At 45.8% G+C, this 111,383-nt stretch overlaps 2 protein-coding genes across 2 annotated transcripts; one reads left to right on the top strand and one right to left on the bottom strand.

Annotated features, from left to right (window-relative positions):
* Positions 1-19,382: 19,382 nt before the first annotated feature.
* On the bottom strand, positions 19,383-71,336 carry sde2 (SDE2 telomere maintenance homolog (S. pombe)). The gene is made up of 7 exons (XM_060855768.1): positions 71,211-71,336; positions 64,215-64,332; positions 63,094-63,205; positions 60,460-60,629; positions 56,727-56,838; positions 53,929-54,304; positions 19,383-20,018 (listed from the first exon to the last, which is right to left on the bottom strand). The coding sequence occupies exons 1-7, from the start codon at positions 71,316-71,318 to the stop codon at positions 19,803-19,805; spliced, it is 1,212 nt and encodes a 403-aa protein (XP_060711751.1). The 5' UTR covers positions 71,319-71,336; the 3' UTR covers positions 19,383-19,802.
* An 11,296-nt stretch (positions 71,337-82,632) lies between these two features.
* Positions 82,633-94,596, top strand: LOC132830742 (histone H3.3A). Its single transcript, XM_060848582.1, has 4 exons — positions 82,633-82,853; positions 85,722-85,877; positions 86,837-86,990; positions 93,533-94,596. The coding sequence occupies exons 2-4, from the start codon at positions 85,750-85,752 to the stop codon at positions 93,659-93,661; spliced, it is 411 nt and encodes a 136-aa protein (XP_060704565.1). The 5' UTR covers positions 82,633-82,853; positions 85,722-85,749; the 3' UTR covers positions 93,662-94,596.
* The last annotated feature ends 16,787 nt before the right edge of the window (positions 94,597-111,383 follow it).

The following is a 111,383-nucleotide window of genomic DNA, read 5'->3' as shown; positions in this document are numbered from 1 at the left end:
GAATTGGGGACAGTCAAGAAAGTGGAGCTAAGGGAGCGATCAGATCAGCCAACGATGAGGGAACGGCTGAGGAGGTTCAAAGAGCCAAAAAGTGTACTCCAGCTCCTAATTCTTAAGGTTGTCAGGGAATCTAAATTCACTTCACTGTTTAAACGTTCCCAAATCCTGGTTCATTGTCAGAGATCCAGTTCCAAAAGTGCACTCTGTGTGTTTGCAGCACAAACCTCACTCTGTGTTTACACTCCCAAATCCCACTCCCTGTGTTGATAATCCAAAATCCAGCTCCATCTTCGCCCTCTAAAATCCTTGGCCTGTGGCCAGCTAATGTCTGCCAGAAGGCCATTCTCGTCCAATTATTCCAAAGCCGACCATTTCTTCAGCTTCTCTGAGACAGTGAAGCTGCCTTTTATACTGAAGAAGGGCTCATGCCCGAAACGTCGACTCTCCTGTTCCTTTGATGCTGCCTGACCTGCTGCGCTTTTCCAGCAACACATTTTTCAGCTCTGATCTCCAGCATCTGCAGTCCTCACTTTCACCTTTTATACTGATGTAATATGTGACATTGAATCAAATTCTTGTGTCTCACTCAGCGCTAAGTAAATTAATCTCTCTCCCCACCCCCACCTTCCTCTAGCTTATCTCTCCATGCTTCCAGCTCACTGCCTTTATTCCTGTTGAAGGACTTTTGCCTGAAACGTCGATTTCGCTGCTCGTTGGATGCTGCCTGAACTGCTGTGCTCTTCCAGCACCACTAATCCAGAAGCTAAGTAAATTCATGCTCAGTATATTTGCTTCCAGACTGAACTTAGGTCACAGGTTCATTTTTTTATTATTAAAAAACTCCAGAGGTGTGTTTTAAAACCCAGAGTCAGTCGAATTTCACTGTGCTGTTATCTCACTTTCACAATTGGCAGTTCAGCTGTTTACCAGAAAAACTGAGCAGGAGGAATACAGGATTCAACCTGACCTTCAGAGTGCTGTGCGTTTTCCCCAGCCTCTCTATGTACATAGAAGTGTGCTGTGAGCAGATGTCAAGGAAGGACATTAGATAACAATCAAAAAGGAAACATTTGCAGAGCCACTGGGAAAGAGGAAAGTGGGACTAATTCGATCCCTCAAAGAATCAGTGCAGACACAAAGCAACAATTAAGTCTTGTAACCTTCCACAGTTCATCAGGAGGTTTGAGTTATAAGGAGAGGCTGGATAGGGGTGGGATTTTATTCTTGGAGTGTAGGAGTGACCTCATAGAGGTTTAGAAAATCATGGGAAGCATAGCTAAGGTGAATGGCAGGTATCTTTTCCCTGGGGGGTCAGGGATTTTGAAACTAAGGGGTGTATTTTTAAGGGGAGAGGGGAACGATTAAAAAAAATACAAGGGGCAATTTCTTTTACATGGAGAATGGTTTGTGTGTGGAACGAACTTTCAGAGGAAGTGGTGTATGTAGGTACAGTTACTACATTTAAAAGACATTTGCATAAGTCCATGAATAAGAAGTGTTGGGAGGGATATGACCAGGAGCAAATCTTCTAGGAGAAAGTGAGGACTGCAGATGCTGGAGATTCCTGAAGAAGTGCTCATGCCCGAAACGTCGATTCTCCTGCTCTTTGGATGCTGCCTGACCTGCTGCGCTTTTCCAGCAACACATTTTTCAGCTATGACCAGGAGCAGGCAGGTGGGACTAGTTTATCTTGGGATTATGGTCAGCATGGACTGGTTGGACCGAAGGGTCTGTTTCCGTGCTGTATGCCTCTATGATGGGCCAGGCAGAGGGCAGATTTGCTGCTGGCTTCATCATTGCTCTGTTGTTCCTCTGCAGGTCACTCTCTATTATGTAATTAAAAAAAAATATTAGTGTAGTGGTAATGTCACTGCATTAAGAATCCAGAGAATATAAGGTTAAATTTCTGCCATGTGCTGTTTTGGGAATCTAATTCCAGTTTAATAAAACACTGGTCAGGTGAGTGACCTTTGTTGTGGACTGGTGAAACATTAACTTCAATTGCTTTCTCGCTCACCCTCAGTCACCACTGACACTGCCAGACCTGCTAGCGTTTGTGAATTTCCCTTTACATTTCAATAAACTGAGTCTTGCTTGCCTGAAAGTGTATAACCAGGGATGCTGCCAAACTACACTTGCACCAGTCTCATGGGCTTCCTATTCCTTGGATGCTGCCTAACCTGCTGTGCTTTAACCAGCAACACATTTTCAACTGTGATCTCCAGCATCTGCAGACCTCATTTTTTACCCTCATGGGCTTCAAGACCCGCGTCATTGCCAGTCGCTGAGTAGAACATTTCTTCTTTGCCTTTCCTTTATACCTCACACCCAAAACCTGAAATCTATTTCCCCTAAATTTTTCTATCTGCCTGTGTTGTCTCAACCTGTCATAATTTGGTACACCTCTGTCAACCCTCCCATAAATCACCTGTGTTCCAAGCAGAACGACCCTGCCCACCCCAACCTAAACTTGTTGCTAAAACTGCACCTCCCTGGAACTATTCTGGTAAATCTCTTCTGCAGCATGCCTCAGGAACCCCATTATCTCAGGCTCAAAGACAAAGATGATCATTCACTATACAGCTGGCTGTTTCCTGTCCTGAAGCCAGTTATTATCCCAGCTGTCACGGACCCTTCTATTGAGTAAGTCTCGATTTGGTTAACTGGCCATTAATGTGGCAATTTGTCAAATGCTTTCTCATAATCCATGCAGACAACTACCTTATCTGCTACTTCAACAGAAATTAGTCCAGGCTTGTACAGATCTGTGCCAGTTCTCCCTAATTAACACAGACCTCTCCATTGGTCCGTTTAGTTTTCCCGACTTGCTGTTTCGAAAATGTCAACGAATGTTGAGGCTAGACAGTCTGAGCTGTAGAATTTAGGAACACTCGTTTACCTTTTCTTGAAGAAGAGTATTTCATTTGCGGTTTGTTAATTCCCTGGTAGCCTGGGAAACTAGTCAGCTGCTAACCTGGAGGGCAGGCAAAGGGCTGAATGGCTTTCGTTTACAGCGCAACAATTCTATGAATCTCCACTATCTTTTTAAACATATTTCTTCACGGCACTTAGGCATCATGGGCTGTACCAGCAGTTATTGTCCGTCCCTAACTGCCCCCGAGGTGGTGATGATCCGCTGCAGTCCATTTGATGCAGGCAGACCCTATTCCCATTAGGGAGGGAATTCCAGGATCTTGACACTGAAGGAACAGCCATATATTTCCAAGTCTGGATAGTGAGAGGCTTGAAGGAGAATTTGCAGCTGGTGGTTCTCCCATGCCTGCCTTTGTGCTTCTAGATGGATGTGGTCGGGGATTTGGAAGGTGCTGTCTAAGGAGCCTTGGGTGAATTTCTGCAGTGCATCTTGTTGAAGGTACAGATTGCTGCTACTGAGCGTCAGTGGTGGAGGGAGTGGATGCTTGTGGATGTAGTGCCAATCAAGCGGGTTGCTTTGTCCTAAATGGTGTCAAGGTTCTTGAGTGATGTTGGAGCAGCACCTATTACACTCCTAACTTGTGTCGTGTAAATGGTTGACAGGCTTTGGGGGGTCAGGAGGTGAGTTACACACTGCAGGATTTCTAACCTATGACCTGCCCTTGTAACTGCTGAAATTTTATGGCTAGCCCAGTTCAGTTTCTGGATTGGAGTGGTGCTGGAAAAGCACAGCAGGTCAGGCAGCATCTGAGGAGCAGGAAAATCGACGTTTCGGGTAAAAGCCCTTCATCAGGAATACAGCCCGAAACGTCGATTCCAGCACCACTCTAATCTAGACTCTGGTTTCCAGCATCTGCAGTCCTTGTTTTTACCCAGTTCAGTTTCTTACTTAGATTAGATTACTTACAGTGTGGAAACAGGCCCTTCGGCCCAACAAGTCCACACCGACCCGCCGAAGCGTAACCCACCCATACCCCTACATTTACCCCCTACCTAACACTACGGACAATTTAGCATTGCCAATTCACCTGACCCGCACATCTTTGGAATGTGGGAGGAAACCGGAGCACCCGGAGGAAACCCACGCAGACATGGGGAGAATGTGCAAACTCCACACAGTCAGTCGCCTGAGACGGGAATTGAACCCGGATCTCTGGCGCTGTGAGGCAGCAGTGCTAAGCACTGTGCCACCGTGCCGCCCACTATTTCTGCTCAATGGTTACCCTCAGAATGTTGATACTGGGAGATTCAGGGATAGTTACCCCATTGAATATTAAGAGATGATGGCTTGATTCTCTTTAGTTGTCAATGGTCATTGCAGATTCAGCTACTACATCAGGCCCACACTGCCTTAAGGATGTCCAGTCTTGAGTTGCCAAATCTATTCAAAGCCTATCTAATTCAACACGGTGATAGTCATATAACATGATGGATTCTCGATGTGAGGAGCATTTACTTTCATGTATAGCTTAATGCTATGATGATTTTTGTCTATGCAAGCTTGCTATGAGCAAACTGACCAAGTCTCCTACATGATTACTAACACGTCAGAGATGTAAAATATCTTGGGATGGCTGGATGACATGACAAAAATGATTAGAAAAGCAGTTCTTCTCTCTTGGTTTGGTTAATTTTGTGGAATTTGAATTCTCTTCCCCTCAGTACTCAAATATTGGCGGCCATGCTTTATTAGATTATATGATGTAGGACAGGAGTTGGCTATTCAGGCCATCAACCATGCTTGAAGATCATGGCTGATCCAATTGTGGAGCCTAACTTATCTTCTCTGACTATTTTCCATAAAGCTCAATTCACTTGTCGATCAAAAATCTTTAAAATCTTCAACGGACTCATAATCTCTGAAATTCCATCCTCAAACCTTTCTCTGCACTTGAGATCCATTTTGAAACCCACCTGTACAAGCGTGATCGTTCCCTCCAAAAACTACCTTGGAAGATTTCACCTCCATTAAAAAGGGAAGGCAATGGCCTAGTGGTATTATTATTCTATTATTAATCCAAAACTTCAGCTAACTCCTGGGTTCAAATCCCATCACAGTTGAATTTGAATTCAATGAAAAGTACCTGGAATTAAGAATCTACTGATGAAAACAAAGACTGTTGGTCTTCAAAGTTGTGAGGGAGTTGTCTTCAGAGTTTGGACCCCATTCTGTCTCATGGCTTCAGGTTAAACATGGGGAAGGAAACCTCCTGCTGATAACCACATACAGCTGTCTCTTCACTGATGTATCAATACTCCTCCATGTTGAACAACACTTGGAGGAAGCACTAAGGGTGGCAAGAGTGCAAAATGTACTCTGGTGGGGACTTCAATGTCTACTACCAAGAGTGGCTTGGCAGCAATGCCGAGCTGGTCAGGTCCTAAAGGTCATAGTCATTAAGGTCATGGTAAGGATGAAGACAATTATGTTTTTCCCTTATGTCGATTCCCTCACCACCTGCGGACTTAAGGAAAAAACATAAGTGTCTTTATCATTACCACTCTGTCAGCTGCAGACGCATCTGTCCATGACAGTATCAGAAGGAGTGACCACCACACAGTCCTTGTGGACACAAAGTCCCACCTTCATATCAAAAATATTCTCCATTGCATTGTGTGGCACTAACATTGTGCTAAATAGGACAGACTTCAAATGGATCTAGCAAACCAAGGCTGGGCATCCATGAGGCGCTGTGGGCCATTGACAGCAGCAGAACTGTACTCCAGCACAATCTATAACCTCATGGCCTGGCATATCCCCCACTCAACCATTACCATCACACCAGGGGATCAACCCTGGTTCAGTGGAGAGTGCGGGAGAGCATGCCAGGAGCAGCACCAAACATACCTGAAGGTGAGCTGTCAACCTGGTGAAGCCACCAAACAGGACTACTCACATGCCAGGAGAAAGTGAGGACTGCAGATGCTGGAGATCAGAGCTGAAAATGTGTTGCTGGAAAAGCGCAGCAGGTCAGGCAGCATTAAAGGAACAGGAGAATCGGCGTTTCGGGCATGAGCCCTTCTTCAGGAACTTGCGAGCCAAAAAAGCACAAGCAGCTAGTGATAGACAGAGCTTAGGGACCCTACTACCAGTGGATCAGATCTAAGATCTGCAGTCTTGCCACATCCAGTTGTGAATGGTGGTGGACAATTAAACAACTCACTGGGGGACGCGGCTTCAAAAATATCCCCATCCTCACTGATGGGAGAGCCCAGCACATCAGTGCAAACGATAAGGCTAGATCATTCACAGCAATCTTAAGTCAGATGTGCTGAGTGGATGATCTATCTCAGCCTCCTCCAGTGGTCCCCAGCATCACAGAAACCAATTCACTCCACGTGATATCAAGGAATGGTTGGAGGCGCTGGATGTCTTAAAATGCATAACGGTAGATAAATTCCCGGGACCTAATCAGGTGTTTCCTGGAACTTTGTAGGAAGCTAGGGAAGAGATTGCTGGGCACCTTGCTGAGATATTTGTGTCATCGATATCCCCAGGTGATGTGCCAAAAGACTGGAAGGTGGCTGATGTGGTGCCATGACTTAAGAAAGGTGGTAAGGAAAAGACAGGGAACTATAGACCGGTGAGTCTTACGTCAGTGGTGGTGAGGTTGTTGGACAGGATTCTGAGGGACAGGATTTACATGCATTTGGAAAGGCAAGGATTGGTTACTGGGTGCAGGTGCATTGTTCCTTTAATGTGGAGTTACAGGCAGACAGGGTGGTGAAGGCGGCATTCGGCAGGCTTGCCTTCATTGGTTATAACATTGAGTATTGGAGTTAGGAGGTCAAGTTCAAGCTGTACAGTACATTGTTGAGGCTACTTTTGGAATTCTACGTACAGTTCTGGTCGCCCTTCTACAGGAAGGGTATTGTGGAACTTGAGAGAGTGCAGAAAAGATTTACAAGAATGTTGCTGGAGGGTTTGAGCTACAGGGAGAGGCTGAATAGGCTGGGGCTGTTTCCCCTGGAGCATTGGAGGCTGAGGGGTAACCTTATAGACGTTTACAAAATTATGAGGAGCACGGATAGAGTAAATAGACAAGGTCTTTTTCCTCAGGTGGGGGAGTCCAAAATTAGAAAACATAGGTTTAAGGTGAGAGGGGAAAGACTTAAAAGGGACTTAATGGGTAACTTTTTCATGCAGAAGGTGATGCATGTACAGAATGAACTGCCAGAGGAAGTGGTGGAGACTGGTACCCCACCCCACTGAAAGCTGTGATCCTCTGAAAGTCCCATTGTCAGACACAGAACTGGACGGTGCGGACCCTTGCCTTGGCTCAATGACACCAGAGTGGGTAAATGACCCCAGTGAGGAGCTGGATAGCTACCTCAGCCCAGCGAAGGTCCAGCAGTTTGTGCTCACCATGGGGATGCAGACAGCTACCCCAGAGACAGGACAGTCAAATGGACAATGGTAACCCCATAAACTGGGAGTTAAAGAAGGTTCCTTTACTATCGTATAACAGGGCACCCACTCACTAGGTGGGTTCCGCTGAAGCCACAGCTAAATAATAAGAGAATGGTGGTTAATAAAGGAAATTGTAAATAGGAAAACTGTAAATTCGATTAATTCAATCTGTTCTTTGTAATGTTAAGACATGCAATGTATATATCTATGAACGACATGACAAATTGTACAGGTACCAACGATTTACTTCTATGAATAAAGTATATTTTGAAATAAAAAACAGAAGTGGTGGAGACTGGTACAATTACAACATTTAAAAGGGCTCTACCATTAACTGTATAAGTCTGGCCCTGGTTTGCGTTATCAAAATGCAACACTTTGCATTAATCTAATTAAAAGGCATCTGGATGGGTACATGAACTGGAAGGGTTTAGAGGGATATGGGCCAAATGCTGGCAAATGGGACTCCAGTAGAACCTCGATTATCCTAACGAGACAGGCGGGGAGTATTTTGTCCGGATAATTGATCGTTTGGATAATCAGAAACAAGCAGTAATTTATGAGTGTCGGCTATCAAACATTCCTCAGTTATCCAGCAATGCACACCATAATGCCACTTAACTGATAACTGAGTTGCCTAATGCCGTTTTTACGGGACCTTGAGATCTTGTTCGGATAATCCGAAATTCAGATAATTGATGTTCGCATAATCGAGGTTCTACTGTATATTAATTTAGGATATCTGGTCGGCGTGGATGAGTTGAACTGAAGGGTCTGTTTCCGTGCTGTACATCTCTGTGACTCATGACCAGGAAAATCGATAATTGAATGCACTCACATACTGACTTTCTCCCCATTTTACTTACAAATATGTTAAAAAAAAGGTTAAAGTTCATATATTCCATGTGAGTATGGAGAACAAACACTCAATGACTGCCTGTCATTTCCTATTTAGCGATAAAAATACATTGAGTTGCACTAGGCTGGGATGTTAGCCATTGCTGTACTGGAGTTAAGTGCATCACAAACCTTGGTGTTGCTTGTATTGAATTTGCTTAGAATCCTGTTGCAAACTGTGAAACTTACAGTTTAACTTGCATAAGCAGTCCTTTTATCTCCCACTGCCCTCCACATGTATAATTTTATTTTTGCACCTTTCTCTTTTAGCACCTGACGCTGGTATACTTCAAACAAACATGAGAGGCTGATGCGGGTTGAGTGGGAGTGCTAACCTGTTGCACCAGCCTGTCTCCTCGCATGTGTTAATCCTGAAGCAGCATGGTTCAGTAAATACTCTGCAAACACCGCACATCTATCAGGCAGAAGGATATCACCAACCAGTTCCACATTACCCACTGTTTGGAGTGATTTTGTCAGCTTTAAGGACAAGCCCCCTCCCCATCAAGGGTAAACACTGAAAGGGGACGCAATTCTTCTGAACTGCCCCGTAATCTCATACACTAACCAAAATTGCTTGCAATTTTTAAAAATTCGCTCGTGGGATGTGCAAAGTTAAAAATCACACAACGCCAGGTTATAGTCCAACAGGTTTATTTGGAAGCACTAGCTCTCGGAGCGCTGCTCCTCCACAATCACCTGATGAAGGAGCGTCGCTCCGAAAGCTGGTGCTTCCAATTAAACCTGTTGGACTATAACCTGGTGTTGTGGGATTTTTAACTTTGGACACCCCAGTGCAACACCGGCACCTCCAAATCATGGGATGTGGGCAGCTCTGGCTGCGCAGCCTTTATCGCCCGTCTCCAGTTGCCCCTTGAGAGGTTGGTGGTGTGCTGCCTTCTTGAACCACTGCAGTCTATGTGCTGTAGTTGGCCCTTGGGAAGAAAATTCCAGGATTTTTATCCAGCAAAACTGAAGGAATGGAGATATATTGCTAAGTCAGGATGGTGAATGGCTAGGAGGGGAACTTGCTCCCATGTATATGATGCCCTTGTCCTTCTAGGTGGAAGTGGTTGTGGGTTTGGAAGGTGCTGTCTGAGGATCTTTGGTGAATTTCTACAGAGTCTCTTATCAATAGCACACACTGCTGCTACTGAGCATTGGTGGTGGAGGGTGTGAGTGTTTGTGGATGCTGTGCCAATCAATTTGAGGTCTTAAAAAACATAAAGGTGAATAAATCTCCAGCACCTGATTAAGTGTATCCCAGGATGTTGTGGGAAGTGAGTGAAAATTTCAGGGCCTCTAGCACAGATATTTGTATCAGCTATAACCATGGGTGAGGTACCAAAGGACTGGAGGGTGGCTAATGTTGTGCCTTTATTTAAGAAAGACTATAAGGTGAAGCCTGGGAACTGCAGACCAGTGAGTCTGACATCAGTGGTTGTGGAGTAAGTTGTTGAGGGAATTCTGAGAGATATGATTAATAAGCATTTGGAGAAGCAAGGACTGATTAGGGATAGTCAACATGGCCTTGTGTGTGGGAAATTGTGTCTCACAAACTTGTATGAGTTTTTTGAGGATATGACCAAAAACATTGATGAGGGCAGAGCAGTAGGTATTATCTACATGCACTTTGATAAAGTCCCACATTGTACAGTAATTAGTAAAGTTCGATCACATGGGTTTCAGGGAGAACTTGCCAATTAGATACAAAATTGGCTTGACAGTGAGAGACAGAAGGTGGTGGTCCAGATATCCCCCACTTTTCGCAAGTTCACTTTACACTAACTTGCTTTGACGAAAGACCTACATTAATGCCTGTTTTTGCGAATCTGAACAGGATTTTCACATTTATGAGAAAAAGCGAAATGTTTCCCATATAAATGAATGCTTCTTTGCTTTACGCCATTTCGGCTTATGAACGGTTTCACAGGAACGCTCTACTGTCGGATAGTGGGGAATGCCTGTAGAGGTTTTTTTTCAGACTGGAGGTCTGTGACCAGTGGTTTTCTGCAGGGATCAGTTTTTTTTAGATTAGATTACTTACAGTGTGGAAACAGGCCCTTCGGCCCAACAAGTCCACACCGACCCGCCGAAGCGCAACCCACTCATACCCCTACATTTACCCCATTACCTAACACTACAGGCAATTTAGCCTGGCCAATTCACCTGACCCGCACATCTTTGGACTGTGGGAGGAAACCGGAGCACCCGGAGGAAACCCACGCAGACACGGGGAGAATGTGCAAACTCCACACAGTCAGTCGCCTGAGTCGGGAATTGAACCCGGGTCTCTGGCGCTGTGAGGCAGCAGTGCTAACCACTGTTTTGGGTCCACTGTTGTTTGTAATTTATATAAATGATTTGGATGAGAGTTTAGGAGGTAATAAGTTTGCAGATGGCACCAAAATTGGTGACATAGTGGATAGTGAAAAAGGTTATCCAAGATTACAAAGGGACCTTGATCAATTGGACCAAAGAGTTGAGGAGTGACAGATCAAGTTTAATTTGGATAAATGTGAGATATTACATTTTGGTAAATATAAACAAAGTCAGGACTCATACAGTTAATGGTAGGGCCCTGGGTAGTGATGTAGAACTAGGGGTTCGGGTAGGTAGCTCTATGAAAGTTGCATCACAAGTAGGCAGCATGGTCACTCTTGTCTTCATTGCTCAGCTCATTGAGTATAGAGATTGGGATATCATGTTGAGGTTGTATAGGACATTGGTGAGGCCAATTCTAGAGAACTGCATCAAGCTCTGGTTGCCCTGCTGTAAGAAGGATATTATTCAAGTGGAAAGGGTTCAGAAAGATACATGAATAGGAAAGGTTCAGAGGGATATGGACCAAATGCTGGCAAATGGAATTAGGTCAGACTGGAGTGTCTGGTTGACATGGATGAGTTGGACTGAAGGGTCTGTTTCCGTGCTGTCTGACTCTATGACAAAGCAGCTGGCTAATAGATGGTCCGAGTTTTAGGTCATAGAGATGTACAGCATGGAAACAGACCCTTCAGTCCAACCCGTCCATGCTGACCAGATCTAGTCCCACCTGCCAGCACCTGGCCCATACCCCTCCAAACCCTTCCTATTCATATACCCATCCAAATGCTGCTTAAATGTTGTAATTGTACCAGCCTCCACCACTTTCTCTGGCAGCTCATTCCATACACATACCACCCTCTGTGTGAAAATGTTGCCCCTTAGGTCTTTTTTATATCTTTCCCCTCTCACCCTAAACCTATGCCCTCTAGTTCTGGACTCCCTGACCCCAGGGAAAAGACTTTTGTCTATTTACCCTATCCATGCCCCTCATAAATTTGTAATCCTCTATAAGGTCACCCCTCAGCCTCCGACGCTCCAGGGAAAACAGCCCCAGCCTGTTCAGCCTCTCCCTGTAGCTCAAACCCTCCAACCCTGGCAATATCCTTGTAAATCTTTGTTTCTGATGAAGAGCTTAAGTTCGAAACATTGACTCTCCTGCTCCTCGGATGCTGCCTGACCAGCTGTGCTTTTCCACTGTCATACTTTTTGACAGCTGGCTTTTGGAAATGTACAGCATGGAAACAGACCCTTCAGTGCATGTTAACCAAGTTTCCCAAAGCTAAACTAGCTACTCTCAATGACAGAATATAAAAGCACAGCGTTCGTTTATGTGTGACCCAGTCTAGTGTCTCCCAGCTCTACCTCACTCACCCCCCTCTTGACTCCTCCGTTGTTTCTAAACCATCAGATTGGTGGCAGAATATCTGATACTTAATAAGCAGCAAGTTCTCCATATCAAATTTTGGGAAGACCAAAGTAATTGCTTTTAGTCCCTGTTCCAAATGTCATTCCCAAGCCTCTCTCCGTGATTATAGTGAGACCAAACCAGACCGATCCTAGTGTTGGTGTCACATTTGTTTTGTCCTTGAGGTGGGCTGTGTTATCAATATTCATTCTTGGGTGGGACTAGATTAGGTTGGGATATCTGGTCGGCATGGACGGGTTGGACCGAAGGGTCTGTTTCTATGCTGTACATCTCTATGACTCTATGATAATCAACCCCCCTCTGGCTTTAAGGTGTTCAATATCCCCACCAACCTCCCAGGCAAAGAGTTACAATGGGACGGCACAGTGGCTCAGTAGTTAGCACTGCTGCCCTACAGCACCAATGAGCTGAGCAATGAAGACAAGAGTGCTAACCGTGCTGCCTACTTGTGATGCAACTTTCATACAGCTACCCACCCGAACCCCTAGTTCGACATCACTACCCAGGGCCCTACCTTGCTGCTGGCAAGGTCAAACTTTATCCATCTCAACCGCATCAGCTGCTGTAACCTCATGCTTTGTTGGAGTTAGACACATCTATTCTTGTGCACTGCTGACTCATCTCGCTGTTTCTGCCCTGCATCAAGTGAGGTTGGCCAAAGCTCTTCTGCCCATCTCTAGACCCCCACCAAGTTCTACTGGGGTCCAAACCTGTGCAGGGTGTTACAGCTATGGTCTGGCTATTGCCCTGTATAGTTTCTGCAAGATCTCCTCTGTTTTTGTATTCCACTTCCTTTGGGATAAAAGCCAGTATTCCGTTTTCCTTTGTTGCTACCCGCTGAACTTGTATGCTAGCTTTTCGTGATTTATATAGCAGCAGTCCGAAGTCCCCGTCCATTTTCTACAATCCGCAGCTTGACTTGCTCATTCAATAAATCATAGAATCATACAGGAAACCATTCAGCCCATTTATACTGCCAAAACCACACTATTACCAACACTCCTACTATTCTGCACTAAGCCTTGAATATTACAGCACTTCAACTACTTTGGTATATCTACCCTTTTTGACAGAAACATAGAAAATAACAGGAGTTGGCTATTTGGCCCTTTGAGGTTGCTCTATCATTCAATATGATCATATGTGATCATTCAACTCTGTTCCTGCTTTTTTTCCCCCATACTCTTCCATTCCTTTAGCCCAGAAAACAATATTTTCTTCCTTTAAGTCTTAAAAGCTACCACCTTGACATGGTTTTTGACCATTAATCATAGAGTCATAGAGATGGAAAGCATGGAAACAGACCCTTCAGTCCAACCCGTCCATGCTGACCAGATATCCTTATGTGAAGAGTCAAATTGTGCTTTATGTTGAATGTTTTATTCTGCTCAAGATGAATTAGAGATATAAATTGTTTAACCACCTCATTTAGACCGCCCTTTAATTCCTTCACACAAGGAAATACAAGTTCAGTCTCTGCAGTGAATGCATTTCTTTGAGCACTCAGTGACCCACTGACTTGCTAAAATTCAGTGGCATATTTGGATTGTTTTTGTAATGCTCCTTCATTGTGTGCACTGCAGGATCCCATTATTGGCTTGTTTGCATTGCAGTCAGTCACTGTTTCAGACACCAGCATGTGGGGCTCACGGGGTACTGAAAAGTCAGCTTTGAACAGTGGGAGGCTCCTGAGATTAAAGCAAGCTCCTGTGCTTTCTGGATTCGCCTGTCTGCTTAGAAAACGGATTAAGAATCCAACTTTGTCACAGCAGCTTATCCTGCATTAGACCGCAGTGTTCTGGTCATGGGGACCTGGCACAGCCAGACTCTGAAAGCTGGGCAATATGCAACTGAAAGCGACCAACTTAGTTGTGTAGATCTGCGACTTTGCCACACAGGGAGCTGCTCCAGCTCTTTGAGATGTGCACATGGGTGTTTCGGTACTCTTTAATAACTTGCAGCATTTCTTACTGAAACAGTATGGCAAAGTGCAGATTGTCTGTGGGTTTTTTGGTTGTTGGGTGCCATAAACAGAGGCTTTCAGTTGTATCATTCCTGACCTCAGGGTGTCACAACATTACAGTCAGTTGGGTACCTGTGAAGTATTGTCAGTGTTACAAAGTGAGAAACAGCATAAACAATTTCCTCACAATTTTCCAGTGCAATACTTGTAGTTTGATTTAACGAACATATAAAACAGAGAGGAGTGTCCCAAGAGTAATGCCTTTTTATAACTTACGTTTTCTCAGGAATGCAGAGGCTGCTGGCTGGTCCAGCATTTATTCCCCATCCCTAATTGCCATCGAGAAGGCATTGGTGAACAGTCACCTTGAACTGCTGCAGTCCGTTTGATGTAGGGGTGCACACAATGCTGCGAGAGAGGGTGTTCCAGAATTTTGACCCAGCGACGTGGAAGGAGTGTCAACATATTTCCAAGTCAGAATGGTGAATGGCTTGGAAGGGGAACTTGCAGATGCTGGTGTTCCCACATAGCTGCTGCCTTTGTCCTTTGACATGGAAGGGGTTATGTGTTTGGAAGGTTTTCGGTGAATTTCTGCAGTGCATCTTGTAGATAGCACACACTGCTGCTACCAAATGTTGGTGGTGGAGGGAGTGGATGCTTGTTGTGATGCCAGTTAAGTGGGCCACTTTGTCTACAGGTAGATTGGGCAGTGAAGGAGGCTTTTGACACACCGGCCTTCATCAGGAAGGTAAGCATACAAAACGCCACCTTCACCACCCTGTCTGCCTATGATTCCACTTTCAAGGAACAATGAACCCTCACCCCAAGGTCTCTTAGTTCAGCAACACTCCCCAGGGATGTAACATTGTATAGAAGTCCTTCTCTGATTGGCTGGATCAAAACGCAGCACCTCACATTTATCTAAATTAAACTCCATCTGCCACTCCATTGGCCCATCTGATCAAGATCCCATTGTAATCGGAGGTACCTTCCTTGCTGTCCACTACACCTCCAATTTTGGTGTCGTCTGAAAACTTAATAACTATATTTATATAAATGATTTGGAGGTAATGTAAAGTAGTGGACCCAGCACTGTTATAGAGTCCTACAGCACAGAGATTTGCCCTTTGGCCCAAACTGGTCCATGCTGACCAAAATGTCTGTCCACACTAACCCCATTTCCCCACACTTGCCCTTCTAAACCTTTCCTATCCATGTAGTTGTTAATGTATTTGCCTCAACTCCTTCTGCTGGCAACTCATTCCATATGCGTAACACCTTCTGTGTAAAAATGTTGCACCTGAGGTTCCCTTTTATTCTTTCCCCTCTAACATTAACCTGATGCCCTCTAGTCCTCGATTCCCCAACCTTGGGAAAAAGACAGAATGCATTCACCCTATCCATGCATCACATGATCTTACACATCTCTATAAAGACCCCCTCAACCTCTTATGTTCTAAAGATAAAAAGCCCTAGCTTGTGCAACCTCTCCCTATAACTCAAACAATGGAGTCTTGGCAACATGCTTGTAAATTTCTTCTGCACTCTTTCCAGTTTAATAACATTGTTCCTGTAGCAAGGTGACCAAAACTGAACACAATGCTGCAAGTGCGGCCTCACCAACATCCTGTATAACTGCAACATAACACCCCAACTTCTATATTCAATGCCCTGACTGATGAAGGCCAGTGTGCCAAAAGCCTTCTTCACTGCCCAGTCTCCCTGTGACTCCACTTTCAGAGAACTGTGAACCTGAACTCTAAGAATCCTATGTTCCACTGCACTCCCTAAGACCCTACCATTCACTATGAAACTCCTATCTTGACTTGAATGTCCAAAATGCAAAACCTCACACTTACCTACATTAAACCCCATGTACCATTTCTCAGCCCACTTCCCCAGCTGACCAAGGTCTTGCTGCAATTTCTGATAACCCATCCTCACTGACCATGATACCGTCTATTTTAGTGTCAGCAGCAAACCTACTAATCATGCCTTGTACATGCTCATCCAAATCAGACAATGAAGGTGATTGTCACTGCTGTTAATGCAGGCAGACTTTGCAGTTAGTTTCCACAGAGCAAGGATTCACACATCCAAACTCGACCTTTGAAATGTTGATCGAGGAATAAGTGCTTTTTAGCAGGACACTGGGGATGATTTCATTGCTGTTCTTCGACATTGCACGAGAGGTCATCTTATTGAAACACAGATTCTTAACGGGCTTGACAGGTAAATGCAAAGAGGATACTCTTCCCCCCCCACCCCCCACCAATGGAGAATCAAGAATCAGAGGGTACAGTCTCTAAATATAGGCGATCAATTTAAGATTGAGATGAGAAAAATTTCCTCTTAAGGTTGGGTGTTTTTGGAACTCGTGGTTATGGAGTTGGCGGTCGGGGGGTGTGGCGAAGAGGTAGACACATTCTTGATCAGTAGTGGAATCAAGGGCATTGGGGAAACTATAGGAAAGTGGTCACCAGGAATATTGGATTCCATGATCCTATTGAATGGTGGAGCAGGCTCAAGACCTACTGCTGTAGTGACAAGAGCAGTCAAGGTTGCAGAATTCTGCAGGGAGGTAACTCACCTCCCAACTCTCCAAAACCTGTCAACCATCTACATGGTACAAGTCAGGAGTGTGATAGAATATTCCCCATTTGCCTGGATGGCTGCAGCTCCAACACAAGCACCTTCAGACCATCCAGGACAAAGCAGCCCTTCCCATAGCAAGGTGACCAAAACTGAACACAATGCTGCAAGTGCGGCCTCACCAGCATGCTGCATAACTGCAACGTAACACCCCAACTTCTATACTCACTGCCCTGACTGATGAAGGCCAGAGTGCCAAAAGCCTTGTTCACTGCCCATGATTGGCAACATGTCTATACGCATTCCTGCCCTCCACCACTGACGCTCAGTTGCAGCAGTACATACCATCTACAAGATGCACTGCAGAAATTTCGCAAGAATCCTTAGATGATTGAATTCTCAAACTTCATTTCACAGTAAAGTAGTTTTGGCATTATTATTACCTCACCAACCAGCTTCCTTCACTGGAGTGTGGGAAATGCAGCAACCAATTTAGAGATCAAGAATGCAAGTTAGCTTAGAGGAGCTCATCCTGTATTCCTACAATTGGGTATGCCTTGTCTCTCACACAACTCAAGCAGCTGCACAGGGATTCCTTGTCCTGAATTAAAAAAAAGAGCGAAGGTTTAAATTTAAATGCATTTCAGCTTTGAAGATTATTTTAGAGATGGGTTTGGGGAGAACAGTGCAAGGCAACTGGCTTTCAGCTGCTACTGCCCATTAAGTAAAACAAAAATCACAGCAATACCAGGTTTATTTGTAAGTACTAGCTTTCAGAGCACCGCTTCATCAGGTAACTAAGGAGTAGCACTCTGAAAGCTAGTACTTACAAATAAACCTGTTGGACTATAACCTGATGTTCAGACTTTTTAAACTTTGCCCACTCCAGGCCTACACTGGCACCTCCACATCATGACTGCCCATTAATGCAGCTTTATGGCAGATGCAGTTTTGAGAGACAAGGATGATATCACTTAGCAAAATGGGTTCGCAGCCAGCAGTGTTTCAGGAACAAAAACAAATTGAGAGAAAAGCTCAAACAGGTCTGACAGCATCTGTGGAGAGAAAGTCAGAGTTAAGTTTCAGGTCAAGTGAACGCACGGTGACTCAGTGGTTAGCACTGCTGCCTCACATTTGATTCCAGCGTCAGGCAACTAACTGTGTGGAGTTGGCACGTTCTCCCAGTATCTGTTTGGGTTTCCTCTGGGAGCTCCTGTTTCCTCCCACAATCCAAAAGATGATTTGGAGATGCCGGTGTTGGACTGTGGTGTACAAAGTCACCTGATGAAGGAGCGTCGCTCCGAAAGTTAGTATGCTTCCAATTAAACCTGTTGGACTATAACCTGGTGTTGTGTGATTTTTAACTTAATCCAAAAGATGTGCAAGTTAGGTAAACTGGCTGTGCTAAATTGCCCATAGTGTTATATGCATTAGTCAGGGGTAAATGTAGGGTAAGGGAATGGGTCTGGGTGGGTACACTTTGGAGGGTCAGTGTGGACTTATTCCCATAGTGTAAGGAACCTAATCTAAATTTCCTCAGAACTGGAGAACTCTCTCCACAAATGCTGCCAGACCTGCCGAGCTCTTCCAGCAATTTGTCTTTGTTTCTGATTTACAGCATCTAGAGTTCTTTTGGTTTTTAACCAGTATTTCAGGAACTGACACCAGCTTCCAGGGATATACTCCTGCGCTCAGGAGCCTGGAGAGTAAACAGTTTACTATAGCTCAGTATCTGCAAGCACAGAGACTGGTCTCTTGAAGCACTGATGGCTTAAGCATCAAAGTGTTTCTTAAGGAGGTGCAAAATGCCAATCAACACTATTCTTAATCACATCTCAGGCTCCACGACCAGCCCCCAAACACCCCAGAATCGAATACAAACTATCTGCAGTCATTTTAAATAGAGTTTAACCAACTTCATGATTCTATGATTCATTTAGCTTTGTTAACTTTGTTTTAGATTCACTGCTATGAATGTTAATCTTCCAATTTATGCAAATATCCTTTTCAATGTTAAATATCTTCCCAAATTACAATACCATTTGCTCTATTATTTTTTTGGATGAGTGGGATAGCAGAGTGAGAAAGGGTGAGCAGCCAGATTTATGACCTACTTGCACACCCGAACCAAGCCACGGGCCCAGGTCCTGCAGGCTTTAGTTTGTTTGAAATGAGCTGAGGACAGTCCTCCCGCACAGGGAGAGATTGGCTCAGATGTATGTATGAACAACATTCCACTCCCTAACTGCCACCCCCAACTCCTGCACTCTTCTGATGAGGCAGATCCAGAGCACAGAGGAATTAAGTAGCTGGGTTCCTAGGGCCCACGAGATTAGATTACTTACTTACAGATTACTTACAGTGGAAACAGGCCATTCGGCCCAACAAATCCACACCGACCCACCGAAGCGCAACCCTCCCAGACCCATTGCCCTACATTTACCCCTTCACCTAACACTACGAGCAATTTAGCGTGGTCAATTCACCTGAGCTGCACTTGTTAGGACTGTGGGAGGAAACCCAAGCAAACACGGGGAGAATGTGCAAACTCCACACAGTCGATCAACTGAGGCGGGAATTGAGCCCGGATCTCTAGCGTTGTGAGGCAGCAGTGCTAACTGCTGTGCCACCGTGCCGCCCTAAGCAATACAATGACTGGAGAACCAATGTTTGTGGAATTGTAACTCACTGACACCCATGGGACCACATTCCACTAGGAATCAATAACGGCTGGTACCAGGAGACTACACCTCACTCTCCATAGTGCAATCCTCACTAGGAAACAACAGAGCAGTAGTGAGGAGTAAGAAAGAAAATAAAGAACAACGAAAAAGTTTATTTTCGCATTTTTTTATAATAGAAATTTAAGAAACATGACATACAAGTCTTAACCCACAGCTTTCACTTGAGTTGAGCCCAACGCGCCATGGTCAGTGGGCTGAGAGCATTAAGTTACAGGATTCAGAGACACTAATGATGTGCGTGGCCTGTCTACAACATAGGGTGATGCATAGGTTAGGGGTTTTAGAAACCGTGCACTAACTGTCCAGTGCACTGAGCTTGCAAAACCACTCGCTACATTGGCAGCAACCCAATTCTCAACAAGAGCTTTATTCAGAAGTCCAGAATACTCCAAATTCCCAATGATGTCAAGACATGAAGTTCAATTTTTCTTCCTTTCTTTAATGGTCGTTTATTCAGAACAGCTATGAAAATATGAAAACAGTTTTATAAAATAGAACAACTTGTCTCGCTCATTTCTTTTTCCCTTTAGCTGGCTTGGCAAACAGCGTTGGGTCAATCTGTTCCTTAGACAATCCCTTCACGGAGTAAAGTCTCGCTGCACGCTCCTGCAAGGTGCCCCCACATTTTAATCCAAGTGCCATCAATTCACTCTTGAGTCTGTCCAGTCCCAAACCCTGGAGTTCTTCTGCAGAGTTAAAAGCTGCCCAATCCTTCAACGCAGGCTCCTGGGGTGGAGAAGAGAAAAACAAAGTGTTATTCAGTTACTAAAACATACCAGCGCACTGATGGTGCAATAAATATTCCTGGACATAGGGGATTCTTTTTTGAATCCCCCTGACAGATAAAAGCCAGTCATTTTGTTTTAAAATTTCACCGGAAAGACAGCACCTTTGGCAACATAGTGCACCCTTGTAACTGCACAAGCTTCTCAGTGTTGTTTTTTAAGCTTGGAATTTGACAGAGGATGGTGGTGGAGGGTTGTTTTTCAGACTGGAGGCCTGTGACCAGTGGAGTGCCACAAGGATTGGTGCTGGGTCCTCTACTTTTCATCATTTATATAATGATCGGGATGTGAACACAAGAGGCATAGTTGGTAAGTTGCAAATGACACCAAAATTGGAGGTGTAGTGGACAGCGAAGAGAGTTACCTCAGATTACATCAGGATCTTGACCAGATGGGCTGAGAAGTGGCAGATGGAGTTTAATTTAGATCATTGAGAGGTGCTGCATTTTGGGAAAGCAAATCTTAGCAGGACTTATACACTTAATGGTAAGGTCCGAGGGAGTGTTGCTGAACAAAGAGACCTTGGAGTGCAGGTTCATAGCTCCTTGAAAGTGGAGTCGCAGGTAGATAGGATAGTGAAGGTGGTGTTTGGTATGCTTTCCTTTATTGGTCAGAGTACTGAGTATAGGAGTTGGGAGGTCATGTTGTGGCTGTACAGGACATTGGTTAGGCCACTGTTGGAATATTGCACGCAATTCTGGTCTCCTTCCTATCGGAAAGATTTGTGAAACTTGAAAGGGTTCAGAAAGGATATACAAGGATGTTGCCAGGGTTGGAGGATTTAAACTATGTGGACAGGCTGAACAGGCTGGGGCTGTTTTCTCTGGAACGTCGGAGGCTGAGGGGTGACCTTATAGAGATTTACAAAATTATGAGGGGCACGGATAGGATAAATAGCCAAAGTCTTTTGCCTGGGATCGGGGAGTCCAGAACTAGAGGGCATAGGTTTAGGGTGAGAGGGGAAAGATATAAAAGAGACCTAAGGGGCAACTTTTTCACGCAGAGGGAGGTACGTGTATGGAATGAGCTGCCAGAGGATGTGGTGGAGGCTTTGGTTGCAACATTTAAGAGGCATTTGGATGGGTATATGAATAGGAAGGGTTTGGAGGGATATGGGCCGGGTGCTGGCAGGTGGGACTAGATTTGGTTGGGATATCTGGTCGGCATGGACGGGTTGGACTGAAGGGTCTGTTTCCATGCTGTACATCTCTATGACTCAAACCCCTATAAGTCTAAAGGTGTGAGAGCTACCCATCCACTGAACCTCAGTTGACACTTTGGCAGTGAACTGTATCAGACATCAGACCAGCTGAAAAACAGAAAGATCAACCCAATGGTCAGGAAGCTTTTTAAAAGGAAGATTCCTGCTCCCAATCTTACCTGAAAGCTCATACAATTAATGCAAAAGTTGACACATTAGAATTCCTACAGTGTGGAAACAGACCCTTTGACCCAACAGGTCCACACCAATCCCCTGAAGAGTATTCCACCCAAACCCATTACCGTACGTTTCCCCCGACTACTACACCTAACCTGCACATCCTTGGACTGTGGGAGGAAACTGGAGCACCCGGAGGAAACCCACGCAGACACGGGGAGAACGTGCAAACTCCACACAGACAGTCGCCAGAGGTTGGAACTGAACCCGGGTCCCTGGCACTGTGAGGAGCAGTGCTAACCACTGAGCCAACACAATTGTTGTGTACTCAGTCACATAGCAGTAGTGAGCCAACAGGAAGCAACACATAGGGAGGGTGTACCTGACTCCTGACTGGCTGGCTTGCAAGGTCAAAATTACAGAACGGTTGCTTTTGGACCTCAGAGTCAAAGCATAAGCCCTTATGCCTGATTCTCCAGCTTCTAGATGCTGCCTGACCAGCTGTGCTTTTCCAGCACCATACACTTTGACTCCAATCTCCAGCCCTCACTTTTTTCTTGCAAACATCAGAAGCCAGGCCACTCTCCACTGGCCTCCTGCAGCGTGCACCACCATCTAGTGGGGAAGTCGAGAATAAACTTCCCTTCAGCTCTGAAGAAGAGTTACCTCCACTCGAAATGTTGGCTTGTGTGCACTCTCTCTCTTTCCATGGATGCTCTATGAACCTCTGATCTTCAGCATTGGTTTTCAGTCGAGAATAAACCTGCCAAACTTCCCCCAACACTAAAGCTCTCTCCTTTCAAATCCTATCCTGATGACATCCTCTGTTGCTTTTCCAATTGCAAAGAGCTCTACTTGTGTGCGGCCTATCAGAGATGTTCAGAGAAAAGTTAGCATTTGTGTTTCAACCTAAAATAAGCTCTTCCAGTCACTTATTTTCCTAAATAATGACCTACTTAAAAAGAAACTTGTATAAAGCTGATAACAAGAAAGCACTAGAAAATCTTGTGGTTGACGTTACAAGCCCAACTAGCAGTGCGATAGATGTGATTGTGTGATGCCTTCCACAGGGGAATAATCTAGCAACCACTGTCTGGAATCATATATGAAGAATGACCACTTTAGGAGGGCTATAAGGAGGGCCTGCAGTCCAAGAAAAGACAAGTTCAGAACAGCAAATGGATTACAAAATATACACTGGAAAATCAACATTTCAGGCAAAAGCCCTTCATCAGGGAACATTCCTGATGAAGGGCTTTTGTCTAAAACATCTATTTTCTTGCTCCTCAGATGCTGCCTGACCTCCTGTGCTTTTCCTCAACACAACCATGTGTGAAAGAGTTGTCCCTTAGGTCTCTTTTATATCTTTCCTCTCTCACCCTAAATCTATGCCCTCTAGTTCTGGACTCCCCCACCCCAAGGAAGAGACTTTGTCTATTTATCCTATCCATGTCTTCATGATTTTATAAATCTTTAAGATCACCCCTCAGCCTCTGATGCTCCAGGGAAAACAGCCCCAGCCTATTCAACCTCTCCCTACAGCTCAAATACTCCAACCCTGGCACATCTTGTGGACGGCACGGTGGCACAGTGGTTAACACTGTTGCCTCTCAGCGCCTGAGACCCGGGTTCAATTCCCGATTCAGGCGACTGACTGTGTGGAGTTTGCACGTTCTCCGTGTCTGTGTGGGTTTCCTCCGGGTGCTCCGGTTTCCTCCCACAGTCCAAAGATGTGCGGGTCAGGGTGAATTGGCCATGCTAAATTGCCCGTAGTGTTAGGTAAGGGGTAATTGTAGGGATATGGGTGGGTTGCGCTTCGGCGGGTCGGTGTGGACTTGTTGGGCCGAAGTGCCTGTTTCCACACTGTAAGTAATCTAATCTAATCTTTGTAAACCTTTTCTGAACCCTTTCAAGTTTCACAACATCTTTCTAATAGGAGACTGTTGCAATATTCCAACAGTGGCCTAACCAATATCCTGTATAGCCACAACATGACCTCCCAACTCCTGTACTCAATACTCTGACCAATAAAGGAAAGCATTCCAAAACGCCTTCTTCACTATCCTATCTACCTGTGACTCCACTTTCAAGGAGCTATGAACCTGCGCTCCAAGGTCTCTTTGTTCAGCAACACTCCCTGGGACCTTACCATTAAGTGTATAAGTCCTGCTAAGATGTGCTTTCCCAAAATGCAGGTCCTCGCATTTATCTATTGCTTAATTCTGTTTCTCACTAGCTGCTTATGCTGTTTGGTATGCAGACTGTCTTGTTTGATAGCTTCACCAGATTGACTCCTGATTCTTTAGGTATGCTTGGTGTTTCTCTTGGCATAATCTCCAGCACTCTTCATTTAATCAGACTGATCCCATGATTTGATGGTAACAGCAGAGTAGGGGATGTGCCAGGCCATGAGGGTGCAGATTGAGAGCACAATTGGATTGCTGATGGCCCACAGCACCTTATGGGGGCCAATCTTTGGTTGTTAGATCCCTACAAAGTCAGTCCCATTTCACACAATGATAGTGCCAAGCAATGCAATAGAGGGGATTCTCAATTTCAAGGTTTGACGCTGACATTTAGGGTGGCACGGTGGCTCAGTGGTTAGCACTGCTGCCTCATAGTGCCAGGGACCTAGGTTCAATTCCAGCCTCAGGCGACAGTCTGTGGAGTTTGCACATTCTCCCTGTGTCTGTGTGGGTTTCCTCCCACAATTCAAAAGGTGTGCAGGGCAGGTGAATTGGCCATTCGATATTGCCAAGTCAGGGGTAAATATAGGGTAGGGCAAGGTGTCTGGGTGGGTTGCTCTTCAGAGGGTCGGTGTGGATTTGCTGGGCCGAAAGGCCTGTTTCCACACTATAGGGAATCTAATCTAATCTAAAAGAAAACAAAGACTGCACGATGGTCATTCTTACCAATACTATCATAGAATCAGGCCATTCAGCCCACACTAACCCTCTGAACAGCATCCCAGCCAGACCCACCTCCACTACCCTATCTCTGCATTTCCCATGGTTAATCCACTTAGCCTGCACATCCCTGGACACTATGGGCACTTTAGCATGGCCAACCCAGCTAGCCTAATAGTTGACAGATGCACCTGCAGCTGGCAAACTGCTGAGGATAAGGTCAAGTATGTTCTTCCTTCATCATCTGGCATAGATCCAGTCTAGCAGCAGCATCCTTTCGGACTTGGCCCATTTGCTCAGTACTGGTGCTATCATGCTCCCTCAGTGCTGTTCAACATGGAGGTTTCCTTGCCCATGTTTGACCATGTCCAGGACTCCCAGGGAACTCCCTCCATAGTGTATATTACTGTGCCACCGTTTCTACTGGCTCTGTCCTGATGATAGCAGTTGATACAACTGAATGGTTTGCCAGGTCATTTCAGAGGGCAGCTATGAGTCAGTTACATTGCTGTGGGTCCTGAATCGCACATAGCCCAAACAAGACCGTTTCCTTCCCTAAAAGGACATTAATGAACAATTAACAATGGCTCCATGTCATAATTAGACTTTTACTTTCAGATTTACACTGAATTTGAACTCAAATTTCACCATCTGTCTGTCTGTCTCTGGATTACTCTTCCAATAATAATACTGCGAGACCATAGACACAGAGTCATAGAGACGTATAGCACAGAGACAGACCCTTCGGTCCAACTCATCCACGCCGACCAGATATCCCAACCCAATCTAGTCCCACCTGCCAGCACCCGGCCCATCTCCCTCTAAGCCCTTCCTATTCATATACCCATCCAGATGCCCCTTAAATGTTGCAACTGTACCAGCCTCCACCACTTCCTCTGGCAGCTCTTCCAAGAAAGTTTATAAATATTCGCATTTTTTTTTAAACAACATCTTCCTCCTATGAAGTATAAATCAACACCATTTTCAGACAGCTGACTGATGGATACACTGGTTGACATTGGGCATTAAGGTACAATCTGAGACTGGGGCTTTGGACTGTCAGGGTGGGACCTTAAATGGCTGTCTGCAATGTTCATTGTGAATGTTACCACTGGGTGGTGCAGTGACAGCACGTGCTCCAACAGAGCTTAGCAAGGGAACAGCAGCAGTCTGGAACAAACACGGTGCTGCCCATATAACCATAACAAATATTAACAGATATAGGCCATATATATCCCACAAACCTGTTCCAACATTCAACAGAATCACGGCTGATTTGGCATTCCTCATGTTCACTTTTCTCTTCTTTTCCCTATAACACACTCCTCTCCAACTCATCACGAATCTGTCTCAGTCTTAAATATACACAAGGACTCTGTCCCCCACAGCCCTCCGTGGCAAGGAATTGGAAAGACAATCAATTCAAGAATTTTAAGCCCTTACGACATAAGAACAGAATTAGGCCATTCAGCCCATCAGGTCTGCTCTACCATTCGATCATGGCCGTTATGTTTCTTGAGCTGAAAATGTGTTGCTGGAAAAGCGCAGCAGGTCAGGCAGCATCCAAGGAGCAGGAGAATCGACGTTTCGGGCATGAGCCCTTCTTCAGGAATCATGCCAGAAACGTCGATTCTCCTGTCCCTTGGATGCTGCCTGACCTGCTGTGCTTTTCCAGCAACACATTTTCAGCTCTGATCTCCAGCATCTGCAGTCCTCACTTTCTCCTGTTATGTTTCGTGACCCTATTCTCCTGCCTCTTCCCTGTAACCCTTGATCACCTTATCAATCAAGAGTCTATCTTGATCTTAATGATTTGGCCTCTACAGCCCTCTGCGACAATGAAGATCACCGCCCTCTGGCTGAAGAAATTCCAAGGCTGTGCCCTCAGATCCTAGTCTCTACTAACAAAGACATCATCTCCGTGTTCACTCTACCCAGGCCTCTCAGTATCCTGCAAGTTTCAATTACCCCCACTCCATTCCTTCTAAAACCGACAAATACAGACTCAGTTCTCAATCGCACCTCATATGACAAGCCCCTCATCCCCAGGATCATGCTTGTAAATCTTTTCTGAACCCTTTCAAGTTTCACAACATCCTTCCGATAGGAAAGAGACCAGAATTGCACGCACTATTCCAACAGTGGCTTAACCAATGTCATGTACAATTGCAACATGACCTCCCAACTCCTGTACTCAATACTCTGACCAATAAAGGAAAGCATACCAAACGCCTCCTTCACTATCCTATCTACCTGCGACTCTACTTTCAAGGAGCGATGAACCTGCACTCCAATGTTCTATGTCTCTATGTTCAGCAACACTCCCTGGGACCTTACCATTAAGTGTATAAGTTCTACTAAGGTTTGCTTTCCCAAAATGCAGCACCTCGCATTTATCTAAATTAAACTCCATCTGCTACTTCTCAGCCCATTGGCCCATCTGATCAAGATCCTGTTGTACTCTGAGGTAAGCCTCTTCACTGTCCACTACACCTCCAATTTTGGTGTCATCTGCAAACTTACTAACTATACCTCTTGTGCTCACATCCAAATCATTTATATAAATGACAAAATTTAGTGGACCCAACACTGATCCCTTGTGGCACTCCACTGGTCACAGGCCTCCAGTCTGAAAAGCAACCTTCCACCACTACCACCCTCTGTCTTCTACCTTTGAGCCAGTTCTGTATCCAAATGGCTAGTTCTCCCTGTATTCCGTGAGATCTAACCTTGCTAATCAGTCTCCCATGGGGGACCTTGTCGAACGCCTTACTGAAATCCATATAGGTCACATCTACCACTCTGCCCTCATCAATCCTCTTTGTTACTTTCTCAAAAAACTCAATCAAGTTTGTGAAACAGGATTTCCCAAGAACAAAGCCATGTTGACTATCCCTATTCAGTCCTTGTCTTTCCAAATACATGTACATCCTGTCCCTCAAGATTCCCTCCAACAACTTGCCCATCACTGACATCAGGCTCACTGGTCTATGGTTCCCTGGCTTGTCCTGACCACTTTTCTTAAACAGTGGCACCACATTTGCCAACCTCTAGTCTTCTCGCACCTCACCTGTGACTATCAATGATACAAATATCTCAGCAAGAGGCCCAGCAATCAGTTCCCTAGCTTCCCACAGAGTTCTCGGGACCACTTGATCAGGTCGTGGGGATTTATCCATGTTTATGCATTTCAAGACATCCAGCACTTTCTCTTCTGTAATAAAGACTTTTTCAAGATGTCACTATCTACTTCCCTACAGTCTACATCTTCCATATCCTTTTCCACAGTAAATACTGATGCAAAATACTCATTTAGTATCTCCCCCATTTTCTGCGGCTCCACACAAAGGCCGCCTTGCTGATCTTTGAGGGGCCCTATTCTCTCCCCAGTCACCCTTTGGTCCTTAAATGTATTTGTAAAAACCCTTTGGATTCTCCTTAATTCTATTTGCCAAAGCTACTCCATGTCCCCTTTTTGCACTCATGATTCTCCTCTTAAGTATACTCCTACTTCCTTTATATTCTTCGAAGGATTCACTCGATCTATCCTGTCTATACCTGACATAGGCTTCCTTCTTTTTCTTAACCAAACCCTCAATTTCTTTAGTCATCCAGCATTCCCTATACCTACCGGCCTTCCCTTTCACCCTGACAGGAATATACTTTCTCTGGATTGTCATTATCTCATTTCTGAAGGCTTCCCATTTTCCAGCCGTCCCTTTACCTGCGAACATCTGCCCCAATCAGCTTTTGAAAGTTCTTGCCTCATACCATCAAAATTGGCCTTTCTCCAACTTAGAACTTCAACTTTTAGATCGGTTCTATCCTTTTCCATCATCATTATTTTAAATCTAATAGAATTATGGTCGCTGGCCCCAAAGTGCTCCCCCACTGACACCTCAGTCACCTGCCCTGCCTTATTTCTCAAGAGTAGATCACATTTTTACCTTCTCTTGTAGGTACATCCACATACTGAAATCAGAAAATTTTCTTGTATATACTTAAATTCCTCTCCATCTGAACCTTTAACACAATGGCAGTCCCAGTCTATGTTTGGAAAGTTAAAATCCCCTACCATAACCACCCTATTATTCTTACAGATAGCTGAGATCTCCTTACAAATGTGTTTCTCAATTTCCCTCTGACTATTAGGGGGTCTGTAATACAATCCCAATAAGGTGATCATCCCTTTCTTATTTCTCAGTTCCACCCAAATAACCTCCCTGGATGCATTTCCGGAAAAATTCTCCTTCAGCACAGCAGTAACGTTATCCTTATCAAAAACGCCACACCCCCTCCTCTCTTGCCTCTCTTTCTATCCTTCCTGTAGCATTTGTATCCTGGAACATTAAGCTGCTAGTCCGGCCCATCCCTGAGCCATGTTTCTGTAATTGCTATGATATCCCAGTCCCATGTTCCTAACCATGCCCTGAGTTCATCTGCCTTCCCTGTTAGGCCCCTTGCATTGAAATAAATAGTTTAATTTATTAGTCCTACCTTGTCCCTGCCTGCCCTGACTGTTTGATTCACTTCTGTTCTCAGCTGTACCCGTCTCAGATCGATCTCTTTCCTCACTATATCCCTGGGTCCTGCGTGTTTCTTCAATACAAATTGTGATTGAAGAATTTAAATCACTTGTAGAATGCAGACTTTCATTCCCTGTATTGGCTGTAAAGAGATTCTGGTCCCATTGGTTTAAATGGTGCTGCTATTACGTGATTTTCTTATAACACGGGATCATACAGGAACAAAACTATCACATTATATCAGAACAGATTATACATTTCTATGTGTCTATGCTTTTTCCCGTCTCCTGATTTATTTTCTTCCTCACATCCTGATTACTACTCGGAGGCCTGTACGCAACTTCCATCAGGGTCCTTTTCCTTTGTGGGTCTTCAACTTCATCCGCACAGATTCTCATCTCAGTCTTAAATCAGCCCTCTGGCCTTAGATGCTTCCATGAGGCGAGACATCCTCTCAGGATTTAAAATCAACTAGGAGAAAGTGAGGACTGCAGATGCTGGAGATCCGAGCTGAAAAATGTCTTGCTGGAAAAGCACAGCAGGTCAGGCAGCATCCAAGGAGCAGGAGAATCGACGTTTCGGGCATGAGCCCTTCTTCAGGATTCCTGAAGAAGGGCTCATGCCCGAAACGTCGATTCTCCTGCTCCTTGGATGCTGCCTGACCTGCTGCGCTTTTCCAGCAACACATTTTTCAGCATCCTCTCAGGATTTACCCTATCCAGCTCCTCATGTGTTTTAATGAGACCACCTCTTACTCTTCTAAATGTGCAGAATCCCTATCCTATTTAAACTGTGCACTAGACTGCATCCAATTCCTAAGCAATAGCTCACTGATATGAACAGGCTTTTCACATTTTGCTGCTATTATTATTTAAAATATTCCAATACAAAATACAGTGTAACTTTGGAAGGATTAAAGTTCAGAAATCATAGGATGGACCTCTGAAAAACCTTGAGGAAACTTAACAGGGTTATCTGTATCACTGGGTGCAGGAGGCTCTTTTTTGAGGAGGAGAGCTGGTCCCAGCCAGGTAGACAACTTAAGGCTGCACATGGTGTCCGCACGCGTACACAAACTCATCCTGGCAAAGAAAGTTGTGTTGTGACAAAGTCAAGTTATCGGCCCAATTGTTTCCTCTCACAGTCCAAAGATGTGCAGGTCAGGTGAACTGGCCATGCTAAATTGCCCATAAGTGTGTTAGTTAGAGGGAAATGGGTCTGGGTGGGTTACTCTTCGGTGTGGACTTGTTGGGGGTGGCACAGTGGCTCAGTGGTTAGCACTGCTGCCTCACAGCACCAGGGTCCCAGGTTCAATTCCAGCCACGGGTGACTGTGTGTGGAGTTTGCACATTCTCCCCATGTCTGCGTGGGTTTCCTCCGGGTATCCGGTTTCCTCCCACAGTCCAAAGATGTGGTCAGGTGAATTGGCCATGCTAAATTGTCCATAGTGTTGGTTGCATTAATCAGAGGGAAATGGGCCTGGGTGGGTTACTCTTCGGAGGGTTAGTGTGGACTGGTTGAGCCGAAGGGCCTGTTTCCACACTGTAGGGAATCTAGTCTAATCTAATCTAATCTAATTGTACATGTGGCTTTTCGGCATTTGGAATAATTAGAGTTCCGAGGGGCAGCAGACAGAAAAACACAAGCGTGCATGAAACCAGTGGTCATTACCCAGAAATTTAAAAAACTAAACATATGCATCAATGCCAAGAATGAATACACATTCATTCATAACACATGACACCTCACTAACCAACACAACTGTGGAAAGATAACCACTGAACAGTTATCACAAACAGCTCCATGGTGAAACATCTGATAAGCAGGGTTATCAGTAACTTCCTGTCATATTAACTTGGCCCTGGGACATTTCCTACAAACATGACAGTTACACAAATGCAATTATCAACATGGTTCAGCATTGTCATGTATTGTAGTGTTACATTTATATGTCACAGGCAGAATGTAACTTAAAGAAGCATTGTCAAACTAACAGTTGCTGCTATTCTGAATTCAATACCTTTTTTAAAATTACAAAGTTAAGGCCAAAAATGAAGTTACCCATCCCCTTTATTTGTTCAACTGTGGCAAAAATAAGGGGACACAGCTGAGCTCAAAGCTGCTGTGACCAAAGTAGTTGAAATGCCTCCAAAAGCCTCACAAAGAATTGATTAGATTCTCTACACTACGGAAACAGGCCATTTGGCCCAACAAGTCCACATCGACCCTCCAAAGAGTAACCCACCCAGACCCATTCCCCTACCCTGTTTACACCCCTGACTAATGCACCTAACACTATGAGCAACTTAGCATGGCCAATTCACCTAACTTTGGACTGTGGAAGGAAACCAGAGCACCCGGAGGAAACCAACGCAAACAAGGGAAGAATGTGCAATGTCCCCATAGACAGTCATCAGAGGCTGGAATCGAACCGGTGTCCCTGGTGCTGTGAGGCAGCGTTGCTAACCACTGAGCCACCGTGCCGCCTGATGCCCAGGAACGTGGGACATTTCACAACACCATAATTTCCCAACAAGATGCCAGTTATTTTTATAAGAGTTATGAAATCACAGAATGGTTACAGTACAACAAGTTCACACCAGCTTCCTGCAAGAGTAATTCACCTAATCCAAGCCAGCCACCTTGTTCCCAGAGCTATGCAAATTTCTTGCTTCAGATAGCTGTCCAATTGTTATTGAACAAATCCTCCTTGATCTTCAATGACATTACCATCCCACTACCAAAATGACTTTGGCCAACCATATGAATAAAACAAGCAAAAAACAGCAGGTCAGAGGCTAGCAACTCTGTGACGAGTCACTCACATTCTGGCTCCTTAATGCCCATCCACCATCTACAAACATGAATGAGGATTTACACATACTCTTCACTGCCTGGAGGGATACAGCTTAAATAACATTCTCATAGCTCAATAATATTCAGGATGAAGAGGCTTGCTTTGATTAACAACCCATCCATCACCTTCAACATTTACTACCTTCTTCACAGATGCCATCAGCTGCAATGTGTACCATCTATAACAACTCACTAAAGCTCCTCTAACCACCTCCTTAACCAGCGACCTCCACCACCCACAGGAACAGCAGCAGATACATGGAAACTCCACAATCTACAGGCTCCTCTCCAAGCCACTTACTATCCTGATGAATCCGATAGATTCCCGATGAAGGGCTTATTCTCCATCCCTCGGATGCTGCCTGACCAGCTGTGATTTTCTAGCACCACACTCTTCAGCATGGAATCGATCACTACCCCTTCACTGCCACTGGGTCAAAATGCTGGAACTTCCTCATAGCACAGTGTCTCTAAGAATAGCAGCAGTTCAAAAGGACAGCCCATCTCAAGAGCAATGAGGAATGAATGATGAATGCTGATGGGCCAGCAACATCCACATCCCATGAAGAAATAAAATTCTCTCTTCAGAAGGGCAATTGAATCTTCCGTCACCATATTCCCATGGAGCGCGTGCCAGATCCTCAGTCAGACACAGTGTAAAGGATTCTCCACATCATGTTATTGGCCCTTTAGCCAATCACCTTAAATTTGTGCTCCAAAAGTCTTGATCCTCCTTCATTGGGACCAATTTCTCTTCTACTTAGCTGAGATCACTGAAAGTGGCAGGACAGGTTGAGAAAGTTGTTGGAAAGGCGTTTGGAAATTTACAAAGTTTTTTGCCTATTTACTTCCATAATATTTTGACCCTTGTGATTGCTTATGTTCTACATTATACTGTGCTCACATGAAGGGCTAATGCCTGAAATGTCGACTCTCCTGCTCCTCGGATGCTGCCTGACCTGCTGTCCTTTTCCAGCACCGCTCTCTGGTTTCCGGTATCTGCAGTCCTCACTTTCTCCTCGTACAGTTAACTCCATGATTTTGAAAATTTCTGCCCAAAACTCCTTTTAATCTTCTCTGCGCGGAGAACAAATACTACTTTGTGAAGAAGGGTCACTGGGGTCAAAACGTTAACTGGTGTCCCTCCACAGAGGACATCAGACTGATCAGCAGTGTTCATTTTTGTTTGAAATCTCCAGCATCCACAGTTCTATGATTTGGAGATGCCGGTGTTGGACTGGGGTGTACAAAGTTAAAAATCATAACACCAGGTTATAGTCCAACAGGTTTAATTGGAAGCACACTAGCTTTCGGAGCGACGCTCCTTCACAGTTCTATGGTTTGTTTTAACCTAGGGAAAGTGCATTGCCATCCCTTTATCACTACTGAATTAAAATCCAGCAACGTCCTCTCCACCAGCACTCTGGGACGATGCCTACCATATAAAGCAGGTCAAGGCAGCATCACCTTCTCTCTACCCGAGGACAGCCAATAAGTGCCAGTCTTGCCAGGATACCCTGAATGTGTTTTTGAAATTCAGGGTATGATTAAGTCCCGATCACAATTTTTGGAACTTTGACACAGACAAAAATGGCATGCTGAATTCTACCACTGAGTGTGGAAGAATCTAAACACCAGAGGCTATGACCACCCCACCCTTCGCTCCAATAACTGGCATCATCGAAACAGAACCTTATGCCATTCAGTCTCCTGATGTTCTTCTATCAATTTATTACACTGTGGCTCATCTGTACTTTAACCTGATTCCAAATCGCTCAACATCTTTGTTGAATAAAAAAAATTAACCTGAGTTTAGAAATTTTCAAATGCATCAAGATTTTTTGGCTCTTTTTGCAGAGTTCAAGATTATGCCCCTAATGGAGAAAGTCAGTTCTCTATTGATCCTTTCTAAATTATTTATTGCAACGGGTTTCTGTTGAAACTGCCCTTCAATGGTGAGTGTGCTGCTTCGTTCCTCAGGCACTTGTTTGTACACAATGTTAGTTTTCACCCTGCAGCCCAAAGTCAAGTCAGAGTGGTTAAAGTCAGAATGTCAGACCGATTGATAATGTCTCAGGCTCTCATCAAACACAAGTGCACCCTGCAGATGTGTATTCCAGAAGCTTCCAAGATAGACGGGGATAATTCCCAGCAGCAGGAATGTGGATTGCAGGATTTCACAGGCTAGTGATTATCCTTTTTGATTGCAGGATTTGCGAGAGGCCGTTTGTAATGCAAACGAAAATGTCAAGAATGTATAATCATGTAGCTCCTACTTATTGTGAGAGTCAGGCCAACTAGTGTTTTTTGTGTTCTGATTCCATTTGTTAGACAAGTTAGGAAAACACTTGTCTTTGGCAAAAACCTTGTTTGTACAGATGTTCTATATATTTTAAGCAAGCAAACTGTGGTATGGAATTGCCATCTTGTCAAAAGGTAAAAGTAATCAGACTATGACAAGAATTGATGAATATAGTTAAAAATTAATTTTCCAAAATTTTAAATAGAGGAAGAAAATGTAATTTGCTCCAAGTCAGTTAGTTTCAGAGTCACACAGAACAACACCATGTTAGAAAGATCTACGCTTTCATCAAGTCTTCACAACTTCAGGATATCCCAAAGTGCTTTTTCATCACAAACATCTTCTGAAGCCTTGCTGTAAATGTAGAAAAAATGACAGCTAATCTGTACACAGCAATCTCTCACAAGGAGTTAGCTAACTGACTAACTCAGGAGTCAACTGGCAGAATAACACCAACTCACTCGTTTCCTTCACTGAGTTTGAAGCAATGTGGTTGACGACCAACTGTCCTCGGCAACAGCCGAACGAGCCATTCCATTGCATCAATTGCTACCAAATCTAAACAAAGAAACAAAACCAGATAGACCATCTGGCTTCGACCTAGCCACTGAAAAGACAATGGCAGAAACTGGCCTGCTGACCCTGAAAAGTCCTCCTAACTAACATTTGGGGGCTAGCGCCAAAATGGTAAGAGCTGTCTCTCACACTAGTCAAGCAACAAACTGACATAGTCATACTCTCAGAACCGCACCTTACAGACAATGTCCCAAACACCATTTCTGGGTATGTCCTGTCCAACCAGCAGGTCAGACCCAGCAGAGCTGGCAGCACAGTGGTATACAGTCGGGAGAGAGTTGCCTTGGGAATCCTCAACATTAACTCCGGACCTCACGGTGCCAAGTTAAACATAGGCAAGGAAGCCGCAGTTGAATATCACATACTGCCCTCCCTCGGTTGGTGAATCAGTGCTCTGCCATGTTGAGCGCTTGGAGGAAGCACTTAGGGATGATAAGGGTGCAAGGGACAATGTGGAAAATTGCACAGGTATGTCCTGTACACAAAAGGCAGTACAAATCCAACTCGGCCAATTATCACCCCCATTAGTCTATTCTAAATATAAGTGATGGAAAGTGTCATCAACAGTGCTGTCATACAGCACGTGCTCAGCAATAACCCACTCAGTAACGTCCAGTTTGGGTTGCGCCAGAGCCTGCTAGCTCCTGACCTCATTCTAGCCTTATTCAAACACGGACAAAAGACCTCAATTCCAGAGGTGTAGAGAGAGAGACAGTGTGACAGCCCTTGACTTCAAGGCCACATTCAACCACATGTGGTATCAAGGAGCCCGAACAAGACTGGAATCAGTAGCAATGAGGGAGCAAACTCTCTGCTGGTTGGAGTCATACCTGGCAAATTGGAATTTGGTTGTGATCCTTGGAAGATTAATCATCTCAATTCTAGGACGTCTCTGAAGCAGTTCCTCAGGTTCGTGGCCCAGGACCAACCATCTTTGGCTGCTTCAATTACCTTCTGTCCATCATAGAGTCAGAAGTGAGACCGTTCTCCAATGATTGCACAATGTTCAGCGCCATTTGTCACTTCCCAGATACTGAAGCAGACAAGATCTGGACAATATCTAGCCTTGAGCTGACAAGTGGTCAGTAATATTCACATGACACAAATGTCAGGCAATGACCATCTCCAATAAGACTCAATCTAATATACATGCCTTGACATTCAATGGTGTTACCATCACTGAATCCCCCCATAAACAACCACCTTGGGGCTTTTACTGACCTGAAACTGAACTGGACTCACTACATAAATATGGTGGCTAGAAGGGCAGGTCAGAGGCTAGGAATACTGTGGCAAATAACTCATCTCCTTACTCCCCAAAGCTGCCCACCATCTACAAGGCATAATCAGGGATGTGATGGAATACACCCCACTTTCCTGGCTGGGTCCAGCTCCAATAACACTCAAGAAGCGGGACATCATTCAGGACAAGCAACCCACTTGATTGGCACCACATTCACAGGCATCCACCCCCTCCACAACTGACATTCAGTAACAGCAGTGTGTACAAGATGCGATGTAGAAATTCACCAAACATTGTTCGACAGCATCTTCTAAACCCACAACCACTTCCATTTCAAAAGACATGGGCAGCAGATACTTGGGATTACCATTGGCAAGCTCTCCTCCAAACCACTCACCATTCTGACTTCATAGAATCACAATCGCTATTGGGGGGGGGGGGGGAAGAGAACAGCCATTCAGCCCAACAAATTCATACTGACCCACTGAAAACCTTCCCACCCAGACTCACCCCTCTCTCTATCCTTGCATTTCCCATGGCAAATGCACCTAACCTAACACATTCCTGAACTCTATGGGTAATTTAGCATGGCCAATCCACCTAACTTGCGCATTTTTGGACTATGGGAGGAAACCAGAATAGTTGGAGGAAACCCACGCAGACAAAGGGAGAATATCAGTGAGGAGTTTTCACAGTCACCCAAGACTGAAACCGAACCAGAGTGCACAGTGCTGTGAAGAAACAGTGCTAATCACTGAACCACTGTGCCACTCCATATATCACTGCTCCTTCACTGTCAGTGCGTTAAAATCCTGAAATTCCCTCCCTTTACAGGACTCTGGGCCTACGTATAGGACATGGACGGCAGCAGTTCAAGAAGGCAGCTCCATCAACTTACAATCAGCGTTGTACAGCATGGAAACGGACTCTTCAACCCAAGTTGTCCACGCTGACCAAATATCCTAAATTAATCTAATCCCATTTGCCAGTACTTGGCCTATATCCCTGCAAACCCTTCCTATTCATACAGCCATCCAGATGCCTTTTATAATGCACCGTACTCCACCACTTCCTCTGACATCTCTTTCCATACACGCACCAACCTGTGAGAGAAAACGTTGCCCCTTAGGTCCCTTTTAAATCTTTCACCTCTCACCCAAAATCTATTGCCCAACCCACGCAACCCCAGGGAAAAGACCTTTTCCATTGATCCTATCCATGTCCTTCATCATTTTGTAAACCTCTATCAAGGTCACCCCTCAGCCTCCGATGCTCCAGGAAAAACAGCCCCAGCCTATTCAGCCTCTCCCTATATCTCAAATCTTTTCTGATCCCTTTCAAGTTTCACAATATCTTTCCGATAGGAAGGAGACCAGAATTGCATGCAATATTCCAACAGTGGCCTAACCAATGTCCTGTACAGCCGCAACATGACCTCCCAGCTCCTGTACTCAATACTCTGACCAATAAAGGAAAGCATACCAAACGCCTTCTTCACTATCCTATCTACCTGTGACTCCACTTTCAAGGAGCTATACAAGAGAAACTAGGGTAATAAATGGTCAGCTTGCAATGGCCACATCTCACGAACAAATTAAGAAAAGCAGCATGGGTTAATTGCTTTGCTCAGGTAGCTCTTGTATCTTGGTCCCTTACCTTGCCCAATAGTGATATCAAGCCTAACTGATCCAGTCTCTCTTCACACAGCAGTCCTGGCCTGCCTCCCCACAAATCGGTCTGATAAATCTTGGTTACATTCTTCCATAGCCAGAACATGGTTTATCCTCAGCTAAAAATGTGTTGCTGGTTAAAGCACAGCAGGTTAGGCAGCATCCAAGGAACAGGAAATTCGACGTTTCGGGCCAGAGCCCTTCATCAGCTAAGACAACCAAATCTGCACATGAAACTCCAGGCTAGAATTTATCAAGGCCTTGTAGAAGAGCAGAAAGAAATCCCTGCTCCTGTACACGAACCCTCTCGTTATGAAGGCCAATATATCACTTGTTTCCTTCACTGTCTGTTGAATCCACCTGCTTACTTTCCGCGACTGGTGTACAGAGACTTCCAGCTTGTATTACATCTCCCCCTTTCCCAATCTGTCACCATTCAAATAAGTTGCCTCCCTGCTTTTGCTATGAAAATGAATAATCTGATCTGATTCATTTATTGTCATGTATACCGAAGTACAGTGAGAAGCTTTGTTTACAAGTAGTACATGCAGTAAGCAAGGATGCAGAGATCAAAAAGACTTAGAGGCATAATTTAAGTTTAAAAGTGTAGAACGGCTATAAGAAATGTTAGAGTTCAATCTGCTGTAGGGAGCTCGCTGGGAGTTGTACGGTATCAGCTTCAACTCGAATCCAATCTCTCAGTTATCTGCATTATATTTCATCTGTGATAAACTTGTTCACTCACTTGTCCAGACCAAACTGAAGCATCTTTGTATCCTCTTCACAGCTCTCCCTTCCAGCCAGCTGTGTGTTGGCTGCAGACTTATGTTTATTCGTCTCATCAAAATCATTAATATATATCTTAAACAGTTGAGGTCCAAGCACTGAACCCTACATCTCTGCTTGCCAGTACTATTTGCTGCCTGTCTACCAACCAGATAACCATGTCAGTATGATACTTCAGGTCTCATTTCTTTTAAAATTCTAATGTAAATGATGGTTGACAGATAAGTATTGGCCAGGAAATACGGACACGTTCTAGATTTACCGTTGTCCGAAAGGCAGTACCTCCAATATTGCAGAATGCCCTCAATACTACCCTTGAATCATCTCCACTAAACCTAATCCACATAATGCCAATGTAAGACTGAGCAGTATGAGCCAGTGTTTGAAAGACACTATTCTCATCTTTACTTCACTCCCCTTCACTCCTCTCACTGAAAGTTGGGTAAATTCAAATCGATATCAAAGTTGAGAAAACAAGTTGTTGAGTCAAAATTTCTTTTTACATCCTCCGAGAGGAGATATAATAGATTTTTTTTTTCAAAGTCATGAGCAGACTAGATGGAGTAGTTAGGGAGGAGCTGTTCCTATTTGTAAAAGGAACACGAGGACATAGATTTAAAGTGATCCACAAAAGTAGTAAGTGTGAAGTGAGGAAAAGTTGCTATTTAGCACACAGCTTGGATACTGAATGCACTGCGTGGAAGTGTGACATAGGTAGGTTTAATTGTGTCATTCAAGAGGGCAATGGCTGATTATTGGGCAAAAATAACATACAAGGGTATGGGGGAGAAAGGAGATTGGCATTAGGCAATGATGCTTATTGTATAAGCCAGTGCAGGCACAATAGCTGAATGGCCTGCTTCGACACCGTAACACTACCGTGATTGAGATAACTTTCCTTCTCATGCTTTTGACCTTGAGTGCGACATAATTGCATAAGTACCTCCAGAAACCATCACTGCAACAGTGTGTTGAGATTAGATTCCCTACAGTGTGGAAACAGGTCCTTTGGCCCAACCAGTCCACACCGACCCTCTGTAGAGTAACCCACCCAGACCCATTACCCTCTGACGAATGCACCTAACACTACGGGCAATTTAGCGTGGCCAATTCACCTGACCTGCACATCGTTGGACTGTGGGAGGAAACCGGAGTACCCGGAGGAAACCCACGCAGACACAGGGAGAATGTGCAAACTCCACACAGACCGTCTCCCGAGGAAGGAATCGAACCTGGGACCCTGGTGCTGTGAGGCAGCAGTGCTGACCACTGAGCCACCGTGCCACCACGTTACCAACAATACGCACTTATATAAAATTTTAAACATGATAAAATGCCTTAATGTGCTATCAAATGAAATTTAACACAGACACAAGTAGTAACAAATGCAGATTTTGAAAGGGCTGTAAAAGAAGTAGGGGTTCAGATAGATTATAAATGAGGAGAGGTAGAGCTGGAGAGGTTTAGAGGGGGACTTCTGAGGGCACAGTCCACACAACTGAACCAAGGTGGTGGACTGAACAAAGTTAGGGATGTATAAGGGATAAAATTACAGGGATGCAGAGAAGGCTATGGGGCTGGAGGAAATTATATATACACACTACAGCGAGGGTGTAGGAGGATGTGAAAATAAAGATGAGCATTTTAAAAATCAGACTCGAAGATCATTAACCACAGAGGTACGCAGAGTACACAAGCCGGTTTTCACACATCCTCACTCCGAGCATCCAAGTGGTTCACTGATCACCCACTTTGGCTAGTTCAATAGTAGAGTCAATGTAGGAACAAATTACTGCAAATACTGGATTCTGAACTGAAAACAAAAAAATGCTGGAGATTACAATGGGTCAGGCACCATGCACAAGGGAGAAAGGAAGCTAATGTTGAGTCTAGATGACTCTTCACTTCAGCTCCTAGACTCAAAACACTAGCTTGCTTCCTTTCCATGGATGCTGCCTGACCCTTTGTGATCCCCAGCATTTTTTTTGTTTTCAGTATCAAGTCAATCATTGCACTCTGAATACATCACAAGCAGAGATCATGTATTATGGAAAACAGACTTGGATATCAATCTACTGGGCCTTATGCTCTTTGGTATCTTGTTGGGTAAACCCAGAGCCACTGGCAGTGTTAAACATGTCTTTATTACCCTTTCATTAACTGTAGTGTTGATCACTTGTGCCTGACTGACAAAAGATGACAGTTCCTTTACAACAATGTATATTTGAACAGTTGGTAGCCAGTCTAAAGCAGTAGTTTTAATTGTGGTGCACTGATTTGCTACTTCCTAATTCATTGCCCTATATTTAATTATTTTAATGAAGCATTACGAGTCTGACAACATTAACACCACATTCAGCTGAGAAATAAAGTGAATACATGGCTGTATATTCCACTTCAGGTTCAGACAAGATGGAATCTGTAACTGACTCCCCCACAGTCGAATTCCCTATCATAAGTAGTAGTTAAGGTGACTAGCATTTAAGAGGAAGTTAGATAAGCATATGAGAAAGAAAGGAATTGAGAGTTATGTTGATGGGATTACATGTCATCGAGGCTCATTTGGAGTAGAAACTTCAGGAACATTAGCATTGTGGATCCAATATCATTCCATGCAAGTCTGAACACCCTCAGAAGTGAATTCACATAATTGGTCGGAAGATTAGATTAGATTAGATTCCCTACAGTGTGGAAACAAGCCCTTTGGCCCAACAAGTCCACACCGCCCCTCTGAAGAGAAGCCCACCCAAACCCATTCCCATACCCTATATTTACCCCTGACTAACGCACCTAACACTGTGGGCAATTTAGCATGGCCAATTCACCTGAACTGCAGGTCATCTTTGGATTGTGGGAGGAAACCGGAGCACCCGGAGGGTGCCCACGCAGACACAGGGAGAACGTGCAAACTCCACACGGACAGGCGGGAATCGAAACCAGGACCCTGGTGCTGTGAGGCAGCAGCGCTAACCACTGAGCCACCGTGCCGCCCATTGTTGACATCTCCACAGCAGTGATAAAACTACTGAGCTCTCATTTTCAACGACCTTTTAGGAGTCCCCATCAGGTCACAGCTACTTGAGTAGAATGTGCAAATCTGAACACTATGCAATTCACCTTTGATATGAAAACATTTAATTTAAATTTGTGCAGCAATACGGCATGTTACATTAATTACAGTTAGGGACAGGCTACTGGCCAAGGTTTTTTCCAATGCCACTAAAGAACAAATTAATCTCCCTCTACAGTGCTGCCCACTTATGATGCAATATCACAATCAGTGCCACAGAATCCCTACAGTGCAGAGCTGGCCACTCGGCCCATCGAGTCCTCATCCTCTGAAGAGCATCTGACCCAGACCCACCCACCTCCCTATCCCTGTAACCCTGCATTTCCCATGGCTAATGCATCTAGCCTACCCATCCCTGGACACTATGGGCAACTTAGCATGGCCAATCCACCTGACCTGCACTTCTTTGGACTGTGGGAGGAAACCGGAAGACCCGGAGGAAACCCACGCAGACACGGGGAGAATGTGCAAACTCCATACAGTAACCAGAGGCTGGAATCGATCCCAGGTCCCTGGCGACTGAGAGGCAGCAATGCTAACCATTGAGCCATCACTGTGCAGAGAAGATATAAAGACTTGAGAATTTCAGAACTCCACACCATCAAAACTTTAACGTTGTGTACTTATGGTTGTCTGCGCTTTGTGCCTGTTTATTTTGAAATTGTCTCAAATTCCCATGTTTACCTCCCATGTCTATCACGATACAATTGGCTCAGTCAGTAAGGGGACAAGAGAGGAATAGCTCAAGTTCCTGCTTCTGATCACAGGTTTCAGCGAAGCTTCTCGACTATATGTGAGATCACATCAAATACAGATGGGACAAATTTGATTCCAATGTCCCCCTCATCGCAGCTGTTGCACACTCAGTAGCTAGGTCACACATGGATCGTGGCTACTTAAGAGAGAGATGTAGGGCTGATAGACCCTACATCATTGTACTTCAGCACTACTCATCATCCTTAGGGAGAAACAGATGGAATCAAGGGAGAAGGAATACACACACAGACTTGAGTGCTGGTTATAAATTTCACACAAGCTACCTCAGTCCTTTGTAAACACCTAATGAGTTTTTTTTAAGTTAGCCCATTCCCCTAGATAGTTTGCGATTTCCAGAGGTTAGAAGGTGTCATTCAAACTTAACAGGTGTGACTGACTTCACAGGCGTTTGTGTCTGGTCTCGTAATCCATTTTGTCTGGAATAAAGCAGCTCCTTTAAAACCTCAAAGGCAACCTTCAGTCTCACAGAGAAGGCAACAAGCACTTTTAGTTGGCAGCTATACGAGGGGGGCAGCCCTGAGGATCATCCAAGCAGATGGCCCAAACCAACAAGAGCCCGACCCTCACACTGCTTAGCTTTGTCCTGCTTGCGCTTTGGGCAAAGCAAGTGAATGGAATCTCCCACGACAACATTAAGTACACCATGCTTCACAAACTGGGGTTAAGTGAAGTGCCACAGATTGAGAAGACAGATGTGGATAACATGGTAGTCCCTGCTCACATGAGGAACAAGTACATTGCCATGTTAAAGATCCACAAGGAGAAGGAGAGGAAGCGAAGAGCCCTACCCACCCTGGCTGGTATCTTACGAGGAATCACAGGCACTGCAGGTAAAGTCTTTTAATTCCTTGGTTTATTTCAGAAGGAAGAAATAATTATATCTCCCCATAACATTTCCACATGCCTTTCCAGGGCACTGCCTAGCATTGGGAAATCATTTGTATTATAGCAGTGCAGCCAGAGGAGATGCATATAGAAGACACGGTGCCACAGTGGTTAGCACTATTGCCTCACAGCGCTAGAGACCCGGGTTCAATTCCCACCTCAGGCAATTTACTGTGTGGAGTTTGCACATTCTCCTGTGTCTGCGTGGGTTTCCTCCGGGTGCTCCGGTTTCCTCCCACAGTCCAAAAATGTGCGGGTTAGGTGAATTGGCCGTGCTAAATTGCCCGTAGTGTTAGATGAAGGGGTAAATGTAGAGGAATGGGTCTGGGTGGATTGTGCTTCAGCGGGTCAGTGTGGACTTGTTGGCCCGAAGGGCCTGTTTCCACATGGTAAGTAATCTAATCTAATATATACATTAAAGAGTTTATGCTGTGGAGCCTGACCCATAGTCACCTGCACTCCACAGCATAAAATTTTGGGAACCCACATACACCCACGCTTTACATTACCAGGTGAAGAAAACCAGTTTCAGCAGATGCACAAAGTTATCACCCTAACTCTCACGTGATGTGGAGGTGCCGGTGTTGGACTGGGGTGGACAAAGTTAAAAATCACACAACACCAGGTTATAGTCCAACAGGTTTATTTGAAAACTTGCACTTTCAAATAAACTTGAACCATAAACTGGTGTTGTGTGATTTTTTTTTCCCTGAGAACTGTCAAGTGTAGGGAAGGGACCTGTTGGTAAAAGTGATGCAAACTAGAAAATGCAATAAGAAGTTTCCAAGTTACATTGTCCATATGGCCATTCACTTTAGCTACTGTGGAAGGGACCTGAACAACCCCTGTTCTTATCCAATATCTACAGACAAAATGGCAACAATAGCCCCTGAACATTGGAATAACTTAAATAGCAAATTCAAAAGTACTTGTTACTTATTTTCTCAAAATAAAACTATTAGGACAACAATTTGCTAATAACAAATAAGCTATTCAGGAGCTCCTCAGTATTCTGAGGGTGCAGGCATGAGAGTTGGAGGTGTGGAAGAGTTTTACAATTACAGCTGCAAATTAATGAATGAGTCACAGCTTTGTGAATTATAAAGACTGCATCAATTTCACACTGACATTTTCTGAGGACCAGTATTCTCACGCAAACAAATGGAAATGAGATTGTAAATTTCCTTGTCTGTGCTCTGCTTCACTTCTCCAGATACAAGAGGAGACATACTCTACTCAGACCCTGCCAGGCAGACACTGGTCTTTGATATGAAGGGGCTGATCCCTGCAAACAGCGAGGTGACCATGGCAGAGCTCAAGCTCTTCAAGAAAGGCGTTCACAAGGAAGATCTGCCCCCCAGGAGACACAGTCGGCCGGTCAACAACGCCAGGGTCAGCGTGCACTGGGTCAGGATTCTGTCGGATGGCAGCAATAGGACCTCACTCATAGACTCCAGGTAAAAAAAACAAGATTAATCTGGGCACATACTGCGGTTTTACATCGAACTTTTAATCAAAGGCCACTTTTTTTAAAAAAGTGACTGTCTGATATTAAAGATGATCTGTGCTTTAGCTTCTAGAGGATATTCTGATCAACCATCGGTCCCTCATTATGTACTGGACAGTGTTGGAAAGTTCATTTTTAAATATATTCATCCTCAAGATGTAGCATTTATTGTCCATGTCTAAAAATCAAAGTGATGGCCACCTACCTTCCCTGCTGCAGTGCTGGCAGGTGGCTTCAGCAGGGAAGCAGGGAATTGAGGCAAAATAAGGGAGGTGCTTGGCGACTGGCAGGTACAGTGCAATACAGGAATAAAGCTCAAGCCTGCTGCTTGGTCCGAGGGGGATGGGCATCTACCCCAACTCTACCTTTCTGCATTATCACCATATCCCTTGGTGCTGTTAATCCCCATATATTTACTGCTCTCTTTGACAATATTTCAACCTTCCAAACAACATACAGCTATGGATAATAAACTAAACAAAACACAGGTTGGCACAGTGGCTCAGTGGTTAGCACTGCTGCCTCACAGCGTCAGGGACCTGGGTTCGATTCCAGCCTCGTGCAAACTCCACACAGACAGTTGCCTATGCTCCCGGTGTCTGTGTGGGTTTCCTCTGGGTGATCTGGTTTTCTCCCACAGTCCAAAGATGTGCAGGTTAGGTGGATTGGCCATGCTAAATTGCCCATTGTGCGAGGTGCATTAGTCAGGGGCAAATGTAGGGAAATGAGTCTGGGTGGGTTACTCTTTGGAGGGTCGGTGTGGACTTGTTGGGCCCAAATACGTGTTTCCACACTGTAGGGAATCTAATCTAACCTAAAACCAAACCCATACAAAAAGGTAACAAATGGTACAATTCTACCAACTAGGAATATACAAGATGCAGGAAAAGGATGGCAATAGATAGTGAAAGCTACAAAAAAGGTATGAACTAAAGCTTCCAGCGATATCAAAGATAAATTTTCCAATTGTATCAGCACCTGGGAGATGCAAAAGTAATGTCAGCCCTTGACAGATAATAAAGATGATATTGCCAATGAAAGTAGCAGACATGTTCTGCACCAGTATTTACAGTATAGCAGACATGTTAGATATTGTTCTGCACCAGTATTTACAGTATAGCAGACATGTTAGATATTGTTCTGCACCAGTATTTACAGTATAGCAGACATGTTAGATATTGTTCTGCACCAGTATTTACAGTATAACAGACATGTTAGATATTGTTCTGCACCAGTATTTACAGTATAGCAGACATGTTAGATATTGTTCTGCACCAGTATTTACAGTATAACAGACATGTTAGATATTGTTCTGCACCAGTATTTACAGTATAACAGACATGTTAGATATTGTTCTGCACCAGTATTTACAGTATAACAGACATGTTAGATATTGTTCTGCACCAGTATTTACAGTATAACAGACATGTTAGATATTGTTCTGCACCAGTATTTACAGTATAACAGACATGTTAGATATTGTTCTGCACCAGTATTTACAGTATAACAGGGGAGTATCTGGACAAGGAAACTAATATTGAAATTGGGACAGGTGACTCAAAGCAAAACAGTAAGGGAGAAACTAATAGCATTAGCGAGTGCCCAATCCCGGTGAGATCAACACAGGAATGCCGTCAATCTGCTTTCCTCCTACTTGCATACAATTTACATATTAAGCTTTATGTTTTTTTTCTCTCAATACAAACATTTTTCTATTTTAAAAAAAAAGCACATGCAATGTTCACCCCTTGGAACTTTGAAAGCAACAACTCATCATGCAACTGAACACTTGAGGTACCTTGCCCAAGTGATTACGATTCATAGCAGCCTTTTTGCTTATAGCCAAGCCCATCCTACCAAGGAGAGTCAATGAAAAAACAATTAGGAACTGCAATTCTGGGCAAGTAAACTTGCCTCCTTAGCCCGAACTAGGCCAGTAACTGTAGCCCTACAGATAACCTGGCCAAACTGAAACAAATGCTTTGTTGATGGTAAAAGGCTTGAAGACACAGCTTTTCGACTTAAAATCAAATTCAAAAAGGTGAATATGATATACTGGGCCTCAAGTATTTTAAAAGTGCAGTGTACGATTCTCATTGACCCAGATGTTTATGATATTGCAGGCCATTCAGCCCACTGTTAACTAGTACGGACTACACTAACCCCATTTTTCAGTTTACAGCCTATACCTCGAAAGGCTATGGCAACAAGTGAATATCTAAATACTTCTTAAAAGTTGTAAGGGTTTCAGATTCAACCACTCTTTCAGATAGAGTTCCAGACTCCACAACCCTCAGCAGAAAATTGCTTTTCCTCAAAGCTATCCTTAACCTTCTACCTCTTAGCTTAAACCTTTGTTTCCTTGTTATTGACCTCTCTACCAAAGAGAATGTGTATCTTATCAATGTCCCTCAATCTTACAGACTATCAGGTCCCCTCTAAAACTTACTTGTTCCAAGGTGAACAACCCAACCTCTCCATTGTTTCCTCATAGCTCAGACCCTCCAGCCCAGGCAGCATCCTGACAAACCTCTCCAAGTGCAATCACATCCTTCCTTTAGCGTAGTGACCAGAACTGCAAGCAATACACAGTTGTAACTTAATCAGTGTTTCACACAGTTCCAGCATAGTTTCCATGCACTTGTACTCTATGTCGTAGCTAATAAAAGGCAGTTACCCCACATGCCTTCTTAACCACCTTGCTTACCTGCCATATTGCCTTCAGGTAGTATGAATACTTATACAAAAGGTCCCTCTGATCTCTAATACTTCCAAGGTCCTACCATTCATTGTGTCATTGTGTAACCTCCACCTTGTTAGCCCTCGACAAGTGCATTACCCCTCACTCTTCTGAGTGGAGTTCCATTTGCCACTACTCAGCAGAGCTGGCCAATTAGTTGCTATCTTCCTGCAGTTTACTACAATCCTTACTATTTAACACCTAATCAATTTTCATCTCATCCACAACCTTCTTGATCACAGCACCTACATTTTAATCCAAATCATTATATCACACCACAGACAGCAAGGGCCCCAGCACCAAACCTTACAGAACCCCAGGAGAAAGACTTCCAGACAAGTTGATTCATACAAGGCAAATTATGATATTACTTTGAAATGAGGACTGCGAGCATAAATCTATGAAGAATAAACTGAGAATAGATGGTTAATGTTCTCATCACACTACCTGTTCTTTTATACAAGGAATTTTCACATTCTCAATATTAGTGCTTTTTTAAAATACAAGATCTTGAATTCTCTGCCTGAAAAGGTTTCGAGAAGCATTTTAAAATCACAAGTTTAAAAATGAGAACAAATAACATTAAAAATGCTGCAAGCTTTCAACTCAGGCAGGGCAGTGAGACTTACTGAATAGGGTCTTCAAAGCGGGCTGCCACACAGTACCATAAGATTAGAACCATAGAAATGATACAGCACAGAAGGGGGCCATTTGGCCTATCTTGTTCATACAACCCAAAGACACACATGTCGTTTCTAATCCCATTTTCCTGCACAAAGCCCACAACCCTACAACACTTAAGGTGCAGATCCAGCTGTTTTGTGAAAGAGTTGAGTCTCTTCCTCCACCACCAACTCAGGCAGCGAATTCCAGACACCCATCACCATCTACTTTTTAAAAAAAGGCTTTTCATGTCCCCTCTAATCCTTCAGCCACTTAGCTTGAATCTATAACCCTTGGTTTTTGAATTCTTTGCCAAGGGAAACAGGTTCCCGCTGTCCACACTCACTAGTCCTCACAATTTTGTATACCCTTCAGCCAAGGAAAACAATCCCAACGCTCCAATCTCTCCTTGTAGCTGCAATTTCCCAGCCCTGGCAATGTTCCAGTGAAACTTCTCTGCACTCGCCTCCACAGCCTTCCTGTAATGTGGTGACCAGAACAGCACAAAATTCTCTAGTTCTGGCCCTAATGTCTTACTGTTTCAACATTATATCCCTACTTTTGTATTCCATACCTCTGCCAATGGAGGAGGACATGCCATATATCTTCTTTACAACCTTATCTAACCCTGCACTGCCACCTTTAGGGAACTTGTGCACTTGAACTCCAAGATCTCTCACACCATCTACCCTTCTCAGTATTTTCCTGTTCACTACCTATCCTATTTTCCTGTTTGACCTCCCTAAATGCATTCTATGAAAAGTTGTAACAGAAATTAGAATGAACAGACCAGAAGTTTAACTATTGTGTCTTGCCCTCATTTGCTTCCCCAAATAGTATGGCTGCTCAACTTTAGATAAAACACAACTGCAAACTCTGTTTTGATTAATACAACCGTCTCAATGCTTCATCAGTACAGTATATGGTTGCTGTCAGACTGACTTATGTTTAAAATATGGAAAGGTGAGAAATGAGGATTAATTTACTAAACAGCTTTTACTTTTGCTGTGATTTGCAGGCTGGTTCCAATCCTCGACTCTGGGTGGAAAAGTCTGGATGTCACTCAGGCCGTCCATTACTGGATGAAGACTGCAGAAATGCCCATGTACCTGGAGATCTGGATTGAGGCGGAGCGCATGGGCAGCTACGCGGCTGAAATGGCCAAACTGGTGCATTTTACAACACAGGGCCCGGATGATCAAGTCCTGGGCAAACCAGAATTGGTCCTCTACAGCCTCAACCTGGATGAATATGGGTATGTATTCATTTAAATTCATCCAGCTCTCCAATCTATTCCAAAGAATTACAATTATTACACCTGATATGAGGTGCTGGGGTGTACAAAGTTAAAAATCTCACAACACCAGGTTATACTCCAAAGGGTTTATTGGAAGTACTAACTTTCACAGCACTGCTCTATCTGATGAAGAAACAATGCTCCGATAGCTAGTGCTTCTAAATAACCCTGTTGGACTATAACCTGGTGTTGTACAATGATTACACCTGCATGTTTGTCACTAATTTTGCTGAATTTACACTGAACGTGCACTTTTATAGCCCCCGGTTTTATTCATTTTGTTGGTATAGCAAGCGATTTTCAGTCATAAATTTGCCACCCCAAAAATAAACAAACCCTGGAATAAATGCAGCAAGTCACACATTTGTAACTCACTGCAATAGCCAGGGCCCATTTGAGATATGAATGATACATGTTCTCATACGGATTTGTCTTTCATGTTCTGCCAGCCTTACAGGTTTGTTTTAATAATTTACCTTTGGAAATGTTTAGGTTACTCTTCAACTCCCTTCATTTCAATCTATTTGCACATAGTGGAAGTCAACAAAAGCAGAGGCATGGTAGTAATCCTGAACATCAGACTCATGTTCTGGGACCTGGGTTCAAATCCTACTGTGACAGATGCTGTAGACTGAATTCAATTATATAAAAAAAGCGGCAACCACATATTGACTGTTGATTGTTGTAAAAATCCATCTGGCTCACTAATATCCGTAAGTAAATCTGGCATCCTTACTTGGTTTGGTCTACAGGTGACCTCAGACCAACAAAACTCTCGACTGTGGCCTGGGATATTAAGGATGTGAAATGAATGCTGGCTTTAAAACTTTTTTGTGTGTGATGTGGGTGTTGCTAGCTGACCAGCTGTTATTGGCCATCCCAAGGTTCCCTTGAACTAACTTATTCTCTGCGCAATTCCAGAGAGCAATTGAGAGTCAACCGTTTGATATAGACCTGGGGACACGGAGGGCAGACTGCGGCTCCATACAATAAGACATTAGTGAACCAGATGAGTTGTTACAATGGTCACTATTAATTCTAGATTTTTTTTTACCATATTCAAATTTTGAATTTCTGTAGGATTTGAAATGGCCCCCAGAACATTTGCCTGGATGTCTGGATTGATAGTCCACTGACATTACTACTAGAAAAACACCTCTCCACATGAATGACACTCATCTGAAACAAATGCATTTAAAATGTTAAAAAAACCATGAAGTCAACAAGTATGGTATCAGATATTAGCAGTTTGAAACTATTTGTTCCCTTCTCACCCTCAGCATTTGAGACTACAATACAAAAACCTCAACTTTTCCTGCAAAAATATACAAAATTCCAAATACAAAATATACAAAATATACAATATTATTCCACAAAATAATATTGGTAAGAGGTTTTGGTCAATCCCAAATTGACAGACACCAGTGTTAAAATGTTATATACAAAGTTTAAAGTGACTCTTCCAGTCACTTAAGTGTGTCCATTGTGTCGAGAAATAATCTCTCACACAATTAGCCTGGGACAACAACTAATCTCTGTGGTGCAGCATGGGCACAATGAGATGCAAGGAAGCTACGAAGGAACACATATAAACCTTTGGTGACCAACTCTTATCAGCAGCTACTGACTAAAGAATAGAACCTCGACCTTCCTTCAACATTAAATTAAATCTGGACGCAAAAAAACAGCAGGCAACTAATTCAGTTATTTCAAGATTTCAATCCAATTAAGGAGTCTGAGTCACTAAATCTTCCCTCCTGTACACCACGTACAATTTCCTCAACTATAGCCTCTTTGAACATTTAAAGCAACCATTATCCAATATTTAATTTGTGTATTGGGAACTTCTGGGTATTAAAAGACCACTTCAAATTAAACAACTGCAAATTAGTTTCTCAAAGGGTGGCCACTAACAATTGTACTTTTCATTTAACACCAAGCTATCAAATCAATTCACCATAGTCAATTCTGTACAATTTACTTCTGCCTCCTCTTACAGCCAATGCGACAGCTGACCAATATATTTTTGCTGTTTTAATGTATAGGAGTATCGGAGATTGTGGTGCAAAGGAAAGTGGATCCTGCTGCAGGCAGGAATACTTCATCAACTTCAGGGAGCTGACCTGGACCCAGTACTGGATCCTCGAGCCCCCTGGTTACCAGGCCTTCCACTGTGTGGGGGGCTGCAAACAGCCACAGTGGCCCTTCGACTACGGAGAGAGGAGCTGCGCAGTGGAGGAGAGTGCGTCCCTGCCTGTGATGTACCTGGTGAAGAAAGGAGACTACACAGAGATCGAAGTGGCTGAGTTCCCCAACATGATCGTTGAGAAATGCAGCTGCTCTATGGACAAAGTCACATTAATATAGCAGCGACGCCTACTGCTAGATATTTCTTTGGAGAATGCCATCCTCTTAAAACGCTTAATGCAGAGATGCACAATACAGAAGCACTTTATGTAAATATTGTAATTTGAAAATGTATATTTTTACTATTCGATTCCTCCTTTGCTTTGGTGAAAGAATTTAATGTCAATAACATTAAACTCAGTTATTAGTCTGTGTCATAGTTCCCTAAGGTGAAGGGGAATGAAGAAGCAGGTAGAACATGTGAAAATTTGTATGAATACCAGTAAAACATCATGGCCTGAGCTCATTCTTGTTTTCTTACATAGAGTGCAGTGATGAGAGCTTTATCAGGTTCAAGATTGGTCACAGGCATGACAGTTGACAAGAAATAGGAAATGCTGGATAACAATTTGCAATCCATCTTAACAAACATTCTTGACAATAGGACGTATGTACTAATGCAAGATTTTATTATTAAAGGGGTGATGAAAGGCGTTAAAACCTTGCCCTTAGAGGTCAAGCTTATCACTCCTCGATTTAGGTGGACCTGCTCCAGTCCAGTTTCTTGCCACAACGGAGCAAATTCACAGCAACAGCAGCTTAATGCAGAATAGAATGGCACAGCTGGTAGGCCTTTATCACACCAACCCAGAAGACAGAATGATGCACTAAAACACAACTAACTGTAACGTGGGGTTGATGGAATGTCTAAGTAAAGTCACAGAGAGATGGTAGATTATCAACTACCGAATTGGTTATGATTTTACCATTCCTGATGAAGGGTTTATGCCCGAAACATCGAATTTTCTGTTCCTTGGATGCTGCCTGACCTGCTGCACTTTTCCAGCAACACATTTTCAGCTCTGATCTCCAGCATCTGCAGACCTCACTTTCTCCTCTATGATTTTACAATGGCCAACCAATTTTCTTTTCTCATTTCCTTTAATGGAGCTAGGCTACGCCACCAGATTCACTGAATTCAATTTAGCAACTTGCCACAGTGAGACATGAATTTTAAGCTTTAACGATACCATCACAATATTGTTACACTCTCACTTCTTACATGCAAAACCTCCATTTTTACTAAGAGATAGAATAAAACGATTCAGAAATATTCATTTATGACTGAAAATCCTGCCTGCCATCTAGTCATGTCTACCGGTGCTGGATAAGTTTTCCAAATCTGTCAAATGCAGATAACTGGAGCTCTCAGACAAAAGCCAGTAGATTAGTACAAGCTGAACCTTGAGCTCATCCTAGTAAAGTAATTCAGTTGTCAATCCATTCACCTCCATTTCTGTTTACCAGAGAACTGCTCGTATATTCAGCTAATCTCCAGCACCCAACCCATGAACCTCTCACAGACTATGTCAACTTCATGCTGAATTTGCTAAGACCAGCAGACCATCAGCAGTATATTAGCAGAACAGGGTCGTCCTGTCAGATAAGGTCAGCAACTCCGAAACATGGAACTTTTCCTAAATACACAGTTATTTCCTGTGGAGTGGACCATTTCAAGTATTTACTGACGTTTTATATATAAATACACCATTTAAGTCATCAATATTCACTCAGTCACCCAAAATTCAAACTCTTGTGAGAGAAATGAATTGAGGCAAACATTGCTGCACAGTGATAAGGGTTTGCTGCATCTATGCTAGTGTCTGGCTTCGACTGGGGGGAGAATGCTCAGACCCCTATGGTTGGGCACTCAATTGGACATCAAAGTTTAGATGGCACTGTTCAAAAAGGAGAAAAATTCATTTCTTTTAAGGATTGAATGAACTCTTATCAGTGTGAAAATTGGCTGATCAATGTCCTGTTGTGCCATCTCTAAACAATAGTGAAGTATTGCAGATAAGATTAGATTCCATACAGTGCAGAAACAGGCCGTTTAGCCCAACCCTCCGAAGAGTAACCCACCCAGACCCATTTCCCTCTGACTAACGCACCTAGCACTATGGACAAGTTAGCATGGCCAATTCACCTAACCTGCACATCTTTGTGACTGTGGGAGGAAACCGGAGCAAACCCACGCAGACACGGGGAGAATGTACAAACTCCACACAGACAATCACCTGAGGTTGGAATTGAACCTGGGTCCCAGGCACCGAGAGGCAGCAGTGCTAACCACTGAGCCACCAGACAGCTGTCAAGACAGGTCCATACTAAATAGAATTGTCAAGTTATGCAAATCCTGTTGTGCAGGAGTGATTTACAGAAATTTTCAAAAGCATGAAAACATCTTCATTAATCCATTACATTACCATAACACTTATTTTGAAATAAATTCCATTGCAAAAGTTAAGAAACTAGGACTTACAACAGCTGTTGGCGCATTATCTTCATCCTGTGTATCTGTTGTGACCTTCTCCATCTCTTCAGAACTCTCTCTGACACCCTCTTCTGGTACAAGCCTGTTGCTGTCCTGTGAATTCAAAGTTGTCGCTTCCATTTTGCTGCTGACTCCCGGGTCGGTTTGATTTGAAGTTTCCTCTTGGACCAAGGTCGGCTCAGACACAGATGAGTCAGCACAAGGGCCAGGATACAAGTCCTTCTCATCGTCAGCATTACCATTTTCTACACTCTGTTGCTCCACAGGACTCTTGGGGTGAGAGGGAACCTCGTCAGAGGAGTCACTGTCTGCTGTGCTTTCCTCATCAGAGCTCCCAGACACTTCTAAATCCACTCCTCCCATCCTGTAAGAAACAAAATCCATAAACCTCCCCTGTCCGCAAAAGGCGAATTTCTAAATGATGCTTTAAGTTGTGGGAGATATCAAACCAATAAGACTAGCTTGATAAATTCTGTAAGTATTTAAGAAACTTCTTTATCCCAAAGAATGGTTAGAATGTGGCTCGCTTACACGTGGAACTCTTGTGGCAAATAGCAAAGCTGCATTTAAAAGGTAAGCTAGGTGGGTCAATTATAGGAAAAAAGGAACAGAATATGCTATTAGATTCAAAGAACTTACTTAGAGATACCCAGCATGAACCAGTTGGGCTAAGTGACCTCTTTCTGTGTATTTCATCAAAATCTGTTAAATATGGTTTACTTGCTGATGCAAAGTAACATTGGAGGAAAAAAATACCAATTCACTGTTGATAATTTTCCTCCATTAGTTGCTGGCAACTTGTCAAATGGAACAGTGTCAAAACATTTAATAAGGAAATGGAATAAGCAACACTAATGAATAGTAGTAATCTTGCAAAGTAGAAGAAAGATAAATGGATGAATCATAGATTAGATTAGATTCCCAATAGTGTGGAAACAGGCCCTTTGGCCTAACAAGTCCACACCAACCCTCCGAAGAGCAACCCAGCCCTGTCTCCCTAATGCACTTAACACAAAAATTTAGAACAGCCAATTCACCTGACCTGCACATCTTTGCACTGTGGGAGGAAACCAGAGCACCCAGAGGAAACCCACACAGATATGGGGAGAATGTGCAAACTGCACACAGTCACCCAAGGCTGGAATTGAACCTGTGACCCTGGTGCTGTGAGGCAACAGTGCAAACCACTGAGCCACCGTGCCAGCCCTATGAATATAGTAGCAAAACAGTACTTAATTTAGGGCAACCCTCATCCTATAACAAAGCCAGGGTAAAGAGGGGCAGGGGAAGTAAACCCTTGCTGAAAGAGAGAGAATGGAACAGGAAAGTTGCTGAGCAAGGATCCCATTCAGCCTTCGCCCTCAGCTGCTGTTATTTTGAATCTAGGACATGAGCTCTGACTTGACAAATTACTACATCTCATTTTATGCACAAAGACATTTGTATAAATCGATCCACTTCGGCATTCACATTTCTCACACATAAATAACTCAATCCAGCAGTAAATGCCTTGAGATCATTTCACCGTGGGCCGGTGGAGGCATCCCACAGAGAACAGCGACCCCACACTGATGGCTTTCACTTCCACCAGTGATATAGCACGAGGAATCCTCACTTTAAACTAGCAATGTTACCAACTTAGAACGAGAGCTTTTGGGAGAAATTACAAGTGTCGGGCAGGTGAAGTGGAGCACATCCTGCATGGGCACACATCATTCCTATTCACTGTCAAACAGTACGTATACTTTCCATATCGATTTGGTTCATTTTGAAACCATCAGTCATTGCCTCCTGTATCAAACTCTCGCTGGGAGCCAGCATGCTTATCTTGTTTTTTTTTTAATATGTGAGCCTAATGCAACAAATGATTACAACACAAGGATCTTAATTCAATTTGCTTCTGATGCCCAAATTTAAAGGTCATGCCCATGTAAAGGTAGAACTAAAGGAGCAAGAATTGGATCAATGGGGCTTCTGCAAATTACAGCATTTCTGCTCCCATCTAGGGACAACTGAATGTAACTTCCAGGAAAAAAAAATCTCTCTTAAATACACTCTCCCTCTCTGCAATCTGGTCCAATGGACTGCTTAACTGTGTACAATTCCTGGTACCACAATGAGGAAGGATACCAAAACTCTGAAGACAATATGAAAGTGTTACTTTACCAGATTGATGGGAGTTCATTTAAGGTGAAGATGGGATGTTCTTAGAGCAGAGGAAGACATCAGGTCAGCGTATTTAAAATCAATACTTAGAGATCCCCTGGCAAAGGGTGTGGTCAACAAAGGTCATGAATTTAAAATAGTTGAGGTGAAATGAAGAGAAATTTCTTCACAAAAGTATTAAAATCTAAAATGTGCAAATACGGAGGATCAGATTGCTTTAGTAACTTTCCAAAAGCAGGAGGAATAATTTTCAGGATAATAGCCAAAAAACTGAGCTGGTGGCTTAACTGGCCGTTGAGGAATTTAACACAGACATGATGGACACATTACCTGCCCTCTGCACAAGCATGTTTCTAAAGTAATGTAACAGCAGTGCTGTGTTGCCTCACGAAGACCCCTGCTTCAATTCTGGCTGTGTGCTTCTTTAGCTTTTGCATGGGTCAACACAAAACAAGGGCAGGGTCCAGGCTCAGCTATACAACTCATTCACCCCTTAAACAGAAAAGGCTGAGAAGACACGGAGAACAATGTGAGGATGTGGGCAGCGGGAAAAAAAAATGCAGAGTATAAGCAGCAGTAGAAGCAGAGACAAAAGGCAAGACAAAAGTTTACTCATTTACCAGAGACATTTCTTCTTTCCACCCTTAGCCTGTGTGGGGGGGACAGGGTGCACACGTTTCCGAACTGCTCCGCCTTCTGCTGACACCACATCACTCGATGACGCTTGTAAACCTGGAGAAACAGGAGTACACCAGTAACCATATAAAGAAGCCTTTTAAAAAAGAAACTACTTTGTAAAATTTGAAGTACAATTGTCCAGTAAATAGCAGATTTGCACTTGCTTTCCTGTCAATGAGTTTTCTTTAAAAATTCACCTGGGGCATCGCTGGCCAGCCAGCACGTACTGCCTGTCCCGAGCTGCCCCTGAACCGAGTGGCTTGCTGGGCCATTTCAGAGGGCAGTTGAGAATCAACCACATTGCTTTGGGTCCAGACAAAATCAGAAATCACAACACCGGGTTATCATCCAATAGGTTTATTTAAGATCACAAGCTTTCAGAGCGCTGCTCCTTCATCAGTTGAGTTCCTGGATTAATCGTCAAGTGATAATACTACTAGGCCATTGCCACCTCATACACATTTTATTACTGAATTAAAAATCAATAAATGCTTATCAGTGGATCACTTCACACCTCATAACGCACTAAAATAAACTGAAGGCCTCCTTCATTTTGCAGGTATGTTAAACTCTTATTAAAATTCTTATTAAAACTATAGAAAGCAAATGTTTTTCTACCTGACAGCTTAGTTTCTTTCTCCATTTAAGCGCAACTATCCTCATTGCACAATATTCAGCACCAGTCATTCATAACTCTTCAGATACCACAACAGATCACACCCAAACACAGCAAGACCTGGACAATATCCAGGCTTGGGCTGGAAACTGGCAAGTAACATTCACACCATACAAATAGCTGAAAATGTGTTGCTGGTTAAAGCACAGCAGGTCAGGCAGCATCCAAGGAACAGGAAATTCGACGTTTCGGGCCAGAGCCCTTCATCAGGAATGAGGAGAGGTTACCAGGCAGGCTAAGATAAAAGGTAGGGAGGAGGGACTTGGGGGAGGGGCATTGGAAATGTGATAGGTGGAAGCAGGTTAAGGTGAGGGTGATAGGCCGGGGTGGGGGCGGAGAGGTCAGGAAGAAGATTGCAGGTTAGGAGGGCGGTGCTGAGTTCAAGGGAATCGACTGAGACAAGGTGGGGGGAGGGGAAATGAGGAAACTGGAGAAATCTGAGTTCATCCCTTGTGGTTGGAGGGTTCCCAGGCGGAAGATGAGGCGCTCTTCCTCCAACCGTCGTGTTATGATGTTCTGGCGATGGAGGAGTCCAAGGACCTGCATGTCTTCGGTGGAGTGGGAGGGAGAGTTAAAGTGTTGAGCCACGGGGTGGTTGGGTTGGTTGGTCCGTGCGTCCCAGAGGTGTTCCCTGAAGCGTTCCGCAAGTAGGCGGCCCGTCTCCCCAATATAAAGGAGGCCATATCGGGTGCAGCGGATGCAATAGATGATGTGTGTGGAGGTGCAGGTGAATTTGTGGCGGATATGGAAGGATCCCTTGGGGCCTTGGAGAGAAGTAAGGGAGGAGGTGTGGGCGCAAGTTTTGCATTTCCTGCGGTTGCAGGGGAAGGTGCCAGGAGTGGAGGTTGGGTTGGTGGGGGGTGTGGACCTGACGAGGGAGTCACGGAGGGAGTGGTCTTTGCGGAACGCTGATAGGGGAGGGGAGGGAAATATATCCCTGGTGGTGGGGTCCGTTTGGAGTTGGCGGAAATGACGGCGGATGATACGCTGTATATGGAGGTTGGTGGGGTGGTAGGTGAGAACCAGTGGGGTTCTGTCTTGGTGGCGGTTGGAGGGGCGGGGCTCAAGGGCGGAGGAGCGGGAAGTGGAGGAGATGCGGTGTAGGGCATCGTCGATCACGTCTGGGGGGAATCTGCGGTTCTTGAAGGAGGCCATCTGGGCTGTGCGGTGTTGGAACTGATCCTCCTGGGAGCAGATGCGGTGGAGACGAAGGAATTGGGAATATGGGATGGCGTTTTTACAGGGGGCAGGGTGGGAGGAGGTGTAGTCCAGGTAGCTGCGGGAGTCAGTCGGTTTATAGTAGATGTCTGTGTTGATTCGGTCGCCCGAGATAGAAATGGAAAGGTCTAAGAAGGGGAGGGAGGAGTCTGAGACAGTCCAGGTGAATTTGAGGTCGGGATGGAAGGTGTTAGTAAAGTTGATGAACTGTTCAACCTCCTCGTGGGAGCACGAGGCAGCGCCGATACAGTCATCGATGTAGCGGAGGAAAAGGTGGGGGGTGGTGCCAGTGTAGCTGCGGAAGATGGACTGTTCCAAATATCCTACGAAGAGACAGGCATAGCTGGGGCCCATGCGGGTGCCCATGGCAACTCCTTTAGTTTGGAGGAAGTGGGAGGATTGGAAAGAGAAGTTATTCAGGATGAGGACCAGTTCAGTCAGTCGAAGGAGGGTGTCAGCATACAAATACCAAACTAAGACCATCTCCACCCTTTTGACTCAACGGCATTACCATTACCGAATCCTGGAGAAAGTCAGGACACAGATGCTCGAGATCAGAGTCAAAAAGTGTGGTGCTGGAAAAGCTCAGCAGGTCAGGCAGTACCGGAGAAGCAGGGGAGTCGACGTTTCGGGCATAAGCCCTTTATCAGAGATGTGATTTCGGTTGAAGGGCTTATGCCAGAAACATCAATTTTCCTACTCCTCGGATACTACCTGGCCTGTTGTGCTTTTCCAGCACCATACTTTTCATCACTGAATCCCCCACTATGAACATCGCAGGGACTACCACTGACCAGAAACTGAACTTTACTAACCATGAAAATACAGCGGCTACACAAACAGGTCAGAGGAATTCTACAGACAGTAATTCACCTCCTGAAGCCCTGAAGTTTGTCCATCATGTACAAGGCACAAGTCAGGAGTACACCACTTCCTGCCTGGACAAATGTAGGGCCAGAAACAACCAAGGAGCTTGACACCATCCAGGACAAAACAGCACATTTGATTAGCATCACTAACTCCACTCCCTCAACCACCAATGCTCAGTAGCAGCAGGGTGTACCACCTATATGATAACTGCAGAAATTCACCAAAGCTCCTTAAACAGCACCTTCCAAACCCAAGACCACTAACATCTAGAAGGATAAAGGCAGAAGATACATGGGAATGTCAACATCTGCAAGTACCCTCCAAGTCATTTACCTTTCTGACTTGGAAAGATATTGCCATTCCTTCAGTGTCACTGGGTCAAATCCTAAAGTTCGCTTCCGAGCGGCATTAGGGATCTATCTACAGCACGTTTACTGCAGCAGTTCACAAGGCAGCTCACCGTCAGCTTCTCAAAGGCAACAGGGACAGGCAAGAAATGCTGGCCCAGCCAGTGATGCCACACCCAGAGAGTGAATTAACAAAATACCAGCGCTCAGTCAGGAGGAAGGCTGGACCTTCCTTTCCACAGATCTCTCACATTCTGTCCAGGTCCTCAGATGGCCCCAAGGGTGGCTGAAGCCAATTCTGATCACTTCTGAGGAAATGCCTTCCCTCCTCTGTAAAGCAACGGACACATTCTCCTACTTTCTCAAAGATCCAGAAAGAGACATGGGAGAGTGAATGACCAATCACTCCATATAGTAGTTCTTAAGATGCAAGGGATCTTGTGTTGTCTGTGTTCAAAGCCCAACTGCCCCAGACACGTGTCATAATATTTCCAAACAGGATGATTATATTACCTGCAACTGTGACCGTTTCTGTTGGGTATGGTTTCTCAAACAGAGCTCTACCTTTAAGCACAGAATCCTCCAGGCGCTCAGACATTTCATCCAATTGCTGCTCATACTGCGGATCAGAGAAATAGTGCTTTGGCTCAGCAAGCTTGCGCTGTAATCGTTCCAATCGCCTCTGTTCTTTCTCGGCTTCCCGATCGGCCTGCTTCTTTATCCATTCAGCCATCCTGTACAAAAACAGAAATGACTGTAGGTTTCAACTTCTCAAACATCACAGGCACAGTAGCAAGTGAGGCTGGCCCCTCTCCTCTCGATTTTTGCACAAACAGCCTGCTCCATGACTGAACTACTTCAGAAAATGCTTTCCAACGAATTCGAAGTATTTTTCAGACTGGAGTCATTATAACAATGTAGAAAACACAGCAACCAATTGGCATTCAGTAAATTCCCACAAATAGCAATGTGATGATAACCGTTTAGTGAGATTGGTGAAGTTGAGGCACTCAGGAGGATCCCCCTGCTAACTGCCGCTCCAATATCTTTCTTTTACGAAGGAGTAGACATGGCCTTCATTTAGGTCTCACCTAAAAGATGCCGCATTCCCTCAGCACTGAGGTGGACTGGGCTTTGCGCTAAAGTCTTTGTAGTGACCGCTTTCTGACTCAGGTGATTACAGACTGGCACGTTTTAAAGTCCAGGACTACATCCCTTCTGAGGGTCACACTAAAGATTGGGCAAGCTGCCAGTGCAGTGGGGAAAGACCACTGTGTGAGGTCTTCCTGCTGAAGGCAAATGGGGGTCGTTCAGTTATCAGACCCTCTTAGTGCCTTAAGTATATGTAAATATAGTATTGTATGTGTAAGAGGAGGTCTTTGCTTTGGATGGAGTCCAACTCCAAAGTTTGTTTCCTTGATATGTTACAGTACAGAACTGCATTTGTGACCATGTATGTACAAAGATGTTTTATGAGGAAGGTCAACTTTTGAAATTTAAAACAAAAGGTGAAAATGCTACCAGCCGAGACACAGCTGACACTAACGGTCTGGTAGCAAACTTGTGAACCTAGTCTACCCTCAGCTGAAAGCCACAGGTTGGTGTGTGTAGGAGCAACAATTCTGCTTGATTTCCCAATTAGCTGAGTGTAGTCAAAAGTAACACCAACATTCCCTCCATCCTGCATGGCCATGCAGCAAGCTATAGAGTCATAGAGATGTACAGCATGGAAACAGACCCTTCGATCCAATCTGTCCATGCCGACCAGATATCCCAACCCAATCTATTCCAACTTGCTAGCACCCGGCCCATATCCTTCCAAACCGTTCCTATTCATATACCCATCCAAATGCCTCTTAAATGTTGCAGTTGTACCAGCCTCCACCGTTTCCTCTGGCAACTCATTCCATACACGTACCACCCTCTGTGTGAAAAAGTTGCTCCTTAGGTCTCTTTTATATCTTTTCCCCTCTCACCCTAAACCTATGCCCTCTAGTCTGTACGCCCCAACCTCAAGGAAAAGACTTTGTCTATTTACTCTATCCTTGCCCCTCATGATTTTATCAACCTCTATAAGGTCACCCCCCCAGTCTCCGACACCCCAGGGAAAACAGCCTCAGCCTGTTCAGCCTCTCCCTATAGCTCAAATCCTCCAACCCCGGCAATATCCGCTGACCTCACTCTGCAGAATACAAACAGACCACACAAAAGAAGCACCCCTTTTTAAGATATTTGCATACACAACAGCATATTATTATTAACTGGGCAATGTAGTGCAATCAACAGTTAAGACTCCACCCAGACTCCCTGATCTCCATGGCCTGGTTTCACAGCAAGCAGCTATGCCTGTCCTCCTGGTGCACTGGGGGAGCGGGTGGGGAGGTCAGGAGGTAAGCTTCTTGAATTGCTCTTCACAAATCTTCCAGCCAATACAGCAAAGGATTGTACTTTCCACCTCAATGATCAACAGCAAGATGCCAGCTCAAAGTCAGGCCCCTCAACACAAGGGGAGAGAAGTCAAAATTGACAAGGAAGCCCAAACAAACCAAGTTTGTGCATTATTTCTGAAGGCTTTCATAACCAGATACTGTGATTTCGTAACTGAAATGTCCCCAAAACTAGACGAGGCAGTGTGTTAGGACTGAAGATGGTTCCTCTGCTGAGCACAGTCATTAGAGCTGGAGATCATTCTCAGCACACTGTTTAGTTACTAATGGTCAATTGCTTAGCACTCGTCATAAGGGAAATTAAATGAATTACCGAATAGCTCAAAGTCTTTTGTGAAATTATACAGATGACCATTTGGCCTGTCCGTCCTATGTCAGCACTCTGCAAAAGCAACCCTACAGATCCATAATATACTTTCTGCTAGTTCTTACTCAATTCTCTTTTAAAGCCACAATTGAGTCTGCCTCCACTTCCTTTTCAGATCATACCCATTAGTTGCGTCAAATTATTTTTACTCATTTCGCTTCAATTCTTTCACCAAAGACCTGTTGCCTGTTCTGAACCATTCCACCGACAAGAATAGTTTCTCTCCAGATCCCCATCACTATCACTGGACTAATAATTCACATTCATGTATGGTTTAAACACTTATAGGAAAACAGAATCATGTAATACGAGTCTATAACAGAATCACAGCCAGTAAGAGTCTCCTTAAAAATAATTCTTCTAGCAGTGGACTGAATGCCTTACGCCTTTTCATGGTTTACATCCCGCAGTCTCCTTCCACTCAAATCCCGACAGGCCTCTCGGTTTGTAGTTTTCTCAATTTGAGCTCCAAGGGCACGGAGCATCGATCCAAACCCTAAGGAATGACATAAACTTGAGAAGTTTACAAACCACTCCACTGTCTGCATCATCTAAAGTCTCAATAAACCTGCATTTCTATTTCTTTGTAACCTGGAAGACTGCATAGTGACATTCTTATTAGTGAGAAAACAAAAGCAAAGAGATTCAGAGAATTTTTTTTAAACAATATCTTGAAGTTAACTGAATAGACATAGGCTATCACGACAATGTGTTTTGCAATGTCATCCAAAATAATTTGTAATTAAATTGAGTGATTCCAGCATAAACATTTTATTGTTTGAGTAGGCATCATCCACCAGATACTCAGTTAGTAAATAGATTTGTGGGCGGCACGGCGGCTCAGTGGTTAGCACTGCTGCCTCACAGCACCAGAGTCCAAGGTTCAATTCCAGCCTCGGGCAATTCGGCCCATCGAGTCCACTCCGCCATTCAATCATGGCTGATGGGCATTTCAACTCCACTTACCCACATTCCCCCTGTAGCCCTTAATTCCTCAAGACATCAAGAATCTATCAATCTTTGCCTTGAAGACATTTAGTGTCCCGGCCTCCACTGCACTCTGCGGCAATGAATTCCACAGGCCCACCACTCTCTGGCTGTGGAGTTTGCATATTCTCCCCGTGCTCTGTTCCCTCCCACAGTCCAAAGGTGAACAGGTCAGGTGAACTGACCATGCTAAATTGCCTATAGGTTAGGTGCGTTAGTCAGAGGGAAATGTGTCCAGGTGGGTTACTCTTCGGCGGGTCGGTGTGGACTTGTTGGGCCGAAGGGCCTGCTTCCACACTGTAGGGAATCTAATAAATTAGAAACGGGTGCATGCAAACATGTGTACATCCAGATCAGATCACTATAGGGTACTACTGCAGCACCTATCAGAATGTTAACATGCAGACAGGTGCAGTTGTGTGGGAGTCAGTCTCAAACTGTTCACGGGAACAATAACAAAGTATGCAGAAAGGTATGCAGATAAAATAAATGAAGGCACGGTCGTGCTGAAACCTTACCTCCTTTCCCTCCAACAAGTCTTTGCTCCAGACTGTAAATTCCTCCATGTTGTAGCTCAGTTTCTTCATCAACCAGTTTTCCATTATATTTCAGGTAAACATCTGTAATGGGCAGGCCCTACATTACAAAATTTAAGTTGAAATAGATAAAGAAAACCCAGATACTGCATGCTGATTTCATGTATCTATTTCTTTCATTATTTGTATATTGAATTGAATTGAATTTATTGCCACATGTAGCGAGACACAGTGAAAAGCAATACAGGCAGATCACAGAGTTAAGCAGCATGGATAGTAACTAATAGGTAAACAGCAGCAAAAACAAAAACACAGGTACAGAGACTGTGAAGAGCTTCAGTGTCCATTCAGTATTCTAACAACAGTCGGGTAGAAAACTGTTTCAAATCTGGCTGGTGCATGCTCAGGCTTCTGTACCTTCTCCCCGATGGTAGAGGTTGTAGAAAAACATTGCCAGGGTGGGATGGATCTTTAAGAATGCTGGCGGCCTTTCCTTGACAGCGGGCCTGGGAGATGGATTCTATAGATGGGAGCTTGGCCTTTGTGATTGTCCGGGCCAAGTTCACCACTCTCAGTTACCATCTCCAATCTTGAATGCTCTTGATTGCACACCTATAAAAGTTGGCACGGGTATTCGCCGTCATGCCAAATTTCCTCAACTGCCTGAGGAAGAGGAGACGTTGTTGGGCCTTTGTAACCAGTGCGTCCACATGAAGAACCCAAGTCATCTACAGGTTTTGTAGAAGAGCTTGACACTCTCCACTCGTTCCACCTCTGCACTGTTAATGTGTAGGGGGGCACGAATAATATCCCGCTGAAAGTCAATAATAATTTCCTTGGTTTTGCTGACATTGAGAGCTAGGTTGTTCTCAGTGCACCATTTTTCCAGGTCTTCCACCTCCCATCTGTAGTCTGTTTTGTCACCATCTGAGATTTGACCAACTATAGTGGTGTCATCAGCGAACTTGTAAATGGCATTAGTCTGGTATTTGGCGACGCAGTCATGGTATACAGTGAGTACAGTAGGGGGCTGAGTACACACCCCTGGGGGGCTCCAGTGTTGAGTGTTAGTGAGGATGAAATATTGTCCCCAATCTTCACTGATTGTGGCCTGTGGGTCAGGAAACTGAGGATCCAGTTGCAGAGAATGGGGTTTAGTCCGAGATCACCAAGTTTAGTAATCAGTCTCAAGGGGATAATAGTGTTGAAGGCTGAATTGTCATCAATGAGTAGGATTCTTACGTAGCTGTTTTTGGTGTCAAGACATTCTAGGGAGGAGTGAAGGGCTAGTGATATGGCATCTGACGTGGATCTGTTGGTCTGATAGGCAAATTGGAGTGGGTCAAGAGTAGTGGGGAGGCTGGAGGTGATTAATGCCATGACCAGCCTTTCAAAGCACTTCATTCCCACTGAAGTTAGGGCCACTGGGCAGTAGTCATTGAGACATGCTGCATGAGCCTCCTTAGGCACAGGGATGATGTTGGACCTTTTGAAACAGGCAGGGACAGCGGCCTGCTGCAGGGAGGGGTTGAAAATGTCTTAGAAGACCTCTGCCAGTTGATCTGTGCATGCTCTGAGTGCACGGCCTGGTATATTTCTCTCTCATACAGTCAGTTCAAGCAGTGAAAAGGGAAAGCATTTCCCAAGTTCTGGATTACTCTATTTATACTTCATTATAATATGGACATAATAAATAGAACCTGAAGTGGGCTACTGAAGCCTGCTCTACAATTCAACTCCATTGCTCCACATTATCTCATGTCATGTTGCAATCATTCTCCTAAACTATGGGCCCAATCTTCTCAATCTCACCTCACTGAATGATATTGTCATCTCAGGAACCAGTCTAGTCTAGTCTACCTTCATTGCACTCTCTCTAGGGCAAGTATGATTTTCCATATACAAGGTGACCAAAAGTGCACACACCAAGAGTAGCCTCACCAATGCTATATATAACTGGGGTAAGATTCTTTACTTTTATATTCTAACCACTTTGTAACAAATACTAGCAAATCACCTGCCTTCCTAATCACTTGCTATATCTGCACGTTAACTTCCTACAAGTGGAATGAACTTCCAAAGGAAGTGGTGGATGCAGGTACAGTTATGACGTTTAAAAGGACATTTCGGTAAGTATATGAATAAGAAATGTTTGGAGATGTATGGCCAAGTGCAGGCAGGTGGGACTAGTTTAGCTTGGCATTATGGTTGGTGTGGACTGCTTGGAGCAAAGGGTCTGTTTCCGTTCTGTATGACGATCAATACACTTGTACTCATGACCCATAAACACTTCCCCATCTCCTTGTCATTTGGTATGACAGTATTTCAGTGTTACTGAAAAATGATCCATTCTGTTGAAGCTTTTTACCTTGCACACATTAGGACAATTCACAAGAACACCAGTTTGAGAGGAAAACAAACTCACTGAGTGAGGGCGCAGTGTCAATTGGTTGGCATGCAACCTCCGATTAGCAGAGGCGTTGCCATGGAGAATGCAAACGTTAGTGCTGATCGAAAGTTAACTGCCAGGCTTTGTTTAAAAATCCAGGAATGAGCTCTTGGGGTGCAGTTGTAGCGGTTTTACCTCTGAACTGGAGACCCAGGTTCAAGTCCCAGCTGTTCCAGAGCGTCTAATAACATATCTGAACAGAAAATATCAAAACTCCACTTATCTACCTTCCTTTTCTCAGTTAAACTGTCCCTTTGATCAAGATGTTGTCATCTGCAATACCTCATATTTGACACCTTGATATTAAATCTGCCTCCTTATATTAAAGCCATTAAACAGAAACAAATTGTTGTTGAGAGATACAAGAGAGGAGCAAAAGAGGTGTGTTCAAGAGAAGAGATAGATAGGTGATAAAGGATGTGTGGGAGAGACCGCAGGTTAATGGAGGAAGAGAGACTGGACATAAGTGGAATACAAGGAGACAGAAGTCAAGCTTCACCTATACAAGGGTCTTGTCAAAACCCATCCAGAATATTGTGAACAGTTCCAGACACAACATCTTAGGTGGGGTTATATTTGGAGGAGCTGCAGTATTAGTTTACCAGAATTTAACCTGGACTCAAAGGGTTAAATCACAAGCAGCAAACAGTGAAGGAAGGGTTACAGCAGGATTCCCTGGTGTATCAATGATACCCTTATTCCATGATAAAAGAAAAAAAATACATCTCCAACAAGTTAAAAAAAAGGCAGTGTTGTGTGATCTTAAATTGCTGAACCTCATGTTGAGTCTGGAGCACTGTGAAGCATGTCATTAACACATGAGGGTACGTGCGGTTCAGTGGAGTCAGTGTCTCCCCCTCCCCCAGGGGTCAGACAGTCAGTGTCTCCCCCTCCCCCTCGGGTCAGACAGTCAGTGTCTCCCCCTCCCCCTCCCCATCCCCATCCCCCCGGGCTCAGACAGACAGTCAGTGTCTCCCCCTCCCCGGGGTCAGACAGTCAGTGTCTCCCCTCCCCCTCGGGTCAGACAGACAGTGTCTCCCCCTCCCCATCCCCCCGGGGTCAGACAGACAGTGTCTCCCCCTCCCCATCCCCCCGGGGTCAGACAGACAGTGTCTCCCCCTCCCCATCCCCCCGGGGTCAGACAGACAGTGTCTCCCCCTCCCCATCCTCATGGGGTCAGACAGTCAGTGTCTCCCCCTCCCCCAGGGTCAGACAGTCAGTGTCTCCCCCTCCCCATCCCCCCGGGGTCAGACAGTCAGTGTCTCCCCCTCCCCATCCCCCCGGGGCCAGACAGTCAGTGTCTCCCCCTCCCCATCCTCATGGGGTCAGACAGTCAGTGTCTCCCCCTCCCCCCGGGGTCAGACAGTCAGTGTCTCCCCCTCCCCCTCCCCCCGGGGCCAGACAGTCAGTGTCTCCCCCTCCCCCTCCCCCCGGGGCCAGACAGTCAGTGTCTCCCCCTCCCCCCGGGGTCAGACAGTCAGTGTCTCCCCCTCCCCCTCCCCCGGGGTCAGACAGTCAGTGTCTCCCCCTCCCCCCGGGGTCAGACAGTCAGTGTCTCCCCCTCCCCCCGGGGTCAGACAGTCAGTGTCTCCCCCTCCCCCTCCCCCCGGGGCCAGACAGTCAGTGTCTCCCCCTCCCCCCGGGGTCAGACAGTCAGTGTCTCCCCCTCCCCCTCCCCCGGGGTCAGACAGTCAGTGTCTCCCCCTCCCCCCGGGGTCAGACAGTCAGTGTCTCCCCCTCCCCCTCCCCCCGGGGCCAGACAGTCAGTGTCTCCCCCTCCCCCCGGGGTCAGACAGTCAGTGTCTCCCCCTCCCCCCGGGGTCAGACAGTCAGTGTCTCCCCCTCCCCCCGGGGTCAGACAGTCAGTGTCTCCCCCTCCCCCCGGGGTCAGACAGTCAGTGTCTCCCCCTCCCCCCGGGGTCAGACAGTCAGTGTCTCCCCCTCCCCCTCCCCCGGGGTCAGACAGTCAGTGTCTCCCCCTCCCCCTCCCCCGGGGTCAGACAGTCAGTGTCTCCCCCTCCCCCTCCCCCGGGGTCAGACAGTCAGTGTCTCCCCCTCCCCCTCCCCCGGGGTCAGACAGTCAGTGTCTCCCCCTCCCCCTCCCCCGGGGTCAGACAGTCAGTGTCTCCCCCTCCCCCTCCCCCGGGGTCAGACAGTCAGTGTCTCCCCCTCCCCCTCCCCCGGGGTCAGACAGTCAGTGTCTCCCCCTCCCCCTCCCCCGGGGTCAGACAGTCAGTGTCTCCCCCTCCCCCTCCCCCGGGGTCAGACAGTCAGTGTCTCCCCCTCCCCCTCCCCCGGGGTCAGACAGTCAGTGTCTCCCCCTCCCCCGGGGTCAGACAGTCAGTGTCTCCCCCTCCCCCTCCCCCGGGGTCAGACAGTCAGTGTCTCCCCCTCCCCCTCCCCCGGGGTCAGACAGTCAGTGTCTCCCCCTCCCCCTCCCCCGGGGTCAGACAGTCAGTGTCTCCCCCTCCCCCCGGGGTCAGACAGTCAGTGTCTCCCCCTCCCCCCGGGGTCAGACAGTCAGTGTCTCCCCCTCCCCCCGGGGTCAGACAGTCAGTGTCTCCCCCTCCCCCCGGGGTCAGACAGTCAGTGTCTCCCCCTCCCCCTCCCCCGGAGTCAGACAGTCAGTGTCTCCCCCTCCCCCCGGGGTCAGACAGTCAGTGTCTCCCCCTCCCCCTCCCCCCGGGGCCAGACAGTCAGTGTCTCCCCCTCCCCCCGGGGTCAGACAGTCAGTGTCTCCCCCTCCCCCCGGGGTCAGACAGTCAGTGTCTCCCCCTCCCCCCGGGGTCAGACAGTCAGTGTCTCCCCCTCCCCCTCCCCCCGGGGCCAGACAGTCAGTGTCTCCCCCTCCCCCGGGGTCAGACAGTCAGTGTCTCCCCCTCCCCCGGGGTCAGACAGTCAGTGTCTCCCCCTCCCCCGGGGTCAGACAGTCAGTGTCTCCCCCTCCCCCTCCCCCCGGGGCCAGACAGTCAGTGTCTCCCCCTCCCCCCGGGGTCAGACAGTCAGTGTCTCCCCCTCCCCCTCCCCCCGGGGCCAGACAGTCAGTGTCTCCCCCTCCCCCCGGGGTCAGACAGTCAGTGTCTCCCCCTCCCCCCGGGGTCAGACAGTCAGTGTCTCCCCCTCCCCCTCCCCCCGGGGCCAGACAGTCAGTGTCTCCCCCTCCCCCTCCCCCGGGGTCAGACAGTCAGTGTCTCCCCCTCCCCCCGGGGTCAGACAGTCAGTGTCTCCCCCTCCCCCCGGGGTCAGACAGTCAGTGTCTCCCCCTCCCCCCGGGGTCAGACAGTCAGTGTCTCCCCCTCCCCCCGGGGCCAGACAGTCAGTGTCTCCCCCTCCCCCCGGGGTCAGACAGTCAGTGTCTCCCCCTCCCCCTCCCCCCGGGGCCAGACAGTCAGTGTCTCCCCCTCCCCCCGGGGTCAGACAGTCAGTGTCTCCCCCTCCCCCCGGGGTCAGACAGTCAGTGTCTCCCCCTCCCCCTCCCCCCGGGGCCAGACAGTCAGTGTCTCCCCCTCCCCCTCCCCCGGGGTCAGACAGTCAGTGTCTCCCCCTCCCCCGGGGTCAGACAGTCAGTGTCTCCCCCTCCCCCCGGGGTCAGACAGTCAGTGTCTCCCCCTCCCCCCGGGGTCAGACAGTCAGTGTCTCCCCCTCCCCCCGGGGTCAGACAGTCAGTGTCTCCCCCTCCCCCCGGGGTCAGACAGTCAGTGTCTCCCCCTCCCCCCGGGGTCAGACAGTCAGTGTCTCCCCCTCCCCCCGGGGCCAGACAGTCAGTGTCTCCCCCTCCCCCCGGGGCCAGACAGTCAGTGTCTCCCCCTCCCCCCGGGGTCAGACAGTCAGTGTCTCCCCCTCCCCCCGGGGTCAGACAGTCAGTGTCTCCCCCTCCCCCCGGGGTCAGACAGTCAGTGTCTCCCCCTCCCCCCGGGGTCAGACAGTCAGTGTCTCCCCCTCCCCCCGGGGTCAGACAGTCAGTGTCTCCCCCTCCCCCCGGGGTCAGACAGTCAGTGTCTCCCCCTCCCCCCGGGGTCAGACAGTCAGTGTCTCCCCCTCCCCCCGGGGCCAGACAGTCAGTGTCTCCCCCTCCCCCCGGGGTCAGACAGTCAGTGTCTCCCCCTCCCCCCGGGGTCAGACAGTCAGTGTCTCCCCCTCCCCCGGGGTCAGACAGTCAGTGTCTCCCCCTCCCCCCGGGGTCAGACAGTCAGTGTCTCCCCCTCCCCCCGGGGCCAGACAGTCAGTGTCTCCCCCTCCCCCGGGGTCAGACAGTCAGTGTCTCCCCCTCCCCCGGGGTCAGACAGTCAGTGTCTCCCCCTCCCCCTCCCCCGGGGTCAGACAGTCAGTGTCTCCCCCTCCCCCTCCCCCGGGGTCAGACAGTCAGTGTCTCCCCCTCCCCCTCCCCCGGGGTCAGACAGTCAGTGTCTCCCCCTCCCCCCGGGGTCAGACAGTCAGTGTCTCCCCCTCCCCCCGGGGTCAGACAGTGTCTCCCCCTCCCCCCCCCCGGTGAGGGTGAGTGGGCGGGGGGGGGTGACCGGGCGGTGTACCTGCGGCCGGCGGGCCCGCTGTTTGAGCTCCCTCCCGGTGGACCCGGGCGGCAGGGCCACGAGCGAGAGCCGGGCCTCGCGGGGAGGACGGAGCCAGACCTCCATCATGGCGGCACGGCCACTGCGCCTGCGCGACCTCCGCGGGGGGGGGGGCGGGGCACGGTAACGCGGTGACGCCACGGAAAGTCGCTCGGACGTACGTTCGCGTGGCCACGTGACTCTGGGTCCACGTGATCCGCTGTGGGTGGAAGCCTGACCTGTCATACCTGCAGTTGATTGGACAAGCTGAGGTGGCTGTGAATATGTCTCAGTTCCTTCACACTGTGATCTTTTGCTGTAAATTATGGTCCCTCTGCACAACCACCTGACGAAGGAGCAATGCTCTGAAAGCTAGTGCTTCCAAATAAACCTGTTGGATTATAACCTGGTGTTGTGTGATTTTCTTTTACCTTGTCCTTCTCTATAGAAGTGTTTGCATCTTTGGTCAATTTGTGCAATGCATCTTCTCCAAAGCAGCAGCGGTGGAGGGAGTGGGTGTTTGTGCATCTAGTGCCAATCGTGCAGCTACCTGCATGGTAAAAACAATGACTGCAGATGCTGGAAACCAGGTACCTGGATTAGTGGTGCTGGAAGAGCACAGCAGTTCAGGCAGCGTCCAAGGAGCAGCGGAATTGACGTTTCGGGCAAAAGCCCTTCATCAGGAATTCCTGATGAAGGGCTTTTGCCCGAAATGTCGATTTCGCTGCTCCTCGGATGCTGCCTGAACTGCTGTGCTCTTCCAGCACCACTAATCCAGGTACCTGCATGGTGTCAAGCTTCTTGTGTGTTGTTGGGGCTGCACTCATCCAGGCAATTCCATCACACTCCTGACTTGTGCCCTGTACATGGTGGACAGGCTTATGGCAATGAGGAGGTGAATTATTCAATGCCTCTGACCTACTGTTGTGGTCAGTGTTTATGTGGTCAATCCAGTTGAGTTTCTGGTCAATTGTAACCCAAAGATTTTCATTTTCAAGGGTTTAGTGACAGTAACACCATTGACTGTCAATGGGTAATGGTTTGATTGTTACTTATTAGAGGTGGTCATTACCCGGCATTTGTGTGGCACAAATATTACTTGCCACTTTTTAGCACATGCCTACATATTTCCCAGATCTTGTTGCATTTGAACATGGATAGCTTCAGTATCTGAGGAGTCGCGTGTGGTGTTGAACGTTGTGCAATCAGTGGTGAACATCTGCATTTCTGATCTTATGGCACTGAGATGACTGACTTTCAACAACTATAACTATCCTCCTATGTGCCAAGGATAACTCCAGCCAATGGAGAGTTTGCCCCTGACTCCCATTGATTCCAGTTTTGCTAAGGCTCCTTGATGTTACTCAGTCAAATGTCAGAAGTCACACGATGCCAAGTTATGATCCAAACAGGTTTATTTTAAATCACAAACTTTCAGAGTGCTGATCGTTCATCATGGACTTCACCTAACGAAAGAACAGTGCTCCAAAAGCATACAATTTCAAATAATCCTGTTGCACTATAACCTGGTGACCCCTGTCCAAAACCAGCACCACCACATCATCATTGAAATGTAGCCTTGATATTAAGGGCCGTCACTCTTGCCTCACCCCTGGAATTCAGATCTTTTGTCCATGCTTGAACCAAGGCTGGAGCTGAATACCCTTGGTGGAACCCAAACTGAGTTTTACTGAGCAGGTTGTCATTGAACAGATGCTACTTGAGAGCACTGTTGATGACACCTTCCATCCCTGTACTGATGATTGAGTGTAGACTGATGAGGCTGTAATTGGCCGGGTTGGATTTGACCTGCATTTTGTATGCAGGACATACCTGGGCAATTTTCCACATTGTTGGGTAGATGTCAATTTTGTAATTGACAATAGACAATAGGTGCAGGAGTAGACCATTCAGCCCTTCGAGCCTGCACCGCCATTCAATATGATCATGGCTGATCATTCCTAATTAGTATCTTCTTCCTGCCTTATCTCCGTAACCCTTGATTCCACTATCCTTGAGAGCTCTATCCAACTCTTTCTTAAATGAATCCAGAGACTGGGCCTCCACTGCCCTCTGGGACAGAGCATTCCACACAGCCACCACTCTCTGGGTGAAGAAGTTTCTCCTCATCTCTGTCCTAAATGGGCTACCCCGTATTTTTAAGCAGTGTCCTCTGTTTTGGCACTCACCCATCAGCGGAAACATGTTTCCTGCTGCCAGAGTGTCCAATCCTTTCATAATCTTATATGTCTCAATTAGATCCCCTCTCAGTCTTCCAAACTCAAGGGTATACAAGCCCAGTCGCTTAGGTCTTTCAGTGTAAGGTAATCCCGCCATTCCAGGAATTGACCTCGTGAACCTAAGCTGCACTCCCTCAATAGCCAGAATGTCTTTCCTCAAATTTGGAGACCAGAACTGCATACAGTAGATAATGGTACTGGAACATCTTCCCTAAGGGTGTAGCAAGTTCTGGAGCACAAGTCTTGAGAGTACTATTGCCAGAATGTTGTCAGGGCCTGTAACTTTTGCAGTATCCAATGCGTCCAACTGTTTCTTGATATCACATGTGGTGAATCAAATTGGCTGAAGACTGGCAACTGTAATGCTGGAAACCACTGGAGCAGTCCGAGATGGATCTTCTGGCTGAAGATTGCTGTGAATGCAGATTCATTCCTCCTATCGACCTACCAGTTGTACCTACCACCTGTATTCACCTATCACCACCCTGCCCTCATCCCCACACATAATCCTTCTCTCCCCACCCATAATCCTCCCCCCTCCCATTTTATCTGCAACTGCCCCTACCCCTATCACTACTTCCGTTCTTGAAGAAGGGTTACACCCGAAACACTGACTTCTCCACCTCCTGATGCTGCCTGGCTTGTTGTGTTCTTCCAGCCTCATGCTTGTCTACTTTGGATTCCAGCATCTGCAGTTTTTTTTTGTCTGTAACTAAGCCAGCCTTGTCCTTTGCACCAATGCATTGGGGTCTGCTGGCACTGAGGGTGGCGCTATTTGTGGAGGTTCGACCTCCAGTGAATTGTTTAACGGTCCACCGCTGTTCACGGCTCAATGTGGCAAGACTGTGACCTTATATCTGATTCACTGGTTTTGGGATTGCTTGGTTGATCACTTGTTGCTTATGCTGTTCAGCACACAATTAGTCTTGTTTGGTAGCTACACAACGGTTGACATCTCAGTTTATGGTATGCCTAGTGCTGTTCCTGGCATGCCCTCCTGCACAATCAGTGGTGCTACTGCTGAGCAATGTCCATCTTGGTGATGGGCATTGAAATCCCCCACCCCCAGAGTACATTTTACCATACCTGGTGCTTCATCCAAGGGTTGTTCGATATAGAGTTATAGAGATGTTCAGCATACAAACAGACCCTTCAGTCCAACTCGTCCATGCCGACCAGATATCCTAAATGAGTGCCATTTGCCAGCATTTGTCCCACATCCTTCTAAACCCTTCCAATACATATCCCCATCCAGCTGCCCCTTAAATGCTGTAATTGTACCAGTCTCCACCACTTCCTCTGGCAGCTCGTTCTATACATGCACCACCCTCTGTGTGAACATGGAGGAGTACTGATTCATCAGCCAGTGTGGTAATCGGCAGGAGGTTTCCTTGCCCATGTTTACCAGATGAGACATCTTGGGGTATGAAGTCCAATGTTGAGAACTCGGGAGGCGATATAACACTGACTATATACCACTATTCCGCCACCTCTTCTGGGTCTGTACTGCTGCTGGATCAGGACATATCCAGTGATGGTGGTGTCTAGGACATTGCCTGTAAGTAATGATTCCATAGTTATGACTATGTCAGGCTGTTGTATGACTAGTCTGTGAGATAGCTCTCATTGGCACTAGCTCCCAGATATTAGGAAGAGCATGCAGGGCTGATTGGGCTGTTTCTGCCTTGTCGTTTTGGGTCGATGCCAGGTGGTCTATCCACTTTCATTTCTTTATTGAGAGAATAGTCATTGATACAACTAAGTGGCTGGCTCTATCATTTAGAGGACAGTTAAGAATCAGCCACATTGCTGTGGGTCTGGTGTCAAACGTAGGCCTGACCAAGTGAGAAAAGCAGAGTTCCTTCCTTAACGGACGTTAGTGAGCCAGATGGGGATTTCCCACAATCGGTAATTGGTCATCAGTAGGTTCTCAGTCTTCCAGATAAATAGTTACTGGATCCATCTGCCATGTTGGGATTTGAACCTGTGTCCCCCTGAACACTAGCTGAGTTTCTGGATTAATAGTCCAGCATTAATACCACTAAGCTGTCCTGAACTTTTTCGTCCTTCCTGCCTCAGCAGCACTTTCCTCTTGTATTGGTGTCAATAATGTTGCAAGTTGCCCAAGGTCCTTGAAGTGTTGAATTGATGCTAACTTCTCAAAAGTAAAAGACAATGTAAGATTTTCTTCAAAATCCAGTAGTACTTCAACGAAAGAGCTTCAAAGTTGTGAATGGTATTTATCCGTCAAACACCATCAACAAAACAGATTGACCATGAACAAGTTGGGGTGTGGAAAATTGACTGCCATGTTCCCAGCATTCCAAGATGGGGTCCAACTCAAAAGTCAAAAGTATATCAGCTGTAAAACGCATTGTCCTGCATACAAGAAAAGCATTATAGAAATCCAAGTCTTTCTTTTCAAAGCGAATCCTTGCAAACATTGAGATTTTTGAGATAGGGTTCCTCAAAGAGATAAATTGCCGATAAGATTTAGGAACTAATATAGTCCATCAAATCTGCTCCACTATTCAATATGATTGTGGCGGATGAATAATCCCCTTAAAACCACTTTTCTCCACAACCCTTGATTCCCTTATTGATAAAAAAAATCAGACCATTTTAGCCCTGACCCTGCCTCATCAGCCCTCTGTGGTAAAGAGTTCCTCAGGTTAATTACCTTGTGAGAGAAGACATTCCTCTTCATCTCTGCCTTAAGTGGGTAGCCCTGACTCTGTGATTACGCCTTCTCTTCTTAGGCTCTCTGACAAGGGAGAATAAACATTTTCACTAATCCTGTCAAATCCCTTCAGAATCGTATTTGTTATAATAAGGTCACTTTTCATTCTTCTAAAATCCTAAGACTACAGGTCCAATGTTTGATTGATAAATTCTTAATCTCACAAGGAATTAAAAGATATGGGGAGAGTGCGGGTAAGTGGGGTTGAAATGCCCATCAGCCATGATTGAATGGCGGAGTGAACTTGATGGGCCACTTCCACTCCTACGTTTTATGGTCTTACTCAATTATTCCCTGTAAGATAGTTGCTCCACACCCTGAATCAATCTAGTGAATTTTCTCTGAACTGATTCTAATGCCACTATATCTTTCTTCAAACAAGAGAACCAAAACTGCACCCAGCACACCAGCTGTAACATAAGAAAAGTTCTGTACAGCTCCAACATAACTTCCCAGCTCTCATCATCAATGTTATCACTGATAAAAGTAAATGTTCTGCATGCTTTCTTCACCACCCTGTTAAGCAACTCTTAGCAGGACATATACACTTAATGGTAAGGTCCTAGGGAGTGTTGTGAACAAAGAGACCTTGGACTGCAGGTTCATAGCTCCTTGAAAGTGGAGTCGCAGATAGATAGGATAGTGAAGAAGGTGTGTGGTATGCTTTCCTTTATTGGTCAGAGTATTGAGTACAGGAGTTGGGAGGTCATGTTGTGACTGTACAGGACATTGGTTAGGCCACTGTTGGAATATTGCGTGCAATTCTGATCTCCTCCCTATCGGAAGGATGTTGTGAAACTTGAAAGGGTTCAGAAAAGATTTACAAGGAAATTGCCAGGGTTGGAGGATTTGAGCTACAGGGAGAGGCTGAACAGGCTGGGGCTGTTTTCCCTGGAGCGTCGGAGGCTGAGGGGTGACCTTATGGAGGTTTACAAAATCATGAGGGGCATGGATAGGATAAATAGACAAAGTTTTTTCCCTGGGGGGGAGAGGAGTCCAGAACTAGAGGGCATAGGTTTAGGGTGAGAGGGGAAATATATAAAAGAGACCTACGGGCAACTTTTTCACACAGAGGGTGGTGCGTGTATGGAATGAGCTGCCAGAGGATGTGGTGAAGGCTGGTACAATTGCAACATTTAAGAGCCATTTGGATGGGTATATGAATAGGAAGGGTTTGGAGGGATATGAGCCAGGCGCTTGCATGTGGGACTAGATTGGGTTGGGATATCTGGTCGGCATGGATGGGATGGACCGAAGGGTCTGTTTCCATGCTGTACATCTCTATGACTCTATAACCAGCCCTGCCACCTTCAGGGAACTATGGACAAGCATTTCAACATCCTTCTGTCCCTCTGACTTTCCTAGTGTCTTGCCATTCATTGAGGACTCCATTATTTGATTCCTTCTTCCAAAGTGCATCACTGCACACTTTTCAAGGTTAAATTCCATCTGGCTTTGATGTGCCCATCTAACCAACCTGTAAAAATTTCCTGAAACATCTCCCTCCACTATTAATCATTGGCTAATATTTGTGTCATCTGCAAACTTAATTATTATAATCCTTGATATCTTTTATACGTGATTTGGATGCAAGCATAAGAGGGACAGTTAGTAAGTTTGCAGATTACATCAAAATTGGAGGTGTAGTGGACAGCGAAGAGGGTTATCTCAGATTACAACAGGATCTGGACCAGATGGGCCAATGGGTTGAGAAGTGGCAGATGGAGTTTAATTCAGATGAATGTGAATGGGAAAGCAAATCTTAGCAGGACTTATACACTTAATGCTAAGGTTCTAGGGAGTGTTGCTGAACAAAGAGACCTTGGAGTGCAGGTTCATAGCTCCTTGAAAGTGGAGTTGCACGTAGATAGGATAGTGAAGAAGGCGTTTGGTATGCTCTCCTTTATTGGTCAGAGTATTGAGTACAGGAGTTGGGAGGTCATGTTGCGGCTATACAGGACATTGGTTAGGCCACTGTTAGAATATTGCCTGTAATTCTGGTCTCCTTCCTATTGAAAGGATGTTGTGACAGTTGGAGTATTTGAGCTACAGGGAGAGGCTGAACAGGCTGGGGCTGTTTTCCCTCCTGGAGCGTTGGAGGCTGAGGGGTGACCTTATAGAGGTTTACAAAATTATAAGGGGCATGGATAGGGTAAATAGGCAAAGTTTTTTTCCCTAGGGTCAGAGAGTCCAGAACTAGAGGGCATGGGTTTAGGGTGAGAGGGGAAAGATATAAAAGAGACCTAAGGGGTAACGTTTTCACGTAGAGGGTGGTATGTGTATGGAATGAGTTGCCAGAGGAAGTGTTGGAGGCTGGTACAATTGCGACATTTAAGAGGCATTTGGATGGGTATATGAATAGGAAGTTTTGGAGGGATATGGGCTGGGTGCTGGCAGGTGGGACTAGATTGGGCTGGGACAGCTGGTCGGCATGGACAGGTTGGACCGAAGGGTCTGTTTCCATGCTATACATCTCTATGACTCTATGACTCTTTATCACGACCAATAAGGGACCCAGCACTGATCCCTGTGATACATTAATGAACACTGGTCTCCTGTCACACACATTCTTCGACCACCACCTTGTGTCTCCTGTTCCTAAGCCAGTTTTGGACATCTTGTGCATCCAATCTTGTTAATGTCCACCATTCTATTGTTGTGGTCCCATTCTTTCTAACTTCCCCCCCCCCCCCCCCCCCCCCTTACTATTTCTCTCCCTTACTTTTAAGGCAGTTGGACACGTCTCTGCCATCTTCCACCATAGCCCATATCATGTGCTTCAGATTGGGACATTGGTGAAAGGAATGGAAGGTGAAGAGTAAGCCGTCTTGCTTTACTTGAGAGGGTGGTGGAAGCCGGTTCCTTAATAACTTTCAAATGAGAAATGGGTAAATACTTGAAATGGTAAAAGGTGCATATCTGTGGAGAAAGGGTAGGGTGTGGAATTATTCGGGCAACACTTTCAAAAATCCAACACAACCCGCTGAGTGATCTTCATCTGTGCTGTAATATTCTAGGAATCTATGAAGGAACAGTGTAAGTGTGAATAATCATAGGTAAGTCTATTAATTCTTTTCATTACATCTTCTAACACATTTAAAGTTGTAAACTGTTTTGTGGGTTCCCAGATATTAATTGGTTATGATGATCCACTTGGGAGATAAGAAACAATTTTGTGACTTTCTCACTTTTACTTAATGGCTAAATCCATCCCAGGAGAGAAATATTGCACTTGGCAGAGATCTAGCTGAATATGAGTAGCAGATGTGTTAATGTGTTTGCATTAGTTTCTTCACTTAACAAAGACATTATCCCATTTATCTCAAACATACCTGCCACCAAAAGCTCATCGTTCAATTAGAACTCGAAAATTCTTTCAAATGATTTCATTATGTGGCATTTTGTTCATGTACTTTATTGGATTTGTGCCTCAGTGACATTTATTAACTATCCCTGAAAGTAGTGATGAACTGCCTTCTTGAATCACTAGTCCATGTGATGTAGGAACTCCCAGAGTGCTGTTAAGAAGGGAGCTCCCGAATTTTGACGCAGCAACACTGAAGGAACTGCAATTCAAGACAGGATGACGACAGGCTTGGAACGGAACTGTCATGTGGTGGTGTTTGGATGTATCTGCTAATTTTGCCCTTCTAGGTTGTTGAGTTTGCAGAGCGTAAGGTAATCAAAGAGGCCTTCGTGGCTTGGTACAGTGCATCTTGGAGCTGATATTCTGAGTTGGTGCTGGAGGGGAGCGAATGTGCTAGTGAAGAGGTTACCAGTCAGGAGGGTTGCTTCGTTCTGGATGTTGTGCTTTGGACTGGTGCATTAATTTTGGTGAGCCTAAATGTTAGCAGTGGGGGATTCAGCCATGGTAATGCCATTGAATGTCAAGGGGCACTGGTTGCAATCTCCCTTTTTGGAGAGAGTCATTGCCAGGCACTTGGGAGATGCCAATGTTACTTGTGACTTGTCAGCCAAAGCCTGGATATTTTCCAGGTCTTGCTGCATTCACACGTTAACCGCTTCAGTATCTAAGAACTGCATGGTGCTGAACAGCATGCAACCATCAGCGAACATCCCCAGTTTCTGACTGTATGGATGGAAGGGTGTTAAATGATGAAGCAGCTGAAGATGGCTAGGCCTCTGACACTACCCTGAGGGACTCCTGCAGAGATGTCCTGGAGCTGAGATGACTGACCCCCAACAACCACTACTGTCTCTCTTTGGGTTAGGTATGATTCCTACCAGTGGAGAGTTTGCCCCCGTTTTCAAAATCCCTCTATTGTGTATCTTTCTGCAATCTGCAATGTGGGCGGCACGGTGGCCCAGTGGTTAGCACTGCTGCCTCACAGCGCCTGTAGACCCGGGTTCAATTCCCGACTCAGGCGACTGACTGTGTGGAGTTTGCACGTTCTCCCCGTGTCTGCGTGGGTTTCCTCCGGGTGCTCCGGTTTCCTCCCACAGTCACAAAGATGTGCAGGCCAGGTGAATTGGCCAAGCTAAATTGCCCGTAGTGTTAGGTAAGGGGTAAATGTAGGGGTATGGGTGGGTTGCGCTTCGGCGGGTCGGTGTGGACTTGTTGGGCCGAAGGGCCTGTTTCCACACTGTAAGTCTAATCTAATCTTTCCCTATTTAAATAATATGCAGCCCTTCTAGTCTTCTTGCCAAAGTGCATAACTTACCATTTTCCCACAATATATTTCATTTGCCAAGGTTTTGTTCACTTATTTAACTTGTCATCCTCACTCCTACCTTTCAATTTGCTTTGTATCATTCACAAACTTGGCTATAGTACTTTCACTTTCCTCATTCGAGTCATCAATATACTGTATATAGTAAATAATTGCTACTGTAGCACTGATCCCTGTGGCACTCCATCTGTGACAATAAATAAATCATTCATTTATTAGTTACAGTTTGCCATCCTGAAAATGTCATCCATATCCCAACTTTTATCATTTAGCCAGCCTCTATAGATGCTAATATGTTACCTCCAACACTGTGCATTCTTATTAAGTAGCCTTATGCTTGATACGTTGTTGAACTTTTTTTGAAAACCCAAAAACATTACATTTACTTGTTCCCTCTTATTTACCCTATTTGTTACCAGTACGTGTGACAAACTAATGCTATGTTTTGGTATGATGTCAAGCGTGAGTTATAAATGTGAAATGGATGTGGGCCAAGTATCGATTATTTTGTAGACACCTGAGGTAACAGTGCAGAAATGCAAGAACCTTTTCCAGATTAAACTTTTCAACAAACTTTCTATGTTAAGAATGGAACCAGGTGAGGAGAGTGTCACCTGTCTGGACAACAGTGGAAGGGCATTGGTAAGGGATGATGTGGTTAACACATTGCAGACAAGTCAAGCAGGATAAAGAGGGCTAGCTTACTTATGTCACTGTCACATTGGATCCCATTTGTGACTTTAATAAGAGAAAGAAAGCATTAAAATGCATTAAAAGCTACTACACAAACAAGTTATTTAGCATAATCACCGTGTGTCAGTGTTTACCTTCTGAGCGGAAAATAGTCCTGAGCGCATTTACCTACCTAATTCCCATACTCGATCACCCTTTATCCCTTAATATTTGGAGTTCTACCCTGCATAAGAGTGTGGTGATGTTGGTGATCAATTAGTCCGTTCAAGAATGGATCACACAAGTTTGAGTTGGATATTGCATTAATAAATATGGGTCAAGAGTCGGGTATATGGTGTTGAGGTAGTAATCAGCTGCAAACTAATTGAGGGATTGAATAGCCCATTCCCATTCTCCTGAAATATTATTCTTTCACCCTCCAATCCACTCCAATCTTTGGTGCTGATGCAGTGTTTCAAAGAATTGTCACAGCACTTGAAGGTGGCTATTCAGCCTCTTGTGTCTTTGTCAGCTCTCCAAAGGATTCCTGAAGAAGGGCTTATGCCCGAAACGTTGATTCTCCTGCTCCTCGGGATGCTGCCTGACCTGCTGTGCTTTTCCAGCACCACACTCTCGACTCTGATCTCCAGCATCTGCAGTGTTCACATTTAACCTGAACACTAGGCCAGGCCAAGGTGGTGCATGCCACCTCAAGAACTGTAATGGTTGCCATTAAAACACAGGCCTGGATGGGGAAAAGGAGGCAAGGGAACGGCTAGCACTAGATGTGAAACCTGTTTACTTGAAGACGTGACTGTTAAAACTAGGTAAATATTTAATTTGTGGATGTGTTCTTGTCCTAATTTGCCACAGATGGGAGTTGGCAAGCCTATCAGTTGGCAATGCCTGTTTGGATTGAGGACAAAGTATTCATTTTCCCTCTCCATTCTCCATCACTCTCATCCCCTTTTCCACTCAACTAGAAGCTGTGAATCGCTTGCATTGGAGTGGGTGTGTGTATTTCTGACAGACGGGGCCCAGGCGCGGGAGCTTATGGGAAGGCCTCGGTCAGCCATATTGTGCTTTTGCAGTGAGGTTGGGGTTGGTGGGAAGATATATATATAAATAATAAAAAAAATCTCAAAAAGGCAATTCTGCAGAGGAGGCTCGCGCGGGGGGCAAGGGGAAGAAGTTTGGTTTTCTTTGAAAGAGCCAACCAAAAAAAAAACCCCAAGCGAGGCAGGGAAGGAAACAAAAACAAAAAAAAACAAACAGAGAACAGGTAAGGGGCAGCGCGATGCACGAAGTGGGAAATGTTGTAGGAAGTGTCTTCCCCCATTTCGCATCGACTTTGTATCCAGCTCTTTGTAGCAAACTTTAAGGTATCCATTTTGTGGCTGCAACATTGTAGCGAATTCACGAGCTCCTGGGTCAACGTTCCATCCGCGCTGCCCTCCCGCTCCTTTCTGTCCGCTCTCTCACTCTCTTCCCTGTCTCCTTCGCCCGGTTCATTCCGTTTCTTTTTTCCTTTTTCCAAATAATTTTCGCCTTCAATGCTCACGGCCGATCGACTGATTAGAACCATTAAGGGGTTTGTTTCCCCCCCCCCCTCCTTCCCATTTCCAAAACCAGTGTTTGCTACTATTATATATTTGTCGCAAAACTTTTATTTCCCCCTCTCTCTCTCTCTCTCCAAAGCATGTTTAATTTTTGTTTTCTTCAATTGTTCCTTTCGTTCCTCCCCTTCCCTCGCTGCAACGTTTCACCATCTTTGTTCCGGTGGCTGTTTTTTTTTCTCTTGCATCGCCCATTTTTAAGAAAGAATATAGATTTGCTTTGCAATTTCCACCTTGCTCGCTCAGACAGGGATGGGGAGGGGGGTGGGGGGCGGAGAAGAAGCGTGCAATTTGTTTTAAATTTTTTTGGAAATGAGTGCAAAGGTTTTTTTAAATTTGAAAATAAAGAAGACCGGAAATCCCTGGAGTGCTAGTGTTAATGAGTATGTGAGTGTCTGCTTGCTGGCTGAAGACTGAAATGTTTAGGTTAGCTGGAGCAGGGTGTTTACTGATCTTACTTCCTCAGGAGCTCTCTTAGTGTACAAAGTTTGAGTGAAAAGTTTGCCTCTTTGTTTGGAGTTGGTTCTCTTTTATTTTTAAATTAATTCTTCCCCATTCATTGTTTGACAAGTCAGGTATAATGGAGTCGATTTGACTGAAGTCTGGACAGCAATTATGATCATCAATGTCCCTCTGGAAGTGGCTCCCGTTTACAAACACTGTCCCGATCATGCACCCCACCTCTTCCCCCCCCCCCCCCCCCCACACCTTTTTAAATTTTTAACCAATGCTTCAACAGCAGGGATTTTAAAAGATTTACAATGTTTCAACCCAAGTTTTGGAAAATTGCAACCCGAACTTTATCCTCATGGTATGATGATCTTTTTTTAACACTGATCCACCGAAACTGGACATCTCCATTTTTGTGAAGGAAATGCTGGAGATCACAGCGGGGCGGGCAGCATCCACGGACCCGCTATGATTTCCAGCATTTTGTTTTCAGTACAGATTCCAGCGTCTGCAGTAATTTGCTCCTGCATCTCCATTTGTGACTGGGTGTCAAAGACTTTTTTTGTGTGTGAGAGAGAGACTGTGCTCTGTGAATCATCTCCGAATGTTTCTCCATATAGAAGGTGCTGCATAAATGCAAGTTGTCTGTTTTTGTTGCAGGTAGGTTTGTTTCTCCACTGACTAACCTTTCACACTGGTCTACAAGTTTCCTTTTCTAACTGTCTTATGGATGTGAGGGTTGGGGGATCTGAGTGTCCATTTTCAATTAAGATGCTAATCAACTTCTAGGAGTTGACCTGGGGTTGGGGGGCGTGGCTTCAATATTGGGAGAAACGGGAAAGGAGCAGAACACTGGACAGGAAAGTCCGATGGCAGCACTGATGACTGTATCTACCACTTCTCTTAATCGCATGCTAGCTGCTGGTGGCAGGCTATTTGACTTGGGGGGGCGTCACACTTGCATCAGTTTCTGTTTTTAGTGGGTCACTGGCTGAATTCCTTGCTGCCAGCAGGTGGCGCTGGGCAACAATGGTCAATAGACGTCCAAGTCTACCCAATTCTAGCACCGCACTATAGATATGTCCAAGAAAGGTCCTTTTCTTGGTTTAATTTGTTGGGTTTACACATTGAACCATGTGAAAGGGAGTCCTTACCTTCCACCACCTCTCCGTCAACTTTTTTGTTCTGAGTCTCCCTTCTTTCTGCTCCTGCAGCCTTGGAATGTAGAGGTGACATCAGCCCAGGAGGTTGGATAGATGAAGGTACCAAATGCACAGACTGAGAGATGATACATTCAGGAACAGCAACTGAGGTTGGCAAGGCATGGTAGTGCAGTGGTAGTGCTGCTGGACTAGTCACACAGAGGCCTGGACAAATGTGATATGGGTTCAGACCCCACTGTGGAAGTTTCTGGAATTTTAATTGTCAGTGAGTGGGTCAGGAACTGGAAAGTAATCTCTGGTGATCATAATGAGTGGTGTTTTTGTCTTTAAAATTCCACCAGTAACGTCCAATGGGATTCTGATGATCAGTCATAAATTTGGGAGGCCACGGTTCCGTATTGTCATCTGAATTCCGGGATGGAACGGAACAGCTTTTAACTTTCTTAGTGAAGTCATGCCGTCTGTTGGAAACTTCCTGTGAAAGAAGGTCCAACATTTGTTGTGGTCGTATTCCTTTTGGAGTGGGCGGTCCTATTGAGTGACAGGAAGCGAGATGTCATTTGGTGTTTCTCCCCCCTTTTTTTTAACTGAGTGAATTTATCCGGGGAGCTGCTGTGTTACGGGGCTGTGTCCTCATTTCTGTGGAAGTGAGTGACCTGGGTTAGAGGAGAGATGTCATTGACCAAGGCTTCTGTTCACCATTGTCTGTGTGTGTCTGTGTTGATGGGGGAAATTGGTATCCCACACCAACATGTCAAAAATTATTTGGAAAGCTACCTCGATCTAGAAGGACAGTGGTGATTTCTCTAACATTAAGCCCGCACTTCATATAAAGCACTCCTGGTGGGTGTTGCCCTTGAGTGATGCAGTTGATTGCAGGGATGTTCTGAAATGACCTGGCACCCTGTTTCTATATTTCAGACCCTAGGACGACTCAGGAGGAAGGAAAATGGCCCGTACCAAGCAAACTGCCCGTAAATCCACTGGTGGCAAGGCACCAAGGAAGCAGCTGGCAACTAAAGCCGCCCGTAAAAGTGCCCCATCCACTGGTGGGGTAAAGAAGCCTCACCGTTACCGGTCAGTGACTGACCTCTGGACTCGGGTGTTGACCTGGGCTTGTGCCCATCTCCGCTCTATCTCAGTTGGTTCTTCAGCATCCAGCCCCCCCCCCCCTCCCTTTGCCCCGATGTATAGTCGGGGTGCAGTATCGATGAGGCATTCGCCCGCACCCCAGGGGCAGATATTGCAACATCACTGCCAATCCCCAAACCCCACTGTCATAAGAGAAAGCGGTCACTTGATCAGCAGGACTCTGTCAACTGTTCAGGAATGGCATGTTGACCTCTTGTCTGACATTGGGTCACTGATGTCTGTCTATAGCCTTTCTGAGAGACTCCAAACCTCATAGCAAGTGGGGATGGAGAGACCCTTTGGGAACTCTGCCACCTTGATACAGTCCCTGGGAATGAATTATCCTATTTTGATCCAAGGTGGGTCTCCGCATTTAAGCCAGGGTGCACCTTATTGTGTTGGTGATGAGATAAATATGGTAATTGTATTTTATCCATTGGCTTTCTCCATCCCCTTTCTGAGATACGTGCCAGCACAGTGAAAGAGAGATCCAATTAATAACACCTTTTTTTCCCTCACCCCATTATTCCTCAATTGCCCTCCATGTGTTTCCTGCATTTATCTGATTCCCTCTTGAAAAGTTGAACTGATCCTACTCCCACCATCCCAACATTATATTTCCACGTCACAGCTCCCTGCCTTAAAGACAGCTCTTGAGTGAATGAAGCTCAAACAGTGGAAGTTGGGCATTTGCCCATTTTTCTGTGCTGTAGACCTTTCAGAGTCGAAGGCCGACCCAATCTATCTTTAATTCAACCTTTTCTCAATTGATCTTTCCCCAAAGGAAAATTTGGAGGTTTTGTTTTTTGTTGAGTCCAAGTTGTTCAAAATGTGCGCAAGCTATTCTGAAACGCTTATGTAGCTGGAGTTTGATCATTTTAACCTACATAACCTACTCTTCCCAGCCCGGGCACTGTGGCGCTACGAGAAATCAGGCGCTACCAGAAATCCACCGAACTTCTGATCCGCAAGCTGCCGTTCCAGCGTCTCGTCCGTGAAATTGCTCAGGACTTCAAGACGGATCTGCGCTTCCAAAGTGCGGCCATTGGCGCCCTGCAGGTGATTTAACTTTGAACTTTACCCCCTCCCCTCCTCTCTTGCAGGGAACTGCTTGGCTGGGTGACTCGCAGGTCAGCCTTGACGTCGATATCAAATATTTCACCAGAAAGCACTTGTATTTCAGCCAGGCTTCCAGAGTGTAACGAGAGTGATAGCTGTGGCTTTAGTGGGTAACACTAGGAGCAGGAAGTAGGCCATTCAGCCCCTCAATCCTGCGAGGCCATTCAATGCGATCATGGCTGATCTCATCTCAGCTGAAAATGTGTTGCTGGAAAAGCGCAGCAGGTCAGGCAGCATCCAAGGAACAGGAGATTCGACGTTTCGGGCATAAGCTCTTCATCTCCAGCATCTGCAGACCTCACTTTCTCCTCAATGATCTCGCCTCAGCCCCAACTCCAGTTTTCTGCCCACTCCCCTCAAACCTTCACTGATTTAAAAAAAAATCTGTCCCTCTCCTCCTCCAATTTACTTAATGTCCCAGCATCCTCCGCACTCCAGGCTCGAGAAACCCACAACCCTTTGAGGGAAGTAATTCCTCCCGATCCCAATGGGCCAAATGGCCTCCTATTTCTTACGACGACACTGGGCTATTGCTGCTGTATGAGCCTTCGCTCCACACCCAGTGGCTCTGATAGAGGCAATGACTGTTCAGTGGGTGTAGGAGGCAAGAGTGAGAGAGCAAATGCATTGAGTTAGTGGTTTTCAGTAGGGAAGAATATGTCCCCTGTAATTCATCGGCACGCAAACCTGAATACGTAATCCTTTCATCCTTTTGAATGTAAATAACAGGGCAAGCAAGGACTGGAAAAATGTTTCGGGGTGACTCAGTGGTTAACACTGCTGCCTCACAGTCCTGTGGACCCAGGTTCGATTCCAGCCTCAGGTGACTGTGTAGTTTGCACATTCTCCCCGTGTCTGTGTGGGTTTCCTCCCACAGTCCAAAGAAGTGCAGGTTAGGTGGATTGGCCACGCTAAATTACCCACATCACTCGGGGATGTGCAGGCTTGATGGATTAGTCATAGGGGATGCATGGTTTCAGGGATAGGTGGGATGTTCTTTGGAGGAGTGGTGTGGATTAGATGGGCAGAATGGCCTACTTCCACACTGTAGGGGTTCTATGCTGAGGGCATTGACATGTTGCAGCAGCACCTGTACAGCCTCAATTATCCAAACATCCAATTATCTGAATTTTGGATTATTCAAACAAGATCTCAAGTTCCTGTAAAAATGGCATTAGGAATTTCAGCATTCAGTTATCGGTTAAACGGCATTATGGCATGCATTACCAGATAACCGGCGCTCATAAATTACCGCGTGTTTGCGATCAGATCGGTTATCCAAATGATCAATTATCTGAACAAAATACTCCCCGCCGGTCTCGTTCGGATAATCGAGGTTCTGCTGCAATCAGTTATCAGTCAACCCCACCGCCCTGTGGCCCAACATTTCAACTCCCCCTCCCACTCTGCCGAGGACATGCAGGTCCTGGGCCTCCTCCACCGCCGCTCCCTCACCACCCCTCGCCTGGAGGAAGAACGCCTCATCTTCCATCTCGGAACACTTCAACCCCAGGGCATCAATGTGGACTTAACCAGTTTCCTCATTTCCTCTCCTGCCACCTTATCCCAGTTCCCAACTCAGCACTGACCTCGTGACCTGTCCTACCTGTCCCACCCATTGGCTCCACCCTTTCCTCTGACCTATCACCTCCATCCCCACCCCCATTCACCTACTGTACTCTTTGCTAACTTCTCTCCAGCCCCACCCTGCCCATTTATCTCTCCACCCTGGAGGCTTCCTGCCTCTATTCCTGATGAAGGGCTTTTGCCTGAAATGTCGATTTTCCCGCTCCTCGGATGCTGCCTGACCTGCTGTGCTTTTCCAGCACCATTCTCATCTAAACTGTAATCAGTTATACCTGAAAATGTGTTGCTGGTTAAAGCACAGCAGGTCAGGCAGCATCCAAGGAACAGGAAATTCGACGTTTCGGGCAAAAGCCCTTCATCAGGAATGAGGAGAAGGTGCCAGGCAGGCTAAGATAAAAGGTAGGGAGGAGGGACTTGGGGGAGGGGCGATGGAGATGTGATAGGTGGAAGGAGGTCAAGGTGAGGGTGATAGGCCGGAGTGGGGTGGGGGCGGAGAGGTCAGGAAGGAGATTGCAGGTTAGGAGGGCGGTGCTGAGTTTGAGGGAATCGACTGAGACAAGGTGGGGGGGAGGGGAAATGAGGAAACTGGAGAAATCTGAGTTCATCCCTTGTGGTTGGAGGGTTCCCAGGCGGAAGATGAGGCGCTCTTCCTCCAGCCGTCGTCTTGTTATGTTCTGGCGATGGAGGAGTCCAAGGACCTGCATGTCCTCGGTGGAGTGGGAGGGAGAGTTAAAGTGTTGAGCCACAGGGTGGTTGGGTTGGTTGGTCCGGGCGTCCCAGAGATGTTCCCTGAAGCGTTCAGCAAGTAGGCGGCCCGTCTCCCCAATATAGAGGAGGCCACATCGGGTGCAGCGGATGCAATAGATGATGTGTGTGGAGGTGCAGGTGAATTTGTGGCGGATATGGAAGGATCCCTTGGGGCCTTGGAGAGAGGTAAGGGAGGAGGTGTGGGCGCAAGTTTTGCATTTCCTGCGGTTGCAGGGGATGGTGCCGGGAGCGGAGGTTGGGTTGGTGGGGGGTGTGGACCTGACGAGGGAGTCACGAAGGGAGTGGTCTTTGCGCGATGCTGATAGGGGAGGGGAGGGAAATATATCCCTGGTGGTGGGGTCTGTTTGGAGGTGGCGGAAATGACAGCGGATGATACGATGTATAGGGAGGTTGGTGGGGTGGTAGGTGAGAACCAGTGGGGTTCTGTCCTGGTGGCGGTTGGGGGCACGGGGCTCAAGGGCGGAGGAGCGGGAAGTGGAGGAGATGCGGTTATACCTGTATAAGCAGTTATACCTGTCCATATACCTCCAAGCCACAATACAGGGAAGGATATGAACTGTGAATGTGTTGGAAAACTACCTAAATGGTGCAGATTGGGGGTCAGTTTGAGGTTTTCTAGGTTTCGAAGCTGAAGTAAGAGATGAAGAGGGTTTTTGTGCCATGACATCTCAGAACATAGAAGGGGACCATTCTGTCCATTGTACCTTTTAATAATGCTATGTCACCAATCAGTCAACCCCACCGCCCTGTGGCCCAACATTTCAACTCCCCCTACCACTCTGCCGAGGACATGCAGGTCCTGGGCCTCCTTCACTGCCGCTCCCTCACCACCGGATGCCTGGAGGAAGAATGCCTCATCTTCCATCTTGGAACACTTCAACCCTAAGGCATCAATGTGGACTTCAACAGTTTCCTCATTTCCTCTCCTGCCATCTTACCCCAGTTCCAACCTCCCAACTCAGCACTAACCTTGCTCTGTCTCCATAGCCCTTTAGTGCTTACCCCTACGAGAATTTCTGAAGCTCTTTTTATTGTTTGAAATGTTACCACTGAGTATAATCTCACCTTCCTTTTTAGGCAGGTTATAAACTTGCTGTCCTATAATATCTCCTTGAGTGACCTCTGAGGTGAAGCCTGGATACACTGTAAACTGCAAGGGGTGGAACAGACAGCCGTAAAAGGGCAAAGAGTGGGCAGGCTTATGGCAAATGAAATTTAATGTGGAGAATGGTGAGATTAATTAATTTTGGTTGGATGAATGCAGAGGAAAGATTAGATTACTTAGTGTGGAAACAGGCCCTTTGGCCCAACAAGTCCACACCGACCCGCCACCCACCCATACATTTACCCCTTACCTAACACTACGGGCAATTTAGCATGGCCAATTCACCTGACCCGCACATCTTTGGACTGTGGGAGGAAACCGGAGCACCCGGAGGAAACCCACCCCGACATGGGGAGAACGTGCAAACTCCACACAGTCAGTCGTCTGAGTCGGGAAATGAACCCGGGTCTCAGGCGCTGTGAGGCAGCAGTGCTAACCACTGTGCCACCGTCCCGCCCAGATGGAAAATAAGAAGGACAAATTTACAGGGTGCCTGGGTGTTTATGTACAGAGTCATTGAGGACACCCAGGACTGTTTGAGATGAGGATTAAAGAAACCTACATCTGTAGCTTTGATAAGAGGGGGAGATTGAAATTAAGATACAGGGATATTACATTACACGTTTATAGAAAACTGGTCTAGTTATTTGCAGCCAGTTATGGGAGCCACTACTTAGGAAAGAGCGTGAAAGAATTAGGATGCAGAAAAGGTTGACAAGAATGCTTCCAGGGATGAACGCTGTCAATAATGTAAGGCAGTAAGTTGACTGTTTTCCTTGAGTGTTGATGGCGATGTTAAAAAATGACGAGAGTAGATAGAAACATCTCCCACTCATACAAGGCTCGAGAAGCTGAGAACACAGACTTGGAGCAATTGGTAACAGAAATTATGGAGACTTGAGGATAATTTTTTTTCATGCAGCGAATGGTTAGGGTCTGGAATGTGTTGCCTGTGAATGTGGTAGAGGCAGATCAATTCAAGACGTTCAAGGGGAAGTTGAATAGTTACCTGGGCAGGGTGACAGGAGGAAGGCAAGACGATGGTCACAGGTGCCTTGTTGGTGTGCAGGGCTAGCACGGAGAGGATGGGCAAAATTACTGCAGCCAGACTCTGGTACTGGACCTTTTGTCAGATGTGTTAAATCTTTATTCTCAGGTTTTGACCTAAACGCTGCTGGAAACAGTTCCTCATTATTTACTCTTCATTATTGCGAACATCTCTATCAAGTATCCATAGAGTCACACAACACGGAAACAGGCCGTTTGATCTAACTAGTCCACGTTAACCATTTTTCCCAAACTAAACTAGTTGCATCTGTCTGCACTTGGCCCATATCCCTTTCTATTTATGAACATATCCAAATGTCTTTTAGATCTTGTAACTGTATCTGCATCCACCACTTCCTTGGAAAGTTCATTCCACACACTCTGTAGAGAAAAAAAATTGCCCCTCGCATCCTTTTGAAATCTTTCCCTTCTGACCTTAAAAATGTGTCCCCTAGGTTAGAGCTCCCCAACCCCAGGGAAAATACTTTTGCTATTCACGGTTTCTAATGGACATCTCTTAACCTCCTACGCTCGAGTGGAAAAAGTCCCAGTCTAATTTTGTAACTGAAACCCTCCAATCCCAGCAACGTCCTGGTAAGTATTTTCTTGAACCCTCTCCAGTTTAATAATATCCTTCCTATAACTGGGTGACCAGAACTGGACACAGTATTCCCGAAGAGGCTGACCTCCTCTTCAACATCAGCATGATGTCCTGACTCCTGTACTCGAAGGTCTGAGCTAAACGCCTCCTTAACCACCCTGGCTGCCTGTGAAGCAATTTTCAAAGAATTACGTACCTGAACTCCTAGGTCCCTCTGTCCTGCAACACTGCCCCAGGCCCAACCATAGGAGTCCTGCCCCTTGTTTATTTTACCGAAGTGCAATACCGGCTTCAACTTCTCCCACTGTCCTCGGGGACTGTGGTCCCTCATCCCCGACACCATTCTAGTCGATCCCCTCCACACCCTTTCCAACATCCTGATGACCTGCCTAATGTGCAGTGTCCAGAATTGAACATACTTGGACACTCCGCACCACAAAGACCATACCCAGCGTCCACACCTGGGGGTCAGTGGTGGGAAGAAGGGATGATGATATGGCACTGTCCGATTTCAGGCAGAGGGGGCAGGGAACAGCTCCAATAGCCGGGTGGAACAGCCAACAGCGAGGGACAGCACAGAGTGAATTGTCAGGGGACGGTCTGGTTAAAGAAGCCTGCAGAGTGCTGTATATACTCGAGTAATGGTTGAATATTTTTGACTACTTTTTAAGGTGAAATTTAGTTGACTATTACAAAGATACTACTTTTGAGGGGCTGTAACTCCTGCCCGTCAAAGTTCATACTGCCTCGTTAGCAGAACCCCAACTGATCTCTAAACGAATAAAGGAACAAAACTGAATTATGGTAACTCTGAAAACGCGGAGCGGACCACAACAGCCAGCAGACTGGGAGAAAGTGGGGACTGCTGATACTGGAGATCAGAGTCGAGAGTGCGGTGCTGAAAAAGCACAGCCGGTCAGGCAGCTTCCGAGGAGCAGGAAAATCGATGTTTCGGACAAGAACCCTCCATCCGGAATCGGGAAGACCAGGAACGGAGCGGAACAACCAACAGACTGGATAACTGGAGCGGGACACTGACTCGTAAACATTGGTCTCTTATCTGTGAAGAACCAGGGTTGACTGTTACACAAGATATATGGGACATTTCAGGTTACTTAGCCAAAAATACAGGGTTGACGTTGACATGAGATTGACTATTACTCGAGTATATCCGGTAGTTAGGCCGTGATGCAGATGTGGGGGATTCAGTGAAGTCTGTTTGTGTCTCCGAGATAGAGGGAGAATAGGGAGGGACTAGGACGTAAGCCACGAGTAATCGCTTTCTGACTGAGAGTGGGATGTTGGATTTGATTGAGGGACCATTGTGTTGCGCATTAATGACGGTTCGCTTTCTGTTTCCTCCTGCCTCAACAGGAAGCAAGTGAGGCCTACCTGGTGGGACTGTTTGAAGACACCAACCTTTGTGCTATCCATGCCAAGCGTGTGACCATCATGCCAAAAGACATCCAGCTGGCTCGCCGCATTCGTGGGGAGCGTGCTTAAACGTCCTGTCACCCTGGGGAGGGGGTGGGTGTGTGCGGGGCAGGGGCAGCGGGGGGCAAATATCCATCTTTTCTCTAAACCAGCTTTCAGCTTCCTAACCTCTGTCTTGACCGTGCTCCCCACCCCCCGCCTTCTCTTTCCCACCCCCTCCACCCCCGACCCCAAATAAACAAAAGAATCGGTCTATTCTTCCTCTGGTAGTAGTCAGTGGTTGTTTTTATCATTTTATTTCCTGCAGGAGGTAGGGTGAAGGCAGGAGACTGAGTAGGACTAGATGGTAGACAGCTATAATGGGAGTGGGGCTAAGGCGAGAGTGAGTGTTGGAAATCTGGGCGAACAGAGAGGACACTGGGATATGGCAGAGAGGGAGGGACTGGGGTTACAATGGGGGAAGAGTAGAGTGTGGGAAATGGAGTGGGAGGGTCTGTGGGTTACGCTGGTGGAGTGGGGTGGGGGGTGAGGTTGGAGGAGAGTGTGGGGTGTTTTACTCAGTTGAGGACCCTGAGATTTAACTGATTTTAACTTGGAGGGGTATTGGGTCATGAGGTGGTGGAACGACCTTGAAATGAACGTGCTGAGAGATCTTGCTGCCTACTGTGTGAATCTTTGATGAGAAAAGGGAGAGAAATTTAAAGAGCAGGCAGATTTATGTAATTCTTTTTTTTTGTTTTCCAACGACGCAGCTTTGAAAATATTTTAAAACAGTTTTTGATTTCTGAACAATGCTGGCTTTTTGGAGTTTTTTTTTATATAGTACAAACTTTCTTATTGGATCTGAAATATAAAATGTAATATTTTTCATAATGTAGATCCCATTGTTTGCTTTACTTTTTATGAGACTTTTTTTGTTGTATTTAGTAACTATTTTTAAATATTTGTGTGCCCTCTTGTGCTGTTTCCGATAACATTTTCCTATTAAAGTATTTGAAACATAATAGCGTTGGGTGTGGAATTATTATGTTTGAAAAAGTACCTGCAGCTCCTACACTGTCAGATATTGGACCCCAGAAGCAGCAACAGCAAATCCTTTATCTATCAGTGAATCTGAGAGTCTGAAACTTGAATACAGGCTGAGTTAGAACATGGAGACTCATGACCTAGGCCTATGTCATTGAGTCAAAATCTTCGAGTAAAAAATGAGGTCTGCAGATGCTGGAGATCACAGCTGCAAATGTGTTGCTGGTCAAAGCACAGCAGGTTAGGCAGCATCTCAGGAATAGAGAATTCGACGTTTCGAGCATGCTTATGCTCGAAACGTCGAATTCTCTATTCCTGAGATGCTGCCTAACCTGCTGTGCTTTGACCAGCAACACATTTGCAGCTATGTCATTGAGTCATAGAGATGTACAGCACGGAAACAGACCCTTCGGTCCAACCCGTCCATGCTGACCAGATATCCCAGCCCAATCTCGTCCCAGCAACCGGCCCATATCCCTCCAAACCCTTCCTATTCATATACCCATCCAAATGCCTCTTAAATATTGCAATTGTACCAGCCTCCGCCACTTCCTCTGGCACCTCATTCCATACATGTACCACCCTCTGTGTGGAAAGAGTTGACCCTAAGGTCTTTTTTTTATATCTTTCCCCCCTCTCACCCTAAACCTATGCCCTCTAGTTCTGGATTCCCCGACCCCAGGGAAAAGACTTTTGTCTATTTATCCTATCCATGCCCCTCATGATTTTATAAACCTCTATAAAGTCACCCCTCAGCCTCTGACGCTCCAGGGAATACAGCCCCAGCCTGTTCAGCCTCTCCCTATAGTTCAGATCCTCCAACTCTGGCAACATCCATGCAACTCTTTTCTGAACCCTTTCAACTTTCACAACATCTTTCCGATAGGAAGGAGACCAGATTTGCACACAATATTCCAAAAGTGGGCGGCACGGTGGCACAGTGGTTAGCACTGCTGCCTCACAGCGCTTGAAGACCCGGGTTCAATTCCCGACTCAGGCGACTGACTGTGTGGAGTTTGCACGTTCTCCCCGTGTCTGCGTGGGTTTCCTCCGGGTGCTCCGGTTTCCTCCCACAGTCACAAAGATGTGCGGGTCAGGTGAATTGGCCATGCTAAATTGCCCGTAGTGTTAGGTAAGGGGTAAATGTAGGGGTATGGGTGGGTTTCGCTTCGGCGGGTCGGTGTGGACTTGTTGGGCCGAAGGGCCTGTTTCCACACTGTAAAATCTAATCTAATCTAAGTGGCCTAACCCATGTCCTGTACAGCTGCAGCATGACCTCCCAACTCCTGTACTCCATACTCTGACTAATAGAGGAAAGCATACCAAACGCCACCTTCACTATCCTGTCCACCTGTGACTCTACTTTCAAGGAGCTATGAACCTGCACTCCAAGGTCTCTTTGTTCAGCAACACTCCTTAGGACCTTACCATTAAGTGTATAAGTCCTGCTAAGATTTGCTATCCCAAAATGGAACACCTCGCATTTATCTGAATTAAACTCCATCTGCCACTTCTCAGCCCATTGGCCCATCTGGTCCAGATCCTGTTGTAATCTGAGGTAACCCTCTTCGCTGTCCACTACACCTCCAATTTTGGTGTCATCTGCAAACTTACTAACTGTACCTCTTATGCTCGCATCCAAATCATTTATATAAATGACAAAAAGTAGTGGACCCAGCACCGATCCTTGTGGCACTCCACTGGTCACAGGCCTCCAGTCTGAAAAACAACCCTCCACCACCACCCTCTGTCTTCTACCTTTGAGCCAGTTCTGTATCCAAATGGCTAGTTCTCCCGTGTGGTCTAACCTTGCTAACCAGTCTCCCACGGGGAACCTGGTTGAATGTAACAATGTGACTATTGCAGCTAGAGACTACCAATAAAGATGAGAATTTAGTATGAGCCTTGCAATCATTCTGGGGTAGTGCATTCCAAATCCTGACCACTTGGCATTTTTTAAAGAAGAAAATTCTCCCTCATGTTACCGTTGCTTATTTTGTCGACCTCGTTAGCTCCTAGGCCGAGGGAGTCCAGCGAAGGTTTGCCTGACCGATTCCCGGGATGGCAGGATTGGCGTGGGAAGAGGGACTGGGTCGATAGTTCTGAGGAATGGCCACCGGACCCGAAACGTTAATTCTGACTTCTCTTCATGGTGCGCTGCCGGACAGACCCTGCCGAGCTTTTCCAGCAATTTCTGTATTGGTTGTGGGCCGACTGGGTTTGTACTGGCTGGAATTTAGATGGTGGGTGGAGGAGAGGAATCTCTTTCACACCCTGCTGGGACTGGGCAGGCTGGAGGCAGGAAGAATGTCCTCGATGTTGGGGAGCTCCAGGCAGTCTAAGAAGAAGGGCTAGGCCATTCAGGGCTGAGATGAGGAAGAATATCTTCACCTGGAGTTGTGGACCTGTGGGATTCTCTCCCGCTGGGTAGCCTACTCCTGCAACTATTTTCTACTTCCCCACGTCCAGGTCCCTTATCCAACCTAGCCTCACCCCAACCTTATCCCTTGGCTCGATGGAGTGGGCTCGATGGAGTGGACTCGATGGGCCGAATGGCCTTACTTCCACTCCTATGTCTATGTCTTATGGTATAACAGTACACAGGGAGTGCTGCACTGTTCATCTGGATATCATGGTTGAACCCATGACATTTTGTAAACAGGTAGCTGGGTGGGAGGTATTTTTCATTCTGGCTGATGTCAACAGCTCTCTCTCAATTTATCACCTCTTAATCTCGCAAGGAATTAAGGGATATGGGGAGAGTGTGGGTAAGTGGTGTTGAAATGTCCATCAGCCATGATTGAATGGCGGAGTGGACTCGATGGGCCGAATGGCCTTACTCCCACTCCAATGTCTTCTTCCCACCCAGAACCGCATGCAGTTTTATGCAGGTTCATCAGAATCCTTGTTTTTGGATTCTGTCTGTACATTAAAGTCTGCATTCTGAACAATGTGGTCATTCCTGATGAAGGGCTTATACTCGAAAGGTCGATTCTCCTGCTCCTCGGGCGCTGCCTGACCTGCTGTGCTTTCCCAGCAACACACTCTTCGACTCTTAACAATGCCACTATCCATCCTCTGTCCCAATGGTCCCGCAGCCACCAACTATCTCCTTGTGTTCAACTTCAATGTCCCTAATCAAATCATTAATCTCCCACCCCCCGCCCCCCTCTCTCTGCCCATTTCTCCCAGTGTGGCCCTTATGTCTCTTCCCTCAAGTCCAAAGAACGCAGGACTCTGTGGCAAACAGTTTTGCTGACCTCTGATTGACCACTTAGAATATTATCGGGTCTTGCTATCATCTGTGAAAACTAATCAGACTTCCAGAGTCGAGCTGGATCGTAGCGGTAACTCCAGGTTTATCCATGGAAAACCCAGCTTCGTAAAGGTTCTCACCCCTGTTCCCTCCATTCTCACTTCCAAAAATAAATGTGAACGCCTCATGCATATCTTTGTCATTAAGATCAAGATTGTGGGTGTCTCAGTGGTTAGCACTGCTGCCTCACGGCTCCAGGGATCCAGGTTCGATTCCAACCTCGGGTGACTGTGTGGAGTTTGTACATTCTCCCCGTGTCTGCCTGAGTGTTCTCTCAAGATGTGCAGTTTGTGTGGATAGGCCATGTTAAATTACTGATAATGTCCAGAGATGTGCAGGCTAGGTGGATTAGCCAAGGGATAAGGTTGGGGGTGAGGCGAGGTGGGATGGTCTTCGGAGGGTCAGGGTGGACTCGATGGGCTGAATGACTTGCTTCCACACTGTACGGCATTCAGTGCGGTGATCCAATCAGCTGCCTGTCTGAGTCAGGTCCCTTTAATGGTTCCTAAATTTGTCAATCTTGTTCATGAGCTCCTCTCCTGCTCCAGCAATCCTATTCCCAGTAAACACCTAATGAATCAACTTCTCCTGCCACTCCAAGGAGAGTCAACACTATACACAGTTTGCTTTTGTCAATTCTCTCCCCTCTTAAACCCTCAGCCGACACTCATTTCTTCAAAACAAAACCAACACCATAAGTCTTCGCAAATTACTATAAAACTATGACCTCCTGTCTGCTACAAAATACTTCAAATCTCTTTATCTTCCAAGTTTATTTCCAGAATACCAGATGTCTACCTCTCCCACGATGCTGAGACATCTGGAGCTCACCAGTTCCCCTCTCTACTCCTGCACTGCCTGGAGATGCTGGTGTCGGCCTGGGCTGGACAAAGTCAGATGTCACGTGACACCGGGTTATAGACGGACAGGTTTATTTGAAATCACAAGCTTTCGGAGCTCAGCTCCTGGTGTCCTGTGACTTCTGAATTTTTTACATCATCACACTTTAATATCCAACACGGGATGAAGCAAATGTATATTTTGACTGACCATAGGGAAGACTGAAGCTGTTGCATTGGATTCTATATTCGATACATAAACCATCAGAACCCCTCGATTAGATTCCAGTCAGTAATCACTCCCAGGGATCCAATATTCTGTATATAAATCATCTGAACCCCTCGATTAGATTCCAGTCTGTAATCACTCCCAGGGATCCATTATTCCATATATAATCCATCTGAACCTCTCGATTAGATTCCAGTCTGTAATCATTCCCAGGGATCCATTATTCTATATATAAACCCCTCGATTAGACTCCAGTCTGTAATTACTCCCAGGGATCCATTATTCTGTATATAAACCATCTGAACCCCTCGATTAGATTCCAGTCTGTAATCACTCCCAGGGATCCATTATTCTATATATAAACCATCAGAACCCCTCGATTAGATTCCAGTCTGTAATCACTGCCAGGGATCCATTATTCTGTATATAAACCATCAGAACCCCTCGATTAGATTCCAGTCTGTAATCACTCTCAGGTATCAATTATTCTGTGTATAGACCTGTTAAATCTCTCGATTAGATTCCAGTCTGTAATCACTCCCAGGGATCCATTATTCTATATATAAACCATCTGAACCCCTCGATTAGATTCCAGTCTGTAATCACTCCCAGGGATCCTTCCACAGCATCTTCCAAATCCATGATCACTTCCATCTAGAAGGACAAGGTCAGCAGACACACGGGAACACCACCCCCTGCAAATTCCCTCCAAGCCACTCCCCATCCTGACTTGGAAATGCATCACCATTCCTTCACTGTCCCTGGGTTATAGTCCTGGAATTCCCTCCCTCATGGCGTTGTGGCCCAACTGGATGGACTGCAGCGATTCAAGAAGGCAACTCACTCCCACCTTCCCCAGGGGCAACTAGGGACGGGTAATGAATGCTGGACCAGCCAGCTATGCCCACATCCCACTAAAATGGATAAAGTCCCTGGAGAAGGAGTTAGATCCTCAAAGCTCTGACATCTGCGATGTGAGAAAAGGTGGGAAAACTCTCCATCTGGACTGTGAGGGTCAGCTTGCATTACACGCTCGATTGAGGCTGACTCACAGGTGGGTAACATAACTCTGGTACCTCGTCACCTAATCACCCTTTATTTACATCTGGAGAATCCTTAACACTAATCAGGTTCCCTCAGAGTGCACAGAATCTTAGACATTCCTGTTTATTTTTTTCTCTTTCTTTCTTTTTTTTTCTTTATTAACCCCCACACTGCCGCCTAACTGCGGTAGTGCTTATTTTTCCTCAGCACCCATGGTGTGTGTGTGCAGGTGTGAGACAGTGAGAGACAAGGTGCACGAATCTTTATTTAATTTCCACCACCAGGAAGAAAGGAAATAACCGAGTTGCCTGTAACAAGCAGTGCCCTTCACATCAAAGGGCAATGCTGTGTGATCAAACAGTGAAGGGGAGGGCAGGGACTAAATCAAAATAGAGTTGGAGGGGGAAATGATGCACTCCACTCCCTGTGGCGCCCACCTCTCCCTGAACAACTCCAGGGTGTTGGTGGACACCGTTTGCTCCTTCTCCAAGGACGCCCGAGCTCTAACGTAACCGCGGAAGAGGGGCAGGCAGTCGGCCCTAACGACCCCCTCCACGGCCCGCTGCCTGGACCTGTTTATGGCCAGTTTGGCCAGGCCCAGGAGCAGACCCACGAGGAGGTCTTCAGACCTGCCCTCCCTCCTCCGCACCGGGTGCCCGAAGATCAGGAGCGTGGGACTGAAGTGCAACCAAAAGCAGAGGAGGAGGTTTTTGAGAAAATCAAAAAGGGAGTGCAAACATTCCTGTCAGCCAGGGTTCCCTGATTGGACCAGGTTAACAGTTCCAATCAGACAGCTCATATTCTATGAGATTGATCAAACTGACCTCACTACAATCACTACAGTGGGAATGCTAATTACCCCCCACCCAAACTCCAGACACCTGTATACTTTATGAAAAGCTGTGCCTCACTATGCCACTGAAGTTGCAACTTTATAAATGCCCCAATAGAATCACTGCAAATCATAAATAAGACAGCCTCAGACCAGCGGTGTGCCATAAGGATCGGTGCTAGGTCCATTACTTTTCATCATTTATATAAATGGGTTGGATGCGAGCATAAGAGGTACAGTTAGTAAGTTTGCAGATGACACCAAAATTGGAGGTGTAGTGGACAGTGAAGAGAGTTACCTCAGATTACAACAGGATCTGGACCAGATGGGCCAATGGGCTGAGAAGTGGCAGATGGAGTTTAATTCAGATAAATGCGAGGTGGTGCATTTTGGGAAAGCAAATCTTAGCAGGACTTATACACTTAATGGTAAGGTCCTAGGGAGTGTTGCTGAACAAAGAGACCATGGAGTGCAGGTTCATAGCTCCTTGAAAGTAGAGTCGCAGATAGACAGGATAGTGAAGAAGGCATTTGGTATGCTTTCCTTTATTGGTCAGAGTATTGAGTACAGGAGTTGGGAGGTCATGTTGCGGCTGTACAGGACATTGGTTAGGCCACTGTTGGAATATGCATGCAATTCTGGTCTCCTTCCTATCGGAAAGATGTTGCAAAACTTGAAAGGATTCAGAAAAGATTTACAAGGATGTTGCTAGGGTTGGAGGATTTGAGCTACAGGGAGAAGCTGAACAGGCTGGGGCTGTTTTCCCTGGAGCGTCGGAGGCTGAGGGGTGACCTTATAGAGGTTTACAAAATTATGAGGGGCATGGATAGGCATGGGGTGGGGCAGTCCAGAACTACAGGGCATAGGTTTAGAGTGAGAGGGGAAAGATATGAAAGAGACCTCAGGGGCAACCTTTTCACGCAGAGGGTGAAATGAGCTGCCAGAGGAAGTGGTGGAGGCTGGTACAATTGCAACATTTAAAAGGCATCTGGATGGATATATGAACAGGAAGGGTTTGGCAGGATATGGGCCGAGTGCTGGCAGGTGGGACTGGATTGGTTTGGGATAGCTGGTTGGCATGGACGGGTTGGACCGAAGGGTCTGTTTCTGTGCTGGACATCTCTCTGTGACTAATTGTGTGTTTTCTGAACCTCGGATAAATTGCCTGCTGTATCTAGCAGCTGCCACAGGAGGGTGCAGCGAGACCGTTGTTCAGTCACTTCCCTGGTAGCAAATAGGTTCTATTTTAAAGTATCAGCCCCTTGAGTCTGTTCCACCATTCACTGAGATCAAGTCAAATCTGTGGCCTAATTCCATATCCCACAATACATTGGCTGAACAGAAAACTATGCTCAGATAAAACTAACAATTGATCCAGCATCCAATGCCATTTATGGTAGAGAATTCCAAACATCTCCCATTCCTTTGTGTGTAGGACTGCTTCCTAACACTTCTCGGGAACAATCGGCCCTAATTCTCGGTACGTGCCCCCTAGCTCTAGAATCTCGAACTAGTGGGCATAGTTTATCTACTCTGCCTTTTCCTGTTAATATCTTGAAGACGTCGATCAGATCACTCCTTCACCTTCTGAATTCTGGAGAAAACAGACCTAATTTGTCTAATATCCCCTCATAAGTTAACCCCTGAAGTCCAGGTATCATTCTTGCCCAAGGCCAAAAGATCCTTCCCTAAGGTGTGGTGCCCAGATCAGCAGACAATGGGCTCTCAGCAGGGTTTTGTATAACATCAGTGTAACCTTTGGATCCAGGCCTTTCGATACACAGTGAACGCCAGCATACCATTAGCTTTCTTCATTATTTTCTGCAGCTGTTTGTGATATTTTATTGAACCCTCTCCCCCCCTTCCCCCAAGGTGGACATGCCACTGTACTTAACCCCTCACCATCCAGGAAGTACCCTGGTCTATCCATAATGCAGTTACCTGTATATGCAGTTAGGCCACAACTCAGTTGTGATTTCATTGGATAGTGGTGAGGCTTGAGGGGCTGAATGGCCTCTCCTGGTCCAATTAATATACAGGAACAGAGCCCATTTACAACCAAGGGACTGTCTGAACTGCAGTCTCACTGCATCACTCACCCTGATTGTGGCTGATCCTCTATCTAAATGTAAAGAGAACACGAGATATTTGTTAAACGGTTCAGGACATTACTCAATGACAAATGGAGATATTCTTCCTGCTGCCCTGGACGACATTTATCCCTTTGTCGGATTGCGTGACCTTTCAATGATCAAGCATTTTGATTTTATTGAGCAAGTGAGGAATTAAATTATATTCTTTTTAAGTAGGCTCAGTTGTAAACTGAAGAGAGCCTTTGGCTATCAGTCCAAGATTACTTACATGGCTCAAACTAATGCAAACTTAGGTCCATGTGTGAGAGAACGCTTTGAAGTGAAAATATTTTTGGATGATAGGTAATCGCTAAAACCAAACACTGTACACTCCAGGGAGACAGATAAATGGTGCCAACATTTCTTGGTAAAGGTCTATGGAGCTGGTAAACCATGGGGAACAAGGTGCTATAAGAATAATCTAAAATGATTAACATGTTTAAAAAAATAAATGAGGAGAGAACAGCAAGGGATGTCACTAAGATGGCCACTTTTTATTATGAGGTAAAGGAAAAATAGCATTGTGTGCTCACTTATTGATTAGCCAGGGCCCCTCGTTTTGTTTTGAAGCAGCTCGCATTGATACCTTTGTGAGGAGTTCTGGCATCAGGGGGCTTTCGATTGAAACCAAAACTGCTCAGCAACAGTGTTCGTATTGGTCAAAGTAGTAGTTTGACAGGAAACAGAGAGAGAGAGAGAGAGAGAGCAATTGGACCTTCAGAAGTCTGCCAGCAAACCGGATCACTCTCTCTGTGATTAACAAAGGAACAGCACCCAGAAACTCAACAAAGAAAGAAAACTTCTAAGCTGCACCAAGGGCTACGTCTAAATGACTGGCTACTGATTTTAGAATCGCTGGTGAACCAAAGCCCAAGAAGGACCGCAAGAAGGTCACCTCATTTCCTCCTGATCCACAGATTTGGTCCCTTCTTGCCTGTTTATTTTCCACCCATGATATTCCTGAAAGCCTATGTGCCCCATTTGCCCTGTTCATCCTGTTTGTGAAGGAATGAGTGTGGGTTTGGATTCAAACAATTATTATCTATTAATATACAAGCTTAAACTGATCAGATGGGCCAACGGAGTGAGGAGTGGCAGAGGGAGTTTAATTGAGATCAATGTGAGGTGCTGCATTTGGAAAGGCTGACAGGGCAGGACTCATATACACTTAATGGTTAGGGCCTGGGAAGTGTTGCTGAACAAAGAGACCTTGGAGTGCAGGTTCCTAGCTCCTTGAAAGTGGAGTCGCAGGTAGATAGGATAATGAAGAAGGCGTTTAGTATGCTTTCCTTTATTGGTCAGAGTATTGAGTACAGGAGTTGGGAGGTCATGTTGTGGTTGTACAGGACATTGGTGAGACCACTGTTGGAATATTGCATACAATTCTGGTCTCCTTCCTATCGGAAAGATGCTGTGAAATGTGAAAGGGTTCAGAAAAGATTTACAAGGATGTTGCCAGGGTTGGAGGATTTGAGCTACAGGGAGAGGCTCAACAGGCTGGGGCAGTTTTCCCTGGAGCATCGGAGGCTAAGGGGGTGACCTTATAGAGGTTTGCGAAATTATAAGGGGCATGGATAGGGTAAATAGACAAAGTCTTTTCCCTGGCGTCGGGGAGTCCAGAACTAGAGGGCATAGGTTTAGGGTGAGAGGGGGAAGGTATAAAAGAGATCTATAGGGCAACTTTTTCACGCAGAGGGTGGTACGTGTGTGGAATGAGCTGCCAGAGGAAGTGGTGGAGCCTGGTACAATTGCAACATTTAAAAGGCATCTGGATGGGTATATGAATAGGAAGGGTTTGGAGGGATATGGACCGAATGGGATTAGATTTATTTAGGATATCTGGTCGGCGTAGACAAGTTGGACTGAAGGGTCTGTCTCCGTGCTGTACAGCTCTATGATGATGGGTTCTTACTCATTGATGAAACCTGGTTCAAGATTTTACCTGAGACAGTGGTCACATTCAGACATTAACCAAGCCCGGTAATTACATTTCAATTTGGTCACAAGTTAACATTTGTGATGACTTTGGGATCGTGAGGCTCAATTTCCAGGCCAATCAGGTACAAACTGTTTAACCAATCCAAGATTGATCATGAGCTGGTCATGCACTGATAAGTCCATTAGAGTTCAGGATGCCTTTGATTACACAGTGGGGGATCAATAAGGTTTAGTGGTTGGATGCACAAGAAAGTAAGACTGAAGACAGAAGGAAAACTTCAGACAGGAGACCTGTACCTAGGCAACCAGTGCCTCAAACCTGCATTGCAAAGTGAGTGGACTAAAAACTAATGTCTTTCTTTAGTACTATTACTTTTTTACACCTTTGGATAACTTAAATTCTTTAAAACATGTGAAACGTGTTTTTACCCCGAACGGATCTTGTAACTAATCAGGACGGTTAAGGTTTGAGAAAGCCTGTTTGCAATTGCAATTGACTTAGGACTTAACAAAAGGGGAATTGGTACCTGAAACATTACAAGTTATCCAACCTAAACCGTTTCATATGCGGATGTAGGTTTGCTCACTGAGCTGGAAGGTTCATTTTCAGATGTTTCATCACATACTCGGTAACATCTTCAGTGAGCCTCCAGTCGAAGCACTGCTGATGATTCCTGCTCTCTATTGATATGTTTGGGTTTCTTTGGGTTGGTGATGTCATCTCCTGTGGTGACATCATTTCCTGTTCTTTTTCTCAGGGGGTGGTAAATCGGGTCCAAGTCAATGTGTTTGTTGCAGGAATAGAAAGCAGGAATCATCAGCAGTGCTTTGTCCGGAGGCTCACTGAAGATGTTACCTAGTTATGGTGACAAAACGTCTGAAAATGAACCATCCAGCTCAGTGAGCAAACCTACATCCAGAACCTCAACCTGAGCTACAAATCTTCTCAGAACTTGCTAGTTTCACGTGTTTCAATACAGTTTGTATAATTCTGCTGCCTGGACCATGTTTTATAAAATCAAAGGATTTTGGAAGACACAAGTTCCTCCTTACTATGAAACTGACATCTGGGACACAGGCTGTTTTAGTGAAATCACAACAGATATCGTCAATCTTCAGGTTTATGGACCTGCACCCCTCCAGACAAATAGTATTCCATCATAATCCTGACCTGCTTGTAGGCTGTGGACAGGTTTTGGTGGGTCAGGATGTGGGTTACTCAGTGCAGAAGTCCCAGCTCTTTAATTGCTCCTGTGTCCACAGCAACTATATGGCAGGTCCACTTCAGTTTCTGCTCAATGGTAAGCCCCAGGATTTTGATAGTGGTACCGTCACAGAACCTCCCACCATTGAATGTTAAGGGGGTGGCGTTTAGCTTCTCTCTTGACGGACATGGTCATTGCTGGGCATTTGTGTGGCGCAAGTGTGACTTGCCAACCCAAGCCTGAATATTCTCCAGATCTGGTTGCATTTGAACGTGGACTGAGTCAAGACCTGAGAAAACCTGAAAGGTTCTGAGCATTTTGCAATCATCAGCAAACTTAGGGACGGTCATTGATGTAGCAGCTGAAGATGGTTGGACCTAGACCAGGACCTGAGGAACCCCTGTGCTGTCTTGGAGCTGAGATGACTGACATCCAACAACCACAACCAACTTCCTCTGTGTTAGGTATGACTGCAACCAGTGGAAGGTCTGCTCCCTATTGCCTACTGATTCCAGCTTTGCGTGGGCTCCTTGATGTCAGGGGCCGTCACTCCCACCTCCCCGCTGGAATTCAGCTCTCTCCAGGTTTGAACCGAGGCTGTGCTGATGGCAGGAACTGAGTGACCCCGGCAGAACCCAAACTGAGCAGCTGCTCCTTGATAGAACTGTTCCGGGATTTATATCCTCGTGGTAACACCAATCATGCAACTACCTGTCGAGGAGGCTAAAATCATTCCGATTTGTGTTTGTGTCTGAATGCAAGAGCATTAAAGATATAGCAAACAACTTCAACTCAAAGTGAGCAGAGAGAGTTTACAATTGCAAGCTGGCTTTCTTCAATCAACGTTCACCGTTAGTTACAAGACCCAGTCCAGGTAAAAACATCTTTCACAAGTCTTAAAGAATTTATTAAGCTATTCAAAGAAGTGCAAGAGAAATGATACTAACTAAAGGCATTAGTTTTCAGTCCAGCCACTTTGGGACACACCAGGACCCATGCAGCTCATTGTGAGAGGAGAAGTGTTAACTGCTGCAGTCTGACCGAGTAAATGTTGAGGGGCTGTAATTCCATGCCACAGCCTACATCTGAGCTAACTCATCCTTTTCCCATCCACCTCTATAGGGCAAACACAGAGCAAGCTGCCCCCTATACTGCCATTCATTCAGAGCTAGTAACAGAGTCAGGAATGTACTGGGTTAGCTCCTGATGGCACCCTTTTGTCCCACTATTTTAGAGGGATGTCTGTTAATCACCAGCAATCTGGTAGCTCAGTGGTGCCTCACAGCGCTAGGGAGCCGGGTTCGATTCCAGCCTCAGGCAACTGCACTGTGTGGAGTTTGCACATTCTCTCCGTGACTGGGTGGGTTCCCCACCTCATGAGAAATGCAGGATTACAGGGATGGAATGGGAATGTGCAAAATAGCTTGCTTCCACATTGGGTAACCTTGAATCATAGCATCCCTACACTGATCCCCATAGGAAAAAGGCTGAAAACAGAAGATTGGTCCAACTGTACTGATTGGGCGGAACCTCTGCAGGGAAATCACTGGACAATAAAAAAAAGGTGTCTCACTAAAAGTTGTAAGAATCCACAAAGTTGGAGATAGCATCTTGATGTGGATAGAGAATTGGCTCATGGCAGGAAGCAGTGAGTGGGGATAAGGGCTTCTTTTTCAGGTTGGTGATCAATGGCCAGTATGGTTGCACAGGGAGCAGGGCTGGGAGGGTAACTGTTTACCAGGTATGTCAACAACTTTGAGGGAGGAAGGGAATGGACTGTGGCCAAATTCGCAAATAACACTAAAATAGGTGCAAAGGCAGGTTGTGAATGGAATAGTTTACAGACAGAGATTGATAGGTCAAGTGATTTAAATGGTGGCAAACTGAATATAATGTGGCAATATGAAATTGTCCAATTTGGAAGGATTGGGCAGCATGGTTACTCAGTGGTTAGCACCATTGCCTCACACACCAGGGACCCAGGTATGATTCTATCTTCAGGGAACTGTCCATGTGGATTTCCTCCAGCTGCTCCAGTTTCCTCCTACAGTCCAAGGCAGGTTAGGATGGATTGGCTATGCTAAATTGCCTATAGCGTTCAGGAATGTGTAGGCTAGGTGGATTAGCCATGTGAACACTGGGCTAGTAGCAAATGCTGTTTGGATGGTCGGTGTGGACACTATGGGCTGAATGGCCTGCTTTCACACTTTGGATTCTCTGAATATCATTTTGAGAAAAACAGCAGAAAGCTGCAACAGGGAGGGGCTGCGGGTACTTGGTCACAAAGCACAGAAAGCTAGCACACTAGTGCTGCAGGGAATCAGGAAGGCTAATGGAATGTGATTGCAGGTTGGAGGAGTGCAACTGCAGCAAGGATTGGACACTCTGGCGGCAGGAAGCATGTTTCCGCTGCTGGGTGAGTCCCGAACCAGAGGACACAGTTTAAAAATAAGGGGTAGACCATTTAGGACAGAGATGAGGAGAAACTTGTTCACCCAGAGAGTGGTGGCTGTATGGAATGCTCTGCCCCAGAGGGCAGTGGAGGCCCAGTCTCTGGATACATTTAAGAAAGAGTTGGATAGAGCTCTCAAGGATAGTGGAATCAAGGGTTACGGAGATAAGGCAGGAACAGGATACTGATTAAGGATAGTCAGCCATGATCATAATGAATGGTGGTGCAGGCTCGAAAGGCAGAATGGCCAACATCTGCACCTATTGTCTATTGCTGGTAGGACCACATCCAAAGTATTAAGAGCAGGTTTGGTCCCTTTATATAAAGGAAAGATACCATTTCATTGGAGGCAGTGCAGAGAAGGTTCACTAGGATGATCCCTGCTGTGGGGAAACTGTCTTATGAGCAAACACTAAACACTAGAGATTGGAAGAACGACAATAAGAATGGTGTATGTTACAAATGGCTTGGCACGGTAAATACTGGGAGAATTAAAATGGAGATGAGGGGGAATTTCCCCTGAGATGAGGAGGAAGATGTGAATATTTAAGGCTGAGACAGATTCTTGATTAGTTGAGGAATCAAGGGTTATGGGGAAAGAGCAGGAAAGTGGTTTGAGGAATGTTGGATTGCCCGAATAATTGGGATAAAGGTATCCCATTCGTATTGTTTGCCATTTGAGATGCCCCAAATGAATCTCCTCCGTTTACTCCCTTCAAATTAATATTCGGGCATGAAGTGAGAGATCTTTTGAAATTAAAGAAAAATTGATAGGACCAAATGTTGAAGATCTCATAATTATGTATCGGAGCTGAGGGAGAATAGAATTAGCTAAACAGCAGCTAAAGAGGGTGCAGTGTAGCATGAAGCAGGTGACAAATAAAAGCTCTGAGACTCTGATATCTTAAGAGTTTTTATCCCGGGGGACAATGTGTTCATACTGTTACCAATGATAGGAGATCCCTTCAAAGCCAGGTTTAGTGGTCCCCATCAAATTGAGAAAAAGGGGAGTCAAGTGAACTATTTAGTAAAGATGTCAGATAGGGGGAAAAAAGAGTACAGAGTATGTCATGTGAACATGTTAAAACTGAATTATATCAGAGAGAGAGAACTGGAGAAACAGGTGTTAGTTACTACCCTGCAGAGTGAGGAATCAAATCCAGATGATGTGGATTTTGAGTTGCCTCAAAATAGATTTTAAAAAATGAAGAATCCTTGAGGTGTGGGATAGATAGACAGCTATTTGTCTCAGGATGGCACAAGTTCTCAGATCCAGCCAATCTCTCTCATTCCTCCGGATAAGTTAATAAGCAACAGAAGCAGGGATACGGTATTTGGCTCACAGAAGTAGCTCTGCCAAATTGTGGTCTTAACTTCCACTTTCCTACCTGCCCACCATGACCCTGAGACTCCTTAGCCCATTTGAATATATTCAAAGCCAAGTTAAAGTTCTATGTCCCAGCCGTCACTGCTCTTTGGGAAGGAGAATTTCAAGTCTATCAAGCTGATGAGGGAAGACATTCCTTATCCTCCCTTCAAATAGGATAGTTTTGAAATTGTGCCTCTTAGCTCTGGTTGCCCCCTGGACTGGAAACATTCTCTCAGCATCTACCCTGCCAAATCCCCTCAGAACTGTACATCTTTAAACAGATAGGGGAAAAAAAAGTATCGAGTATGTCATGTGAACATGTTGAAACTGAATTATATCAGAGAGAGAACTGGAGAAACCCTTCATTCTTCTGAACTTCTATGAATACGGGTCCCATTCTGCTCAACTTTTCCTCATCAGACAAGCCCCTCAGCATAGGTCAGGAAATCCTCTCTGAACAGCTTCCAAGACAAGCAAATCCCTCCTTAAATAAGTACATCAAATCTAAACTAAGCAGTATTCCAGCTGTGGTCTCACTAATGCCCTGTACAGCTGAAGCAAGAATAACTTCTCAATCCTTGATCTTACAATAAACATTCTGTTTGTCCACCAAATTATTCATTGGGTCTGCTTGCTAATTTTTATGTTTCATGCACAAGAATAGCCAGGTCCCTCTATATTACAACATCAATGGCCAATGTTTATCACTGACTAGAAACTGAACTTGGACTCACCACGGCTACAAGAGAAGGTCAGAGGCGAGGAATACTGCAGCACGGACCTTGCTTCCTGACTCTGCCGAGCCTGCCACCATCTACAAAGCACAAGTCAGGGAGGGTGATAGAATATCCCCCACTTGCCTGGATGGGGACAGCTCCAACAAGCAGCTAACACCATCCAGGACAAAACCATCTATTTGATGAGCACCCATCCATATCTTAAACATTCACCTCCCCACCCCAACTACTGAGACAAGGACAGCAGGACGTAGCAGCTCACTAAGGCTCCTTTGACAGACACGTCCAAACCTCTACCACCTAGGACAAAGGCAATAGAGCATCTCAAAACTACCCCCCCACTCCCCCAAGACAGACCACCTGACTTCCGTTCCTTAACTGTCATCAGGTCAAATGTTGGAACTCCCTCCCTAATAGGACAGTGGGTGCATCCATACCAAAGACCGCAACTGACTCATCAGGAGCTACCTTCACTACAGCAATTACTGTATAACAGCCATGCTCTCACCCAGCATCCACATATTTTTAAATCTATAGTCTTTCATTAAATACTCTTTCATTTATTATTCTACAAAAGTAGACAAACTCACTTCCCTGCTTTACACCCAATCTGCCACTGTTTTTTTGCCCACTTACACGTCTCTTTAAAGACTGTGCATCCTTCTTGAAAAT

This window comes from Hemiscyllium ocellatum, chromosome 3, assembly GCF_020745735.1.
Source record: "Hemiscyllium ocellatum isolate sHemOce1 chromosome 3, sHemOce1.pat.X.cur, whole genome shotgun sequence".
NCBI lineage: Eukaryota > Metazoa > Chordata > Chondrichthyes > Orectolobiformes > Hemiscylliidae > Hemiscyllium > Hemiscyllium ocellatum.
The sequence above is the reverse complement of the archived record's forward strand: the minus strand, read 5'-3'. Positions and strand labels throughout refer to the sequence as shown.

Bases quoted from the DNA above. Each gene is read 5' to 3' on its own strand.
- LOC132830742 (XM_060848582.1), top strand. From the start codon at position 85,750: ATGGCCCGTACCAAGCAAACTGCCCGTAAATCCACTGGTGGCAAGGCA. The intron at 85,878-86,836 runs GTCAGTGACTGA...TACTCTTCCCAG, and splicing joins AAGAAGCCTCACCGTTACCG to CCCGGGCACTGTGGCGCTAC. The intron at 86,991-93,532 runs GTGATTTAACTT...CTGCCTCAACAG, and splicing joins CGGCCATTGGCGCCCTGCAG to GAAGCAAGTGAGGCCTACCT.
- sde2 (XM_060855768.1), bottom strand. From the start codon at position 71,318: ATGATGGAGGTCTGGCTCCGTCCTCCCCGCGAGGCCCGGCTCTCGCTC. The intron at 64,333-71,210 runs GTACACCGCCCG...TTTGTAATGTAG, and splicing joins AGCGGGCCCGCCGGCCGCAG to GGCCTGCCCATTACAGATGT. The intron at 56,839-60,459 runs GTAGAGCTCTGT...CTGTTTCTCCAG, and splicing joins GGAGGATTCTGTGCTTAAAG to GTTTACAAGCGTCATCGAGT.